The 144,179-nt window shown below is 43.2% G+C and overlaps 1 long non-coding RNA gene across 3 annotated transcripts; it reads right to left on the reverse strand.

Annotated features, from left to right (window-relative positions):
• Positions 1–415: 415 nt before the first annotated feature.
• LOC149128737 (uncharacterized) lies at positions 416–111,038 on the reverse strand. 3 transcript variants are annotated; one of them, XR_016223424.1, is made up of 8 exons: positions 110,767–111,038; positions 95,694–95,877; positions 93,091–93,195; positions 24,103–24,357; positions 18,969–23,283; positions 8,030–8,205; positions 7,215–7,294; positions 416–1,028 (listed from the first exon to the last, which is right to left on the reverse strand). It is a non-coding gene; the product is annotated as an uncharacterized LOC149128737 (long non-coding RNA). The 3 variants fall into 3 exon arrangements; XR_016223433.1 differs by lacking the exons at positions 18,969–23,283; positions 24,103–24,357; positions 93,091–93,195; positions 95,694–95,877; positions 110,767–111,038 and adding exons at positions 16,347–16,473; positions 17,067–18,960; XR_016223426.1 differs by lacking the exons at positions 18,969–23,283; positions 24,103–24,357; positions 93,091–93,195; positions 95,694–95,877; positions 110,767–111,038 and adding an exon at positions 17,067–17,595.
• Positions 111,039–144,179: the final 33,141 nt, after the last annotated feature.

A 144,179-nucleotide genomic window follows, 5' to 3' on the forward strand; every position in this document is an offset into this window, starting at 1 on the left:
TGTGTCTCAGCCTTTCCTTTTCAGATCACTTTTCAACCTAATAAACATCCTTCAAACTGTCCTATAGTGAATAATCGCTAGTGACAACTGTCTCAGTCTTTGTTTTGTTTCCTCAAAGTATTGTATTTAGCCCTTACTATTCAAAGGTACTTTGGGTTGGTAGGGAATTCTACTTTGGATGTTATTTTTCACAAACTCAAAGGTAGCATTCCAGAATAATTTAGCTTTCATTTTTATCGTTGAAGTCAGCTGCCAGTCTGTTACTCCTGAGGGGCTGTTTTCAAATTTTCTTTATATTGTCTTTCGGTTTTTCTACTTTGTGTCATGGTATAGGATCTACACAATGTTAGACCCTCTGAGTGAGGATGCTAACACGTCGAGAGGCATACCCCAAAGACTCAGACTCCAGACCAGCTGATGCAAAAGCAAGAGGATTTATTCGGCGTCTGCGCAGACAGGCCTCCTGAACTCGGGAGTCCAGAGAGCGCCCCCAGCACAGAGCCACACGGTTTATATACCCGCAGCGACCAATCAAAAGCACTATAGAGTCCATGCACACAGCAGTCCAATCCGTGAGCTGATCATGTGAAAGGCATGCGTCTTCTATCCAGTCAGCTACGGGATCACATGGGAGGCATGCACCTCATCGCCATTTTGTTGTTTACTTCTTTGGTAGTTCCTTTCCCTGCCAGCGCCATCTTGTTCACTCTGAGGGGGGGATGACGTCTCGCTCCCTTTGTTCCCCTTGTGGGAGAGCGGCGTCCCGCTTCCCACACCGTTACTTGAGTATTAGGAGGCATACAAACTGGGTTAGGTCTTAGCACAGCCAAGCACAAGTGTCGCAGCTAGCTAAGCATAGGGTCCCTTATTTTATAGCTGCACCTAATTTTAGCTTTGGGGGAAAAAGTTTAGGGCTGTAATTTTAAACTTTAATTTTTATTTGGGGCAAAGGTGACTTCTTGTTTTTAATGGTATTGGCTTAGGTCACTCCATCTTGGTTTGATTTTTAAGGTTCTTCAGTATAGGATCTACAAAACAACCAGCAAATCAATTAGAAAATGGCAGCAGCAAGTTCTCACCTTTGACTAATTATATTGAATGTAAATAGATTCAATTCACCAATTAAAATATATAGAGTGGTTGCATGAATAGAAAGATTCATCTCTATGCACCTTTACTAGTAAAGACATACATAGATTGAAAGTAAAGTGATAGAAAAAGAGTCCAGGCAAGTAGAAATCCAAAGTAAATGGGAATCTGTATTTATATAAAACAAAATACACTTTAAGTCAAAAACAACAGAAAGAGATGGAGAAGTTCATTAATAATAAAGGGGAAAAACAAAAAAAAAGGGGAAATCTATCAGAGGACTTAATTATAAATAGTATGCACTCCATATCAGAACACTTAAATATATAAATCAATTAGTAAATTATCTGAAGGGAGACACATCATATCATACAATAATACTAAGAGATCTCTTATTTGACAGGCAGAGTTAGACAGTGAGAGAGAAAGACAGAGAGAAAGGTCTTCCTTTCATTGGTTGACCCCCCAAATGGCTGCTACGGCCAGCACTGCGCCGATCCGAAGCCAGGAGCCAGGTGCTTCCTCCTGGTCTCCCATGTGAGTGCAGGGCCCAAGCACTTGGGCCATCCTCCACTGCACTCCCGGGCCATAGCAGAGAGCTGGACTGGAAGAAGAGCAACCGGGACAGAACCGGTGCCCATATGAGATGCCGGCGCCGCAGGCAGAGGATTAACCAAGTGAGCCACGGCGCCGGCCCCCTAAGAGATCTCAATATCCCAATGTGTTAACAATGGACAGATCATCCAGACAGATAATCAATAAGGAAACACTGGTCTTTAGGTTTATCGGATTTGATAGATGCCTCCAAGGTAGAAGCCATTTCCTTCTTCTATCTCTGAATTCCCACTTTCACTTAGATTTGGTCCTGATAAAAATTTCTCACTTTTTACCTCTTATAAGAATGTCTTCTGTTTTTATTATTCATTTTTTAGTTCTCAACATTAGAAAGACCAGTACAGATTCCATGTATTATCAAGGAAAGAAATCGCACTTGAATGGGGATTTATCTATTCCTTAATGCTAAGTTTCTGCTTTCATTGGAATTCTGGGTTAACAATCATTTCTCCATTATTTTCAGACATTAGTGTATTTACTATTTATTGTTTATTCCATGGTCTCTATTGTTGATGTTTGTGATGTTGAAGTTTTGAGGTTCATTACTCCATTTTATGACAAGTCATTTCTATGCCTAGTTATTTCTTTTTTTTTTTTTGCCTAGTTATTTGACTGTCTTCAAAATTATATGAAAGCTGTTTACATATATCCTGTAAATTTTGATATGTCCTATTTTTATTATAATCCAGTTGATATATTTTTCAAAATTCATTGGTATTTTCTTTCACCTCTGAGATTTTCAGGAGTACAGTGTTTAATTTAAAATATTTTGTGGATCACCACATAAGCTGCACAGCCTGATTTCTGGCTTACTCCTAATGTGGTAAGAATATATTATCTCAATTGTTAAAATTTATCAAAACCTGTTTCATGGGCAAGCACACAGTTGTAGGCCATGTAGATTTGAGAAACCCAGACTCTAGAGCTGCTGGTGTATTGTTTTATATATGCTTCACTTGGAAGTCTTGCTATTACGATCTTCTCCACTCTTAACTTTTCTCTCCTTGTTCAATCACTTGTTGAGAAACACTGACGTCAATTTCTTTTAATGGCTCCTAACCACCTCCTTCTCTTGGCATTTGTGTCCTATGATTCTCCTGGACTACGAACTGGAGCTGCTGACTAGTTGCTCTAGAACAGAACAGGGCCAAAGTCAAGATCAGGTTACAAAAAGACACTTGCCCTCCCTTGGTCTTTTGCTTGCTTATGAGGATGTGAGCCAGCTGCCACGTGGTGAGCTCCATTTTTGTGGCAAGGAACCAACAAAGCTTTTTGGTCAACAACCAGAGAGAAAGTGAGACCCTAAATCAAACAGAATACCACCATCCTGGAAGATCTTTCCCAAGCTGACCCTTGAGATAAGATTACCCTCTGAGAGATCTCAAGTCACAAGACTTGAAAAGCTAGTCAAAGATTCATGATCAAATGACACTGAGGCTATGTTAACTGTTTTAAGCAGCTACATCTTGGGGCCATTTGTAACCCAGCAGCAGATAATACAAGAGAAATTTGACTATGGAGTTATCTGTTTGTTACGTCAATTTTTTAATTTAATTATTGTGAAACCTATGTAACATAAAATTCCCATATCAACTTATTTTTAGTTTACAATTCATTAGTACATTAGTGTCAGTTACATTTACATTGTAGAACCAAACCCTAAAATTCTTATCTCAGGATCGGTGCCGTGGCTCCCTTGGTTAATCCTCCGCCTGCAGCACCGGCATTCCATATGGGCGCCGGGTTCTAGTCCCGGTTGCTCCTCTTCCAGTCCAGCTCTCTGCTGTGGCCCAGGAAGGCAATGGAGGATGGCCCAAGTGCTTGGGCCCTGCACCCACATGGGAGACCAGGAGGAAGCACCTGGCTCCTGGCTTCGGATGGGTGCAGCGCCAGACGTAGCGGCCTTTTGGGGAGTGAACCAACAAAAGGAAGACCTTTCTCTCTGTTTCTCTCACTGTCTATAATTCTGTTAAATAAAAAAAAAAATTCTTATCTTGCAAAACAGAAATCTGTACTCATTAAAAAAATAATTCTCTAGAATTCCTTTCAGTTAGCTCCTTATAAGCTTTATTCTTTTTGTAAACAAAATTCTTTAAAACATTTTTTAAACTATTTTATTTGCAAGGCAGAAAGATAGAGAGCTTCCATGTGATAGTTCACTTCTCAAAAGCCCACAACAGCCAGGGCTGGGCCAGGCTAAAGCCTGGAGGCTGGAACTAGATTTGGACTCCTACGAGGGTGGCAGGGACCTGAGTACTTGAACCTTTACCTGCTGCCTCCCAGGGAGTGCGTTGGTGGCAGGCTGGGCCTCAAAACAGGCACTGTGATAGGAGATACAGGCATCCCGAGCAGTGATGTAACAACTACGCCACCCCTGGGAACTTCTGTTCTGCGATTGCTTCCTCTTTCTATGAACCTGACTGCACTAAGTACTTCATATACATGGAGCCAGATAGTGTATATTTATCTTTTTATAGCTGGCTTATTTCACTTAGTATAATTCCCTCATGTTGTGCCACGTGTTAGTTTTCTTCCTTTTATGACTGATTAATAGTCCATTTCATGTATATACTACATTTTACTAAGTTATGTATTTGTATACACCACAATAATCTGTTGATGGACTCTTGAGTTGCACCGCATTTTAGCTATTGTGAATAATACTGTTACAAATGCGGGTATCTTTCAAAGACTGTTTTCAATTTGTTCAGGTATGTACCTAGGAATCAAACTGCTGTATCAAATGTTAATTCAATGCTTATTTTTTTTTTTTTGAGGAAGTGCTATACTTTTCTCCACAGCAACTATACCATATTTCATTACTAACAGTATCCAAGGTGTCCAAATTGTCTGCATTCTCATCCACACTTTTTATTTTCTGAGGTTTTTGTTTTAGGGTTGTTCTTTATTTACAAGAAAGGGAGGGAGAGAAGGAGAGGGAGAGAGGGGGAGGGAGAGGGAGGGAGGGGGAGGGAGAGGGAGGGAGAAAGAGAGGGAGGGAAGGAGAGAGAGGGAGGGAAGGGGAGGGGGGAGAGGGAGAGACAGACAGATGACAGGGCTGCGGCTCACTTGGCTAATCCTCCACCTGCGGCGACGGTACCCTGGGTTCTAGTCCCAGTTTGGGTGGCTGGATTCTGTCCCGGTTGCTCCTTTTCCAGTCCAGCTCTCTGCTGTGGCCCGGGAGGGCAGCAGAGGATGGCCCAAGTGCTTGGGCCCTGCGCCTGCATGGGAGACCAGGAGGAAGCACCTGGCTCCTGGCTTCGGATCAGCACAGCGCCGGTTGTGGTGGCCATTTGGGGGGTGAACCAATGGAAGGAAGACCTTTCTCTAACTCTCTAACTTTGTCCAAAAAAAAAAAAGAGAGAGAGAGAGAGAAAGACTCGAGAGAGAGAGAGAGAATGAATCTTCCACCTGCTGGCTTACTCCATAAATGGCCATATCAGCCAGGGCTGGCCAGGCCAAAGCCAGGAGTTAAGAAATTCTTCCTGGTCTCCCAAGTGGGTGCAGGGGCTCAAGCACTTGAGCCATCCTCTGTTGCCATGCCAGGTGCGTCAGCAGGTAGCTGGATCAGAAGCGGAGCCCCTGTTGGATGTGGCATTGCAGGAGGCATCTTAACCCATTATGCCATAATACTGGCCCCTGCTTGTTTTACAGCATCCATCCTCATGGATATGAGGTGAACTCTTTTTTTTTTAATTATATTTAATAAGTACATGTACATTTAAATTGTTATAAATGACTGATGGACCCATTTATAAATGTATAATCCTTCTTTTTCACAAATTTTACACAAAAAATATACTTTGGCTGACAGTACTTATGCTACATTGGACTTTCCTTTGCTTTTTTGTATGTGTATATACATACATATTTTAGAGATTGATCTATTTGAAAAGCAGAGGTACTGAGAAAGGCTGCAGTGGTAGAGGTTGGGCCAGACCAATGCAAGGAGCCTAGAATTCCATTCAGGTCTCCCACATGGGTGGCAGGGCACAACACTTGGGCCATCTTTCACTGTTCACTAGAAGGGAGCTGGGTCAGAAGTGGAGCAGCGGAATGTAACTAGTGCTCATATGGGATGCCAGCATTATAAGTGGTGGCTTAACCAGCCGCACCAAAATGTTAGCCCTGCTTGTACATATTTTTATCTCAATTATTTCACACTTTGTGTTCTTGTGATTAATATATAACAGATAATGAAGCTGATTTTTAAAAATCTGATCTGAATTTTTACAGTGGAAAATTGTTATCTATTTACATTTAATGCAATTGCTGTTATATGATTTTAGTCTATTTGCTGTTTTCTACTTTTCAATTTTTAATTTCTGATATTTTAAAATTTATTATCACAATTTTTGCTTCATTCTTTTCCAAGTTTGCTTTGTCTTTTTATATTATACTCTTCTTTCATTATGTTTCCTTTAATTTTATCATTAGAAACATTCTTGGGGCCAACACTGTGGCATAGCAGATAAAGCTGCCGCTTGCAGTGCCGGCATCCCATATGGGCGCCAGCTCAAGTCCCAGCTGCTCCTCTTCTGATCCAGCTCTCTGCTATGGCCTGGGATAGCAGTAGAAGATGGCCCAAGTCCTCGGGCCCCTGCACCCACGTGGAGACCGGGAGGAAGCTCCTGGCTCCTGGCTTTGGATTGGCGCAGCTCTGGCCATTGCGGCCATCTGGGGAGTGAACCAGTGGATGGAAGACCTCTCTCTCTCACCTCTCCTTCTGTGTAACCCTGACTTTCAAATAAATAAGTAGACAAATCTTTTTTTTTTTTTTTTTAAAAAAAGAAGTGTGCTTACTTTGTTTCTTGTAGTTTGTTATCTCAGTTTTTGGGAATATCAATTCACCCTAGTTTTGGTATCAACTCATTTTTTGGGGTAGTTTTTTCTCATCACATATGTTCTAAGTTTGAGTTTCTCACCAGTTCCTCTCTCTTTTTCCTGGAATATCTTTAGGTACCGAGTCCGTATTATCTTCCTTCAGGTGCAATGTACATTTTCTTTATCCAGGTCCGCATTCTAGGTTTATTATGCCTCAAGCAATGTACACATGCATTTATCGGCTCAAATTTCCCATACACTAAAGAGCAATTTAAGTCAGATACTAGTCCTGTGGATCACATAAGTTTGGGTTTTTTTTTTTTAATCCACCACCAAACATTTACACTACTCAAAGCTCAAGAAGAGAGAAGATTCCCAGTCACTTCTGTAGCCCGGAATATTGGGCTTTTCCAGCCTCTTTCTGCGAGAAGGTAAACACATGGAACTTGAGCTTCACACAAGGTGTTAGTAAATGCTCTCTACCCCACTTGGCCTCCCACAGTACCTGCTGTTCTAAGCTGGAACCCTAGGGCACAAGATTAGTTCTGCTATGGCTTTGAGCTGGCCCAACATTACCTTCAGCGCTCAGCATTTGTGTGATATGCTTTGCTTTTATTTTGCAAATTAGGACTTTTCCATTCTTCCTATCAAGCACAGCCATGTTAACTTTTGAAATCTTTTCTTACCTTTATGCATAGTTGTATGATGAAGAGAATAGAGAAATCCATATTCAGTTCACAATGATACTGGAATTCCATGTTCTACACTAACAAAACAAAGAATTCAGGTATCTTCAACGTGACTTACATATTTATAGCTCTATTATTTCACATTCGTCCAGTGCTGGGCTCAAGCAGAACTCCGCAAACACTTCTCGGTGACAGTATGAACATGTGACTGAGTTATTTTTCTAACTTATATAAATATACGTTTATGTAATATATATATATAAATAATTGCTCTGTGTTGGTTATCATTGTCATTTAGGCAATTCAGAATTCTTTCATCTTTTTCTTCTTTGAAGCTTATAGTAGGACTGTCATTCTCCTCCCTTTTAAAATTCCTTTTTCCCTAAAGGTTTATTTATTGATTTGAAAGGCGGAGTTACAGAGAAGGAAAGAGAAACATCTTCCATCTACTAGTTCACTCCCCAAATGGCCCTAAGAGCTAAGGCTGGCCCAGGCCAAAACCAGGAACCAGAAACTTCATCTATGTCCCCCATGTAGAGTGTAGGAGCCCAAACACTGGACCATGTTCTCTGCTTTTCCAGGCACATTAGCATAGAGCTGGACTTGAAGTGGAGCAGCCAGGACTTGAACTGGTGCTCACAAGGGATGCCAGTGTTGCAGGCACTGGCTTAACCTACTGTACCGATCCCTTCCCTCGTAAATTTAAGCAAGATGAAGTGACTCACTTTGGCCAGTGAAATATGAGTAGAGGATAACACTTTCCGGTTGGAAACTTTAGGAGCTAATGTGTGCATTACCACATTCTTGCTTACCTCTCCCGGAGACGAGCATTGTTCCAGATGTAAGGGCTGGCAGAGTGAGCATGTGTGATTTGTTGAGTCAAATTGTATTATCAGAGCTAATGCCTGTGGTGATGGTGCCAAGCTGGGGACTGATTTTATTTGAGGTTTGGTCTTAAATTCTCAATACACTCCATTCATCTCTCTAGCTGAGGGAGAGAGAATGACATTTGACTTAGTCACAAATGGAAATCATTTTGTTTCGTTCAAAGCCCACTGGAAAACAGAAGACAAAGGCATTTCTTTCAGTAGATAACTTGCTACTACATTTCTCATCAACACAAAATAATGTGCTAGCCTGTGAGAAATGGTGCTAGGTACGAGATGATGCAGGAGCTTCTTTGTTTACTTGCCTCAGAGTTCAAGAAAATCAGGAAAGACACATCTTCTGGCTGCAGAATGGTGTGCTTGGGAAGGACTTGGCATTCCTCGAGTATATTCCGCTGCCTGTATATAACCTATTCTGGAAAAGGTGTTTCCTTCTCACGGGGTAGGAAGCCAGCCGTGCTTGATCTATGAAGATGATTACATTTATCAATAGAAAGACATACTCTTTGTCAGCTAAGTACTGTGTGTGTTTTTTAAATAGGTAGAGTAGGCATGTTCCTACTGCCCATGAATCCAGATGCCAGCAAGTCGAAGAGGGTACGATTACCAATTAGAGGAGGAAGACCAAGAGAAGCTGATGGTTTCCCGGTGAAACCATATGGACACCTACAGATAGGGACACTTATGGATGTGGATTTCCTAACTTACGAACAAGGCATTTAGTCCATTTTTCAGACAACAGCCATCTGATGGACTGACCAAAAGCCAAGGAGAAGAAAACATCTTGGAAATAGGCATTTCTAAGAGTAACATCATTTTTCCAGGATTCAATTATCACTCAGCTTCCTTCAGAGATGCCCCAAGGACGATCCTTGGTACCTATGTACAGACACATGAACTGTTTTCCTGCCTGGAAAGCCGTACCCTCTCAACAACCCCCTACCCCGGGACCCAGACTGAATATTAGTTCCTCTGCAAGGGCTGCACCCCAGTAGCACACTATGCTGTCACTCTCTCCTTCCTTGGCTGCGCAAGGAAAGAAACCTTATTGGAAGAATAAAACCAGAGAACAAATTATTTAGAAAAGAAGATTATGCTTACAACACTTGAGCCTGAGATAAAAGTAAAAAGAACGAGCTGATTTAATAGCAGCCTCCTGATTCCCAGGGAAGGAAGTATGGAGTGATTCCAAAGCAGGGGAGAAACACAACGCAGCTCGTTCATTTCCATGCTTGGCTGTGGCACCGTTTCAGGATGGGACTCACAAAGCTCTAACTGCTGGGAGCCGTGTGCTTATTACTTAACAGAAAACAAGGCAACACACTCATCTCGAAGCGAGTTTCACAAGGCTACGTTGTGGTCTTCTAGTAAGGAAGCTGACTGTACCTTGTATTCCTTGTGGTAACTACAGACATCAGAGATGCAGAGAAATCACCTGGTCAGTTCTCCCACCTCGGCACACATGGTGTCACCCGAGCCGTCCTTGTGTAGCTCCTGTTCTTTGCCAAGAGGGGACAGAACGCCCAGCAGAGCTGAGAAGCCTGCTTCGGAAATATAAACCCGACACTCGTGCCAGACAGCATTGGGGGAAGAGTGCAAGCTGACAGATGCTGGATGGGCAGCTGGGTGCTCCAAGCCTGGAACTGAGGCTCCAGGCTGAATTACTGAGAGGTCAGGTAGATATTCATGTAGAAAGCAGGGACCTGCCTTCTGAGTCAAGACAGAGTAGGAGGGTAAGGGATACATTTGCTTTATTAAGTGTCTGCATGAGTGGAGGAACTGATCTTGCTAAAGCAGGTGAAAGGACAGGTCAGTGATGCTTGGGATCAAGTAGAACCGATTATAAAAACCATAGGGCACAGAGTCTTGTGGCTTACCTTGGATTCTGATTTTGCATTGACACTTGAGTGGTTAGAAGCATGAACCACCGCCATCTTCCCTCTGCGGCTCAGGCGCTCACAGATCTAGGCCCCTGGAGTGTAAGGAGGAGTCCTGGTGACCGTGAGGGTGGCACCAGGAGGAAATGGCACAGAAGAGGCATCCTATATCTCTCTCTGAAATGAGCTGCCTCAGCCCCTGCCATGCTCTAAATTCCTTCAACAAGTATTTCCTGGGTCTCCACTGAGCCCACAGCATTGCACAAAGTGCTTCAGAACTGAGGCGGAAAGGACAACCTTGTCTCATACAATCTCCTGGTTTACAGGGGAAGGCAGCTCTCCAATAGTTCATCATCATTCTCTGGGATAGCCAAGCTACTCGAATTTTGGATAGGAGCTTATGGGAATATGATGGAATGAGTCTTTAATTCTGTGTGGGTTTAATTAGGGAGATACTGGGGTGTGGGAATGGCTTCATGGAAGGCTTCCCATCACAAAACCCAACCCTCTTGGTGTGACATTCCTGGCCTTCCAAGACGTGGCCTTACTAGTCCAGTCTCACTAACCACTTTGGGTACAAGCAGCTCTAAGAACCCCAAGCAGACTCAATTGAAAAAGGTCTTCTCCAAGGCCTGTTGTCATCAATTTGTCAAAAGTTAAAGAGAAGAGAATTCTAAAGACTGTAAGAGAAAAATCTGAAGTTATATATAAAGGAAAACCAACTAGAGTAACATCACACTTTTCAGTGGAAACCCTACAGGCCAGAAGAAGAGTTGGATGATATACTGAAGTTTGAAAAGTAAAAAAAAAAAAAAAAAAAAAAAACTTCCAACTAAGAATATTATAACCCATGAAGCTATCCTTTAAAAGGGAAGGAGAAATAAAGCATTTTCCAGATAGGCAAAAACAGAATTCACCACCATGAGATCAGCCTTACAAGAAATTCTGAAGGGCATCCTGTATTATACATAAATATCATGAAAACACAAGACACCACCAGATTCACTAACAGCAGATAGAATCAGTATTCAATCATGAAAATGACAGATCTCAGTTCTTATCTATCAATACTATCCTTGAATGTAAAGGGATTAGGTTGGCTGAATGGATTAAAAAAAAAAAAAAAACTAACCCCACTGCATGCTGCCTACAGGAAACTACTTCACAAAGATACACAGAGACGGAAAGTCAAGAGTTGGACAGATAAACTAGGCTAATAGAAACCAAAATGAGCAGGCATAGCTATCCTCATATCACATAAAATAGAGGTTAAATCAAAAACTGCAAAAAGAAAAAGGAATCATTTTGATAAAAGGTTCAGCTCAGCAAGACATAAAAATCATAATAAATATATATGTACCCAACATAAGACCACCCAAATATATACAAAAAATACTATTCAACAGAGATAGACTCCAATACAGTGAGTGACTTCTCATCAATGGACAGATCATCCAAACACAAAAAACAAAAATCAATAAAGACACATTGGAGTTGAAGCATACTATTGAGCAAATGGACCTAACAGACATTGCAGGACATTTCACTCAACAGCTACAAAATACACATTCTTCTCATTAGCACATCGAACATCTTTTAGGATAAACCATATATTAAGCCTCAAATCAAGACTCAGCAAATTTAAAAAAAAAAAAATGAAATCATACCATGTATCTTCTTAGACCATAAAGGAATAAAACTAGAAATCAACAATAAGAATAGAACATTCAAATACTTGAACAATAAACAACATGCTACTGAATGACCACTGGTCATTAAATTAAAGAAAACCTTTTATTTCTTTTTCAAATAAGTGAAAATGAATACATATCAAAACCTTCGGGATACAGGAAAAGCAGTGTTAAAAGAGATGTTTATAGGGGCCGGCACTGTGGCGTAGCAGGTAAAGCTACTGCCTGCAGTGCTGGCATCCCATATGGGCACTGGTTCAAGACTTGGCTGCTCCACTTCCAATCCAGCTCTCTGCTGTGGTCTGGGAAAGCAGTTGAAGATGGCCCAAGTCCTTGGATCCCTGCACCAGCGTGGGACCTGGAGGAGGCTCCTGGCTCCTGGCTCCTGGCTTCAGATCAGCACAGCTCCAGTTGTTGTGGCCAACTGGGGAGTAAAGCATCAAATTGAAGACTCCCCCCACCCGGCCTCTCCTCTCTTTGTGTAACTCTGACTTTCAAATAAATAAATAAATCTTTTTAAAGAAAGAGATGGTTATAGCATTAAGTACTTATATTTAAAAAAGTAATGTCTCAAAGATCTAATGATGCATCTTTTGTTTGTTTATTTATTTATTTTTTGACAGGCAGCATGGGCAGTGAGAAAGAGAGAGAGAAAGGTCTTCCTTTTCCGTTGGTTCACCCCTCAATGGCCACTGCGGCTGGTGCTCTGCGGCCAGCGCACCACGCTGACCCGGAGCCAGGAGCCAGGTGCTTCTCCTTGTCTCCCATGCAGGTGCAGGGCCCAAGGACTTGGGCACCACTGATTCACTCCCCAGATGGCCACAAAGGCCAGTGGTGCACTGATCCAAAGCCAGGAGCCAGAAGCTTCTTCCCATCTCCCACATGGGTGCAGGGGCCCAAGGACTTGGTCCATACTCTACTGCTTTCCCAGGCCATAGCAGAGAGCTGGATCGAAAATGGAGCAGCCGAGACTTAAACTGGAGTCCATATGGGATGCTGACACTGCAGGCAGCGGCTCCACCCCCTACTCCATAGCAACAGACCTAGCAAAACAACAAACTAAACCTCAAACCAGCAAGAGGCGAGAAAGAAGGATCAGAGCAGAAACAAATGAAACTGAAGCTAAAAGAATACAAAAGATCAACAAAACAAAAAGTTGGTTTTTTGAGAAGAAAAACAAAATAGATAAACCTCTAGCCAGACTACTAAAGAATAACAGAAAAAACTCAAATAAAGTAAGAGATGCGAAAGGAGACATCACAACTGACGCCACTGAAATACAAAGGATCATAAAGAACTTCCACGAATAATTATATGCTAACGACCTGGAAAACCTGGATGAAATGGGTCAATTCTTGGATTCAATCAAGAAGATGTATACAACCTAAACAGACCCATTATAAGCAATGTGATTGAAGCAGTAATAAACAGTTTGCCGTAAGGGCAAAGTCTGGGACCTGGTGGCTTTGCCACTGAAATCTACAAAACATTCAAAAAGGAAGTAACTCCAACACTCTTCAAACTATTCCAAAATACTGCTCAGGCGGGAACTCTGCCAAACGCTTTTTAAGAAGTCAGCATTAATTTGATACAAAAATCAAATAAAGGCAACACAGTGGCTGGCACTGTAGTGTAGTGGGTTAAAGCCCTGGCCTGAAGTGCTGGTATCCCATGTGGGCGCTGGTTCTGGTCCTGGCTGTTCCTCTTCCGATCCAGCTCTCTGCTGTGGCTTGGGAAGGCAGTGGAGGATGGCCCAAGTCCTTGGGCCCCTGCACCCACGAAGGAGACCAGGAATTGGTGCAGCTCCAGCCATTGTGGCTATCTGGGGAATAAACCAGTGGATGGAAGAAGACCTCTCTCTGTCTCTACCTCTCTCTGTAACTCAGTCTTTCAAATAAATAAAATACATCTTTAAAAAAAAAAAAAAGACAACACAAAAAGGTAACTACAGACCTATATCCTTAATGAACACTAGATGCAAAGATTTTCAATCGAATACCTGCAAATCAAATCCAATACCACCCCAGAAAGATCATAACATCACAATTAAGTGGGATTCAACATTTGCAAATCAATAAACATTATAATTCACAGCAATAGAATGAAGAACAAAAACCATATGGTCATCTCAATAGACACAGAGAAAACATTTGATAAAATTCAACAAACCTTCATGATAAAAACTTTCTACTAATTAGGTATAGAAGGAACATTGCTCAAATGGGGAAAAGCTGAAAATATTTCCCTCAGATCTGAAAAAAAACAAAGACGTCACTTTCACCAGTTTTAATAGAGTAATGGAAGTTTTAGCAAGAGTATTTAGAGAGGAGACAGAAACAGCATCAAAGTTGAAAAAGAGGAAGTCACATTATCACATTATCCATGTTTGCAGAGGACATGATGCTGTACACGGAAAAATCTAAACATCCCATGGAAAAGTTATTAGAATTGATAAAGCAATTTAGTAAAATTGCAGGTCACAAAACAGACATACAAAGAATAGCAGCTTTTTGTATGCTAATGATGCTAATGATGAACTCACAGAAAGGAAAATCAAGAAAGAAAATCCATTCACAATAGCCACAAAAAATGCCAAATATTTAGAAATAAATTTAAGAAAATGAAAGAACTCTACAATGAAAATTGTCAAACATTGGTGGAAGAAATCATCATGGAAACAAAAAAATATATAAATATATTCCTTGCTCATGGATCAGAAGAATCAGTATCATTAAAATGTCTATACTACCTAAAGCAATTTACAGATTCTATGCAATCCTTATCACTACACAATGGCATTCTTTACAGAATTAGAAAAAGCAATCCTAAAATTCATATGGACTCACAGAAGACTCAGAATAGCCAAAGGGATCCTGAACAAGAAAAATCAAGCTGGGGACATCACAATACCTGACTTCAAAGTATACTACAAAGTTATAGTAATTGAAACGGCATGGTACCGGCATTAAAAACAAATACATAGATCAATGGAACAAAATAGAAAGCCCCAAATTAATCTACATATATATAGCCAACTGATTTTTGAAGAAAGTGCTCAGACCATACAATGGAGTAAGGAAAATCTCTTCAACAAATGGAGCTGGCTAGACTGGATGTATACATTTAGAAGAATCAAATTAGATCCATACCTCTCACCATATATAAAAATCAACTCAAGATTAATCAAATACTTAAAGTTAAGACCTGAAACTATGAAGACGCTGGAAGAAAACGTAGGGGAAACATTCTAAGATATTGGTGTAGGGGATGACTTCTTGGACATAAGCCCCAAAACACAGGAAACAGAAGCAAAAATAAACAAGTGTGACTGTATCAAATTCAGAAGCTTTTTCACAGCAAAAGAAATGACCAATTGAGTGAAGAGATATCCAACAGAATGGGAAAAAATATTTGCAAATCACCTAACAAAGGATTAATATCCCAAATTTATCAGCAACTTAAAAAACATAACAAAAACAATCAGCCCAGTTGAGAAATGGGCAGAAGACTTCAATAGACAGCACTCTGAAGAATTACAAATGGCCAATATGAAAAAATGCACAACATCACTAGCCATCAGGAAGTGCCAATCAAAACCACAATGAGGTATCATTTCATCCTGCCAGAATGGCTACAATCCAAAACACAGAGAGTAGCAAACATTAGTGAAGATGTGGACAAAGAGGAACCTATATACACTATTGGTGGGGATGGAATTTCGTGCAGCCACTGCGGAAAACAGTATGGAGATTTCCTTATAAACCAGGAGTTGATTTGCCATGTGATCCAGCAATCCCATGAGTGGGTATAAACCCCAAAGACTTGAATACAATGTATCAAAGAGATACCTGCACTACCTTGTTCACAGTAGCACTATTCACAGTAGCCAAAATTTGTAATCAGCCAAGGTGCCCATCATCATCAGATGAATGGATGAAGAAAATGTGGCGGCCGGCGCCGTGGCTCACTAGGCTAATCCTCTGCCTTGCGGCGCTGGCACACCGGGTTCTGGTCCTGGTTGCCCCTCTTCCAGGCCAGCTCTCTGCTATGGCCCGGGAGTTCAGTGGAGGATGGCCCAAGTGTTTGGGCCCTGCATCCCATGGGAGACCAGTCCTCCTCGCTCTCTTCTCCACTATACCCAGTCTGCTGTGTAAGACTGCCAGATTTACTGAACAGAAATACAAGATACCTAGCTCACACTGTATCTCACAGAAAGAAAGGCTGTAGAGAACATACTTAAGACTTTTTTTTTTTAATTCAAGTTTATCCAATTGTCTTATTTTTGGAGGCAATGTATCTTAGTTCAAGAGGTTGTAATACAACAGTAGAGACTGGCTGGCTTATAAACAAAGACATTATTGTCCACAGTTCTGGAGGCTGCAAAGCCAAGATCAGGGTGCTAGCCTGTGGGTTCTGTTGAGTGTCCTCCTCCAGACCACAGATGGCCGACTTCTTGTTCCAACCTCATACTGTAGAAACGGTTCACAAGAGCCAACCCTCTGATGGCTTTCTGTAAGGGCTCTGCCCTCATCATCTAGTCTCAGGGACTAGACCTCCTAATCCCATTCCCTAATAATTCCTTTCCCTAATAATTCCATTAAATCGCATGAAGATTTGAATATGCGATTTTTAGAGGGAGACACACATCAGCCCCCGCAGATTGGAACTTCTCACCTTAGCTTCAGTTCTGTAGACACCAGGCCTGTGTAATCATGCAGCTGGCACGCAGTCACACCTTCTCCTTCTCCACTGCTACCAGGAGGTAGAACTAGTTATGTACCTGGGGTTCAGGGCCTTTACCCTACAAAGCCACGGGAGTAAAATGTCTGCTCTCTACATTTTGCTAAGGTAAAGGCTTTGAACTTCATTGTTAAAGCTTTAGAGAGCTGCCAAGTATTTAATAGTGAAATAAGAGAATCAGATGTGCATTTAAAAAATAATGCTGTAGCTTAGAGGATGGCAAAACTGGGAGGAGGGAGACCTCAGGGCAACTACTGTACTAATTCAAACAAGAGCAGCTAGCACTCCAAACCAGGGGAGAACAAGTGAGAAAGCCAAAGAGAAAACGCAACAAGTGTTCAAGAAGTAGGAAACACGGGGCTTGGGAGCGGACTAGCTGTGGTGAAGGCAGCGAGGGGTTGAAGGTGAGTGCGAGTTCCTCCTGGCCGAGGCACAGTGACGGGGAGCAGAACCTTCACCAAGAAACAGAGATTGAGAACAGATTTCGGGGAGGATATTCCTGTTCGTTCCCTCCGAGTGGTTCTCAGTTTCGCAAGGGGAGGGGAATGTTCTTCCGGGAATTACACTTCGTTGGCCTCCAACCAAATTCCAGCAAGAAGCAACCCCCGAGATGTATATGGCTGACTGAAGTCATTTGCAAACTGTTGCTCTTACCCTGGCTGTGAGCTCAGCGGATGAAGAAGCCCTTGCATCTCCCACATGTTGGCTAGGGCGGGCCCTTCTCACACAACAGGCCTGCCCTTTGATCCGGGGCCACGGACAGCTGTTGGCAATGTCAGCTCAGCAGCCCTTGAACGTGGTGTCCGCATTTTGCTCGGCCCTCGATCACCAAGGGGAATGACATGGGCTGATCTGTGCTTGAGTTGAAATCACTCACTCTGAACCACAACCTGATAGAACCGCCTGCGACTGACACTCTGACCAATTCAGGAGCCCGCCCCTTCGCTTTCTCTAACTCGAGGGTTACAATCGTCACATGGAATTCTTACTGCACTAAATCATCCACTTGGATAATTCAGTCAAGATCAGTTTATCAACTGCAATCATCTCTTGTCATTTCCTGAGGAGCTGGAAATAATACGGACTCTTCTGTGGCTGTTGTTACTTTTTTTTTTTTTTTGCTCACAACAAATCTCATTATTGCATCCATCGAGCTGGTTGAGAGTTTAACATTAACTTTAGTGCCAGCTCTTTGCCATGTTAATAGTCAAGTCAATAAAAGCACCTGCTATCCCTGCTAAGCTAATGAGGCAGGGGAAAGGATGGGAAGGATGGCAGGTGAGGCCACTTCTTCATCCCCTGAGCCTTGCGTTGCCTAGGCAACTTTTCCTGCAACTGTAAATGGCAGGGTTTCGCTTTCCAATGCTGTTTCCCTGTGTCCTGTGCTAGCAGCCTGCCGCTCCCAAAGGACTGGCTCCTCTGCTTTGTTTTCACAAAGAGTGTGTAGGATGAACTCAAGCTAACTGTCTCCCAGCGATTCCAGGGTTTCTCCACCCAGTTCTACTGCTCTTGATGCAATGTCTTTTGACAAAGCTGTACAGAATTGGAAGCACACTTTTGCATGTGAAATCTAAGCAGAGAGCAGCAAAGACCTCGGACAAGGAAGGAGGGCACAGGTTGAGAGACATTTAAAAAGAACTGGGGGAGGAGAGGCAGTTTTGAAACGCACCGCCTAACTGAATAACGCTAAGGAACCCAGAAAGGAGAGAAGAGTTTGCAAAATTTCAGCACCATGAATTCAAACAAGTGTTACCAAGCCCAAGTTTACTTTGTCGAATAACTAACTAAACTCCAGTCAAAGGACAGGGAAATAACAGGTAATCAACTGTAAAGATGTTGGTTTTTAAAACTGGAATCCAGGACTTGGTCGGGGAGAAGGAGTACTTTCCCTTGTTTACAGCAATCTGGCAGAAAGGAACGCCAGTCAGCTTTTTTGTTTGTTTGTTTTTGTTTTTTGACAGGCAGAGTGGACAGTGAGAGAGACAGACAGAGAGAAAGGTCTTCCTTTGCCGTTGGTTCACCCTCCAATGGCCGCTGCGGACGGTGCACTGCGATGATCCAAAGCCAGGAGCCAGGTGCTTCTCCTGGTCTCCCATGCGGGTGCAGGGCCCAAGCACCTGGGCCATCCTCCACTGCACTCCCTGGCCACAGCAGAGAGCTGGCCTGGAATAGGGGCAACCGGGACAGAATCCGGCGCCCCGACCGGGACTAGAACCCAGGGTGCCGGCACTGCAGGCAGAGAATTAGCCTAGTGAGCCACGGTGCCGGCCTCAGCTTTTGTTTTTCAACCAGCCCACCTTTTCTAAGGTGATTTCACCACTCAAATGCCTTCTCTCCTAATGTGTGCCCCTGTGCAGGCACACAAATTGCAACAAGATCCAAAGTTGCCCTCTAGTTCCCACTGCTGAAGAATCTGGTCTCTGCATTAAATGGATTTGGGGAAAGACAAGTTTTCTCAGAGCCTCGCTGTGCTCCTCTGACAAGTGTGGGTGATGAAGGAGAAAAAGCCACAACGCGCATTCTGGCTACTGCCTTGTTATCATTTTCGGAGACTACCTGCTAGCACCATGTCCTTGCTGTGGCTTCCTTGTTCCAACAGAAGTTGAGCACACACCAACCTTCCTGCTTTCTTGGTCCCTTTTTGGGAGGGATTTCCTAAATCCTTGGCCCCTTTGCTTTTTGCTGCTGGCCAGACACAGAGCCTTCTGGGTCTGCGTTGTCAGAGGTTTGGTGATTTGCCAGGCTGCCACAGGATTCCCCAGGAGAACCTTGTCAGAGGCGCTAATGAGCCTCCCTTTAACATGACTGCGCAATCCCCTGGCAATTGGGATAGAGAGAAACACCTTGCACAACAATTAGCTTTTCACAGCCACTAGCAATTTGCAGTCATTAGCACAGCAGAAGTACTACAAAGAGCACTCGGGGAGCAAACATCTCTGTGAGTCACAACAGGACTCCTGAGCAGTCAGCACAGTGAAAGCGCTGGGTGGTAACCGGGAGGAAGGGTGGCACATCCCCACCATGCAGATGCAGACGTGGAGCCACAGTGGAAGAGAGTAACCTGAATCCCACAGCGATGAGGCCGAGGACTGAGACTCACTCCTGAGCAATCAATGCCTCTCCAAGAAGGAAAATGGGCGAGCCCCCAGCAGGTGGCCTGGGCATCTCCCAGTGCTTGATGATGAGAGAGTAGGATATGACATGTAATAAAGGGCAGGAAGGCTCCTAGGTCAGGAAAGAGGGAGAGAAAAACCAATCAGTTCCTGGCAAAGTGTACAACAGACAGACAAGTGGGGAAGTTACTAACTAGGTTAAATGCCTGTGCACACTTGATGTTCCACGTGAAGAGGTGGCCTTGAGGCCGATGGACCAAACATGCTACACAGAGGAGCTCTGGCATGTTCAGAAGCCATGATTAGCTACGGAGGAGGAGGGAAGGTTTTGCTGATCATAGAGTGGCAAGGCATACTCACTCCTCCCACATGGAACTGGGGTCTCTCAAATCTTCGCCCAAGTACCAAACTTCATTTTCTGCATAACAACCGCTGTTCTGGGTGAACCGAGCAGAAGGTACCCCGTGGGCAAGGGTTGCTTGCAGAAAACATGGGGTAGACATTGAAGACTTTGGGTGGTAACAACAGAAGGTCACCTCCCCAAACACACTCCACCGGGGAAAACCGAGCTTGGAAGCTGTCATGGATATCATGTCACCAAAAATATATACGTAATAATTTGGCTCATCTTCATTAGCTAAGTGGTAGCACTGGACTTTGTCTGAGGCTTATAAAGACCTCCATTTAGGCCATTACCTCTGCGTTCACTGTAGCCTTCTGAGGGTAGGGGCTATGCGGTTGTCCACCTCTACAGCCCAGTGTATAAGAATACTCCTAGTAGATAAGGGATGTGCTGAACGCATAAAACCCACAGCCCAGATTCTCCAGGGAGACGCCACTGTAAGCATTCCACTGATGATCTATGCTTATTTGGGCTTAGACACATTGGCCAGAGAGACTTAGATCTAATTGTGCTTGATGGGAACTTCAGGGATTTCTCCAGAACTATTTCTCAGCGGTGGCCACTGCACCAAGCATTTTTCATAGCCCTTCTCAAACACTCTTTTGTCCCAGGGAAGATAGGATCAGAGGGAAATGAGGAATTCCCCCGTGGTGAAAGAAGCAAGAATTTCATAGAACGTAAAATCAAATCATAATCCTCATATTTCAGGCTCTTCAGAAATTTTTGACACTTAACACCAGTTTCAACTGGCATTTATTAAAGTCTTATCAAGTGCCAGGCTTGTACTCAGTGCTAGAAACAGAAAAATCAGGGAGACAGAAACCACAGATGTGAAAGTAGATAAATTACAACACAAGTTGGATAGCGTTCCTATTACATAACATTCCTTGGATTGCAAGTAACGGAAAAGAAATGGTGGCTGAAACAACAGTCATGTCCGATCATCTCACACATCATGAGAGTCTAGAAGCAGGTGATCCCAGACCGGCCCAGCCGTTCAGTGACATCATCACAACTCCACGCTCCATCTTTCCACTCTTCCTTCCTTTGCCCTCTGGTTTGTTGCCTGAGAGTCACTAAATGGTTGCTCAGCTCCAAGCACCCCGTCCTCCTACAATTACCTTCAATTTCCGCAGGGAGTGACTTGCTATTTCTCTTAATAACAGGAAACAAACAAATGAAAAATCTTCTGAGAAGAACCCACCAGCAGACTGCTCCTTTGGTCTCATTGGCCAGAACCAGGTCTCTTACCCACTCCCCAAACGTTCACAGGGAAAAGGGAGTGGGATTGCCACGCTTGGTGTAACAGCTCAGAAGGCTTCCTTCTCTCGGGCTGGTGGAAGGGCTCCACCTCCTTGAACATGTTGCCATGCTTTAAAAAGTGGGGATCTTACAACCTAAAGAAGGAGATGAGAAGACATTAGCAGTGTTTGCCCCAACTTTAACCGTGGACTTGTAGAGCCTATGTACTTGATTTTCTTTAATTCAATGCTACATCTTTAAGCTCCATATCCCTTCGCTCGTACAAATCCAGCAGTTCAAGGCTGCCGGAAGACTCTGGCCTTTCCCTGCCACGGCCCTGGTCTTGACTGGCTCAGTGCAGGAGTGAAATAAGCTGTCAGACTCAGCTCTGGCCCTGTCCCTGAGCTCTAATCATCTTAAACTTTCACAGTTGCAAGCAATGTCAAAACCCAGCTTGCTGCTGTGCGTGGGAGGTTGGAACACTGGAGGGGAAGGGTGAAAGTCAGGTCAGCATGCGAGACTGCAAGGGGTTTTCTGTCCTCCACCGGGATGCTCAGAGGAGCACTCTGAACTCTGATCGCCTCCCCTAAATGGGAAGGGAAGGGACCCAGGCGGAAAGCCCAGCCACACGGGTGGATGAACAGCACTGAGAGGAACTGCAATTGGATTTCTTTCCTTGAAGAGCACTGGCTTCTATTTTCTTGTAAACTTTTATTTAATGAATATAAATTTCCAAAGTACAGCTTATGGATTACAATGGCTTCCCCCCCCCCATAACTTCCCTCCCACCTTCAACCCTTCCCTCTCCTGCTCCCTCTCATCTTCCATTCACATCAAGATTCATTTTCAATTCTATTTATATACAGAAGATCAATTTAGTATATATTAAGTAAAGCTTTCAACAGTTTGCACCCACACAGACACACGAAGTGTAAAATACTGTTTGAGTACTAGTTACAGCATTAAATCACAATGTACAGCACATTTAGGACAGAGATCCTACATGAGGAGTAAGTGCACAGTAACTCCTGTTGTTGACTTAACAAATTGACACTCTTGTTTATGGTGACAGTAATCACCCTGGGCTCTTGTCATGACTGGGCAAGGCTATGGAAGCCTTTTGAGTTCACGAACTCTGATCTTATTTAGACAAGGTCATAGTCAAAGTAGAAGCTCTCTCCTCCCTTTAGAGAAGGGTACCTCATTCTTTGATGACCTGTTCTTTCCACTGGGATCTCACTCACAGAGATCTTTCATATAGGGCTTTTTTTTTTTTTTTGCCACAGTGTCATGGCTTTCCATGCCTAAAATACTCTCATGGGCTTTTCAGCCAGATCTGAATGCCTTAAGGGCTGATTCTGAGGCCAGAATGCTGTTTAGGACATCTGCCATTCTATGAGTCTGCTGTGTATCCTGCTTCCCATGTTGGATCATTCTCTCCTTTCTTATTCTATCAGTATTAGCAGATACTAGTCGTGTTTATGTGATCCCTTTGACTCTTAGTCCTATCATTATGATCAATTGTGAACAGAAATTGATCACTTGGACTAGTGAGATGGCATTGGTACATGCCACCTTGATGGGGTTGAATTGGAATCCCCTGGCACGTTTCTAACTCCACCATTTGGGGCAAGTCCGATTGAGCATGTCAAAATTGTACCTATCCTCCCTCTCTTATTCCTACTCTTATATTTAACAGAGATATCTTTTCAGTTAACTTTAAACACCTAAGGATAATTGTGTGTGAATTATAGAGTTCAATCAATAGTATTAAATAAAACAAAAAAATACTAAAAGGGATAAAGTATTAAGTTGTTCATCAACAGTTGAGACAAGGGCTGATCAAGTCTTTGTTTCTCATAGTGTCCGTTTCACTTCACCAGGTTTCCTATTTGATGCTTGGTTAGTTTTCACCGATCAGGGAGAACATATGATATTTGTCCCTTTGGGACTGGCTTAGTTCACTCAGCATGATGTTTTCCAGATTCCTCCATCTTGTTGCAGATGACCGGGTTTCATTGTTTTTGACTGCTGTATAGTATTCTATAGAGTACATGTCCCATAATTTCTTTATCCAGTCTACTGTTGATGGGCATTTATTTTCAAGGCGTACCTAAGGGAGAGATAGGGTGGTGTCAGCCTGGGAAGAAAGCTGATGAGGTGACTGGAGAACTGTGGGGCGGACATGACTTTGGTCCACATGTCCATAGACACTGGTACACTGGTCTTAACATGGCTGCCATCAGTGTGCTACTGCTATACAAGAGCATTTCAAAAAGTGTGTGGGGATTGCCATGGTGGTGAGGTGGGTAGGGCCTGAAGTGCCGGCATCCCATATGGGCATAAGTTCAAGTCCCAGCCTCTCCACTTACGATCCAGCTCTCTGCTATGGCCTGGGAAGGCAGGAGAGGATGGCCCAAATCCTTGGGCCCCTGCACCCACGTGGGAGACCTGGAAGAAGTTCCTGGCTCCTGTCTTTGAATCGGCCCAGCTCTGGTCATTGCAGCCATATGGAGAGTGAACCATCATATGGAAGACCTCTCTCTCTCTGCCTCTCCTTCTCTCTCTGTATAACTCTGTCAAATAAATAAATAAAATCTTTTAAAAAAAGTCTGTGGGAAATGTAATTAAAAGATAAGTTCATTAGAGTGCAAAAATCTTGACATTCATGCATATGAGAAGTCATCAACAAATTTGTGAAAATGCATAATGAAAACACTATGCATAAGTTTTAAAAAAATCCGCACCCAAATTACCTTTTATTTCATTTTCCATGAGCTTCTTGAAGTACCTTTGTATATGAGTGTAATATGGTATTATACGACATAATAGTCTAACACAATATAATGATAACAGTAACTACAATTTATTGAGAATTCACTGTGTGTGAGATGAACAGGATGCAAAGTATTTTCCTCACAGGATTACTCACGATCATACATGGATGTCCCATTATAATTTGGACGCGAAGCACCTTGTACAAAGCCACTGTGTTAGACGGTGGACCCGAGCCTCAGGACTGCAGGCTGGCCTGCCTTCACTCTGCACCATTCTGCCGTCTTGCTTGCTTTTACTTCTTTTCTACCATGGTATTAACGAATATGGTGGTGACAAGGCCAGGTGATTGACAACAGACAAGACTCTGAGTTCAGAACAAACATCCCATCAGGTACCAGTGTTCGACTAGCTGGAGAAATGAAAGAGTGTCGCTCCCCCTCTTCGCGGAGGAACGACACAGGACCCTGCGCTGTTCTTTCGTCTGCTCGGCCCTCCCCGGGTTTGCTGCTGGTTCTTCCCGGGTTGGCTACTGTCCCTTCCACCTCCGTGGAAGGGCAGTTCCCCCTGGCCACATTCCCCACTTCCGCAGGGGAGCGGCACACCGCCGGCCGGCTCTCTCGGGGGCTGCACAGGTGTTCCCCTTAGATGTTCCCCTTAGATGTTCCTGGTGCATGCCGTCTCTCTCCTCCTTTATAGTCCTCCTCCGCCAATCCCAACTCAGCTGCCCACACGCTGAGTACGCTGCTCTCCTCCAAACAGGAGCAGGTCCTACAGTTTATTGGTTGAACTGGAGGCAGCTGCGTAGAAGCTGTTTCTCCTCTCCCAGCGCCATATTGTGGGAGAGCAGATGCATAGAATAAGTCCTAATTCCAGTAACTCAGTCTAGTCCGGGTTGCTCCCCACAAAAGAGTAACACCAAAAATGATTTTAAATGTCCAGAGAAGAAAACAGTTACAGTTTTCTTGCTTTGCAGAGTTCAGAGTGTAAAGAACAGAAGAGGAAAATTTATGTCAATAGAAATCATACAATAGATGGATTTCCTTCATCATTAGAATTCATCAAGCCTATGTGTGTTATCACAATTTTGAAATTCTCTTTTTTTTTTAAAGCAGCCATTATTTAGCCTCGATAGTTAATGTCTTTACTCATTAACTCAAACACTTTATTCATTCATTCACTTGTTATCATTCATTTGATGTTTATTTAGTCTCTTCTGTGTACTGGATACCACAAAGGAGAATGGAGCATTATGAACAAGGAAATGCTGTCTCCTGCCTCAAGTGGAATGAACTGCACATGCTCACAGGGGATCTGTCTCTGCTGACCCACGGTCAGCTTTCTCTCCTCTCTGACTGGGCCTCTCCTATGGCGCCTGGGCAGGATGCTGCCATGTGTGATGGACTGGCTCATTCCTGATTCAGGACGGGAGTGGAGGTCCAGCGCTGGGAGACGGTGGAGAGCAGAGGCCACAGAAGTGTCTCCTCTCTGCAAATTCTCACACAGGAGCCCTCTGGGAGGTTGTGAGACATCCCTGTCCTATGGGATTTTGAAGACGTTAGAGCTTCCAGAATCTCATGAGCCCAGCCTGTTTCCTTTAGGATTTCCCTCCCTGCCACAGAAGGACACAAGTGCTGGGGCAATCATCATTCTCCAGTCCCGCTAACGGAGAGCTCCCCCAGGCTGCAGAAGCCTGGTGGCCTCTCCAGGGGCCGGCCTTGTGGCTTGCCCCACGGACTTAAAGAAATGCGCCAGCGCCCCAGCACACTGCTCTGCCTCCTGAACTACTGACCAGCACATTCTGGAAACAGCTCCAGAACTGGCCACACCTCTGAATGACCTCTCTTCTAATTCCTACAGAAGACACAGTACTCCCCAAAACTGGCTTCTCACCACCCCCTGCTCCTCGCCAGTGTCCAAAAACCTGACTATCCCAGGTGTTACTGACCAATAACAATGGTCTCCGACACAAGCAGCTCCCCAAGCGATGGCAGGTGTCTTCAGCTGGGGCAGGCGGCATCCAGCAGGGCCAGTGCTCCAGCAAGACAGGCACCGGGGTGATGGAAAGGGTGGTGGGAGGGGACCCAGGAAACCCCCCCCGCAGCCACCCTCACCAGAATGCGAGTATTTATTCCTGCCTACGTTTCTAGGTCCAGATTTCATATCTGCCTGATATGAGGGCTTTCAAACAGTTCATGGAAAACAGAATTCAAAGATAATTGATTTGGGGGCAAGCACTTTGAAATATACGCATAGTTTTCTCATAATCTGCTCTTTGTTGTCAATGTTCCAAAGACCCTCTGATAAAGAGTACAGACTTACTGCCGGCGCCGCGGCTCACTAGGCTAATCCTTCACCTTGCGGCACCAGCACACCAGGTTCTAGTCCTGGTCAGGGCGCCGGATTCTGTCCCGGTTGCCCCTCTTCCAGGCCAGCTCTCTGCTGTGGCCAGGGAGGGCAGTGGAGGATGGCCCAAGTGCTTGGGCCCTGCACCCCATGGGAGACCAGGAGAAGTACCTGGCTCCTGCCATCGGATCAGCGCGGTGTGCCGGCTGCAGCGTGCTGGCCATGGCGGCCATTGGAGGGTGAACCAACGGCAAAGGAAGACCTTTCTCTCTGTCTCTGTCTCTCACTGTCCACTCTGCCTGTCCAAAAAAAAAAAAAAAAAAAAAAGAGTACAGACTAGGTGAGGCCCCAGGCCTCCCAGAGCTGCGATAACAGATGACTTTCTTTTTTTTTTTTTTTTGCTTTTTTTTCTTTTTTGGACAGGCAGAGTGGACACTGAGAGAGAGAGACAGAGAGAAAGGTCTTTCTTTTCCGTTGGTTCACCCCACAATGGCTGCTGCAGCTGGCGCACCGCGCTGATCCGAAGCCAGGAGCCAGGTGCTTCTCCTGGTCTCCCATGCGGGTGCAGGGCCCAGGGACCTGGGCCATCCTCCACTGCACTCCCTGGCTACAGCAGAGAGCTGGACTGAAAGAGGAGCAACCGGGACAGAATCCAGTGCCCCAACCAGGACTAGAACCCAGGGTGCTGGCGCCACAGGCAGAGGATTAGCCTAGTGAGCCACGGCGCCGGCTAACAGATGACTTTCTGAGCCCTGTGTATGTTATCTGCTTTCCCAGGTGCATTCTGAACCAGGCTTCAGAGACTTGGCACACCCTGATGCTTGCTCTGTGGCTCCTCGCGTTCAGTTTCCATAGGACGCGTGTGTCAGGCAGAAAAGTCCCAGGTGCCCTGGGCTTCTGGAAGGCAGGGGGTAGATAGCATTCCCGGCCCAGGCCAGGGTGGAGAAGCAGATCCAGTTCTGCAAAAGGGCACCGGCCTGTCCCCTTGGCAGAGAGGCCAGATTGGGGCGGGCAGTCCTGTCCGTGTGCACAGAATCCTGGGCAGAATGCCCCACGGGCCCACAATCCCAGGTACTTATGAATGGAGATGGAGAACAAGCAGTCCCACCACGCCCATGCGGAGCCCGAAGCCTTGTTTGATCTTAGAATTCTGGAAGCCGTGGGGCATGGAAGTGCTAACGCCAGGAGGCTGTGCAGTGTGCTGGAAAGAGACCTGGCCATGGAATCAGAATTTCTGGTTTGAGTCTCGGCGCTGCCCTGCCTGGCTACGTGACTCGGAGCAGGTCTCCCAGCCCTGCTGAGTGTGGGTTTTCTTGCCTGTCCAGTGAGGAGCATTAGGTCTTCCCTGATGACCTCATAGGGCCAGCCTTTCTGGTTACTTTTCCTGCACACAATGTGCAACCTCCCCGCACCCTTGTCGGGAATGGTTTAGTCAGAATTGGACAATTGGCAGGAGAAAGATAAAATGAATATTAATTTTTGTGGCAAATAAAACATTAATCATTGCTGTGAGCTGCTGAGCTCTTCCTAGGTACCCGGCACTCTGCCCAGGGCTTTAGAAACAGTATTTCATTGCCGGAGGTCAAGTGGCCAGCAAATCTTATGGGACTCAGGCCAGATCTGATGCCAGAGCCACCGTCTTACCCCCATGTATGCCTCATTCCTCATGACCAGACTACCAGGTTTTTTTCCAGTGTGGGCTTGCAGAGAGTGACAGGAAAGATGGACTGGCTTGTCTGTGTGTATATTAATAGCCCATCAGTCAATCAAGTGCTTTAAAACAGCCAAACCCAGGCCGGCGCCGCAACTCACTAGGCTAATCCTCCGCCTTGCGGCGCCGGCACACCAGGTTCTAGTCCCGGTCGGGGCACCAGATTCTGTCCTGGTTGCCCCTCTTCCAGGCCAGCTCTCTGCTGTGGCCACGGAGTGCAGTGGAGGATGGCCCAAGTGCTTGGGCCCTGCACCCCATGGGAGACCAGGAGAAGCACCTGGCTCCTGCCATCGGATCAGCGCGGTGCGCCGGCCTCAGCGCGCTGGCGGCGGCGGCCATTGGAGGGTGAAACAACGGCAAAAAGGAAGACCTTTCTTTCTGTCTCTCTCTCTCTCATTGTCCACTCTGCCTGTCAAACAAAACAAAACAAAACAAAACAAACAGCCAAACCCAGTGACTTTGGAAAATCATACATTAAAAGACATTTATGGTCACCAGTGCTGTGGCGTAGCAGGTGAAACAGCTGCCTGTAGTGCCGACATCCCATATAGGTGCCAGTTTGAGTCCTGGCTGTTCCACTTCTGATCCAGCTCTCTGCTGTGGCCTGGGAAAGCAATGGAAGATGGCCCAAGTCCTTGGGGCCCTGCACCCACATTGGAGACCTGGAGGAAGCTCCTGGTTCCTGGCTTCGGATTAGTGTAGCTCTGGCCATTGCAGCCATCTGGGGAGTGAACTGGCAGATGAAAGACCTCTTTCTCTCTCTCTCTGCCTCTCTGTAACTTTGCCTTTCAAATAATAAATAAATAAATCTTTTTTTAAAAAAGACATTTATGAAACAAAGTTAAACAAGTAAATATATAGGAAAAAAGTGGTCCTATTTCCACTAATATTTCATGACACTGTTTACTATGCACTTTCACAACTTTTTCATTTCTTAGGCTGGCACCAAATAACTATGAGTGCCAATCATCCAGCCAGCCAAAACAAAATAAAACAAAATAAATTTCCTCAGCTCCTGCTCTGGGCCAAACACTTGTGAAATGCTCACATTCAAGAAAAATGAGGTGTTTCTGTCCTCAAGGATCAGCCAAATAGGGACAAGCAATGAGAGAAGAGGATGAAAGGCCCATGATGGGGGTATGGACAAGGTACTAAGGACAGGGGCTGGCACTGTGGCATACTGGGCTGAGCCTCTGCCTGCGGCGCCAGCATCCTATATGGGTGCCAGATTGTGTCCCAGCTGTTCCACTTCCAATCCAGATCTCTGCTATGGCTTGGGAAAGCAGCAGAAGATGGCCCAATGGCTTGGGCCCCTGTACCCATATGGGAAACCTGAAAAAAGCTCCTGGCTCCTGGCTTTGGATTGGCCCAGCTCCAACTGTTATGGCCATCTGGGGAGTGAACCAGCGGATAAAGACCTTTCTTTCTGTCTCTCTGTCTGTAACTCTACTTCTCAAAAAATAAATAAAATCTTAAAAAAATAAAAGTTACTAAGAATAGACAGAAAATAAGAAGCTAACCAGTGTGAGGTTCTGAATGCCCCATTCACGGAGTCTAAGCACAGGGAGGTCAGAGGCAGACCAGGTCATATCATGCAGGGCCATGAGGTCAAGCACAGGAGTTTGGACTTCATCATAATTTTGAGAATGTGGGGCTGGTACTGTGGTGTAGTAGGTCAATCACCGCCTATGATGCTGGCATCCTGTATGGGCACCAGTTTGGTTCCCAGCTGCTCCACTTTGATCCAGCTCTCTGCTAATGACCTAAGAAAAGCAGTGGCCCAGGTATTTGGGTCCTTGCCATCTGTGTGGGAAACCCGAATGAAGCTCCTGGCTTCAGTGTGGCCTAGAGCTGGCTGTTGGAGCCATCTGGAGAGTGAACCAGATTGAAGTCGTCTCTCTCTGTGTCCTTGTCTCTCCTCTTTTTCTATGCAACATAAACAAATATTTAAAAACATAATAATAATACTGAGAATGAACTGCAAAGGTTCAAGCCAGGGGTGGAGAATGTGTCTTGATCGGAGTTATAAAAATGTTTCTGGCCATAGCATGAAGAATGGATTTGTGAAGGGAAAGGGTGGGGGAGGCTAACAAAATATAGAACTACTTAGAGAGTATTTGGAGTGATTCATCCAAAAATATGCCAGCCTAGGCTACTTGTCGGGGAACGGGACAGCCTGGCCAGCTGTGACCCTCCCGACATGTACGAGCACAAGAAGTTTAGTGCTGGGCTTTTTCCACCCTGCCCGTTGCTAATTGCAAGATCCTGTTTTGACTTTAAGCATCCTGTTATTGCATGTTTCCCACACTTAGATGGTAACATGTTTTCCGTGAATGATATATATAAATAGGTGGACGGTGGGCGGGAGTGGATGAATGAACGCTGGTAAAAGACGGAGAGTGAATGAACGCTGGTAAAAGACGGAGAGTGAATGAATGCTGGTAAAAGACGGAGGAATGAATGAAGGCTGGTAAAAGACGGAGGAATGAATGAACGCCGGTAACAGGCGGAGTTGTGAATGAACGCCGGTAACAGGCGGAGTTGTGAATGAACGCCGGAAACAGGCGGGAGTTATGAATGAACGCCGGTAACAGGCGGGAGCTATGAATGAACGCCAGTAGTAAGCGGGAGTGGTGAATGAAGGAGTTGTGAATGAATGAGTTGTGAATGAATGCCGGTAACAGGGCGGGCGTTCGCGACATGTAACGCGAGTCTGCTGAAAAATAAAGTGAAAGCTGAAAAGCCGATAAACGCGTCTGGTGTCTCCGAGGTCTCGCCGGCGTTAACCTATCCGGAAGGTGTACGCCTGCAACTGGTGCCGTGACTCGGATCGCTGCGACGCGGAAAGAAGGAAGAAAAAAATCCAATCTGGACTCCAGAAAGACGGACAAGAACAATAGAGTGGCAAGATGATCGTGATCCTACTCCTACTAATAATGACGCCACTGTCACCGACGATGGCCAAGCTGGATGAGTATTGGGGTCTCTTGAGAGCCCTACCTCTCCCTCTCCAGTTGTGTATTTGCCTGAGAAGGACTTCTCTATGGCTGTTCAACACAGGAGAGACTTTGGAGTCACCGTGGTCGTCGTTGCAGTAATTGCGGCGTTATCAGCTTGTTAGGCCGCTATTGGCATGGCCGTGAGCCAAACCTCCACACTGTCCACACTTGATAGCATCACAAGATCTACCGCCCAGGCACTTGATGATATATTGCTGAACGGATTTATTGCAAGATTAGGCCTGGTTGGCATACCCTGTGTTATTCGATCTACTGCAGTTTGTGTTCCCGTCTTTTGGGTAGCATGTTAATAACAGGATCAATTATTGTTCGGATCTTGCAAGGGCTGTTAATACGCAAATGGTGGTTAAACAAGCCAGCTAACCAGTCCCCATGCAAAATGGACAGATTCAGGTGTGGCTGAATCTGCTGGAATGGTAGTCAAAGACGGGTAAGTTCTGAGAGGTCTTCAAGGCAACCTAAGACAGGGCATGAACGCTCCCTCCACACCTCATGTTCATGTGCCAATGACGGGTAAGCCCGATAGATGCTCTTGGTCACCTAAGACAGGCACAGTACCACTCCATTTTGCAAAGAAATAAGGGGGAGATGTCGGGGAACGGGACAGCCTGGCCAGCTGTGACCCTCCCGACATGTACGAGCACAAGAAGTTTAGTGCTGGGCTTTTTCCACCCTGCCCGTTGCTAATTGCAAGATCCTGTTTTGACTTTAAGCATCCTGTTATTGCATGTTTCCCACACTTAGTTGGTAACATGTTTTCCGTGAATGATATATATAAATAGGTGGACGGTGGGCGGGAGTGGATGAATGAACGCTGGTAAAAGACGGAGAGTGAATGAACGCTGGTAAAAGACGGAGAGTGAATGAATGCTGGTAAAAGACGGAGGAATGAATGAAGGCTGGTAAAAGACGGAGGAATGAATGAACGCCGGTAACAGGCGGAGTTGTGAATGAACGCCGGTAACAGGCGGAGTTGTGAATGAACGCCGGAAACAGGCGGGAGTTATGAATGAACGCCGGTAACAGGCGGGAGCTATGAATGAATGCGAGTAGTAAGCAGGAGTGGTGAATGAAGGAGTTGTGAATGAATGAGTTGTGAATGAATGCCGGTAACAGGGCGGGCGTTCGCGACATGTAACGCGAGTCTGCTGAAAAATAAAGTGAAAGCTGAAAAGCCGATAAACGCGTCTGGTGTCTCCGAGGTCTCGCCGGCGTTAACCTATCCGGAAGGTGTACGCCTGCAGCTACTGACAGTGACATGGAGAGACGCAGATCCTGTGAATGCTGAACAGAGGTGACATGACTTAGAGACGGAATGAAGATGGGCAAGGGGATGCCAGGTGCCAGGTGCCAGGTGCCAGAGGTACTGAGCCTACGCTGGTTCCCTTGTCCCTGAGAATAAGGACTAATCTGTTTTATTCCATGTTTTTTTGTTTTGTTTTGTTTTTTGTTTTTTGTTTTGTTTTTTGTTTTTTTGTTTTTTTTTTTTTTTCCAACAGGCAGAGTGGACAGTGAGAGAGACAGAGTGAAAGGTCTTCCTTTGCCGTTGGTTCACCCCCCAATGGCCGCCGTGGCCGGTGCGCTGCAGCCGGCACACCGTGCTGATCTGAAGGCAGGAGCCAGGTGCTTCTCCTGGTCTCCCATGCGGGTGCAGGGCCCAAGCACTTGGGCCATCCTCTACTGCACTCCCTGGCCACAGCAGAGAGCTGGCCTGGAAGAGGGGCAACAGGGACAGAATCCGGCACCCCGACCGGGACTAGAACCTGGTGTGCTGGTGCCGCTAGGCGGAGGATTAGCCTGTTGAGCCGCGGTGCCGGCACTATTCCATGCTCTTGCCCAGTTCAGATGGGTTCTTGTCCTTCAATTTTAAATCCATCTATCTACACTTTTTGACAATGTATCTCTTATTTTGGCCTGTGTTTTCTTCCATCTACCAGTATATGAACTAGGGCAGGGTTAACTCTTGTATCAAGCCCAGAATGTTCAGGGATTGACACAACAGACATTTCTTTTGTTTTTGTAAAAGTTCTCCCCAGTCAGTGAGTGGCTTTCCTGCACATGCTGGTTCAAGGCTCTCTGCACTGGCTTTCCTGTTCCGCAGGGCCTCAGCGTGCCCAGCATCCAGCTGGTAGGAGCAGCCAAAGAGAGTGGAGAAGAGACAGCTTCTCCTCCAGCCGTCTGCCTCTCTTTCTCAAAGCCTCTGTGATTTTTTGGGCTAAAGGATTTCTTCAGCTACAGGTTTCACAGCAGGCAAACACACACCAGAGGTGTAGGCCAGTTTGTATCTCCAGAAATAGACGTAGCCAGGGACAGGCGTTTCCCTCGGTCTCCCTATCTCCCTTAGGGAAATCTGGAAGCATATTCTTCACGTCTTCTCAGAGTTTCCCCAGCAGGACTGAGCTCCAATGTCCCCCTGCACTAGTAATCTGGGTTCTCTTGCAATTTCTATTGACTTTCTCCTTTCTGTGTCTGAATTTCTTGACTTTTCGCTTGTACTTCCTTTTTTTTAAAAAAAAAAAAATATTTGACAGGTAGAGTTACAGACAGTGAGAGAGAGAGACAGAGAGAAAGGTCTTACTTCTGTTGGTTCACACCCCCAAATGGCTGCTATGGCCAGTGCTGCACTGATCCGAATCCTGGTGCTTCCTTCTGGTCTCCCATGTGGGTACAGGCACCCAAGCACTTGGGCCATCCTCCACTGCCCTCCTGGGCCACAGCAGAGAACTAGACTGGAAGATGGGCAACCGGGACTAGAACCTGGCGCCCATATGGGATGCTGGCACCGCAGGTGAAGGATTAACCAAGTGAGCCACAGTGCCGGCCCCACTTATACTTCCTTTGATAAATACCCAGATAAACTAGCTGAACCTAAACCCTTGTCTCAAGCGCTGATTTAGGGAAACCATAATATGGAAGTATTTTTTTTCATCTGACACTAATAGGGAGACTTGTAAGTCCCTTCTTACTTGAAAATTCAAGGCTAAGTCATTTGGCCTTTGCAGTATTCAACCCTGAGCCAGTCCCATTTCACCAGAAGCAGAGAGAATGGAAATGAGTTTTACCACAGTGTGATTTTAGCTCTTCTTCTAATTACTTAAGTGTAAAAAATAGCCTTACTGCCATGAACCATTTTTACAAAGAAATCGAGTGCAGTAGGGGACTGTGAAATGGTTTTTGGGACACTTTAGTAACTTCATAATAGGAATGAACATGTTTTATGCAAATGAATCATGTTCCTATTAGCTTTTATTTTTTATATATAATAGCAGACACTGAAAAAAATTCATAAGGAATTTAAGAGACACTGGAGTATTCAAGAGAACCTTGAGAAAGAAGAATTGAAAAATTCTCAATTTCCAATTTTAAAACTTAACTGTAGGGGCCAGTGCTGTGGCGTAATGGGTAAAGCTGCCACCTGCAATGTCGGCATCCCATATGGGCACCAGTTTGAGTCCCGGCTGCTCCACTTCTGATCCAGCTCCCTGCTAATGCACCTGGGAAAGCAGTAGAAGATGGCCCAAGTGCTTGGACCCCTGCATCTGCATGGGAGACCTGGAAGAAGCTCTTTGCTCCTGGCTTCTGTTTGGCGCACCTCCGGTCATTGCGGCCATCCAGGGAGTGAACCAGTGGTTGGAAGACCTCTCTCTCTCTCTCTCTCTCTCTAATTCTGCCTTTCAAATAAATAAATCTATTTTTTTTTTTTAAAAAAAAACCTTAACTGCAAAGCTATAGTGATTAAGACTGTGTGCTCCTGGAGTAGGATAGATACACAGACCAAGCAAATAGATTTGGAGTCAAAAGTTTACCCTTACATTATGATCAACTGATTTTTGACCAGAACAACTATTTAATGAAAGAAAGAATAGACTTCACAACACATGGAGCTCAAACAGCTGGATATCCATGAGCAAAAGAGTGAGGCTGCTCCCCTACCTCACATTGTATTAAAAATTTGACTCCAAATGGATGAATAAGCTAAAAGAGTAAAAAGTAGAAAACAGAGAGGTCATAGGGATAAATCTTCATGGCCTTGGATTAGAAAAAAAATTATTTATTTGAAAGGCAGAGAGTTACAGAGCAAGAAAGACAGAAATAGAAAGAGAGAGAGAGAGGATCTTCTATCTGCTGATTCATTCACAAAATGGCCACAATGACTCTGGGGCCAAGCCAGGCCTAAGCCAGGAGCCAGGAACGTTTTCTGAGTCTCCCACAAGGGTGCAGGGGCCTGAGACTTGGGCCAAGCCCCGCTGCTTTCCTAGGTGCATTAGCAGGGAGCTGGATCAGAAGTGGAGCAGCAGGGACTTGAACCGGTGCTCATAAGGAATGGAAGTGCCGCAGGCTGCAGCATGACCATTGTACCATATCAGCGGCCCTTAAGCAATGGCTTCTTAGGTACAGCTCTAAAAACCTGAGCAACATCAGCAGCAAAAACAGATAAACTAGACTTCAAGTTTTTGTGCACAAGCACTATTAGGAAACTTAAAAGATAATCCATAGAATAGCAGAAAATGTTTGCAAATCTTATATTGTGTAAGGGACAAGAACTTCTTAATGACTCAATAATAAAAGACAAATGACATAAGTATAAAGTGGGCTAAGGAGTTGAACATTCTTCCTAAGAAGATACACAAGGGATCTATAAGCATGCGAAGAGATACTTGACATCATTAGTCGTGAGGCCAATGCACAAAACTACAATATACAACTGCATGCTCACTAGGATGGCTAAGCCTGAAAAGACATTTTGAAAATGTGTTGATGAAATTAGAACACACATATACTGCTGACAGCAGCACTATAAATTGATACATAAATTTTGGAAGACAGTCTGGAAATTTCTTTGAAAATTTGTTAAGTCTAGAGTTATCATGATACATCAATTCTTGGGTATATATGCAAGAAAATTGAAGACATGTATCTCCACAATAATTTGTACATGAATGTTCATAGCAGTATCATTCATGATGGCCAAAAAAGTGCTAACAACTGAAGTGTCCATCAAGTGATGAGTGAATGAATAAAACACAGTGAATAAATAGAATAAAAGACAATGGAATACTATTCAGTCATAAATAGGAATGAAATACGATACATAGATGGACTTCGAAAATACTATGCTAAATGCAAGAAGCCAGTCACATTGTGTGATTTCATTTATGTGAAATTACAAACTAGACATAGATACAGAGATGGAAAGTAATTTCAAGGTTGTCTTGGGCTGGGATACTAAGGGAACATGGGGAGTGACTCCAATGGGCATAGGTTTGCATGCTTGCTTGGATTTGATGTAATGAAAATGACCTAAAATTGGTTATGATGATGGTTGTACAACCCTGTGAAGATATTAAAAATCACTGACATCTGCATTTTAAATAAGCAAACTATATGGTATTTGAACTATATTTCAACAAAGCTGTTACATATAAATACAGTTGATTTTGCAAATTTATTTTATACCCTGAAACTCCGGTAAACTCATTTATTAATTCTAATAGTTTTTAATAGATTCCTTTGGATTTTCTGTATTCATGATCTCCTCATCTGCAAACATATTGCTTTACCTCATCCTTTACAATCTGATATCTTTTAGTTCCTGTTTTTATTTATCTGCCTTGAATAGAGCTTCAATATAGTGCTGACTAGAAACAGTGAGAAGACAGTCATCGTTGCCTTAATCCTGAATTTAGGGGAAAGGCATTCAGATTGTCCCCTTTAAAGACAATGTACCTTTCTCTCTGCCTCTCTCTCTCTCACTATCTAACTCTGCCTGTAAAAAAAATAATAATAAAGACAATGTGACATCTTGGTTTTGCACAGAAATCCTTTAGCAGATTGAGGATGTTCCTTTGTATTCTAAGTTAGTTGAGTACACTTTATCTTGAAGAGGTGTTTTGTCAAATGTTTTTCTAGCAACTATTGAGATGATAATGTGTTTATGATTTGTTTTACTTATATGTATTTGGTAAGAATTTGTTTTTGGATCCTGAACCGATGCTGCATTCTTGGGATAAATCCCAAGTTGTAGGATATAATCCTTTTTTATATGTTGGTCATGATCTATAATCTTTTTTTTTAAGATTTATTTACTTATTTGAAAGTTAGAGAGAGAGAGAGAGTGAGAGAGAGAAAAATCTTCCATCTGCTGGTTCACTTCCCAAATGGCCACACGGTTGGGGCTGGGCCAGGCCAGAGCCAGGAGCCAGGAGCTTCCTCCAGTCTCCCAGCTGGGTGCAGGGGCCCAAGCACATGGCCACCCTCTGCTGCTTTCCCAGGCATATTAACATGGGGCTGGGTCAGAAGTAGAGCAGCCACGATTATATTCTATTCTCTATTTCATTAATTTCTACTGAATTCTTTTATTTCCTTCTTTCTGTTTTACAGTTAGTAAATTCTTCTTCCAATATTATACAGTGTAAGGCTTGGCTATTGATTTGAAATTTATTTTCATTTTTACTAGAGTTTATAAATTTTTCTCTACACATTGCTTTAACTGCATCCCATAAGTTCTGTTATCTTAATTTCCATAATTTATTTTTTAATCTTCCTCATGGACTTTTCATTCATCTATTGCATATTTAGGATCATGTCAGTTAATATCAACATATCTGTGAGTTTCCCAAATTTATTTTTATTATTGATTTCTAATTTTATTCCACTGTGGGTGGAGAACAACCTTTGTATGATTCACAACCTTTTAAATTCATTGAGGCTTATCTGATTGCCTAGCCAGTAGTCTATTCTGGAAAATGTCCCAGGTGCACTTGTGAAGAACGTGTGTTCTGCAGGTGTCAGGTGGAGTGTTCTATAGATGTCTGCGAGGTCTAACTGGTATATCATGTTCTTCAACTCTCCGATTTGTCATCCTCTGCCTAGTTGTTCTATCCATTATTGAAGTTGGGGTATTAAAATCTTAGCTATTATTGCTAAGGGGTCTATTTCTTTATTTCTGTCAATGTTTTTAAATTTTTTTAAAATTTATTTCAAAGGCAAAGTCACAGGGAGAGAGGGACGCAGAGAGAGAGAGAGAGAGAGAGAGAGACAGAGAGAGACAGAGAGGCAGAGAATCTTCTACCTGTTTATTCACTCCACAAATGGCTGCACTGGCCAGGGCTGGGCCAGACGCCAGGAGCCTGGAGCTTCTTTTTAGTCTCCCACGTGTGTGCAGGAGCCCAAACACTTGGACCATCTTCTGCTGCTTTCACAGGTTCTTTAGCAGGGAACTGGATCAGAAGTGGAGCAGCAGGGACTCAAATCGGTGCCCACATGGGATGTCAGCGTCACCAGTTGAGACAGAACCTGCTACGCCACAGCGCCGGCCCTCATTTCTGTGTTTTTTTTTTTTTTTTTTTTTTTGACAGGCAGAGTGGACAGTGAGAGAGAGAGACAGAGAGAAAGGTCTTCCTTTTTTGCCGTTGGTTCACCCTCCAATGGCCGCCGCGGCCGGCGCGCTGCGGCCGGCGCACCGCGCTGATCCGATGGCAGGAGCCAGGAGCCAGGTGCTTTTCCTGGTCTCCCATGGGGTGCAGGGCCCAAGCACTTGGGCCATCCTCCACTGCACTCCCTAGCCACAGCAGAGGGCTGGCCTGGAAGAGGGGCAACCGGGACAGAATCCGGCGCCCCGACCGGGACTAGAACCCGGAGTGCCGGCGCCGCTAGGCGGAGGATTAGCCTAGTGAGCCGCGGCGCCGGCCCATTTCTGTGTTTTTGCCTCACATAGTTTAGCACCTGTATTTAGGTGCACGTATGTTTACAACTGTTAGCGTTTCCTATGAACTGACCCTGTTACTATAACTAAATTCCTCCCTTATCGTTAATGGCATTTTTTTTGTTTTAAAGTCTAATTTGTCTCATATTAATAACTTACTCCAGCTTTCTATGGTCGCTTTTGCTATTTGCAAAGGATATCATTCTCCATTCTTTCAGTTTCAACTTGTATATTTAAATCTAAAATGTGTCTGCTACAGGTGGCATATAGTTGAGTACTGTCTTTCTATGCAGTCTGATGTTGTCTGCCATTTGATAGATGTTTAGTGCATTCACATATATTGGCATTACTGATGCAGTTAGATTAACATCTGCCATTTTTTTTTCTGCATGTGTAGTAGTTTACTGGGATGCCCTAACAAAGTGCCAATAACTGAACAATTAAAACTATTGAAATCTGTTTCTCGCAGTTCTGAAGGCCAGAGAGCCATGATCAAGGTGTTAGTAGGTACTTCTAAAAGCTGTGAGGAAAGGCTCTGACCCAGGGCTGTGCTGGGTTCACAGATAACCATCTCCCTGTGTGTCTTTACACTGCCTTCCTTCTATCCCTGTCTGTGTCAAAAATTGCCCCTTCTTAGAAGGACGCTGGTCATGATGGATTAGGGACACTCTAACGACCTCATTTTACCATGATTACCACTGAAAGGACCTATTTCCAACTAGTCATAGTCTGAGGTAATGAGAGTTAGAATGCTGTTATGAATTTGGGGGAGGCATAATTCAACTCATACTAATTGTCTCATATCTTTTTCCCATGCTTGTCTATTTTCCATTGTATTAATAAATATTTTCTAGTGAAACATTTCACTTTATATTTTTGTACTATTTTCTTAGCAATTTCTTTTGAGCTTACCACATGCATTTATACATGTTAAGTTTTCAGACTCTATTATTGCTTTATACTAACTTAATTCCAATAAAATTCAGAAAATTATTCATATATAGACCTCCTATTATTTTCCTGTTATTATTGTGTGTATACAAATATATAGATCATTTTTATGCATATTGCAACCCAAAAATACATGACTGAAATTATTACTCTATATAATTGTATTTTTTAAAAAGCCATTCTACAGGGCATTCCTAATCAAAACAGCCTGGTACCACTACAAAAATAGATAGATAGGCCAATGGAAGAGAATAGAAACACCAGAAATCTATCCATGCATCTACAACCACCTTATCTTTGACAGTGGAGTTAAAATAAATCCTTGGAGTAAGGACACTGTCTTCAGCAAATGGTGCTGGGGAAAACTGAATCTCCACATGCAGAAGTATGAAGCAAGACCTCTACCTTACATCTTACACACGCACCTACACACCTCAAAATGGATCAAAGAACTAAATCTATTTCCTGATACCATCAAATTATTAGAGAACATTGGGAGACCCTGAAAGATATTGGCACTGGCAAAGAGTTCTTGGATAATACCCCAGAGACACAGACAATCAAAGCCAAAATTGACAAATGGGATTACAACCAATTGGGAAGCTTCTACACTGCAAAAGAAACACTTGGCAAAATGAAGAGGGAACCAACTGAATGGGAGAAATTATTTGCAAACTATGCAACTGATAAATGATTAATAACCAGAATCTTTAATGAGATCAAGAAACTCAACAACAACAAAAGAAACAACCCAGTTAAGATATGGGCAAAGGACTTACATGGACTTTTTTTTTTTTTTTTTTTTTTGACAGGCAGAGTGGACAGTGAGAGTGAGAGAGACAGAGAGAAGGTTCTTCCTTTTCTGGTGGTTCACCCACCAAGTGGCTGCTACGGCCAGCACGCTGCGCCAATTCGAAGCCAGAAGCCAGATGCCTCCTCCTGGTCTCCCATGCAGGTGCAGGGTCCAAGGACCTGGGCCATCCTCCACTGCACTCCCGGGCCACAGCAGAGAGCTGGACTGGAAGAGGAGCAGCCAGGACAGAATCTAGCACCCCAGCGGGACTAGAACCCGATGTGCTGGCGCTGCAGGCGGAGGATTAGACAAGTGAGCTGCAGTGCTGGCCTTAAATGGACATTTTGCAAAAGAGGAAACTCAAATGGTGAACAGACACATGAAAAAATGCTCAGGATCATGAGCCATCAGGGAAATGCAAATCAAAACCACAATGAGGTTTCACCTCACCCCAGTTAGAATGGCTTTCATACAGAAATCAACAAATAATAAATGCTGGTGAGATGTGGGGAAAAAGGTACCCTAATTGACTGTTGGTGGGAATGTAAACTGGTAAAGCCACTAAGGAAGACAGTATGGTGATATCTCAGGAATCTGAGTATAGACCTACCATATGACCCAGCCATCCCACTCCTGGGAATTTACCCAAGGGAAATGAAATCAGCACATGAAAACATTATCTGCACCCCCATGTTTATTGTGGCTGAATCACAATAGCTAAGACATGGAATCAACCTAAATGCCTGTCAACTGAAGACTGGATAAAGCAGTTATGGGATATGTACACTATGGAATACTACATAGCAGTAAAAAAATAAAAACCAAATCTGGTCATTTCTAAGAAAATAGATGAAACTAGAAAACATCATTCTTAGTGAAATAAGCCAGTCCCAAAGGGCAAATTTAATACATTCTCCCTGACCCATGATAACTAATAGAGCACAAAAAAGGCAATCTATAGAAGTGAAATTGACACTTTGAGAAGCAATGACTTTGAACAGCCCTTGTCTCCACTGTTGAAGAAGTTTCTCTTTTCATAGTATTTGTTGAACTCCTTACTTAACAGTTAATCATATGTGTATAAAGTTAACTGAGAATAGATCTAGTAAAAAATCGAGTGGGAATAGGAGAGGGAGGAGGAAGAGGAGTGGGAGAGTGGTGGGAGGGTGGGTACAGTGTGAAGTCACCACGTTCCTAAAGTCATAATTATGAAATGTATGAAGTTTGTATTCCTTAAGTAAAAGGCGTCTGGTGAAAAATATGTTATAATGCTTGCTGTAATGTCTGTTGAGACTGATAATACAGTTAGAGGCAGTTTCTATTATCAGGTTTATTCACATTGTCACAGATGGCAAGATATGCTTTTTATGAGTTAATGATATTCCATTGTAGATATGTATATATAACATCATTATATGTATGTATATATTTTACATTTTATATATGCATCCCATTCTATATATAGCATGTTTTAAAAATCCAATTACCTGTCAAGGAACACTTGGCTGCTTTCCATATCCTGGCTACTATTAACAATGCTGCAATAGATATAAGAATGCAAACAGGCCGGTGCTGCAGCTCACTAGGCTAATCCTCCGCCTTGCGGCGCTGGCACCCCGGGTTCTAGTCCCGGTCGGGGCGCTGGATTCTGTCCTGGTTGTCCCTCTTCCAGGCCAGCTCTCTGCTATGGCCCGGGAGTGCAGTGGAGGATGGCCCAGATCCTTGGGCCCTATACCCACATGGAAGACCAGGAGAAGCACCTGGCTCCTGGCTTCGGATCAGTGTGGTGCGCCAGCCGCAGCGGCCATTGGGGGGTGAACCAATGGAAAAAGGAAGACCTTTCTCTCTCCCACTGTCCACTCTGCCTGTCAAAAAAAAAAAAAAAAAAAAAAAAAAGAATGCAAACAGCTCTTTGACATATGATTTAATTTACTGTGGTTATTTAGTCAGTATAGTCTGTAGCAGGATTGCTGTATATATGGTAGTTCTACTTTTAAATTTTTGAGACGCCTTCAAACAATTTTTATAACAATTTGCACTCCCACAATGTCTAAAAATTCCCTTTTCGCCACATCTACCCCAGCACTTGCTATCTTTCCTCTTTTTGATGGTAGCCATCATAAAATGTGAAGTGATAACTTATTGCTGCTTAAATTTTCATTTCTTGGATGTTTAGAGATTTGAGCAATTTTTCATATACCTGTTGGTCGGCTACATATCTTATTTGGAAAAGTTATATCTTCAGGTCTTTTACCCATTTTTATTTTTATTTTATTTATTTACTTTATTTGAGAGGTAGAGTTACAGACAGTGAGAGGGAGAGACAGAGAGAAAGGTCTTCTTTCCGTTGGTTCACTCCCCAGCTGGCTGCAATGGCTGGAGCTGTGCTGGTCTGAAGCCAGGAGCCAGTTGTTTCTTCCCAGTCTCCCATGGGGGTGCAGGAGCCCAAGCACTTGGACCATCTTCTACTGCTTTCCCAGGCCAAAGAAGAGAGCTGGACGGAAAGAGGAGCAGCCAGGACTAGAACTGGCACTCATGTGGGATACTGGCACCGCAGACAGAAGATTAATCTACTGTGCCACAGCACTGGCCCCTGTTTACCCATTTTTAAATGAGGTATTTATTTATTTTTGCTATTGAGTTGTGTAAGTTCCCTATATATTTTGGATATTAACCCATTATCAGATTAAGGTTTGCAAATACTTTCTCCATTCTATTGGCTGCCTTTCTTTATTGTTGGTAATTTTCTTTGCTGGGTAGAAACGTTTCAGTTTGGTACTCTCACCTATCTATTTTTGCTTATTTCGCCTGTGCTTTCTTTTATTTATTTATTTATTTATTTTTAACAGGAAGAGTTAGACAGTGAGAGAGAGAGACAGAGAGAAAGGTCCTCCTTTTTTCATTGGTTTACCCCCTAAGTGGCCGTTACGGCCAGTGCATTGCAGCTGGTGCGCTGCACCAATGCAAAGCCAGGAGCCAGGTGCTTCTCCTGGTCTCCCATGCGGGTGCAGGGCCCAAGGACTTGTGCCATCCTCCACTGAACTCCAGGGCCACAGCAGAGAGCTGGACTGGAAGAGGAGCAACCAGGACAGAATCCGGTGCCCCAACCAGGACTAGAACCTGGGGTGCCAGTGCTGCAGGCAGAGGATTAGCCTAGTGAGCCGCGGTACTGGCCTTACCTGTGCTTTTAGTATGCTGTCCAAAAAAATCTCTTTCAAGGCCAATGTCAATGAAATTTTCTCTATATTTTCTTCTATGATTTTTACAGTTTCATAGCTTACATTTGAGTCTTTAATTCATTTTGAATTAATTTTGTATATGGCGTAAGACAAAAGTACAATTTCATTATTTTTGGCGTGTGGATATCCCATTTTCCCAACATCTTTATTGAAAAGATTTTCTTTCCGTGTTGTATATCCCTGGTACTCTTTTCAATGATTAGTTGATCATACATATTTTCTTGAATAAATATTTCTTCATCTGCAGTATGCCCCTAGGCAACTTATAAGACTTTAAATAGTTTTTGGCTTTAAAAAAATAATTTTCATCAATTAACTAGTTTTGTAGGGCATTAGTTCTATAGAACTCTCCACTCTTCTATTTTGGAATTCCTATCTCTATAGTTATCTGCAGAAGAAATTCAACTGATTAGGCAAAGGAAACAAACATAAATACAAAGAGAATAAATCTGAAGTTTAACTAATGTGTGGCTAGTATTTGTGTATTAGTATTTATAGGCAGATTCATCAACAGTGCTTTAACTAAAAACTTGCTAAAATTGTAAAACAGACAGGTTTGTTAAGTTAAAAAGTAATATTTTTAAAGGCAGTGATCTTCCCAGATTTGAAAGAGAGAAATTCCTTTAAACTCAGTGTCCAGTAATAGTTGAACCAAATTTTCATGCATGAAATTGCAACTTACCAAATATATCTCTTTAGATTTTAATTGATTTTGAGTCATTTTTTTCCCCCAAAAAACACCTTAGGCCAACGATGTCCTAGTCAACTGTCACTCATTTGGGAATGCCTCTGAAACAAAAGTTCAGGCAGCTGCCAGACAGGTCCTTAAGGTGACGGTGGGCCAGGGGCCAATGTGCCAGAGACAAGCAGTCCACTGGAGATTGCTCATCATTACGTTAGGTTTAATGGGGAGAGCATCCATCAGAGTAGATGGACACCCCTCTGGTTAGAGATTTTTAAGGAGGAGAATCTGATAGGTGACAGAGTTAAGGGGCAGTTAGGGAAAAGGAGATACGTCTGGAAATAGTAGTTAACCTGGTAGGCCTGCTGAAGGGCCAGTGGTCTTGATCATTATTTCGCATAGGTTGGGGGAGATTTCTCTCAGGGTAATGTGAACACTGCTGGGTAGAGGGCTTGATGGCCCTCTTGGTACAGGGCAGGAGAGATGCGAAGGTGGCTGGGTTAGGAGGGAGGTTTAGGACGAGAGAGGCAGTTTTAGCTTTGGTTGCTAATTCAAAACTAACAAGGAAATATCTAGGAAATGCTCACTAATGGGATCAGGGGACTGAGGAGACCTGGAGACATCAGCTTGACATTCAGTTAGAAGGCGGGGACAAAACCCATCAAAAGACTTGATTATCATGTCTGGCTTGCTCAGGATAAACCAAAAGAGCCATCCAAAGGGTGGGGTACCTAATTTGTTTTGCAGCAAACAGGGAGCTCTGAAGGATGGAATCACCACTCCCTTGCTATTCTTAAGGTAAAATTGGAACAGGAGGGGGAGGGGCAAAGACCAGTTAGAGGACAAGGCCAGAGGGTGATGGCACGGAGATGGTCCCATTCCCAAACTTGCCTTTTCTTCTCCAGGAGAAGGTGATTAGACAAGGGGAGTAGACTTTGGACAAGGCCTGGTTCTGAGATAAGGTTGGAATTCCCTGGCAGAAGGGGAAGGTACAGTGAGCCGAGACAGTAAGCAGAGTGGCGAACATAGAAGAAAGAGGTTTTGGCTTTTTTTTTTTTTTTTAAATTTTTTGACAGGCAGAGTGGACAGTGAGAGACAGAGACAGAGAGAAAGGTCTTCCTTTGCCGTTGGTTCACCCTCCAATGGCCGCCACGGTCGGTGCGCTGCAGCCGGCACACTGCGGCCGGTGCACCGCGCTGATCCGATGGCAGGAGCCAGGTGCTTCTCCTGGTCTCCCATGCGGGTGCAGGGCCCAAGCACTTGGGCCATCCTCCACTGCCTTCCCTGGCCACAGCAGAGAGCTGGCCTGGAAGAGGGGCAACCGGGACAGAATCCGGCGCCCTGACCGGGACTAGAACCCGGTGTGCCGGTGCCGCAAGGTAGAGGATTAGCCTAGTGAGCCGTGGCGCTGGCTGAGGTTTTGGCTTTTTAACGAGAGCTTTGGAAGTTAAGAGAACTTGAGCCAGAGAAAGTTTAGAGCTGATATAGGAGAAAGCTTAGACATAGGAATTTTTTCCACTTTCCCACTCACACAATTGATAAAGATCTTGAATAGTCAAACGTGGACTGGTTGTCCAGGTAGGAGACAACCGAGAGGAGGGTTGGTGGAATGTGGGATGGAGAAGTTCCCATGGTGACCCGTGGAGTCGGACTAGCAGATATTGGGTGTCCCCAAGCTCACAGCTGTCTGACTAGGAGAGTATAGGAACAGAAATTGGGGGTCGTCACCCACACACTCACTGGAGTCTGAGGCCTAGAGGAGATGTAAAGCCACGGAAGGCATAGAGCTCGTGGGAAGGCAAAAGGTCCATAGGAAGGCAAAAAGCCCATGGAAGGCGTGTAGCCTGTGGGAGGTTGTGGTGCCTGGTACAGGACTTCAAGACAAAGCAGAGTGGAACCACAACCGGTGATAAAGTTTGCCAGGAGAGAATTCCCCATCTGCATCTTACCTCAGGATTTGAGAAGCCAATGTGTGGATAGAGATCACAGAGCATTCGGTGGCATGGAAGGAGTCCCGGGGTGTGTTCTGTGACTGGCAGAAATCCAGGACCCCAAAGGAGCTCAGATCCCCGAAGGGAGAGCAAGTTCGATGGTAGAGCCTGGATCAGAGTCATGGCATGTATGTAAGGCCGCCACAAAACACATCAAACACCGGAGTAAGGGAAAGGGTTTACTGACGGGGGAGACCCGGCAGGTGGGAGGGAAGGGGTGAGGAAGGAAGAAGAGAGTGCACGCGTACAGGGAGCAGGTCCTATTATATGTTTGTTGGGGGTGGGGGGGCAGGCAGGGAAGCTGGAGTAGTGAATCCCATTAGAGTGGAGGTGGAGCTGACACCGTGGTTGGGCCACGGGGCTTAGGACGGAAGCCTACTGTGCAAGGTGGTGATGAGGGCCAGAGCCTAAGATGACGTCCAGGGCATAGATGGTGCCACAGATAAGATGGCACCATTTCACTAACATAATCCCCCATGGGGATTGAGAAAAGGCTGGGTACTTCTAAGCCAGGCAACATAAAACGAAGCTATGGAGGCAGCCAAAGTTATGGCACTGAGCAGAAATCTGCATAGGAACTGCAATCATCTCCTCTAAAGAGCTTCACTCACACTCACCTGTTGGGTAGCCAAAGCTACCGGAGAAGGAAAAGGCACTTGCTTGCTGGTGATCAGAAGGGTTACTTGCTGCCAGGGGCTTATTGCCTTGATAGGAGAGTAGGCAAGGGATGTCAAGAAGGCAATTTAGGGGCCGGTGCTTTGTCAGGTTAGGCTGAGCTGCCCGGTTCGTGTCCTGGCTGCTCCACTTCCAATCCAGCTCTCTGCTATGGCCTGGGAAAGCAGAAGTGCTTGGGCCCCTGCACCCGCATGGGAGACCTGGAGGAAGCACCTGGCTTCTTGTGACCAACTGGGGAGTGAACCAGCAGATGGAAGACCTTTCTCTGTCCCTCCCTCTCTCTGTCTATCAAATAATAGATAGATAGATTATAAGACGGCAGATTAGGCGACAAGCACCAACAACTACTGACGAGAGTCCCTATTCCAGAATGCTCCAGCTTGTAGCCTCCAGCGGGGCGAACTTCAGCCGCTGCCCAGTAACACTGACTCAGCAGGACCCAGAAGGCTGCTACCTCTGCTGCAAATGTCAGCCGGCACTGCTGGGAGTCCCTGAATGGAAACCCTGCGAGGAGCTGAATTTAGATTCAAAAATAGGGAACATTCTGTGGGGTCCCCTGGAGAGCATTGGCCTTAACATTAATGGGAAGAATATATTCCTACTGACAATTCATAACCTTCAAGCAGAAAGCACATCGTGTAATGGATAGACCACTAGTAGCCTTATAGCCTGTCTGAGATGGGTTTGCATCCACACTCTGCCACTAAGTGCCTTGCCCGTTGGTGATTTGTTTCAGTTTCCTTGTCAGCAACTTTCGATTTTAAAAAATCACAGGGTGTTTTAGAGAGAGCTGAATGAGATGAGATAACATATGAAACAGAATCTGGCACATTGCAGTTGCTCAAAGTGTAACAGCTAAGAGTGTTCATTTCTATCTGGGCCCCACGTGGAATAGAAAGTGATGAAACTCTGGGGTCTCCAGCCAAATGCTTAGTCCTGGAGCTGTAGCCTGCTTCTCAGATTCCTATGGAGGGATCGAGAGGGATGCGGTCTGCGAAAATAGTTCAGTCACGTGCCAGAGGCAGTCTCTGTGCCTGTGAGAGCCAGCACACTCATCCATGGAAATGGGCTTGTAATTGATCCCAACCATTTCATGAGTTATTGCCTGGCGTTCCCATTCTGAGCTTGCCATGATGACTCCAGGATACGTTGTCATTAAACTAGTGAAAGAACTGTAGTCGCAAAAGATTTTGCTTCTGGAGAAGGTTTTCAATCTAAGTTTCCTTTACCTCATGTTTAAAAGATGGGAGCCAAATTTCTCTTTTCAGAAGCTACTGCTTGATTAATTCCCCCATCTGCCAATTCTATGCATAATAGCTACATGTTTTGGGTATCAGTTTGAGATTCAGAACCTGAGCCTTCCCAACAAGCTTCTTGAATGGATGTTCCAGGTGGCTGAGAAGAAAATGAACTTTAAGGTGGCGGTTTATGGCTGTGAAAGGTCATGATGCACTCCCTTCAGCAGGCTGCAGAATGTCAATCTGCACCTGAACTTGACACCGCCCATTTTCCTGATTATGGATACAAATCAAATGACAGGGGCAAGTAGCTCATTCTCATGCATATCCAGGACTCAATTGAGGCAAAGCTCAAAGCTGATGGGTAATTTTGTGAGTGGCCTTTCAGAGGTGTATTTATTTAGGTCCTATCCTGTCTTTCTAACTCCAGCATCAAAGGAATTTGAACAATTTGGCTGATTGGCAAATGGGAAAGCTAGTTCTCACTTTATGTATAATCATTTACACACTTAGAACCCTAAAACATATCGCTCTTTCACAACTCACATTTTACATGTAATTCATTTACTAAAGTAACTGGCACATTTTAAGGAAGTATCCCAAGAATTACAAATGTAATTAATACACAAAGTTCCCAAGATACTATTTTTGCTGTAGCATCAAATCATTGACAGGGAACACTTTTTAATATCAGAAAACATTATTTGCATGTAGAATTCTGCACTGGTAAGAAGACCATTAAAAGATTTTTCACATATACCATATTGTTAATACACTCAAGCTCAGTGAAGTAAATTCAAAGGTTTGTCAAAACAAATAATTATTGAGTCTATTTTGCGCCATGCTCTGAAACTAACATTGCATTTTGAAAGGCCTCATTCAATCAGGATGCACAGACCTTATATATACATTAAATAATTACAGTTGTTATATGTATTTTAAAGGAAATAACATGCAGGGATGTGGGGAGCAACTGGGAGCAACTCGGACTAGACTAAGTTACTGGAATTAAGACTTATTCTATGCATCTGCTCTCCCACAATATGGCGCTGGGAGAGGAGGAAACAGCTTCTACACAGCTGCCTCCAGTTCAACCAATAAACTGTAGGACCTGCTCCTGATTGGAGGAGAGCAGCGTACTCAGCGTGTGGGTAGCAGAGTTGGGATTGGTGGAAGAGGACTATAAAGGAGGAGAGAGACAACATGCACTAGGAACATCTAAGGGGAACACCTGTGCAGCCCCCGAGAGAGCCGGCCGGCCGGCGGTGTGCCGCTCCCCCGCGGAAGTGGGGAAAGTGGCAGGGGGAACCGCCCTTCCACGGAGGTGGAAGGGTCAGTAGCCAACCCGGGAAGAACCAGCAGCAAACCCGGGGAGGGCCGAGCAGACAAAAGAACAGCGCAGGGTCCTGTGTCGTTCCTCCACGAAGACGGGGAGCAACATAATGGTGCCGTGACTCGGATAGGAAACCTAGGTAGGGTTTAGTGTCGTTCCTCCATGAAGAAGGGGAGCGACACAGGGACAGTGAGGTTTAGGAGGGAATCTACTGTAGACAGAGAATGAAGGTAGGATATTGTAGGGTTTAAATGAAGTCACATTTGCCGGCGCCATGGCTCACTAGGCTAAGCGGCGCCAGCACACTGGGTTCTAGTCCTGGTCGGGGCACCGGATTCTGTCCTGGTTGCTCCTCTTCCAGGCCAGCTCTCTGCTGTGGCCAGTGCAGTGGAGGATGGCCCAAGTGCTTGGGCCCTGCACCCGCATGGGAGACCAGGAGAAGCACCTGGTTCCTGGCTTCGGATCAGCACGATGCGCCGGCCATAGAGCGCCGGCCGCAGTAGCCATTGGAGGGTGAACCAACGGCAAAGGAAGACCTTTCTCTCTGTCTCTCTCTCTCACTGTCCACTCTGCCTGTCAAAAAAAAAAAAAAAATGAAGTCACATTCAAGCAGAGACCTGAAGGGCTAGAAACCAGCCATGTAAAGAGTATCTGGAGATAAACATGACAATAGGTCTGCTCTGATTTCATCATCATTTAAAAAAATCATCTATTATTTTTCACTTTATGTTTCTGTGTGGGAGCAAACTGTTGAAATCCATACTTAATGTATACTAAGCTGATCTTCTGTATATTAAGATAATCGAAAATGAATCTTGATGTGAATGGAAGGGGAGAGGGAGTGGGAAAGGGGAGGGTTGTGGGTGGGAGGGACGGTATGGGGGGGAAGCCATTGTAATCCATAAGTCGTACTTTGGAAAATTATATGCATTAAATAAAAGTTTAAAAAAAAAAAAAAGAGTATCTGGAGAGAATTTTAGGCAGAGGAAAAGCAAGCTTAGCATCACAGCAAAGGAAACACTTGGCATGCTGTAGGAACCAAACATGGTGTAACTACAGAAGCACAAGCAAAGAGAATGTCAGGAAGATTTCAAGTGTACCCAGAGTCTTCAAAAAGTTCATGGAAAATGTATATTATGAAAGAACATGCATGGATTTAAAAAATTTTTTGCACCAAAACAAATTTAGCTTTTAATTCCATTTCCACAAACTTTCTGAAATACCTTCACAGTTTCTGCTTATATCCCATCTAAGATGTGAGAAAACTGGGTCTCAGAGAGTAATTGTTGAGACACAGAGAGGCAATATATGACAAGCCTGGGCATGGAATTCAGGTCTTCTGATGGAAATCTCAAACCTGTTCTATTTTAAGAAGAGAGAGTGAGGGAAAAGATGGAAAAGAATGCAAAAGTCATTTTTTTCTGACACTTATACTTGTAGTAATGCTACACATAGATTGTATTTTTTTCTGCCAGTTACCTTTATCTGTAAGAATATTTGCAAAAAAAAAAAAAAAGCTCTAGTATAATAAAACTGAGGGGCAAAATGGAAGCAAATTAAAATAGAGAAGACTTTTGTGTGTGTGTGTGTCAGGCAGAGTGGACAGTGAGAAAGAGAGACAGAGAGAAAGGTCTTCCTTTTCTGTTGGTTCACCCCCCAAGTGGCTGCTGCGGCCGGCGCACCGTGCTAATCCGAAGGCAGGAACCAGGTGCTTCTCCTGGTCCCCCATGGGGTGCAGGGCCCAAGCACTTGGGCCATCCTCCACTGCACTCCCGGGCCATAGCAGAGAGCTGGCCTGGAAGGGGGGCAACCAGGACAGAATCCGGTGCCCCGAAGAAAAGACCATTCTTAAAAAAATAAAAACCACTAAAGGGAGGCAAAGGCAGAACATCTATTTTAATAAGAGTAGTGGTTCAAGAATTTGTTCGACTTCATCGCTAAAAATTGTTGGGAATTTCTTTAGTCACTAAATTTATTATTTATTTTGTAAAATACAAGTTTATTGACAATATATCTAGGAGTCTGGCTTCTATTCCTTAGTAATTTGTCTTGATTTTGAAATGAAATTAATTTAATTATAAGAAGTTTCAGATGCTTCTGGAATTGGATATTGAACAAACCAGAAAAGAATACTGCTATGTTCAAAGCAGAAGTGGATTAATGATATCCCTTTGATAAGCTGCAACGTGATAAATAACGAGAATTGCACCTGTGGCCATGTGGACAGCATGATGGGATTCACAAACTCACCAACACTGGAGAGATCTGGCATCAGTGGCAATTATACAGGTTATGGAGTTAGCAGGCTCAACCTAACCTACCCGAGTCATAACATACAAACCAAAGGGCCTCTCTGCCAGCACTTAAAGAGACCCTTGACCACTGCAGGCAACAGGCCTGAAAATCAGGTCCAGGACCCAATCAGGAGAGACCAGCTACAGAGCAGGCTTCATTTGAAGTTCCACTAACTCTCATATTTGGGGCATTGATAGGAAGAAAGATACTAGGACCCTTGCATATAGGATGAGAACATCTAGTGGAGGAATTTGAGAACCTTAAGTCCTCAGAATTCTTGAACCCTTTCGGCCTGTAGAAGTGGCCTGCATTCTTTACCCAAAAATAGTACAGAGAGAGGCATTCCTTGAATCAGATGTTTTGTAAAGTAACAGCAGTCCTTCCTCAAGACCCGTCTCCCTCTCCCCTCCAGACGTGAATTTTGTTGGGCTGGTTAACACGTAATCATAAACACTTTGCCGCAAGGCAAGCTTTCAAGAACTATTTCCAAATTCTGTACTCCAGCGCTTCCAGCGCACAACACATTTTTGGAACTCCAGTTATAGAAACGTTGTGTAGTGCTAATGTGGCTGTGAATGTTGATAATATGACTTGTTGTGATGTATGGCTGTTTAAAGGTCTAGAAGTCCAGAAACTGGATCACATTTTCATGGTTCTTATTGTGGCTTCCACCCAAATAGGTCCTTGCAATGGCAATGAAATCTGGTAATTTAGTTCATGTCAGGACATTAAGGAAGAGCAGGTAGCTTCTTTATTTCTCACTCTCCTCTAAGCTCTAGTGTAATATTAGCAAGGTCTCCTGGGATGGCTTCTCTGCTTTACTTGTAAAGGCTGTATATATTGTTGGTAGGTAAAGATATCGATCCACATGCCAAATATAATTTTTCAAAGTTCTTTGGCACGACAGATGCTATGCAAACAAGAAAAGATGCTGAGAATAAATGGCAATATACAAGTACAGCTTCCTTTGTAGCATTTCAAATCTGGGAAAAACTGAGTTAAGAGGGAGAAAAAATTCAATGGAATGGATTTGTGGTTCAACCTCTTTACTGGGTCACCCTTTCTATACCGAGCTACACTGAGCAATCCATCGACATAACACTGGGCAGCTTCAGAGAGCAGTGCAAACATATTTAGGTCACCTGTGGGGTTGCACGTGCTTTTCTACTTACCATCACAGGATGGGACTTGTCTCAGCTTGCTTTGTCAGTACAGAAAGCACTCGATAAATATTTGGTGACATAAATCCAGGTCAGGAAATGTCCCCAATGCTGGGATCTAAAGATAAACAAGATACATTCCATCCTGGAGAATAGTTTGGCCAAAAATAAATAAATAAATAAAAGTCAGAGAAGCTGGCAGAAGGGGATGACAAAGGCAAGGTGCTATGGGAACCCAGTAAAGCAGGGGTGGAGACTGTCTGGCCTGTGAGCCATATGAAGCCCACAAAAATCATTTGGAACACAACTGCAGGCAGGACTCAAAATTCAGTAACTCCACAAAGGCTAATTTTTAAGTTGGTAACTTTGTATGGCCCGTGAACCAGGTTATAAATACCCAAATGGCCCTGGGTGGTAAAAAAGCTCCCCACCCCTGCAGGGTAAGATCATTAGGAGGCATCAGAGAGGGTTCACAGGAGAGCTGACATCCTTCATGACCCCCTAGGCAGAGAAGCTTCGGGAGAGGGAGGGAGGCTGGAAAATTCTAGCAGGCACCGATGAGGTCTCAGTGAGCGAACACACTGAGCGTATTCATGGAACTCTATATAGTTTGGATTGAATGAAGCATGAAGATGCTAAAGGGGGCAATAAATTAGGTCTGGCAAAGTAGGTTGAGGTCAGTTGTGAAAGGGACCATAAATAACACAAAGGATTTGGGATTTCCTTTTCCCAGCTGAAAATTCAATTTTTACAGTTCCATGTTGCCCATGGGACTGGATTTTCCAAAAGCTTTTCCTGGGCCCGTTAATTCTCTAGGATGGTAATGGGTGTTGTATACCTAGGCATCTTTCAGTAAAGGGTGGAAGGATGGTTGTCAGGAGCAGAAAACATAGCAGCGCTGGAGACAAGTAACAATGCTGGAGAATTTCCTGAAATGTGTACAATCCATCCACTTGTTAGAATAAACTAAACCAAGGGCAACTGCATAGCTACAACTCGTGGTCTGCTTCTTCCTGGAATGGATTTGCCATTCTGCTCCTGAGCAGGAAGATACTGGCCTACGCTGAGAATTGTAACAAGAAGTTGTTTGATGCAACATGTATGTGCGCTTCATCTGAATAGCTGGTTCGTTTTCACCATAAACACTAGGAAGCTTATCGTTAAATTTCTTGAGGACTACCAAAGGAGGATACTTAGGGCATGCATCTCGGGTAATAACCGAACCCAGGATATGGTCTAACTTACTACTTTTGTATTTCTTTTTTTTTTTTTTTTTTTTGACAGGCAGAATGGACAGCGAGAAAGAAAGAGAGAAAGGTCTTCCTTTGCCGTTGGTTCACCCTCCAATGGCCGCTGCAGCTGGCGCATCGAGCTGATCAGAAGCCAGAAGCCAGGTGCTTCTCCTGGTCTCCCATGCAGGTGCGGGGCCCAAGCACTTGGGCCATCCTCCACTGCACTCCCTGGCCACAGCAGAGAGCTGGCCTGGAAGAGGGGCAACCAGGACAGAATCCAGTGCCCCGACCGGGACTAGAACCCGGTGTGCTGGCGCCACAGGTGAAGGATTAGCCTAGTGAGCCGCGGCGCCGGCCTTGTATTCCTTTTTCTATAATGCTTTCACCTATTTGATCCAATTTTTAGCATTTTACAACCTCCCTCTGATCCATTTTGGGGAAAAAGACTGGGATTAGGAGGGTTAATGAACATATATCACTTACTACAATGTCTAGCATACCAACTAAGGATTCTTGTTGTTGTTGAAGTTTTTATCTCCCCCACCCACTCCACTGCAGTCTCTCGTGTGTTGACAGAAGTGGAAAGGTAGCATATCAGAAATGTTTTTCAAATTCTGTTTTCATGGTCTCAAGTTCCTTTCCGCACATAGTTAAGCAGATAAATATTTGTTGAGCAATTACAAAGGCCTTGGGCCTTGTGCTGTGAAAGACACAGATCAACAAACCAAAGAGATGGTACACGGAGCTTTTAATCTGAGTAAGGAGCTATGATATCATGATGGGCCGCAGGAGCTTCATCTGGGAAATGGGAATAACAATACAACTGACCTCACATTATCACTGCAGGACTCTGACTTAATGCATGTCAAGTCCAAGAATAGTGCCTGACACATAGTAAGTACTCAGTTAACACCAATTATCTCCTTAGCTATTACTGCTATGAGTTATCTTTGTATGTGGGCACCACCAGAATATACAGGCATCAGGGACTCTAATATTCAGACAAGTGAGAGATCACTTCCAGCTCCAGCCAGGCTCCTCAGAGGAGGTAAGATACGGGGTGCACCTTCAAAGATGGAGATATTCAAGTAGGCAGAGAGGAACATGGAGACTGATCCTCGTGGGAGTTTAATGAAGGCAGACGGAGAGGAGAGCCTACCCGGACACGAGCGCACGAAAGCAGAGGGTTCGTGAAGGGAGCGAGTGAACTGAGGTCAGGCAAAAGTTGCTGATCCTCTCTTCCCTCACTGCTCACCCCGTGGGAAGCAGCGTCTGGCTGCAGGACAGGCCTTCCCCACCGTCCTCTCAACGAGAAGCCAAGGATGTTCTCTGCATGAGCTCCGAGCACTCTTCTGCACCCTTTCTCTACCTCCTAATCAATAGAAAAATCACCTCAGCTGGCAGTAATTACAGGGAGCCACCCCATCCATCCTCCTGCTAAATTCCTACATGCGAGCTCAAAGAACCGGGATTCTATTTTGGATCATTGAGTGCTGAGCAAAGTGCAGGAAATGGGAGATGAGAAGGTGGCAGCAGATCCCCATCTGTGCAGGCACCAACAGCTCTTTAATATGGAAAGACAGAATTCCACTGGGTTCCCGCAGCCATGGCTGGACTGGCTCCACATGCAGGCTACAGAAAGCAGCAGCCAAAACGACTGAACCTTTTTCTAAGCAAAGATTCCCCAACTGCTTTTTTAGGTTAAGGAAGAGAGCATGAATTTTTTTTTTTTTTTTTCTAAAAAATGGTCCCATAGTCTGGTATTTTCGAGGCCTCTTATAATTTGGAAGGAAAAAACTCCCACCAGCTCAAAGATATTCACTCAGATAATTAATCACAACCCTTGTAGCAAGAGGAGGAAAAACCAATTTGAAGTGGAAGTGGGCAAGTGTGCATCAATAATGCCCATGGAAGATTTGATTGATGTGTGTGGGTCAATAAACTTATGCCCATTGGTGAAGCCTTAAAAGCTAGAGGATGAAGATAATAAGCAAAGAGTAAAATTCCAATTCTAATTTATTTATTTAATCCCCCGACTTATTCATATTCATATTCATTTGAGCTTCCAAAAGTCAAGTTGCAAAGTCAAAACATCCAAAGAACCCCTGCCGACATGACTGAGCATCACATTTCTTAAAGCAAATGCTAAACTCTAAGAAGTTTTCCTTACATTTTCCTGCCTGCCACTTGACACCATTCTGAACGGGAAAAGAGCATCAATCAATCCAGCGACCCATTTGGGTCAAACCTACACTCTCTATTTCTGCTACTGTCATAAACACCAAGAAACATGTTTCACAAGGGGTATTTTGTAAATCAAAATTATTACTGATTTATAAGATACAGGTCTGTGTACAAATCCTAAATATACAAAGGTGTTTCAAACTAGTTATGGAAAATACAACTAAAAGTTCCCTTTGGTGCAAAAATTTTTGAAGCCCATACATACTGTTTTCACCTTACCCATTTTCCATGAACTTTTTGAAGCTCCCTCAAATATATGGATTTCAAAATTTTGAGGTGAGGGGGTGGGCATTTGATACAGCAGTGAAGATGCCCTTTGGATACCTATATTGCATATTGGAATGTCCAGCTTTGAGTTCTAGCTCTGCTTCTGAGTCCAGCTTCTCTAGCCTCCAGCTACCATGCACCCTGGGAGGCAGCAGGTGATGGTTCAGCTAGTTGGATCGCTCCCATACATGTCGGGGACCAGGACTGATTCATGTGTTTCTGGCTTTTGCCTGGCCCCGCCCAGCCTTTTGCTTGCATTTGGAAAGTGAAGCAGCAGATGGAAGACTTCTGTCTCTGAGACTCTACCTTTCAAATAAATATTTAAAATTTTGCCCCAATATAGAATTTTTTTTAAATATTTACTTATTTTATTTGAAAGGCAGAGTTGCAGAGAGGGAGAGAGGGAGAGAAGGAGAGAGAGAGAGGTCTTTCATCTGCTGGTTCACTCCCCAGATGGTCACAATGGCCGGGGCTACACCAATCCGAATCCAGGAGCCAGGAGCTTCTCCAGGTCTCTCACGTGGGTACAGGGGCCCAGGGACTTAGACCATCCTCTACTGCCTTCCCAGGCCACAGCAGAGAGCTGGATCAGAAGTGGAGCAGCTGGGACTCAAACTGGTTCCACCAATACAGACTTTTAATTTTACTTCTCAAAAGCTTTCAAATAATCCTCGTATAGCTGGATGAATTTTCACAATGTGAACATGTATGTGTATCCAGAACCCAGGTCAAGAATGAGAACATTACTTGGGTCCCAGTTACACCCTATCACTGACTCTGAAACTTCAAGGTAAGTTCTATCACGATTTCTAACAGATGACTTTCGCCTGGCTTTGACCTTATATGAATGCTATTATTTACCTCTTCGTGTCTGGCTTCTTTCCATTAGTATCATGTTTGTCATCCATTTTGTTGCATATAGTTGTCATTTATTCATTCTCATTGTTGTATAGGATTTACTTATTTGAAATGTCATGATTTATTCTAAATTCTAGAGAATTCTACATTCTAGAGAAATAGGTTCTTTCCAGTTGGAGCCTAATACAAATAAAGCTACTGTGAATATTCTTGTTCATATCTTATAAATGTTTGGAATCACACCTTTGAGTAGAAACGCTATCTACATTTTGGGGGGTTTGTGATGTACCATAATAGGCCCCAGAATAAAACCACAGAAAGACCCAGTCACTGCTCGGAAGGACCCTGGAGCCAGTGAAATACTATTCGGTGTTCACAGGGATTATGCGCAAGAGCCCCAGGGCTCAGTGGGGGAACAGTGAAGGAAGGTAGAGTCAGGGCAGGCTTCCCGGTGGAGGTGATGCTCAGAGTGACTTTTGAAGGATGAGGAGGGATTGGTCAGAGGACCAAGTGGAGGAGGCAGAGGGAGCAGCATGTGACCAAGTCTGGCAACCTTATGTTAGAACAATGGAGGAAGGCAGGATCTGTGTGGACGATGAGGTCCATCAGGAAGGACTTCTTTTGCTAAGCAATCCGTATTTTATCCCCAATCTGATGAGAGACACAAAATTACTGGGCCTTGGGATGACGAGAGCAGCTCATCAGGGGGCTATGTGGAGTCAGGGAAGGAGGAGGAGATACTGGAGGCTGGAAACTGGGGCACATGGTCTATGTGGAAGGCAGAATGGGATATGGTATCTTAGGAAATGCAAACTAGGCGATTCTTTGAAGAAAGCCTGGCTTTGGCCCAATATCCCAGCCAAGAATCTGGCAGCTTCTAATGGAATACAGAGAATGCAGCAGGAAGGGGGGCCACAGAGGTATGTGTGTGGGGGGGTGCGTGCCAAGTTTTGATGTGCAGAAACCACACACAGTAAATCATGTAGAAAGCTTCTGGGGCCAGCAAGCCACCTGCTGACATGCAGACTGGCGCAGGCAAGGAAGCCCCTGCTTGAAAGCGGAAAGGTAAAGCATATGTGTGAGGAATTCAAGCCAAAAAGCAAATGCACTACAACACGGGTCTGCAAAGTGGTGCCAAGAGCTCAAAGCAGCTCTCCACCTCCTTTGGAGACCCAGATGGAAGGCAGCGTGGAGACAAGCGAGGTCTAATCCCACCCAGCTCCCTGCTGCAGTCAGAGAGGATTCTGGGAAACTTTTGTTTTCACTGGCTAGAATCGGATGTTGAGTAGCAATGTTTTATGTGAATTTACCCAATGTGACGGCTTACTTGGTGTTAGGACTCAGTATGGATATCTGATAGCACAGAGATGAATACAATAAAACAGAAAGATGTGAATTACTTTATTAGCTTAATTTTATATTTTAAAAATAAAATTGGTACTATAGGAGGAGTCTTCAAAAAGTTCATGGAAAATGTATATTATAAAAAATGCTATGTGCAATTTCAAGATTTTTTTTGTACCAGTAAAAATTTATTTTTATTTCAATTTCAACAAACTTTTTGAAGTACATTGTATTAGAAAGTATGAAAATTCATTAAAGTAGAAAACATTTGCCCCAATTTCCACTGCTCAAAATTTAAAAAAAACAGTAGTCCTTCCTCCCTCCCATCCTCCCTCCCTTCTTTTAATGTACACATTTATACATAGTTTTCATCATAAGGCAAGTTCATCCTTTGTCATAATTGGCATTATTTCATACTGTTTAAAATCTTTATGAACATAAATTTATAACTGTTTTTACTAAAATATTAAAATTTCATCCCAAATTTAGAGAAAATATACAAAAAGCAAAGAAAATAAAAATCACGCATACATTCCTACCACTCAGAGATAATCATTAAAATTTCTCAGTACATATCTTTCTTGACATTTTCTAATATATTTTTATCTATAATTTAACAAAACTATTTTTTGGATGCTTACAATTTTATTATTACTTATGCATTATAAATATCTTTCCTAACTGTATACCATTGTACAGAACATTTTATTGAAATAATTTCTTTTCACTCCCCAAATGACCACAGTGGCTGGAGCTAAGCCAATCCAAAGCCAGAAACCAGGAGATTCTTCTGGGTCTCCCACGTGGGTGCAGGGGACCAAGCACTTGAGCCATCCTCCACTGCTTTCCCAGTTGCACTAGCAGGGATCTGGACCAGAAGTAGAGCAGCTGAGACTCAAACTGGCATCCATATGGGATGCCACTGCTGCAGGCCCGGGTTTTAACCTGCTGTGCCAAAGTGCAGGTACCCACAGATACAATTCTAAGACCACAATGATAATTCCCTCCCTCTCTCCCCATCTCCTTTTTTCTTTTAATTTTGTGATAACATACTTTTGGTTTACTTTATAATTAGAGGATTAATGTTTGATTAAATATAGTGTTCAACAAGTATAAAGACCACTGTTGCACAGGACCATAAACAAGGGCTACAAATGATAAGCAAATCATAAGTTGTAAATTTCACTCATATACATTCAGGTGGTTTTTTTTTTTTTTTTTGGACTTTATGTATTAGCAACCACAAATCAAAGAAAAAATGATATTTGTCTTTTTGGGTCTAGCAAGTTTATACTATTTAATGCTACCAACAGCAAAGTAGTGTCATTTTGGAACAACTTCACCAATGATGGGTATTATTAGTCATTAGAAAAGAAAACTGTGGGGCCAGTGCTATGGCACAGTGGGTTAAGCTGCTGTCTGCTGCATTGCACCCTTTATGGGTACTGGTTCATGTCTCAGTTGCTCCACTTGTGATCCAGCATCCTGCTGAAGCATCTGGGAAAGCAGTGGAAAATGGCCCAAGTGCATGGGCCTCTGAACCTGTGTAGGAGACCTGGAAGAAGCTTCTGGCTCCTGGCTTCGGATTGGCACAGCTGGGACCATTATGGCCATTTGGGGAATGAGCCCAAATGGAATGGAAGATCTCTTCCTCTCCGTCTCTCTCTCTGTAACTCTACCTTCCAAATAAATAAATCTTTAAAAAAAAAAGGAAAAAGAAAAATAAAACTATGTGTTTATCTGGTAGCAGTAAACAAAATGCTATTATTTTATTACTAATAAGGTTACATATTTCCTTATGTGGATATGATTCATTTTTATTTCTTCTTTTATTAATTATTAATTATGTTCAAAGCATAATTTTTATACTGGTCTATTTCCATCATATGGATATGACATTGCTATAACAGCATCCTCTAATGAAAATGGAAAAGCAAAGTATTCATATAAGAAGTTCAAGACAAAAAGCAAATGCATTACTACATGTGTCTGGAACGATGCTGTCAAACCCCACTGCTCTGCATCCTTTCTGGGGGTTTCCAGGCTTTCACCTATATGTATATAATGCTGGAGTGTACATCTTTGAGTATAAAGGGCTTTTTGTGTGTGTTAAGGTCATTTGGGATAAATTCTTAGAAATGGTGTTTTTAACTCAAAAAGCATGGCTATCATAAATTATGTAGAGTATGACTTTAATGTAGAAACAGTTCTATTATGTTAATTAAATAAACCATCATTAATCTGAGAATAGACGTCCATAGAGGCAATGTAGGCTGAATTTGTGGTATTGGCAAATTAAGGTATCTTTTTGTATTTGATATGAGAATATTGGGTAAGATGGAAAGCCTTACCTTGCCAAATGCTTTGCAAAGATGGGGTCATTCACTCATGTCATCACACAAACACACAGGATTTTATGGGTATAGAATAACATCCTCTAACCCTAGTCATTCATGATTATGGAGATAGAGATGTGTGGTCAGACACACTTGTATTAACTCCTTGTTGTAATTATTATTATTTTTGGTGGGGGGAGGGTACCAACCTCTGTCAGAATTTAGCAAAGATCCTCTAGAGATTATTGTAAAAATAAACAAACCAACACCACAACTTTGGAAATTATCCTTAGTTATAACTTCAAACTCTGCAATTCTTTTCAAAGTGGAGGGTAGGGTGGGGATAAGGGCTAAGTTTCATGTCACTAAAGCTTTGAGATTACTGTGTGTGAGTATATGTGCATAAACATATGTGTACTTAGTGCAAAGGAATAAAAGCAATTCTAAACCTACTTAATGACCTAAGAAGCATTTTTAAAAAAAATATTTAGATAAACAAATTTTTAAAAATGGAAGGAGTGGGTGTTTAGCCCAGCAGTTAAGACAGCAGTTAAGATGACTCTGTCTCAGGGCTGGCACTGTGGCACTGTAGGTTAGTCCTCCACATGCAGCACTGGCATTGCATTTGAGCGCTGGTTCTAGTCCCGGCTGCTCCTCTTCCGATCCAGCTCTGCTATGGCCTGGGAAAGCAGTAGAAGATGGACCAAGTGCTTGGGCCCCTGCACTCACCTGGGAGAAGCAGAAGAAGCTCCTGGCTCCTGGCATTGGATCGGCCCAGCTCTAGCTGTTGTGGCCATTTAGGGGAGTGAACCAGCGGATGGAAGACTTTTCTTTCTGTCTTTCCCTGTCTCTCTCTGTAACTCCACCACTCAAATAAATAAATCTTAAAAAAAAAAAAATGCTTAGGGAGGAGCCTTACTAACAATGAGTCTAGGCTGGTGCCGTGGCTCACTAGGCTAATCCTCTGCCTTGCAGCGCCGGCACAATGGGTTCTAGTCCCGGTCGGGGCGCCGGATTCTGTCCCGGTTGCCCCTCTTCCAGGCCAGCTCTCTGCTGTGGCCAGGGAGTGCAGTGGAGGATGGCCCAAGACCTTGGGCCCTGCACCCCATGGGAGACCAGGAGAAGCACCTGGCTCCTGCCATCAGATCAGTGCGGTGTGCCGGCCGCGGCGGCCATTGGAGGGTGAACCAACGGCAAAGGAAGACCTTTCTCTCTGTCTCTCTCTCTCACTGTCCACTCTGCCTGTTAAGAAAAAAAAAAAAAAACAATGAGTCTATAGTGTTAAACTGGGATTTAATAGGCAGGATTTTTTTATGTGATTGCTCTACAAGGTAGAATATCTCAAGCACACTCATCACAGGATAAACAATATTTGGTTTCAGCAGAATCACTGAAACAAATAGATTGATATAATTAAAGATAAATGTAATTACCTTAATGAGTGGAATGGATCTCCATGCAATACTTGCACATCATCAGGAAATAAGAATTACACGTGAATTGGCACCAGTCCAGAAGTTAGGCTAATCAGTTACTATCACATATCAGAGTTTTTAACTCAACAGCTGATGTTTGAGTGTATAGCATAAACTAAACCCTGAACATTAATTTTTCTTTTTGATAGAAGTGTCTTCATCTAAGAAAATAATTGACAACGTTAATTAGCAGTAGAAAAAGAGCTCTGGGGACATGGGTCATCACGAACTAAACAACTCTGTAGTAAAGATAAGAATTTAGTAGCAGGGCGAGAAGAGAGCAGCCAATGCTAACAAAGAGGTAGAGCCCAAGTATAGAAATAGCAGAAAGCTTTAGGAACCTGAGTAACACTGAATTTTACGTTATTTATGTTGCTATGATATAATATAACTTACTATTCTTAAAACTGTATATAAAATTATATGCAAATAAGTACTTCACGTTTCTTGAGAAAAGATCAGTAGGTACTGATATTTATAAATTCCCCAATTAAAAAGCCAATTCATTACTCATTTATTCTATAACATATATCATAATCACCCAGTCAAGTCACAAGTACACACAACTTCCTATATTTTTTTACCTAACTTTGAAAATATGAACAGCTAGCCAAAGATTCCATGACATTTGAAGAAATCCTCTAGTATAAAAGACAAAGACTGGGGCCGGTACTGTGTTGCAGCAGGTTAAAGCCCTGGCCTGCAACGACAGCATCTTGTATGGCTGCCAGTTTGAGTCCAGGCTGCTTCACTTCCAATCCAGCTTCCTGCTAAAGCACCTAGGGAAGCAGCAGAGGATGGCCTAAGTCCTTGGGCCCCTGCACCCATGTGGAAGACCTGGAAGAAGACCCTGGCTCCTGGCTTCTGATCAGCTCAACTGTGGCCGTTATGGTCATTTGGGGAGTGAACCAGCAGATGGAAGACCTTTCTCCGTCTTTATCACTCTCTGTAACACTTTCAAATAATTAAATAAATCTTAAAAAAATAGTAATCCTACTTAAAATTAAAAAAAAGATAAAGACAACAAGGCAAAAAAAAGAAAACTCAAAAGAAATAGAGATACATTAAAAACAGAAAATCTTAATAAAACTATTTAATGATTTTAGAAAGATAACATAGCTATCCTTAAACAAGGTCAAAATAGGCAGATTGTTATTAGAAACAGAAAGTGTTCTGAGAAGGCTAAATATTGTAGTTAAAGTGGTATGACAGGATTTGGAAAAGTTTGTGGAAATTGTTATTAAAATGTTTACTGTGATACAAATAATTTTTCAAATCCACACATGGATAGTTTTTTCATAATATTCACTTTTCATGAACTGTTTTTAAAAAAGATTTTATTTATTTATTTGTGAGAGGTAGAGTTACAGACAGAGAAAGGGAGAGAGAGAGAAAGGTCTTCCATCTGCTGGTTCACTCTCCAAATGGTTGCACAGAAAGAGCTAGACTAATCCGGAGTCAGCAGCCAGGAGCCAGGAGCTTCCTCTAGGTCTCCCATGTGGGTAGCACTTGGGTCACCTTCCACCACTTTCCCAGGCCATAGCAGAGAGCTGGATCAGAACTGACGCAGCCAGGACACAAACCAGCACCCATATCAGTCGCTGACGCCTCAGGAAGAGGCTTAGCCTACTACTCCACAGCACCGGCCCTAAGAAATCCACAGACTTTTTGAAAATCCCTTGTATATGTTTGTATATATATGTGTGTGCTTGTGTATATGGGATATTTAGGAAATAAAGTTAAAGAAACATTTCAAAATCTTTTTAAAATAATACAAAACAGATGAAACTAAAGGCTAATGCTAGAGGCCCAACATTCTACAACTGGATCAAGAAAATAAATATCAAAAGATGACAGGGCTGGGGGTGGGGTTTGGGCAGGTGAGGCAGGCAGGCCCTGAGGAAGATCAGGAATCGGTCAGATCCAGACATTACTGCATCTGAGCAGGAGGGACGGGGTGGGGGTGGGGGGTGGACAGTGCTGGCGGAAGTAGCTAAGAGGCAGGGACAGCGAGAGCCCAGAGGGGGGCAGGAAGCTGCTGCTGCCACCCAGACTGGAGGGACAACGTGCATCTGTGCTGACCGAGGTCCTCCCGTGAAGCTGGGACAGCAGGGGCCAGGTCGGAGGGAGCCTTGGAGAAGATGGGACCTCTGCCGGACGCTGCCCTAGGCAGGCGTGGGGCATCGGCTGGAGGTGGAGCTGTGGGAGCCGCTGGTGCGCAGCTCCTCACTGGTGCTGCTTGCACACTTCCGGGTGCTCCTCACCTCAGCCACCTCCTTGGACTTCTGAGCTCCACCCACAGGGGACCCCTTTTCTCAAGGCCTAGCTGCCTCCTTGCCCAAGACTCCTACCACCTGCTGCTGTTTGGTCCTTGGGACAGGGTGGCTTGGGGGGACTGGTCCCTGCAACCTCCCTTCCCTGGAAGGGCCTCAGCCTGAAGGGCCCGACGGTGTGCACGACAGAGGCAGCAGGGACCGTGTTGGAAGAGGCGGAAATGGCTGAATCCACAAATAAAGAGTGAGGAGGACCCAAAAAAAAAAAAAAAAAAAAAAAAAAAAAAAAAAAAAAGATGACAGGAATATTTTCTGGCCTGAAGAACTAGGGCTCCAGATTGAAAAGCTTCCTGCGCATTTGGTACAATAAAAAGACCACCACCAAAGTATATTTTAGTGCACCAAGAAGAAATTACAAGTTTCAAGAGAGGAGACAAAAGGTCCCATATACAGCCAACTCATTACCCAATTATTGGGCAATGCATCTCACAGTCAACCAGTCATAAGTGTACAGAATATCCTAGCACCGTTTTTTTTAACTTAACTTTTAGAACATGGACACCCAAAGACTGTGACACATATAATCAAAAAATATGAATGGCAGAGAGCACCAACTCCGGAGCTATGGATTGCTAGTACAAACATTTGCTTGCATTTAAGTTCTTTTCTTAAGAACCCTTCTAAAAGATGGGGCTTCGCCTACAGAAAGCAAGGAGCCAAACCAAGAAAGAAGAAAGATAACCAGGAAACAAAGCAGAATGATGACCAGAAAACAAAACAAGCAACAACAACAAAAACAAAACCAGGAAGATGGAAGAAATTCCTGGGACAGCAATGAAAATCAGTCTTAAGGTGACAAATGTTCAAAAGTTTAGATAACAAGCAGTCCAGACCCAAGTAAGGGATGAAAACATTCCAGGGATCCACAAATAGAACTCAGCCGATGGGATTAGCAGGCAGAGTTGCTCTTGTAGAAAGCTATCTATTGGGCCAGCGCAGGCGGCTCACTAGGCTAATCCTCCGCCTGCAGCGCTGGCACACCGGGTTCTAGTCCCCGTCAGGGCGCCGGATTCTGTCCCAGTTGCCCCTCTTCCAGTCCAGCTCTCTGCTGTGGCCAGGGAGTGCAGTGGAGGATGGCCCAAGTGCTTGGGTCCTGCACCCATGGGAGACCAGGATAAGTACCTGGCTCCTGCTGGATCAGCGTGGCAGCCATTGGAGGGTAAACCAACGGCAAAAGGAAGACCTTTCTCCCTGTCTCTCTCACTGTCCACTCTGCCTGTCAAAAAAAAGAGGGGGGGGGGGCAGCTATGTATTAAGACTGTATTGTTTGTGCATGGGACTAGGAATGCCAGTGTCAGACTGCTCTGCTCAGGTTCTGGCCTGGGCCTTCCCACTTAGGGCCTTGTGTGAGCCAATTAACCTCTGTTTGCCTCCTGCTTCCCGCCTACACCATACGGATCGTAAATACCTACCTCATACAGTTATCATTTCAATTAAACACATTACTGTTTAATGTGCAACTGTGCTTCGGCCGTTACTGCCTATTTGAGGTCAGGGAAGACTTAACAAAAAGTACAGTGAAAGCTAAATAATATTTTAATGAGCAAATTATCAGCGCTAGGAAAAATAATAATTGCACCAAAAAGAATCATGATTGTATGGCCCTTGGCTTAGCAGTAAACATTTCCATTGTCACAATAAGGCAAATACTGACAACTGTAACAGACTGGAAAGTTAAAGGAAGGAGAAAAGGATGTAGTAGAGACATCTTTATCTACCACGGTAGAACTGCATAGAGGAAGAATTCTGCTTAAAAAATGGGATTAAATGGGAATGAATGGTTATATATGTTGGAAATAGTCCTGAATGAACAGGACTTGGTTAATTATGAAAATGTAGTTATCAAATAAGGAAGGAAGGAAGGGAGGGAGGGAAACAAACGGCAGGAGAGCCATGTGCTGCTACAGTAATTCCACAGAGCAGCTTCCAAGAGAGGCCTGAAGGTTGGAGCTGGCTGAACTGCTCACTGTGGAGTGGGCATGGCTCAGTGAAATTCCCAGGAAGGGATCAACTGTTCTCCTTAGGCATTCTACTCCACAGACCCCAACTTCTGGAAGGTTCTCTTCCCACCTGGTAAAGAGGAACAGCCTAATTATGAGGTAGGGGAAACTTTTTTTTATTTTTAATCTTTACCAACTAGGTCTGAGGATATGAGTTAAGATCCACTTGATACTACAACCACCCTTAAAATATTATATATTTACAGGGCTGGTGTTGTGGCGTAGCAGGCAAAGCCACCACCTGCCTTGCTGGCATCCCATATGGGCGCTGGTTCAAGTCCCGGCTGCTCCACTTCTGATCCAGCTCTCTGCTATGGCCTGGCATAGCAGTAGGAGATGGCCCGGCCGACGCCGCGGCTCACTAGGCTAATCCTCTGCCTTGCGGCGCCGGCACACCGAGTTCCAGTCCCGGTCGGGGTGCCGGATTCTATCCCAGTTGCCCCTCTTCCAGGCCAGCTCTCTGCTGTGGCCAGGGAAGGCAGTGGAGGATTGCCCAAGTGCATGGGCCCTGCACCCCATGGGAGACCAGGAGAAGTACCTGGCTCCTGCCATAGGATCAGCGCGGTGCACCGGCCGCAGCGTGTAGGCCGCAGCAGCCATTGGAGGGTGAACCAACGGCAAAAGGAAGACCTTTCCCTCTGTCTCTCTCTCTCACTGTCCACTCTGCCTGTCAAAAAAAAAAGAAAAAAAAGATGGCCCAAGTCTTTGGGCCCCTGCACCCACATGGGAGACCCAGAAGAAGCTCCTGGTTCTTGGCTTCGGATCTGCATAGCTCCAGCCATTGCAGCCAATTGGGGAATGAACCAGCGGATGGAAGATCTCTCTCTTTCTGCCTCTCCTTCTCTTTCTGTGTAACTCTGACTTCCAAATAAATAAATAAATCTTTAAAAAATTATGTATTTATTTGAATGGCAGAGTTACAGAGAGAAAAGGAGAGACAGAGATCTTCGATCTGCTGGTTCACTTCTCAAATGGCTGTAATGGTGAGGGCTGGGTCAGCCCAAAGCCAGGAGCCAGGAGCTTCATTTGGGTCTCCCACATGGGTGCAGTGCCCAAGGAGTTGTTTCATCTTCTAATGCTTTCCTAGGCTCATTAGCAGGGAGCTGGATTGGAAGTGGAGCAGCTGGGTCTTGAACCAGTGCCCATATGGGATGCTGGCATTGCTGGCTGTGGCTTAACCACCTATGCCACAACGCTGGCCTCTACAACCACCCTTTTAAAAGAACTGAGTAAGTTTTGATTTGGAATGATATTTTCTAAAATAGAAAGTACAATATGAAAACTGACATGTATAGGCAGGTGATTTACATGTAAATGATAAGTAAAAAAGGGATAAATATTCTTGTTGTGCTTTGAGATTAAATGGATAAGAAAGGATTCTGGCAAGGAACAACTGAAAGGATGACGAGAAGCCCACTTGGGAATAAGGTTTATGCCAGAACTCCAAGCTGTGAACATCTGGGTGTCTGTGGTACTTTCTCACCCCACGCTGGGTATGTCTGCGCCCCAGGGAGGACCCTGGAGGTACTTAGCACTCGCACTATCTTGAAGGGCTGAGAAAGAGCAGCCGAGTGGCCAGCCTGGAGGAGATCATGTGCCTGGGGAGCATGTGTGTGTGTGGATTCCAGTGAAGGAGCTGCAACTTCAACAGCTGAGCTGCAGACAGCTGCTCCAGCTGCCCCAGGGGAGACCTTGCATCTCCTATTTTGTTCTGTAACCTGGTAACTCTCCTTGTGGCCTGCCAGCACGGGCCCAGCTCCTTTGTGGCAGGCCTTGAGGTGATCCTGTTTCCAGCTGGGTCAAGAAGTCACGTGATACAGTTCCAGGACCTCACTGCTTGTGTCACAGAAACACCAAGACACCACCCATCAAACCCCGCACAAACTATGAGCAGGTGGATATTGTACAGCCGTGACAGGAAGTGAGGATTCTGTAAGGAGCAAGATCAATGCAGGTAAATCGCTTTTCTAACATCTGGAATTCCGAGTCAATGGTCTTGGATTTTTTTTTTTTTTTTTTGACAGGCAGAGTGGACAGTGAGAGAGAGACAGAGAGAAAGGTCTTCCTTTGACGTTGGTTCATCCCCCAATAGCCACTGTGGCCGGCGCACCGCGCTGATCCAAAGCCAGGAGCCAGGTGCTTCTCTTGGTCTCCCATGGGGTGCAGGGCCCAAGCACCTGGGCCATCCTCCACTGCACTCCCGGGCCACAGCAGAGAGCTGGCCTGGAAGAGGGGGCAACCGGGACAGAATCTGGCGCCCCAACCGGGACTAGAACTCGGTGTGCCTGCGCCGCAGGCAGAGGATTAGCCTAGTGAGCCGCGGTGCCGGCCATTGGTCTTGGATTTCTAATTCCTGTGGATTTTGGTGCCTTGAACAATGATCAAGAATAACACTGATTTGGGGGGATTAATTCCTTTAGTCTTTTCTCTATAAAACTACTTATCCAGCCAGTTTTCTAGAGTGTTTCAATTGACTTCCTCACATTTCCCCCTCAGGTTAGAGCTATAGAAAAAATAAGGGAGACAGAACAAATATTCATGATGTGCCTATTCCAGGCTGGGATGCACACTATGACCAGATCATGCTATAATTTCTCATAATTCTAAGCAAAGAATTCCTATGATACTCATTTTAAGCCTGAAGAAATTTAAACTAGTTTATGATATGTCTGAAATCACACAGCTAATGAGTAGCAGAGCTGAGATTAAACTGAGGTTCTTCTGAATGTTAAATCTATGGTCTTTCTGATGTTTGCACTCCCGCAAACATTGCAGCAGTATTTACAACAGCCAAAGCTTGGAATCAACCTAAGTATCTGTCAACATATGGATGGATAAAGAAAATGTGGCATGTATATGCAATGGGATACCATGCAGCCTTTTAAAAATAAGAGGAATTGTGCCATTTTTGACAACACAAATACATCTGGAGGTCATTTTTTTCAATAAAGTAAGCCAGGCACAGACAGATAAATACATGATCTCACTTATACGTAGGACTTGAAGAAGTCAAAATCACAGAAGAAGAGGATAAAATAGGCATTCCCAGCAGCTAGGGGGTAAGAAAGCATTTTAAGAGAGCCTGACCAAAGCGTACAAAATTATAGTTAGACAAGAAGAGCAAGTTCAAGGGATGCATTGTACAACATGGTGACTACAGTTCATGGCAATGTATTGTAGACTCAAAATTTGCTATGAGAGTAGACATCAAGTGTTCTCACCACAAAAAATAAGAATGGGAAGTAATGTATCTGTTAATAAGCTTGACTTGCATATTCTACAAGTTATGCATATTTCAAAATATCATATTGTACACCATGAATATGTATTTTTGTTTATGGATTAAAAATGAATTAATGCATAATTTAAAAGATGAAAATAAATGAAGAAGGAAAAAAATCTATGTTCTTTGCTTTGTGCCACACTCCTTTTTGTAAACTTCCAATGCGGAGCTTTGTTTTCTCTTACATGGTAAGACAGTGCTGTCACTAACAAACCTAACATATTCCAATTTCTCATGTCAGTCATGTAGGAGAGTCCATAAACTCACACTCCAAGAGGGAATGTGCGTATCTCTAGTTTATCAATTATGATGCCTGCTGCAACACATTGCTCTCTTTTGCCAAGTATTTAAAAGTCTTCTCTAGTCACTGCTTCTCACCTTGCCCAACTAAAGTTGGCAAGCACAGTTATCCTCATTTAATAACCCAAGTTACCCAGGGAAAAGCCTGGATTAGAAGCTATGATACCCAAAGCTCATGTATAAGCGCTCTAATTCTCCTGTCTAGACTCAATGAATAATTCAGAGGTCTAGTTGGTGGCAATCCAGTTAGCAGTCTGGCAGATTTTATTGCCTCTAAGCTGTGGCTTCTAGGACACCATCCTTGCCTGTTTTCCTCCCTTTTCTCTGACTTCTCTGAAGGGAGAACTCTCTTATTCTTCTGTTTTTTAAGCACTGGCCTAGCACAGGGTGGTGGTTCCAGTCCTCTCTCTGATTACCATATTAATTTACTAAGTCAAAAACATTTGCATTCCTATTACAGGTACATGTCAACTACCTGTGGCCTTCATCTGTTTCTGGCACCTCGCCTGTTCTGCTCTGTCTTCCCCTAGGGCTTCACATTCTTACAACTCTACTGGTCAGCTCCTACTAGGGTTCTAAATCTTCATTGAACAATAGGTTCTGACCCTTGTTTCACCTTCTGCCTTAGATGGACAGCGTCTTCCAGCTGTTACTAATCTCCTTGTCACTTTCTCAGCTTTTCCATTGCCCTTTTCAACAACTCTCTGTAGCGAATCTCTTCTGTCTAAAGGCCTAGAGGCCTGGATCCTGAAGCACACGAATGCATTCTCAGTTACAAGCCATAGACATCAACCTTGGTATTTGGGCAGGAAAAGGATTTATCACAAAAGACACTGAAGAGCTCAAAGAATCTCTCAGAAGGCCAAAGAAGGCTGAGCTGATAGGCACGGAACCGTGCTCAAATCCAAAGGCAGGGGTGTACATGGAGGAACAGTGGCTAAGCTGCCTCTTGGGACGCCTGCATCCTATACACCTGCTCGATTTCAGGCTCCTCTGGTTTCTGATCCAGTTTCCTGCTAATGCATCCTGTGAGGCAGCAAATGATGGCACAAAAGTTTAGGTTTCTGCCACCCACATAGGGGACCCAGATGGAGTTCCAGACTCTTGCCTTTGGTCTGGCCCAGACCCACCTGTTGTGGTCACTCAGGGGATGAACCAGTGGATGGAAGATACCTCTCTACTGTTTATCTACTTTTCAAATAGATGAAAATAAATCATATAGGAGGAAATCTCAAATGAGAACTCTTTGGGTGAAGCCACAATCATTGTCATGTTCAATGTCTCTAGTTGTACCACAGACACTACTCATACTAGATTCTGGAAGCTGTCATTCAAATCATTGTCTTTGTCACCATCTGTCCACAGAACCAGTTCTGAGCATTTCCCATCTCTTCATGACTTCAGCTTCCAATTTAGAGAGTAGGGTGGTGGGTCTGTCCAGCCAAGTGTAGATACTATGCCTAGCTCTGGCTGCAAGCACAGCTGGGAGTGCCGGTGTATCTGACATTTTCAGTTCCCGTCCTGGGAGAGAGGTTCCTCACAGGTAGCAACATTCAGGACAGAGCCTTGATGCTAGGTGGCTGTTTTGGTGTGCACAGACCCAGGGCTGAAGATTAAATACTACTGGGGAGATTCTGGGAGCCACATATTATAAAAAAGCTATGATGCATTTAAAAATATTTTTGCACCAAACAAAGCTGTTGTTTTAATTCCATTTTTCTACAAACTTTTTGAAATGCCCTCCACAACTGTCCTATCTAAGGGGCCAGAGACCACCACCCATTAACAAACACTGTTGGGGGTGGGGCTTAATTACCCCACTCTCCCAGCCTTCTTCCTTCTTGTGTAAGCTGTATGGGTTGTGGTAGCCCCAGAAAACTGTCAGGCAAATACGCTCACCATTGAAATCAGGCAGGTATAAGTAGAAAAGGGGAAAAAAAGTGAGAAAGGATACAGCGGGACAGCCACTGCACCTGCCATGGGCGATACGATGAGGAATGAAGGTCCATGGCACACAGAACTGAGGAGAGCAAGAAGGAAGCACTCCTGTGTCCCTAGGTGCTGTCTTGAGAGCCTGAGCACACAATTACCATACAGTGGAACAGGAGCAAAGTCACAGATGGCACAGCGAGCAACCGCAGCTACATGTCTGGCTCCAAGACTCAGGAGGATGGAGACATCGCCCTACTCATTTTTCAATGCATTGCCTAGTGTGGTGTCTCCTCAGTACATGTTTTCTAGTCCCACTCTGAACTGTCAGGCCTAGTCCTGGCGAGTGACATTTATTGCCTCTGTTAATATAACCCAACATGGTAGCTACAGCCCATTTTACAGAAGAGAAAGTAGAAGCACTCCTAATTGTCTTTACTGCCTGTCCCTAATCTTTCCTCATATCTCAGCTTTAGCATCATCTCTCCAAAAGGCTTAGCTATCCCCAAACCAAGGTTACCTGTAACACAGAATCCATCCTGTGTTTTCTAAATGGTGACTCATTCTCTGCACCTGTTTTGTTTAGACAAGTGTGCACAGCACCCGCGGTCAAGCTGGCACATTCTAGATGCTCAAGTCTAAACGTAGTTTATACCAATCATGTTTTGAGTGACTTGAGCAACTGAATAAGGCTCAGAGATGTTGAGTAACTTGACCATTCCATTCACAGGGCTAAGAGGCAGTTAAACTAAGGTAAGTACTGCAGTCCATCTGACCCCTAAATATCTTTTACACTTTGTTGAAGATTAAGCAGCTGACCCATCTGTGGCAACCAAACAACTTAAGTTGACTGAAATACTGTTATTTCAAAGTTAAAAGTAATGGGCAGGAAGTATCTAGGAGAATTACCACACAGAATGCTAGACCTAAAGTCAGAGGAAGGTTCATACAGAACAAAGTTCCTCATGCAAAGCTTTTGACTTGGCTGAACAGTCTTTAAAATTCTCCTGAAATTTAATACTCTAAGAGTCTAAGGTTTTTAACTTAATCACAAATCAAAGCTAATTGACCTTATCAGCTTATAAAATAACTTTCAAATATTGGAGATAGAGTGATTTTTAAGGCACCTGATAGGGCAGGGTTTTTCAGGCTTCTCTAGATGTTCCTGAAAAATCATCTCTAACTCTCAGTAATCAGACATACACAGAACCACATTCAGAATGAAATAGAAGGGGAGGAATTCTCTTTTCTGCCTTGTTTGTCCAGACAATATTCTCAATCCTTCATTTTTGCAATGTTAGTGGGAGCCATCCATCGTCAAGGCACACATCCTGGTTTCAGAATGCTAAAATGTAGCCCAAAAAAGCCTTAAATTTAAAAATATGCTAATATCTTCAAAATAGTATTCATGAAAAGCTTACATATTTTGTCCATGTGGTATTTCTAGATATAACTGGAACACAGTGGGAACAAGAGGAGGCATCACATAAGCTACATAAAAGGAGATAAAATGGGATTTTTTTAAAAAAATTTTCATTTAGTTAGTATTATTTATTTGAAAGACAGAATGACTGAGGAGTTAGGGAGGGAGGCAGGAAGGAAGGGAGGGAGGTAGGGGGAGAGAGAAAGAGAGAGAGAGGTTTTCTGTCTTGTGATTCACTCCCAAAATGCCAACAGCTGAGGCTGGACCAGGTAGAAGCCAAGAGCTGATACTTAACTGGGCCTCCTCCATGGGTGGCAAGCATGCGAGCGCTAGAGCCATTACCTGCCGCCTTCTTGGGGGCCCATTAGCAGGAAGCTGGATGGGAAGCAGAGCTAGGACTTGAAACCAGGCTCTCTGATATGGGATGCAGGAGTCCCACAGGGTAGCTTAATTGCTGTGCCACAATGCTTGCTCTCAAAATGCATTTTCAAAATGGATTTAAAGTATTTAGATTTCTGAAACTATTAAATTGAAAAATCACTAGACCCAATTATATATAGTAAAGTGGGTGCTTTGATAATCAGTGTGAGCTTTGCAGATAAGAAATGAAGCACAGTTTCATTTCTGCTTTAGCCTTTTTCCCTGGTGAATAACACGTCTGTGCTCCATCAGCTTCTGGATGGAATCCATACATGCACCGAGTCCCGTTAATGGTTAATATGTCCTCCCTTTGACCTGATCAATGATTCGGAACTCAGATGCAAACAATGGGTTGTCTTTCACCTGCTTTTCACCACTTCAGTAATTTCCAGCACAGTCCCACCAGAGTACCCTAAAGTGACGGCCAAGGGCAAAAGGTCACAAAGGACCAACATTTCATGAATCATTCAAGAGTTTTAGGTTGTAACCCAAGATATCACAGACACTGAACACGTCTACCCAGTGAAGAGAAGATGTGAAGGACAACAGAAATATCAAGAATAAATAAAAAAGCATGTCATGTGAATTAGGGACAGCAAGTACATACACTGATACCCCCTCAGACTGATCTGTAGGCCCAAAACAACTCCAGAGCCAGATGTAGCCTCAGAATCCAGGCCAAGACATTTCTTCAAAAAGCCACTCCAGATGACTGGCATAGAACTGAGAAAGAAGTCTTTGTCTTCACCAAGGGCTGGATATTTCCAGTCATGAATTTCACCCAAATATACCATATCCTGGCTACATCGACCGGCTGACCCATTCTTAAAAGTACCTTGCAAGTTCAAGTTCAAGCATTTGTGCCTTTGTTTGCTCAGTTACCTTGACAGAGAATTTACTCCTCTACCTGTGGAAATCTTACTTATTTTTTAATATCTTCGTACAACAATCCCCACTTCCATGAGGTATGTCTCATTCTTTACTGTTAATCACAATGAATTGTTTGTAGTTGTTCATTCATTCTGTGTGTTTCAGTATGAGGGGCCTAGGAGATCCAAAAGAAAGATTCTGACCAAATAATAACAATAATAGTAATAATTCCATTATTACATAATTACATGTAAGATATATTTCAATGAAAAGACAAAACTGAAGAAGGAAATCCTCATGAGATTTAAGAACTGGGATTTCTTTCCTATTTTCAAAAACAAAGCTGTGGTTTCTAGTATAAGGTAACTCAATAGATAAGACATTCAGTGCAGGCGAGCATCCCCACTGGTGAGTATAACAAGGGTAGGAATCAAACACAACAGCACTCTGTCCTAAGCTGTAAAAACTTCTGTCAAGGCAGGCCATCTTGCACCAGAAAAATTCTTTTAAGGGTTAGCAACTGTTCTAGTTCAGTTGTTCCCACACTGGCTGATAGCCAGACTCAGAAGGAGAACTGGGGAAGAATATAGATTTCCTGGCCTCATGCTTGGCTGATGAGTCAGCATCGTTAGGTTGTGGAACTCAGAGAGCAACATTTTGTAAGGAGTTCCCGGAGCTCAGCTGAGGGACAGCAGGCTGCCTCTCTTGACTACCTAGCTCTGTAATGACCCAAACTGGGGACATTAGCGACTGTTCCTCCCAGGTGTATGTCAGTAAATACAGGGGTACCTCCAAATGTGGAAAGATGGAATTCAGAGGTCAGCTTGTTTTGGTGCAAAAACCTTTGGAACTTTGATATAGCTTTCTTATAGCCCACATTTCCATGAACTTTCTGATGAGTCCCAAGTGTTATGGGCTGGGTTGGGGCCTATATAATTGTCCAGACTCTTGCCTTTTAGTTAGAGAAGAATTCTAAATACAGGCCCAAACATGGTATGCAGTATTATAAGGCTTATTTACAAAGGGAGGAAAATACACAGCCCCATTAAGGCCTTACTAAGGGAGAATGGGGCCAAAGAAAGGAGTATCATATCCTGCTCTGCTCATCCTGAGTCCAGGACAAGGAGGAGAGGGAGCACTTCCGGTCCTCCTAGCTTTTTTTATGAGCTTAGTAAAACGGAAGTATTTGTGTGGTACCACCCCATGTCTGGGAGGGAGGAGCTACTTCCTGGGGAGGGGTCTCCTGATTGACAGGTAGATGAACATGGTAACACAGAGCAAAGAGGATGTGGCTTCCAGCTCATGAACTCCAATTATCTATGTAAGATTTCCCACATCACAAGCACACACACACTCAGGCACTTGCTGCTGGCTTCCCCTGAGGCTGTCGGCTGGAGGGCAGAGGCAGGCTATGGGTTACTTATCTTGCTGCCAGGGCCCTTACTTAGGGGAGATGTGCTGCTAAAATGTCAAATCTTTAACAAATTTCTGAAGAACAAAATATTGTCTTATCTTAAAATAACTGTCTTGTGTTTGTCTTCAGTGCCAAAAAAAAAAAAAAATGGGTGCAATACTTGTTAAAATTCCATTGAGCTGCAAGCCAGGGTGTGTGTGGGCAGAGGTCTGCGGCCAATGTCAGGGGAGGGTGGCAGGCGAGTGCCCTTGGAGCCATCTGCCCCGGGGGGACATAGGTGTCTACGAAGTGAGGGCTGACGGGAGAACTTCACCCAATATCAGGGAGTCCCTGATGCTGAGGTCCAGAAAAGCTGAGCACTAGCTCTGGAGGAAAGGCAAGGTCAACGGTGACCTGCAAAGCTGTGCTTCAGCAAGAACAAAGCTGGAAACTCCTTAGGAAGCTCGTGCACGCTTCTCTGAAAACCAGAGTGGGCTGAAGGGATGCTTTGCCTTTGTGGAAAAGTAGTCGAGACAATGACGGAGTCTACAGACTGGGGACATGGTGCAGTTGGTGTGGAAATCAATGAAATTGGGATATGGAAATTTTGCTTGGAGCAGAATCTGTCTTACTCAAAAGAACCAATCACTGACATTCCAGGAGCCAAAGTATTTAAACAGTTCTTTGCATGAAAATCTCATTGTCCTGTTGCAGTATCTTTGATATTCCCAGAGCAAATGCTGGCAAATTTGGGACACAGGAGCATTAGCAGCTATGAATCCACGTGATGGATAACACTATCAGATACGATGCTGTCCCTATGAAACAGATCCCAGCATGCATTACTTACATAATGAAAAATTTTAAAAATGCAACGAATATAACTTAAACATAACAGACATAGAAAAGCTGACAAGTGTTATGCATTTGGAACCATTAACGAAATGTAACCTTTTTAAAAAATATTTATTTATTTATTTGAAAGTCAGAGTTAGACAGAGAAAGGAGAGGCAGAGAGAGAGAGAGAGAGAGAGAGAGGTCTTCCATCCGATGGTTCACTCCCCAGATGGCTGCAATGGCCAGAGCTGCATCAATCCGAAGCCAGGAGCAAGGAGCCTCCTTCCGGTCTCCCACACGGGTGCAGGGGCCCAAGGACTTGGGCCATCCTCTACTACTTTTCCAGGCCATAGCAGAGAGCTGGATTGGAAGTGGAGTGGCCGGGTCTTGAACTGGCGTCCATATGGGATGCGGGCACTCCAGGCCAGGGCGTTAACCTGCTGCACCACAGTGCCGGCCCCGAAATGTAACATTTCAGCAGAATTCAACGTGGTCCAAAAAAATTCCATAAAAGATTAGCTCTTACCCTCAACCTTCCTCTAATACTCAAATAACCACATCCCTTTTGACACGCTTTCTCCATTTATACTTTTATATATCAAGAAACAACTAGGAAATTTTAATGTAATAAATTAACCTGTGTAGAACGAAGTCTTTTTCTAAAACTAACAGTATTTTTAAATGTTAAAAAAAATTCACCTACTGATTTATGTGATCATGAATAAAAGTTGGTTTTTCACAATTTAAAGGATGGTAAAAAAGTCCATTTAAAAAATTATTTGGCTTTTTTGTTTTGTTTTTACATGTCATTACCACAATAGTTTTATTTTCAAGGCCTCTTTTAAATAAAGAGCTTAAGTTCCTCAAGGAGGAAAAAGCTCAAGTATGCTCAGAGAAATGAAAATGTATAATAATAATGTTTCTTTAAAATTAGAAACAGACGTAATTTATACTTTGTTTTGTTCTAACAATTTATACCATATAATAAAAGGAGTTTTGAATCTAGTGCACTCCATTCATTGTAGGTTTTCTGGCAATCCTCTAAACACAACATTATGGGTGATCAATAGATATTAGTTGCCCATTAATAATGGTTTATGCACACATGCCCCAGTTAGAACCAAGGAGATCAGGAATACAAATGAATGAGCTGACTCAAACTCTGATAAATAAATAATATAAGAAACACAGTTGACTCTCAAACATCACATTAAGCTCAAACAGCCTTGTAGAAAGTGGGGCTGGCAGATAACGAAGACATTGGTGTGCATTTCAGAGGACTACTGGAAGCTTCCTTGCAAAACCTTCATTTTCATGAATTTCATTCCTGACCCTGCATTTCTTCTTGTATTTGAAGAGTAAGCTTAGCAACAAAAACAAAGTACAAACTCACCAGTTTCCTAGAACAGACCAAAGAAAAGTAGGCTTTCACTTTCCTTGGAATGTGTCATTTTGACCTTATTATACAAAACACAGGGAAATAAATTTTAAAACCATGGCTCTGCTAGTCATGAGAAAGCTTATGCTATACTACTACTATTATTTTGCTTCTCACCTAACAACAGACAGTTCTCACAATGCATGTGGTTTTGGAGTAGAGGAGAATTTGCAGTTCCCATATTCAGCTGTGGCAACCAAGAAGATCTGGCTCATTTCCCCTATTGCACAGAAGAGAGGTGGCAGAGGTGACAACAGAATGGCAAGGACTGATTGTGGCAGGTTATACATTCCCCAGATGGCTGCACTGGCATTTCCAGTCCCAGGAGCTCTGGCAGAACCAGGCGCTTGCTCATCAAGAGTTTCTCCTTTCCTAGAAAGTGGGTGATATTGGCAACTGCTTTGATTAAGTTAATGCGGAGGAGGGGATGTTGGCTAGCTTCCAGGATGAGGTCATAAAAGTTTATACAGTTCCCACTTGGGTCTCAGGACATTAGCCTTTGGAGCCCAGCCACCACAGTAAGGCAGACGAGCAGCCACATGGAAGGGAAGTTCCAGTCATAGCCCCATGGTGGTCACAAGTCCACAGATTAATCATCAGCCTCCAGACCTGAGAACGAGTGCCCCTTGTTCAGTCTACCAGTGACCCCATGTAATGCCAAACAGAGCAGAGAAAAATGTCTCCACCATGACCCAATCAAACAGCAAATCTACAAGCAAAATAAATGTTGTTTGAAGCTGCTATTCTGGGTGATTTGTTACATACCAACTGGAATACTGTCACGTGCAGTGATTCTGTTCTGTCAACACCTAAGTCATTTTTAAGCAGGAAAACAACTTAACAATCCTTTAACAGTGATGCCATCCACAATCATCCCTATGACAGCTGACTCTCTTGTAATAACTTTGTGTCCAGTACTCATTTGATCACTGTTTGACAAGCATCATGAAAGAGATATCCTTGTTCAACAGATGCAATGAATGTTGTTTTTAAAATATGTAAAAGTCATATTTACGAATGAAAATCCAAACTTTACAGATTCTTAGGTAAAGTTGCCCAACTGCCTCTCAATCCTCCACCTTTCTGAGGTGACCATATCAGATATATTGTGTATCTTTTCAGATTTTTTCTCTATATCTGTACATGTATACCTACACATATGCAAACACACACACACCTAAGTATGCACCTTAGACATTTTTCCTTATGGACTATACTTACCTTTTCAATACATTGTTAAAACAAGCCTATTGATGATGATAATTAGAGAATTATGATCAAGATATGATATATGCCACCTTTAAGTTCTTATCTTGTGACAAACACTATGATCATCACTTATGAACATTAGCTGATGTAACACACTGTTTACGAAAACTCATATACCTCTTTATGGAAAAATAACTGAGAAAAGGAGTTCAATTACCGCGAATCTTGTTCAAGTTGGCAAGATGAGTTACTATCCCCTGACGTAAATAACAAGATACCCTTCCCAGAAAAGGACAGATTAATGCACTAGGTCAGTGCTGAGAAGAAAGAGTTCTGCTTCCAGAAAAGCAAGGTGAACATCCCAGGCCTCCTCAAACCATACCCACCACAAACCAATCCGAAATGCATACTCTAGGTTAGAGCTGTATCTTCAGATCTAGACCCATATATCCACTTACTTGTCTCAAAGATGCTTCAGACTCATCATGCTCAAGTGTTATGACCCCCAACACACAGACACACACAGACACAGACACAGACACACACACACACACACATACACACACGGCTGTTCTCATACTTTTTCTCTGGCACCAATATTCAGTTAGTTTTGTAAGCCCCAGACAAACCTGGTAAAATATTGGACACTAACCCTTATTAACTCATCTCAATTTAAAGCCATAAATATCTCTAGAATCTCCCTATTTTTACTGCCAATACTCTAGCTCAATTTATAAGCATCTTTAACTGTAATAGACTACTGATTGCATCCCAGCATTCCATCAAGGTCAACTCCAATCTATTTTCTATGCTCTAGAGATGGTGATCGTTGCAAAATGCAATTTCATCTTTCACTCCCAAGCTTGACATTCGTTAATGGATCACTTCTGCTTTTAGGATAAAGATCCATATTCTTATCATAGCCTATAGCCACCACACATGGTTCATGAAATCCTTTCAAAATCATCCCAAAATTCAAAATCAACTTCCTCTTACTTTTCAGCCACAAGCTTTATTTTTCTCTTCAGATATATGAAGTTCTCTCCGCCACAGATCCCTTGCACTAGCTGTAACTTCAACCTGCAATGCTCTCCCCTCCATCCAATAATCTCCTTTTGTAGCGGGAGCTCTAAGCTTAAACATCTATTTCCCAGAAAATATTCGTAATGACTCCACATTTTAGTTTGTATTCCTTTAATTAGATTCTGTCATAATGCCACATTCCTCTTCTTCGTATACCTACTCCAGCTTGAGTTATAGTTTCAGTAGAATAATTTTTTCAGCTAGATATCTCTCCAACATGACTACACGCTCTTAGACAGCAAGAACCAAGGGTGTGCTGAGCTAATTGTTGATAATTGTTCTCACATCTTTTTACCCTGCACAACACTAATAACTTGAAATTGGTTATGTTGGGAGTAAGTATCTACACCACAGAAATTGGCAAATACTAAAAATTCGAGTGTGTTTTTTCTGGCAAGCCAGTTGTTAAACACTTACCAGCAAGAACCATGTTTGTCTTTGCTTATTAACATACCTACAGAACCCAGGAAATGTCGAGGACACAGAAAGCTCTCAAGAAGTAATTGTTGAGTGAATAACAGACTGCAGAAGAAAAACCATATGATTATCTCGATAGATGCCGAGAAAGCATTTGATAAAATACAACACCCTTTCATGATGAAATCTCTAAGCAAACTGGGTATGGAAGGAACATTCCTCAATACAATCAAAGCAATTTATGAAAAACCCACGGCCAGCATCCTATTGAAAGGGGAAAAGTTGGAAGCATTTCCACTGAGATCTGGTACCAGACAGGGATGACCACTCTCACCACTGCTATTCATTATAGTTCTGGAAGTTCTAGCCAGAGCTATTAGGCAAGAAAAAGAAATTAAAGGGATGCAAATTGGGAAGGAAGAACTCAAACTATCCCTCTTTGCAGATGATATGATTCTTTATTTAGCGGATCCAAAGAACTCTACTAAGAGACTATTGGAACTCATAGAAGAGTTTGGCAAAGTAGCAGGGTATAATAATCAATGCACAAAAATCAACAGCCTTTGTATACACAGGCAATGCCACGACTGAGGAAGAACTTCTAAGATCAATCCCATTCACAATAGCTACAAAAACAATCAAATACCTTGGAATAAACTTAACCAAGGACATTAAAGATCTCTATGATGAAAATAATAAAACCTTAAAGAAAGAAATAGAAGAGGATACCAAAAAATGGAAAAATCTGCCATGCTCATGGATTGGAAGAATCAACATCATCAAAATGTCCATTCTCCCAAAAGCAATTTATAGATTCAATGCAATACCAATCAAGATACCGAAGGCCTTCTTCTCAGATCTGGAAAAAATGATGCTGAAATGCATATGGAGACACAAGAGACCTCGAATAGCTAAAGCAATCTTGTACAACAAAAACAAAGCTGGAGGCATCACAATACCAGATTTCAGGACATACTACAGGGCAGTTGTAATCAAAACAGCATGGTACTGGTACAGAAACAGATGGATAGGCCAATGGAATAGAATAGAAACACCAGAAATCAATCCAAACATCTACAGCCAACTTATATTTGATCAAGGATCCAAAACCAATCCCTGGAGTAAGGACAGTCTATTCAATAAATGGTGCTGGGAAAACTGGTTTTCCAATTTTCCAATTGGATTTCCAATTTTCCAATTCCATGCAGAATCATGAAGCAAGACCCCTACCTTTCATCTTACACAAAAATTCACTCAACATGGATTAAAGACTTAAATCTACGACCCGATACCATCAAATTATTAGAGAGCATTGGAAAAACCCTGCAAGATATAGGTACCAGCAAAGACTTCTTGGAAAATACCCCAGAAGCATAGGCAGTAAAAGCCAAAATTAACATTTGGGATTGCATCAAATTGAGAAGTTTCTGTACTGCAAAAGAAACAGTCAGGAAAGTGAAGAGGCAACCAACAGAATGGGAAAATATATTTGCAAACTATGCAACAGATAAAGGGTTGATAACCAGAATCTACAAAGAAATCAAGAAACTCCACAACATCAAAACAAACAACCCACTTAAGAGATGGGCCAAGGACCTCAACAGACATTTTTCAAAAGAGGAAATCCAAATGGCCAACAGACACATGAAAAATGTTCAAGATCACTAGCAATCAGGGAAATGCAAATCAAAACCACAATGAGGTTTCACCTCACCCCAGTTAGAGTGAATAAATAAGTGTTTTAACCACCAGCTCAGATAGCTTTTTAGTTGATGTCTCTCTGGAATGAATGGGGTCCAGTAATTTTATGAATAAGCATGCTTCCAAAACGCAGCTGCTATGTATTCTTTGTTTTCAGGCATTTCTGTAGGTGGATAATTGGTTTGTTCTCTCTCTGATTAATCAGAGACAATTATATCATGGAACTGTGGAATTCAATGAGAACGGTTCCCCCAATGGCCAGCTGGTCATGCTATCGTACATATAAACCCCAGTACCAAAAAGTGTCAGTCGTCCTCCTTCTCTACCCTTTTTTATATATTTGCATATTTTATATATTTATATTTTTCTGGGATAATCAAGTTAAAAAAATAAAAAAAAAGAACATGCACAGAGCACACACGGACTGTGGGCATGTGTGTATGCTTGTGCACATTAGTACACACAGCAGAGGTCAAGTTTTTGGAGGAACCTGCATATATATTACATAGTATCTTTAAACAGAGATGGTGGGAGCCATGGCGGAGATGGGGAAGCAAGTCTAGGGTAGATGAAGTACACAAAGGACAGCAATCCAGGTTTTGTAGTCTGTCAGAGGAAGAAAATCGGAACTGCAAGTTACCTCCAAAATCAACCAGTTATCCAGATAACTAGAAGCCATTTATGTACTTTAGGCCAGAAAGGTGCAGGGCAGTGAGGTCACAGTGGGTGGGATAAAGCCTGTCTTGAAGAGAAGATCTAGCCAGGATGACTGCTCCCCAGGTTTCAGGTCACTGACAAGTGTGACTGCATGGAATGACAGATGCCTCTGGAGCACTTGCCAAAATTTCATTTCTCCTTAAAACACACATGATTTCCCAAGCAGATCGATTATTTCACTTAACCTTCTTGGGGGATCCAGAAAATTCTGTTGGGTTCATCTGGATATGAAAGGGATAAAGAATAGCGATACCAGTATCCATTTATTCACCAATCATTCTCTTCTAAGAAGTGGTGCCACCCAAGGCTGGGATAACACACTGGTGTTTCATTGGATTCTCCACCGCATTTCCCCTTCCTTGATTCCTCCATTCCCTCTCTCTCTCTCTCTCTCACACACACACATACACACACACACACTTCCATGAAAGAATAGAAATCTCTGTTCTGTTATTATGAAAAAATCCATTAGGGTATGATAAATAATGGCATGGCTTTTTCAAAAATCATACATCACCAATGGAAAGTAAGTATTGTATGATTCCTCATTTCTGGGACATACTAAGATTTCCATCACTGAAAATGCAGTCATGATTCTGACAGCATTTCTAAAATCGAAGATACTGGGCTGATGCTGTGGTGCAGTGGGTAAATCATCTGCCTATGGTGCCAGCATCCCATATGGTCGCCAGTTCGAGTCCCGTGTGCTTCTCTTCCAATACAGCTCTCTGCTATGTCCTAGGAAGGCAGTAGGAGATGGTCCAAGTCCTTGGGCCCCTGCACCTGTGTGGGAGACCTAGAAGAAACTCCTGGATCCTGGCTTTGGATTGGTGCAGCTTTGGCCATTGTGGCCATCTGTGGAGTGAAGCAGTGGATGGAAGACCCTCCCCCGCCTCTCTGTAACTTTGCCTTTCAAATAAATAAATAAAATCTTAAAAAAAAGCAAAATCGAAGACACTAAATAAATGCAAAGAAGTCAAGAGAACGTCTTGCATTTTGCATTTCTCTGGCAGAAATCAAAGAGAATAAAATTAAAGGAATGTCTAAGAAAATTCATAACATTCTAAAGCTTTTTCAGGTCAGTAAAATAAATTAACTTATCAAGAAATATTAAGAATAAAGAAATGAAAGTATGCCTCACACAAAGGTCCAAGGATGAGCCCAATTTCACACAAATCCATTAGTATAATTTACTAAATTGTAAGCCAAGAGAACAAAACAGCTTCTTATTCTCCTCCTACCTTCTTTATCTTCTTGAAGAATTCAGTCCAAAAGCCATTAGCTAAGCTCAAGAAGGAGCTGGGATAAGTTGGAACTTGAATAGTGTGAGAGTGGAATACTGGTTTTTCACAACAGTTTGATCACATAAGCAACTATCTTAAGAATAATAGGGGCTGGTGCCATGGCTCACTTGGTTAATCCTCCACCTGTGGCGCCAGCATCCCATATGGGTGCCAGGTTCTAGTCTTGGCTGCTCCTCTTCCAGTCCAGCTCTCTGCTGTGGCCCAGGAGGGCAGTGGAGGATGGCCCAAGTGCTTGGGCCCTGCACCCTCATGGGAGACTGGGAGGAGGCACCTGGCTCCAGGCTTTGGATCGGCGTAGTTCTGGCCATGGCAGCCATTTGGGGGATGAACCAATGGAAGGAAGACCTTTCTCTCTGTCTCTCTGTCTATAACTCTACCTGTCAAATAAAAAAAAAAAGAATAATAGAAGTCAAGTTTCTTTCTCTCACATAAGGAAATTACATAAATGGAAAGGGAGAAAACTAGAATAAACCTATGGAGTTAGAGTTGAAAAAAATATCAATACAAACTCATGGTTTTCCACATCTATAGATGGCTGGCTGGCTGGACAGATAGATAGGTATAGACAGAGAAACCATATAGAAAAATCACAGATATAAATGTGTATGTGTCTATATTTAAATACATATTCTCCAGCGGAGTCTTCTGGAAGGGACATAGAAGCAATGAATCCCAGAGAGCAGTGAGCATAGCTTCAAGATCAAATCATGGTTTGTAAATATCATTCTCCATGACCAGGAACAAGAACTTCTTGATAAAAAGGCAGATTCTAGGGTTGAGGGAGACAGAGCACAAGATGAAAGGGCAACATCTTCTTGTACTAGACAGTAAAGAAATGTCCAAAGGATGGCAAGGATAGAACACAAGGGTAGGGAAGCCAGTTTGAAGGGGCCTCCCCTGGCCAAATCTGGGATAATCTGATCATCAAGATACATAAGTTTAGTAACAGATCATCACATGGAAAATTAAATGTGAAAATACAAGTCTGTGCTTATGTAAATATATACATCAATATTTCAGAAGATCTGGCCTCTAGTTTTCAAAACTGCCAAGGTCAAGTCAAGAAAGATTGAAAACTGTTCCAAACTGAAGGAAACTAAAGAAACATGGAAGCTAAGTGTAACATATAGCTATGCTTTGAAATTACAGCTTTATTCAGGTATAATTTGTATCACATGAAATTTGCATATTTAAAATATGCAATTCTATATCATTATTATATTCATAGAAGTACAGCAGCAGCTAAGTTTAGAATATTTCCATCACCACATAAAGAAACCCCACAGCCAACAGTGGTCACTCCTCGTTCCCTCACTCAATTACCCACCCCCCGGCCTCCTATGCACCAATGTTTTAGTAACACCAGTCCATCAGGATCTATAGATTTGTGTAATCTGAGATTTTCATGAAATCTAAAATACATAATTTTTGTTTTTCAAGATTTATTTATTTGAAAGGTAGAGAGATAGGGAGCGAGGTCTTCCACTGGTTCACTCCCCAAATGCCTGCAACAGCTAGGGCTGGGCCAGGCTGAAATCACGAGGCAGGCCCTCCATCCATGAGGATGGCATGGATTCCAGTACGGGGCCAGCATCTGCTGCCTTCCAGGCGCGACCAGGGAGCAGAGCAGCCCGGACTTTCCCTCAGCACTCTGATGTGGGGCGTGGGAGCTCCAAGTGGCCTCAATGCCTGCCCTGCTGACTGGCTTCTTTTAATTAACATGACACTTTCAAGATGCATCTTTGCGTTAACATGTATGAACACTTTGTTTCTATTTATAGCTGAAAAATATTCCACTGTATACATGTATTGTGCATTGCTTATCTAGTCGCCAGTTGACGTTTGGGTTGTACATAGTTTCGATTACTATGAATAATTTTGCTTTGAACATTCATGTCTATATTTTTTCTGTGGTTAGCATGTGAGTCTGAACTGGACATTACAAGGACATAGCTGGGCAAATAGGCAGGACTTGCAGAATCTAAAGATTAGATGATAGTAATGTATCTACTGGTGGTTATTTTTTCGTTCTGAGGGTTGACTTGGGCAATGTAAGAGAAAATTTTGTACTTGTAGACAATATACACTAAGATATTCAGCACAAAAGGGGCATCTAGTCAGTAATATACTTTCAAATTCTTCAGACAAATAGTGTTTTTTGGTATTGTACTTACAATTTTTCTCTACATTTGAAATTGTTGAGAGAGCATGAGCAAGATCACATTCATATAAATACATGCTGCAATACTTTTAATAAAATTCAGAATTAACTGTATATATTTTAGGCTGTGAAAATATCTAAATAAATGAATAGTTTCTAAATGTATATATATTTTATATTTGGTTTGAAATATATTTCAAATTAAAGCGAGAAACAAAACAAAGACGCCTATTACCACCACTATTATTCAACATTATTCTGGAATTATCTAACACAGTAAGATAAGAATCAAATATTAACTAAAAACTATCCAAATGAGTTTTAATGTTTAGAAGGCTCACCAGTGATGTATACAAGAATACACAACTGACAAAATAGACAACGGTCCTAAATGTTGAGAGTAATCTGATGGAAGACACAATCCAGGACACATTCTAGTTATGATGAATTATGAAACTACAAAGCAAATAACAAACTGGGAAAATGATTTGAGGTATTATTTGCACTTACCTGTCACCGTGAAAAGAAGTAAAAATGCCCTAATAGAACAATGAGTGACATGAAAAGCTAATTCTCCTAGAGCAGAAATTAAAATGGCAACAGATCAATGAAAAAATATCCAATCTCACTAATTATTAAGATACAAAAGGAAATAATGTAATTCCATTTGTTTTTGTCTTCAGTAAGTCAAAGACTTTTACAAATGATTTGTGGGTGCAGAAATTGGTCTTCTTCAGTCTCTTTTGGTGGTAATGCATTTTTCAGTATAGCTCTCTTATGGGGCAACACAACAAAATACACTATTCAGCTTAGTAACTTTAAATATCCCATCTTTCAACCTAGTAATTTCACTTCTAGGAAAGTACCCTTTTGAAAGTGTATATACTATTTTGGTTCATGAACATTTATTAAAACACTGCTTATAATGATAAAAAATTAGAAACAACCTAAAAGTCCAACCTGGAACTGATTGAGATCACAGAAAACTTCAACATAATTAAATGTGTAGCTAATAAAAATGACACTGTATGAAATATGTTCACAAAAGATCATTCAGTGTCATTACAAAATGTAATCAATACTACATATGTATCTCCATACATAGAAAGTTGGCTTATACATCAGCAAATTAATAATGGTCGTTTTGATTATTCATATTTCCCAAATTTCCTTGTATTGATTTCATAATCAGAAAATAATATACCATAGCTCCCCTTTTAAAAAGCATTTCCACAATGGCTAGATTAGTCACAGATGATGCTGAGAAAAAAACAAAAAATGAAGAGGGCTTTTTCTTACCAAGCAAATTCATTCTGAGTCTAAAGTCTGATGTGGTGGCTGAATAGGAAAACTGAAGATTCTCAGGTGGACGTGTGGATTCAGAAGCCCCATAGGTAATAAGCCCCATTTTACTTTTTGTTGTTAGGATAACACTTAGAACACTGTGCTCAGCTACTAGGGGTACCCTTAAGGAACACTGATTCCTGGGAGAGTCCAGAGAGTTCTGTGATTAGCAGCTAAGGGAGATGCAATTTAATTCACTGAAGAGTTAAGGTGAATGTAAAAGTGCTCTTCCAATTTCCAAATAGCCGTCATGAGAAAGAGCGATGAGAGTCGTTCTCAGGCATCCCAAAAATAGAATGAACACTAATGCACAGAAATTGTCCAGATAGCATCTAGGGACAAGAAAAACCATTCCAACAATTAGGCTCTCTCCACAGAGGAGGAGGAGGTAAGCTGCACCAGAGGTCTGCCAGCAGGAGCTTTCAACAACTCACCAGGGCTGTTTGCAACATAGATTCCAGCCCTGGGAAAGGACTCTCTCACGTAGAATTCAAGGCTTTGGGACTCAAACTGCAGCCCGTGACTGGCAACACTGACATCCCCCAGGAGTAAATAACAATACAGATGGATGCCCCTTAGACCTGACGAATCAGAGCCTGCATGTCCATAACATCTCCACGTGAATCCAGTACACACTGAAAAGTGAGACCACAGATGTGAACAATGCCCTTTCCCTCTGTAGTCTCTCCACCTGCCAGGTCCTTGGAGTCTCCTTTGGCTACTCCTCAACTACCTCAGGGCGATTCTGGATAGAATGGGTATAATGAGTTTCATAATTAATATCACCTCATGAATGATTCCATTTCTTATTGGTGAAAAGCTGGATAAGGAGGGAAATTCACTGGAACCTATCAACAGGTGAATATGCATGAATGCAGCCAAGTACAATTTCCTTGGCCTCCATGAACCAGATCACACCCAAGGCTCTCATCTCCCTACATGATCTCATTCTTTCGTCCTGTCCTCCAAGCAATGATTTTTGGCTGCCCATCTATGTTTTAGGACTATCTGCAAAAGCAAAATGGCCTTCTGCCTCCCAAGCAACAGAGGTGCTCTCATTCCTCCTACAGGGGGATACTTTATTCCTGTATAGACATAAACGTCCAGCTTTCCACAGCTGATATCGCCAAGCAACAGACAAATAGGGGGTGGGAACATCATGAAGCCTCATGTGGAAGAAGACCAGAGCACTTACATGATGGATGGGAAGACCAGGCTCCATGTCGCTCGCAGCTTCCTCCTCTGTCAGTGCCTAAATCACAATACTTGATGCTGTAAACCAATGAAATGCTTCCAGCGCCCCACCAGCACTGGCCTCCTGTGCCTCTGGAGAGTCTCTAAGCTTTCTCTCTGCCTGGATGAACTCCGCTTCCCCTTGTTACTCAGCACAGGTTCCCCCACTCCTCCCAACAGCCTTCCCTCAACACCTGGCTGCCTAACCTGCATGACCCTAGACCAGTGCTGTCCAAGAGAAACCTATCAAGAGCTCCGGAAAGTTCTTATTGCCAGATGTTTTCAAACTAAAGACAGTGAAAATAATTTTAAGTATGTCTTTCCTTTAACCTGACACACTTTGACAAGTATCAATACCATAATAAAGTTATTAATTAGATATTTTCCATATTTTAAATGCATGTCACCTCTTTAAAATCTGGTGTGTATTTTACACACACAGCACATCTTAACTCAGATGAGCCCTGTGCTGAGTGCTCCATAGCCATACGGGGCTGGTGGTGACTATAATGGACGGTACAGACTCATACTGAAAGAGTCAGTTCTCGCATCTGCCCTCCCGATTAGAAGGTGAGCATCCCAAGAGAAAGTCAAGGCTGTACTGACAGGCTCACCAGTATCCCCTCAGCGCCTGGCATGTACTGAATGCCCACTAATGCTTGCTGAACTGACCCGACCTGATGGCATTCTGCGAGACGGTGGAATTACAGCGGCTTGTAAATGAGGAGCAGCTTATGTGCACTTCTGATCGATGTGATGAGTCAAAGAACAGCTACTATGTTTGTGTTGAACCGTGTTCTCTTCCATTTAAATGTATGCTTCATTTATTCCTCACAACTACTCTATAGAATATGCCATTGTTCCCTGCATTGTGTGGATAAAGAAACTATCCCCAAATCATTCAGCTAGTAAGTGGAGAAACCAAGACTTCTTGAAATGAATACAAAGCAAATGACATTAGTTAACACATGCTTACAAACATCCAAGTACACAAAAAGTTGAAAATAAATGATATTCATGATCTTAAAAGGCTCCTCCCATATGTCAACCTTCTCCTGTGTCTTGTTTATCAATGCTTCCAATACCTTTTCCAGAACGTTCTCACCGGCTGAGTTCTCCTCTCAGAAGGGTGTTCCTCTTCATAAGTTCTGGAAGCAGCTATTGCTGGGATAATTTTTAGCATTTTTCACACTCGCCCGCCATGTTGTTTATATCCTGCCTGCCTTGTCACAAAGACAGAGCTTTTCGTAATCCCCTCCAGAAAGTCCTCTTCCCAGTGCCTACCCTTCTCCCAGAGCATTGCATACACTGCTTCTCTCCACGCTGCCCTCAGAGGAGCGCACCGTCTCGCTCCCTTGGCCTATGGGGTAGATAAGCAGTAATTGTTGATATGTGCCTTTGTTTAAGGGCAGTGGGCTGAACTGTGCCTAAGAGAAATGATGCAAATTTTAATACATTTTTTTGGTGTACAAAAATCCCATTATCTCTAAACCACAGGAACCAGAACCACATCTGGCAAGGGAAATAACGCTAGAAATCTAAGGAAAGAAGAGATTAGAGGAAGCCTTGGCAACAGGCGTCTGAGTTCAGATTTGATGTGCTAGGAATAAAGGTCCCTGGAGGGTTTCGGAACATGGGAGTGATGTGATGAAAACAGTGATTAAGGAAGATGAAATACAAGCAGGACAAATTGAAGGAAAGGACTGGAATCCGAGAGGAGGCTCTAATCTAGGCCCCAGGGAGGCAGAGAAGCAAGGCTATTAGAAAAGAGGGCCCCTATGCTCCACAAATTAATTCCATCATACGTCCACCCCTAATTCACTTTACTACTGAGTTACTACTCAGTTTTTCTTTTTTTTGTGTGTTCTTACTACATTTGGGAAGGCAAAAATAAGTATGCAAGGAGCTAAACATTTTCATTAAAATGATAATAAAATCTCATCTCTGTGAATGTAATGCCTTCACTGAGTTTCCTGCTGCGTAAATGAGCTTTATTGTGAGCGTGTGGAGCTGTTTCGTTGGGCAGAAATGGATTGTGGGGAAAACCTATACTAGGCCCTTATTCACAGAATAAACAAAGAAAGCAAAATACTTTTCAAAAAGCAGTGTTACGCAGACAAAGTCCCAGTGATGAAACAAACATCTGCCCTCCAACAGGCAGACACAGTCTGAGCGGGACCCCTGCTCATCACTGTAGAGGACTCCGAGGGCCTCCCAGACAGATGGCGCCCACGGGGACAGGCGGAACAGGCTGACAGCTTGCCTAGCTCCTGCTCAGGAACCCTTCATTCCAAGTCACCGTGTTTTACAATTCTGGCTGCCATCTGAAGTTGTCCTGAGATTTAGAAGCAGCTTTCATTCACGTTTAGACCTGGGAAAAGGTTTCGGAGACCATTTGCACCTGTTGTTGAGGAGTATTTTAAGTTAGATGGCCCCTTTCTCAAGGAAGTCTAATGGAAACACAGTGAGCCCATATTACCATGTGGCTCCTTGAGTAGGGATGGGGAAGAAAGGCCTTGACTCCACCTCCTCATTCTTTCTCCTTTCCAGTCCCCATGTGACATGTGGCAAACTCCAAGGCTCGCCCCAGGACCCATGGGCTGCAGAGAGAAGAGTGTGCAAAACACTGAATCATGTAGTATTTTCTATATGTGACTTCTTGGGACCAAAGAAAAATTGAAGCCCAAAAAGCTTCAAACAGGCTAAATAATTCCAGCCATACGGCATGCAAAACAACCCAGAAAGCGCCCCCTCTAGGAACACATACAGTGCCAGTTACTACAAATACCCATATGAATGCATAGAAATGAACTCATAAAGACAATCTCATCAGTTTGCAAATGGGCATGACTTACGATCCATCAAATCCATGTCTGGTTATGCCTCCCACAACAGGACTTTTCAGATTTTCAGTGGAGATGCACTGTCCTGTCATGGAATCACTTTAGCAAAATTGCAACCTGCATTTGGGGAGGTGGCAGGGGTGGGAGGATGGGAAACAGGGGAGGTGAAACAGAACAAATTAAACTTGAATAGAAAATGAGTGGGCATTTAGCCTAGTGGTTAAAATTCCCACATTCCACATCAGGGTATCTGGGTTCCATTCCTGGCTCCAGATCCTGACTCCATTTCCTGCTAAAGCAGACCAGGGAGGCAACAACTGACAGCATGAATGGCCTGCTCCCTGCACCCACGTGGGATACCTGGGTTGTGTTCCCAGCTCTCACTTCAGGCCTGGTCCAGCTCCACTCATTGTGGGCATGTGGGAGATGAATAAGCAGAAGGAGCTCACTCCCTCTCCCTCTCTCCCTCTCTCTCTTTCCCCCACTCCACATTTCTTCCATCTCAAATAAATGAGCAATATTTTAAATAATAAAATAAGAGTAAGCATTACTTTAAAACATTTTTGTTCCATATGTATTTGAGATCTTCAAAAAGTTCAGGGAAATAGACACTATAAAATTCTATATATACACAGATTTCAAAACTTTTGCACAAAAACAAACATATCTTTTAGTTCCATTTTTCTTTTTTTTTTTCTTTCTTTCTTTCTTTTTTTTTTTTTTTTTTTTTTTTTTTTTTGACAAGCAGAGTTAGACAGTGAGAGAGAGAGAGAGAGAGAGAAAGGTCTTTCTTCCGTTGGTTCACCCCCAAAATGGCCACTACGGCCGGCATGCTGTGCAGATCCGAAGCCAGGAGCCAGGTGCAGGGCCCAAGCACTTGGGCCATCCTCCACTGCCTTCCTGGGCCACAGCAGAGAGCTAGACTGGAAGAGGAGCAACCAGGACAGAATCCGGCACCCCAACTGGGACTAGAACCCGGGGTACCGGTGCCACAGGCAGAGGATTAGCCTAGTGAGCTGCAGCACCGGCCTTAGTTCCATTTTTCCACAACCTTTGTGAAGTGCCCTCACATGTGCACAAACCTATACACATAAATGTAGCACATACATGTGCTGGATTTCCACATAAAGTATACACACATTTGAAAGAGTTAAAGAGAGAGAGTGAGAGAGACAGAGAGAAAGAGAGAGAGTGCTTCCATCCACTGGTTCACGCCTCAAATGGACACAATGGTACAGGATTCGGCTGGGCTGAAACCTGGAGTCAGTAGCTTCATCCGGGTCTCCCACATGGGTGCAGAGTCAAAAGTATTTGGGCCATCTTCTACTACTTTCCCAGGTGCACTAGCAGGGAGCTGGATTGGAAGTGGAGCAGCTGGGACTTGAACTGATGTCCATATGAGATACTTGTGCTGCAGGTGGTGGCTTAATCCACTGTGTCACAGCACTGGCTCCTAAAGTATATCTTTAACTGTAGCTATAGACAGAAATCTTGGAATAAGTGCTATCTTAGAGAAGCTTTTGTATACTATGACACAGAAACATTCAGAACACTCCTTTAAGCACTGCCCATGATGGGGCAAAAGTACAAGCAGTCTAAGAGTTCATCACCTGGAGGCTAGATAAATATATTCATTGTAAAATGTTTTGTGAACATTTTACAATGAAGCCGTTCAAATACAATGAAACAGAGCTACATGGAATCTAATGTTAAATTCAAAACGGTAAGTTGCAGAATGTTCTATCAGTGTGTTTCCATTTATTTAAAGTTTTAAATATGCACAGGGGAAGAACCTACTGCTGGAGAACACATGTGCATGCAGAAAAGGAATGAGAGTAGGCAAATGTGGATGGTGCTTATCTCGGAGTAGGGGAAAGGAAATGGGGCAAGGAGAAGTGCCTAAAGAACTTCAAGCAAGTCTGAGGCAAGCTAGTCAAAATGTTAGGACTGGGGCCGGCGTCGTGGCGTAGCAAGTAAAGCTGCTCCCTGCAGTGCTGGCATCCTATAAGGGCACCGGTTCTAGTCCTGGCTGCTCCTCTTCCAATCCAGCTCTCTGCTGTGGCCTGGGAAAGCAGTGGAAGATGGCTCAAGTCCTTGGCCCCTGCACCCTCACAAGAGACTCGGAAGAAACTCTTGGTTCTTGGCTTTGGATCTGCAGATCTGCACAGCTCCGACTGTTGTGGCCATCTAGGGAATGAACTAGAGAATGGAAGATCCTCTCCCCGACACCACCCCTCTGCTTCTCTGTAACCCTGCCTTTCAAATAAATAAGTAAATTTTTTAAAAAAATAAAAAAAGAAAGAAAGAAAGAAAGAAAGAAAGAAAGAAAGAAAGAAAGAAAGAAAGAAGAAAACGTTAGGGTCACCTCTAAGTGGAGGGAGGCAGATAGAACAATGTGATTATATTTTATTTTTTGGATTCAAAAAATATTTTTAATTAAGTCACTGGAGGCCACACTGTGATTGGGGGCATGTTCTGGACTAAAGCCCAGGACAGGAGCCCATCTGACTCCCAGTTCAGTTTTTTTTTCCCCCACATGGCCCCCAGTTTATGCTCTGTTTGTAGATTGAAGGATTTGTATCATTTGGGTCCTGATCTTTGCAATTTATTTTTACCTGAGTGATTTTGTTCTCCACAGTTCAGCAAGGCCACATCTGCTCTGGCCAGAAATAGCACAGGGCATATTCACTCCACGGAGGCTAAGCTGTTGCTTCACAGTGTGCCACTTGGCTTTGCTTTCCAACTCGACTCGGGCATTGCCACAAAATGCTCAGCCACTAAGGTCAGTGGGGAGATGATCTACACATGCAAAAAAATTAGCAAATACAAATGTAAAGAGAGAGGGCAAAAGCTAGAAAGGGAAGAGGAGAGGGAGAGCCAGTGTGGAGTGAGGAAACAGATAAACTCATAGGAAGTGAACAAATTAAAGCTAGAATACTGCTGAGACTCAGAGAGCAAGCATGGGGTACATTTTCCATGATGGGAGCAACTTGAAATAGTGGCATTTTTATGGCCTTTAATCACAAATACACAATCTAGCAGGAGGGGATTTGTTAACTTGTTTTCTTCTAGTCTGTGTTAAAACAAAAACAAGCCAAATGATACCTTGGCAACGCTGGAGAATCTTAACGCAGAGAGATTTATAGTGCTTTGGAAAAGTTCAAGGCAGTGGCTTTATCACTGACTCCCCCACACGCTCCAGGTTACATGAGAGGCCCTGACTTCTGTTTCTTCGTTCAGACTAAACGCTTAATCATAACCTCTGGGTCAGCCTTTGTTTTTCAGTTGGCTGAGCGGAGGTTTTCTACAACGGCAGGAAGTGATGCTGGCTGAAAAGGAGGACGAGGCCCGGAGCAAATCACTCCCTGGAGTTCAGAGGCCGACGGTACCTTTGGTCACTTCCCACTCTGGCATGCCCATCAGCTGTGGTGAACCATGAATACACTCTTTTTTTGCATGGCTTGGGAGAACTTAGGTCTGAGACAGACTTCCTTCAGTTGGGTCAAGAGCAAAGGCAACAGCGACCAATGTCTATGTTTATTTCGTTTAGTCTTCGTGACTTCATCAGGAGGATGCTGCTTGTCCCTAGCCCCATCTTACAGATGAAAACACTGAGACACTGCAAGGTCACGTAACGAGTGGTGGAACCAGGATTTAGAGTTAACCTGGATCCCAACAGCCAGGGCTCTGGAGTGCCACACCATGCCCAGGCATGATACTGAAAGGAAGTGGAGCTGGCGGCTGGAACGACCTGGTACTGAGTTATGCCAGGAGCCTGCTTCAGCGACAGAGGCAATGGTGAGTGTCCTTCCAGAGAGGTGAGGGGACTGTGCCTCAGGTACTGCCCACTCAGGACGCCTGTGGCAGGGCTGCTCTGTAGCCTACCCCACCTACATCATGTTTCTGCTTGTTTCTGCTCTGCTCCCAACGCTCAGGGACGACATTGGAAATGGACTTGGAAATGACCCTGGAGAAATCTGAAGACTTAAGCTTGGGCCCAGTAGTGCCCATCACTGACTAAATGGATTCACCTTTCTGGTCCTCATTTTCCTTGCATGTGACATGAGAAAAATAATGCTTGCCACATAGGATGGTGAAAGTCAAACCAGACCAAGGAACAGGGAACTCTGATCACAAACACCAGGGGCACAAGAAGCCTCTCCCCTACTCTTTGCAAGCCAAAGAATGCATTACGGCCGGCGCCATGGCTCACTAGGCCAATCCTCCGCCTTGCGGCGCCAGCACACCAGGTTCTAGTCCCGGTCACGGTGCCGGATTCTGTCCCAGTTGCCCCTTTTCCAGGCCAGCTCTCTGCTGTGGCCCGGGAGTGCAGTGGAGGATAGCCCAAGTGCTTGGGCCCTGCACCCCATGGGAGACCAGGATAAGTACCTGGCTCCTGCCATCAGATCAGCGCGGTGCGCAGGCTGCAGCGCACCGGCCGCGGCGGCCATTGGAGGGTGAACCAATGGCAAAAGGAAGACCTTTCTCTCTGTCTCTCTCTCTCACTGTCCACTCTGCCTGTCAAACAAACAAACAAACAAACAAAGATTGCATTACAAAAAATGCCATGAACATCTAGGAAAGTCCTATATGATCCCACAGGGCCTTCCTCTGCAATATTCCCATCCATCTTGGCCACGTCATTTTTCCTTCTTCAGAATGTTCATAAGAGGAGATGTATCAATCACCAAGATCCCTTCCCACGTTGGCATTCTGTGTCTGTGTGTGCCAGGTCTAGAGGCACTGGGCACTTCCAGGCAACCTTCCCCTTTGAGGGTGAACAACCACAGCCCTAATGTCCCACCAATCACACAGGACTCCCAAAGGACATCGAACAGCAGCCCACAAATATTACAGTAGTTCCAAGCGTCTCCAAGTTCATGTGTTAGATAAAAGAGCCCTGGGCTCTCTTTCAGGGCTGAATGGACATCTGGCTCCACAGGAAGACTGCTGGGGGTGGCAGGGGTGGCACGGCTTCCAACACTTGTTCTGGGTAATGCCAGACACAGCAAAAAGGGACCTTTGAGGGAGCTTCTAGACCTGTGACCTGCTGGGACTGCTTCACTGGGAAGTATCATGTGCAAATGACACCGCGAATGACCAGGCCCAGCAGGCTCGGACCCAAAGCCAGAGGACCCGCAGGCTTCCTGCCTCTCTGTTCTAGCCTCTACAAACACAAGACATGTCAGGTGTGAGAGCTAGAAGTGGAAGGCGTGACTGGAGAGGGCTGGCTGGATGTTCTGCCAGCCCTTTCAGAAGAGGGAGGACCCCGCTCCAGGGAAGGCCAGCGCTGACAGCTCAGGTGAAAGGCAGGCCCCTGGGGAGTCACGGGGCTACGGCTGGGCAGGACGGACTCACGGCTGTGGCCCGATGGTTCCCCGGCAGCTCCACCCTCTGGGCTCTAACAGCCAGAAGCAGATGACAGAATTCAAACCACGCGACATTTTGCCCGGTCAGCAGGCTCAAGACGTCAGTGATCGCAGGAGCTGAGCCTGCAGCACGGTTACAGTGAGAAGTGCACGGGCAGACACCCAGATCACTGGGCAGCAGGTGCCGGGGAGCGACACACTGTGACTCCAGCAGGCTCTAGGTGGGGCAGGCTACAGTAGCCTGCCTTCGGGTCTCTGCACTGACCATTCCCTTTGGACTGGCTTGGCCCTTAGTTCTTGCTCAGCTGCCCCTGCCTGCAATCCAGTTTCAGTTGAAACATGACCATCTTAGACTGTCCAGGTACCCAGCCTCCTCTCAATTCTCCAACACGACACTCTCAGTCTTTCTGTGGCATGGCTGCGCACTGTCTGGGATGCTCCTATTCATTACTTTTTCACGTAGATTTGAATGTTAGCTTAATGAGAGTCAACAGCTTCTCCGTCTTCACCAATCTAGCCCTAGCACTTAGAAAAATACCAAGCAGATAATGAGAGATCAATAAAAATTAGTGGAATGAATTAGTTAACTGATTCTACCTAGGATGGGTGTCTAGTGATACATACAGGGTTTCTCATTTTGTGCTCTGCGCCCCAACGTGAGACATCACAGCTCCCTAGTAGACCTGCTAGGTGTTTCTGAGAACCTCACCATTTCCTGATGCCACCCCCTCAAGTCCCCCTGCCCCATTAACATCTGGGAATCGCTCTGTGATCCACAGGAGTTGGCTCCTGGCACCTGTTTATACTACATATCGTCTTCACATAGGAATGCTTTTTGTTACAAGTAAAAACACAGCATCCTATTAAAGTACACTGTGATTTCAACAAGTAGGTTAGTTTTTTTCTGCCGTAAGAACAAATCAGAAGGCACACGCACCAGTGTCGGTGCGGTAGCTTAACCAATGGACCTTGGCTCTTTGTCCCCAGCGCTGCATTCCCAGCTCACAGCTTTCTCCTCCTACTTGTCACATCATTAACACAAGATGGCTGCCATGCGACCAGGCATCATGCCTGCACTCCAGAAAAGAAGGAGAAAAGCAAAATGAGAAAGAGCCATGCCAAGTAAGTCTGTTATTCCCTTTTTATCAGGAAAACAAAAGCTGAGCTGGCGCCACGGCTCACTAGGCTAATCCTCCGCCTTGCGGCGCCGGCACACCGGGTTCTAGTCCCGGTCAGGGCGCCGGGTTCTGTCCCGGTTGCCCCTCTTCCAGGCCAGCTCTCTGCTGTGGCCTGGGAGTGCAGTGGAGGATGGCCCAAGTGCTTGGGCCCTGCACCCCATGGGAGACCAGGATAAGTACCTGGCTCCTGCCATCGGATCAGCGTGGTGTGCCGGCCGCAGCGCGCTGGCCATGGCAGCCATTGGAGGGTGAACCAATGGCAAAAGGAAGGCCTTTCTCTCTGTCTCTCTCTCTCACTGTCCACTCTGCCTGTCAAAAAAAAAAAAAAAAGCTTTTCCTGAATCCTATCCAGCCAATTTTATAAAAAGGATTTTTAGTTATTATTTATTTGAGAGGCAGAGAGAGAGAGAGAATCTTTCATCCGCTGATTCACTCCTCCAATGCCTACAATAGCTGAAACTGGGCCAGGCGGAAGCCAGGAACTAGAGATTCAATCCACACTTCTGGAGTGAATAGGAGTCCCATTGTTAGGGATCCAAGTACTTGGGCCCATTGCATACCTCCCAGGATGAGTATTAGTAGGAAGCTGGATGAGAACTAGAAGCCAGCCACTCCCATATGGGACATGGTGTCCTAAGCGGAGGCTTAACCTGCTGTGTCACCCTCTCTTAAAACCAACTTTTATTTACACACTTCCTACATTACAACTGTGTCACAGGGCAGCTTAGTGACAAAGGGAAATGGAATTACTATGACTGGTTTACACTGTCACGACTAATCCCCAGACTGGAGAATGGAGCTGCTTTCTCTAAGATCAAACCATTGCCATAGTCTCCTGAGCAGATCCAGATTCTAACAGGAAAGCTGAGAGAGTGACAGCTGCCAGCTAAGCCATAGCTACACAGACTAGAGTGGACCCGAACTGGGGTCCATAAAATCTTTTTTCAAGAATTACAGTGGAGTTATACAGACACTGAGAGGTAAAGGCACATCCCTTGAACTGTCCTACTTCTCAGCCTTCTTGAGACTTGGATGTTGGGCCTGGCACTGTGGCATAGTAGGTTGACTCTGCCTGTGGTGCTGGCATCCCATATGGGTGCTGGTTCAAGTCCTGGCTACTCCACTTCTGATCCAGAACCCTGCTAATGGCCTGAGAAAGCAGCGCAAGATGGCTCAAGTGCTTGGGCCCCTGTATCCATGTGGAAGACCCAAAAGAAACTCCTGGCTCCTGGCTTTGGATCAGCCAAGCTCCAGGCATTGTGGTCATTTAAGGAGTGAGACAGCAGACAGAAGACTTCTCTGTTTCTCCCTCTCTCAGTCTGTATCAAATAAATAAATAAATCTTAAAAAAAAGACTTTGATGTTTAAATTCTCCCAGTTCTATCATATGCATAAATGTCTTTCCCAAAATGTTTTTTTTTCTTCTTAAACAAGCTCAAGGTCATTTGTGCTGTTCAAAACACAAGTTCTTTGCTGAAGAAGCATCCAACCACCAACCCTCTGCATGGCCCGAGAAGGCTGTGCAGCATGGTTACTAAAGGCTGGCAGACCGCCACTGCCACTGCCCTCAGCAGTGACACAGCCCTTTGTACCAAATGCTCGAATCCTCCAAGGTGATGCAAACAGTATAGACATGAGGTGGCCCATACAACACAGACATTGTGTCATAGCCTCACAGCATCCTCTTCCTCTTCACCTCCACACAGAGGAGCCGTGTGAGTACCAAAGATGTGCACTGTGACAAAGGGTGGGGGCTGGGCACTAGCACCCCCAGGAGCTAGCAGAGCACTAGAAATGATGAATGTCCTATCACAAATCGATGCGACAAGCCAACAACAGGCCATACTTTCCGATTGTTAGTCCAGGGCAATTTCTCTTCGTTAAGCCACCAGATGACTCATACCAAACACACACATATACTCGCAGTCACCCACAGATCCCGAATGGGGAAAGACCCTCCTCTGAGAAAAGTCTGACCGGCCTGGGCTAGAATTCCATCCCCACTCACAGCCACAGGCTATCCCATGGCAGATGGTAAGATCATCTCTCCGTGTTCTATGGGGATAGCTCAGCAGGCCTCTTTGGCACACCCTGTGAACTTGACCTAAATTCTTTTCCCATGTACATCTCTCTTCAACTCAAGTACATTTTAGACAAAACTTATCAAAAAAAAAAAAAAAAAGAAAAAGAGTTTTGCTTGAAGCTTCAGGTTTCATAGGAACAAACGGTTCCATGATGAGGTACCTTCAGAAAACACCTGCTTAAGGAAAGCCAAATGGCTTCTTCACGGTCGTCATTGTCAAATGGCAAAGCCTTCAGCATTCCAGTATACACAATGAATATCCAAGAAAGGGCTGTGCCACGTAGTATTTCCCAAATTTCCTGACTCACTCAAATCTTTTTCCCTTGGTCTACATTGGAAGGCTGATGACACGAGAAATAAGCTTTCGGGATGCTACTAGTAGAGAGGCACGCCATAGCACATCCTAAAACCTATGACTTCTTTTAGGTATCAAGAGTCATATTCCGGGGTCTGTTGCTATGGCGCAGTGGGTTAAAGCCCTGGTTTGAAGCACTGGCATCCTGTATGGGCACCAGTTCTAGTCCTGGCTGTTCCTCTTCCAATCTGGCTCTCTGCTATGGCCTGGGAAAGAAGTAGAGGATGGCCCAAGTCCTTGGGCCCCTGCACTCATGTGGGAGACCCGGAAGAAGCTCCTAGCTCCTGGCTTCGGACTGGCACAGCTCCGGCTGTTGCGGCCATCCGGAGAGTGAAACAGTGGGTGGAAGACCCTTCTCTCTGTCTCTACATATAGTAAGGCACACATGTGAGATATGTTTGATATTTAAAAAAAGAGTAATATTCTGGGGCTGGCACTGTGGCATAGCAGGTAAAGCCACTGCCTGCAGTGCCAGCATCTTCTATAGCTGCCGGTTTTAGTCCCGGCTGCTCTACTTCTGATCCAGCTCTCTGCTTTGGCTTGGGAAGGCAGCAGAAGATGGCCCAAGTCCTTGGCCCCTGCACCTGCATGTGACACCAGGAGGAAGCTCCTGGCTTCTGGCTTTGAATTGATACAGCTCTGGCCATTGCAGCCATCTGGGGAGTGAACCAGAGGATGGAAGACCTCTCTCTTTCTCTCTCTCTGCCTCTGCCCCCTGTAACTCTGCCTTTCAAATAAATAAATCTTTAAAAAAGAGAGAGATTCTGTGATGAGGTAAGAAGGTTGTGCCCAAACTGATGTGTACCCTAATAATTGTCCCTGTTTAGCTGGGACCACCCCTGAGGCCACAGCTCCTGGGTTCTGCATGACAGCCGCTATGCTAGTGACAGACTGCAGTCTGGTTGAGGGGGAAGTATACCATGGTTGTGGGTTAATCATGCCATTCCCTCTCATCATCAGATTCCTTTTCTTCAAAATAAACATGTTAGGCTACGTGAGAACAGGAAGAACACAGTCATTGCTGGAGACTTTAATACTCTCTTATTGTTCTTCTGTTGCAACCTTTAATCAAAGCAGTGTTGTTTGATGCAAAGTTGACCAAGCCACGGTGACCTCAGTGATTCTTGTATGTGAACTTAGTTGTCTTATTTAGATCCACCTTCTAAAGAGATCCCTTGGTATTATGTAACAAAAACAAAACATCCTGCCTACCAGTATGCAAACACGTCCCTGAGATATCTGACACCCATTCTGTTGCCTCCTATACTTTATATGCTTTAAGCATCTCTAAGCTGACAAAATGATTTCAGAAGAATTAAATGCCTGGGTTGGTGGTGGTTTTGCTAAAGCTGCAGCCCTAGGACATCTGGGAAGGAAAGTATGCCTCCCTGGAAGCATTTCTCCAGGGGTAGGGAGAATCAAGTCCAAGAGGAAAATAACTCATTTATCACTGCAACCGAGTAATAGAAACCACAATACATAAAATAAGTCAAGGAAAATTTCATGTCTAACTCCAGTGGTTCAATAGTATCAGCCATGTAATAATCGAATATTCTTTATCTTTATTCTCATGCTGACTATTTATAGGTCATATTAGTGAAGATAGTAATTCTCCTAAAATTTACTTGGGTCTTATATTCTTCTACATTGAATCATTTGAAGCGGTTGAGAAAATCTGAGCTGCTAATCACTCCCCTGCAGCCAACCTCTGTGACCCCTCATTAGCAACAAGAAGTGAGAACATCAGAAGGCACAGCGGTATAATAGGAAAACTCACAAGGGCTCCGGAAGGCCACGGGTCCAGCTGGTCTTCAGACAACTGAAGCTGTGGACGGAAATCCAGGTGCTCAAGTCCTAAACCCCCCGTATTTCAGAAGGTGGGACCTTCACAGAGGTGATCAAGGTAAACTGAGGCTGTCAGGCTGGGCCCTACTTCATTACAAGAGGAAACTGGGACACAGGCCATGCACAGGGACAATGATATGAAAGACACAGCGGAGGGAGGAGCTCCACGTGCCAGCCACTGGGAGAGGTCTGCCGCAGACCCTTCCCACACTCCTCTCACAGGGAACCTCCCCCGCCGGCACCTTCATCCCGGACTCCCAACCTCCAGAACCGAGGTCGAACCTTTCGTCTTTTTCGTAAGGCACAGTCTAGGATATTTTGTGATGGTGGCCCTAGCTATGCTCCTAGTTAAATCTCTTGAAAACCGAGGGCCTCTGTTTCCTCATCCGGGTAGCATTAGAGCAGTGGATGACATAGGAAGCCGCTAGAATCTCTAAAGGTTAACGATCAAGGATGAAAGGAGCCTCCTGGCAATTCTCCCGAGATGTAAACACGCACCACCTTCTGAGCAAATTCTCTCTTATCAACAGATCGATGGACCACAGGTGGGTAATAACCAGCTTTGGATATTCTGTTTGGCCAGCCTAGTTAATATTTCAGAAATAACTTCAGGAAGAAAAACAAGGAGAAAAGAGACTGAGAGAGATTCTTAAGAAAGGCTATGCACTTGCAAGTTCATATCTTTTTTACGAGAAAGTCATCACCTGGAAAGATTAGCTTATAAGCATTCCTAAGGGAGGTGCTAGGGCGGGGCTCAGGACAAGATCAGGAGCAAATGTGAATTTCATGAACCGCCTCACCACGGCAGAACTTCTGTAAGGTAAACAATGGGTGCATACATATTGCACTCTGTCTAGAACTCATTTCCGGGTTCGCTCGCTCTCTCATGCGAAGATGTTGATCGTGAAAGGAAACAGGTTTCAGGGGCCTCTATTAAACATCTGCGTGTCCCTATCCTGTTCCATCTCACTAATAAAACAGTTAATAACCGTGACTTTTTGCAACATTTATCAACCTCTCATCAGCGTGTATCATCTTGGTATCAATCCCAGACCATTAATGCATCTTCAAAGCCTGGAGTATGGTAGTAATGCCAGAATCATAATGAGCCAGAAGAGCATTCTGGCAAGTGAAACTGCAATTCTCAATGCTATAAACCTGCACTGATGTTCTAGCTCCCCTCTTCTGTAGCTCATCGAACGTATATTCTCCTGCCAAAGGAAACAGGAAGGCAGGCACTCTGCTCTATGATGTGTTTTTATCCTCGCAAACTGGGGTCACCTTCTCTTGCAGCTCAACAGCTGGCTCAGCACCAACTCTGCTGAAATAAAAATCAACATACTTGGCACACGTCAATCCAGCTTCAAATGGACAGCGCTTGTATCAGCCAGGGTCCCAAGGAGATGGAATATTCACAATAGGCTAATTCAAAGGTTTATTTATTGACTTTAAAAAAAAAAAAAGCAATGGTGTACAGAGAATGTTATAAGAGCACAAGAGTTCTCTGGCAATAACCCAGGGGTGTAAAGGGAAGCACTGTTATCACCCGTAGGCACAAGAAGACAAGGAAGAGGAGTTAGCAGCACGTGGAAGGAGAAAGCCATGTTCAGAAGTCTCCAATAAAAAGCGATGAAGATATAGGTGGTTTCCCAAGGAAAGAACAAAGGAATCAATGCCCTGACCTCCCTCGCTTCAACTTCCTGCCAGTGCACCCCAAGCAGAGACAGGAAGCCAGGTACCGTGAGGTCAGCCTCAAAGGACCAGGCTGAATGTATCTGGAGGGACACGTGGATGATGCCTGGCGCTAAAGAACCTCAGCAAACTCATTGGGGTATTTGTAACTTGTGAAAGCAGAAACATAGCTCCTTTTTCCCCATCATTTTATTCCCGGCTACATCACGCAAATGCTAACTGATTCTCTGATCCTCTGATACAAAGTGAGTGGCCAGGAATTCAATTCCATCCACATACTATTCAGAGTTAGCACAGAAGACCCCACAAGTTAAGCACCCAGTTCCACAGGATGACCTCACTTAAGGCACCAGCTGCAAACAGGGGCCTCTGGCTACCTGCACTTCTATACAATCCACTGCAGAAGTTCAGGGTTCCTACAACTATCCCCGCAGGTTAGTAAAGTGCTGGAATGACTTAAAGAACTCTGGAACGCTCTCTCCCCTTAATTACAGTTTTATCATATTAGAAAGGATACAACCCAGGAACAGCTGAAGGGAAGAGCTACATAGAGCAAGGTGTTGCGGCTTCCATGCACTCCCTGGGCATGTCGCCCTCCTGGCACCTCCCTGGGCCTGCCAGCCAGGATGCGGCCTCCACCTCTCTGTTTCAGAGATGTTACAGATGCTCCATTATGTAGCATGATTGACCAATTCAATGGTCACTGGCAACCGGACTCAATCCTCAATTTCCATCGCATTTCTCCTCTCAGGAGATGGTGGGAGTGGGAGCAGTGAAGGAGGCAATACACACAGCTGACAGTTTCAATCCCTATCCTGGGGCCGGCGCCATGGCTCACTTGGTTAATCCTCTGCCTGCAGTGCTGGCATCCCATATGGGTGCCGGTTCTAGTCCCAGCTGCTCCTCTTCCAATCCAGCTCTCTCCTATGGCCTGGGAAAGCAGTAGAAGATGGCCCAAGTCCTTGGGCCCCTGCACCCACTTGGGAGACCTGGAAGAAGCTCCTAGCTCCTGGCTTCGGATCGGCGCAGCTCTGGCTGTTGTGGCCAATTGGGGAGTGAACCAAGGATGGAAGACCTCTCTCTGTCTCTCCTTTTTTTTTTTTCTGTCTGTAACTCTACCTCTCAAATAAGTAAATAAAATCTTTAAAAAAGATGACAAACAAGAGAGCATATACTATTTGATTTTTATTTATATATCTGAGAATCTGGAATGAACACACCTAATTTTTAAAAAAAGTCACTATCCTGAAGCAACTCCCTCTTTGTGGTCACCTCATTAACATATAAAAGACATACCTACTATGGCTCAGAAATTTCCTAGAGCTTTAGGAACTCTGCCAAAAATTGGGACCAAGAACAAATCAGTGTTGATCCTGCCTCCCAGCCCACTGCACCTATGTCTGGCACCTGCCAGCTGCAACATCTCCCTTTACTGATGCACGGTGCAGTCTGCAGCAGGTGACTACAGTTCTTCCCTCCTACTTTCTCCCCTTCCTTCACCATGTCATGAATTTCTGAAGTCTAAAGTCTACACGGTTTCTCCATCCTCCTCCCTCTCTAGCTGGCTAATCAAGAGAAGATGAGCCCTGCTCTCCAGAGTATTAGGGCATTGCAAACTCTGCCATCCCACGCACAGACTCAAACGAGAAACGCTCACCAGGACTTCGAGACGGAACCCAAACTACCAACGGACTGCCTTCTCCACTCTCATCACCCTCTCAACCTTTCCTTCCCCATCAACCAGCAGGTTTTGACCAGCTTCAAAGGGAGAGGAGGCCGGGGCTGGCCATTTTCATGGAGTGGGTGGGGTAGTTTTTCCCAATGCCACACATAAGATTTTATATTCTGGACAGTTCCCCAGAAATAGGAGTCCCACCATATCCCACTGAAACACCAAGTGCTCCCTTATCCCATAAAACACCAACATTTTATGTATCAGAGGGAAAACCGAGATTCTACTGGGAAAAAATGTGAGATCAGGTTTGAGGATAACACAGAATGCAATGAGGTTGTTCTCAACCTGAAAAGAATGAAAATGAAAAGCAAACAGCAGCCCACTCAGGTGTAATCGGCTTTGAAGACATGGCATGAAAATTCTGGATTGAAACAGGGGTGGAGGGGAAAGCTATGAAAGCTGTCTGCCCATAAACAAAACTAGTTATCATCCTGACAGTCTTCCCCCTGGCTAATAGCAGCCTCCCAATATTAACCACAGAAGGGAAAAGCTCCCTGACCATACTCTGGGTTCTCAAGACTCCCACAGTCGTCCAGGGCTGGAACATGTCCTTTTGAGGAACATTTTTAGCCATCCATGCACACTCATGGCCCACTTTTCTATGTTAGTGCAGTGCGCCTTAATTCTGAGCAAAAATAGAAAATGAACTGAATGTCCTAAGGTGAATTTGGCCAGTGCATCCTCTGTGTATATGATACCTCCTTTGATCAGCACACACAATATTGTCACTTCAGGCACTGATCAGAAATTGCATCCAGGAACACAGCGTGAAATACATACTGCTTGTGAAGATTTGCTGGAGACACTTGACATTGGAAAAAATCTGCCTCAGGCCGTTGTTCTAAACCCAGCCCAGGCTCCACTTCTAATCCCAATTCTCTGCTAAAATGCACGCCCTGCATGGCAACAGGGGATGACTCAAGTAGCCAAGTCCCCACTCCCAGGTGGGAGACTCCGACTGAGTTCCAGTCTCCTGGCTTTGGTCCAGTCTGTCCCCCTGCTGTTGCAGGGATTTGCGGAAAAAATCCAGTGGATGGAAGATTTCTCTGATTCTCTCTGCTTTCCAAATGAAATAAGCAAAAACTTTAGCACTGTAAACAAAGGATAGCAAGAGAGAACAAGATGGAAGCCTAAGCCCTATCCAAAGTGTATCAAGTCAAAATTTGTGAGGAGTGAGGTGCTTTTTAAGTCTCACATGCCCTGTTCCACTCATACAACGACAAAAGGCACATTAATTTTCCTTTACACATCTCTGAACCAGACTTGGCTGGACATTAGAATAACATGGGGAACTTTTTCAAAATGTACACATGAGAGGCCTTCCCATACACTTGCCCACACCTCGGCAGCCTGATAAACCTCATGAGGCTATGACCTGCACACTTGGCCAGCGCTCCCTTGAAACTTTGAATCCTTTCCTCCTCCTTCCACTCCAACCATCAGTTGAGAGCCACTGAGCACTATTTCTCCACTATACTCAGTTACTAAAAAGAAATGGATTTGGGTCACATATCTTATTAATTCCCTGATGACGCACCTTAATGGAATTGTTATTTAACAAGATACACCTGACTTAGATGAGAACTGGCTTATGGAAGTTATCTCCTTAAATCCTGGAAAATCATCGTTTCAATTACATGCTATGTTACTGTGTCTAATATGTAAACCCTTCCTGAAATCCCACGTCCGAAAGGAGATGGTCCCTCTAGCAGTACAAGTCTGGGTCGTCCTATCAATGATAATGAGGTTCTGGAAAACCTTGCCCTGCACTTCAGCTGCTAGGAAACAAGCCTTTCCTAGCAATAAACATGTGCACTTCTAAGAATTTAGGCCTGGAGCGCTATAAGACTGTTGCCCAACAGAGTCTGCTGGGATAACAAAAATATTCTACATGCACACGGTCCCTTTCGGTAGCCAGTGGCCGCATGCAGCTAGCGAGCGCTTAAAATGGCCCTAGTGTGACTGAGGACTGAGTTGTACATTTGTATTTCCTTTTAATTCCTTTAAATTTTAAAATGCCACATGTGGTTAGCAGCTGTCTATGGTTTAGGATGGTCATAAGGCTACTTTCTCACTTAAACTTACAGCTAATACTTCCACATGAGTAAATCAATACAAAATTTTTATACTGGTTTCAGTTGAGGCACAACTGTCACATTGAAATTGTAAATCATGTCACTGACCATCAGTGAGAGTACTTGAAAGGACTTGTGTGTGTTTAGCTCTGTCTCTAGAAGCTTCTCTGCCTTCCATAAGGTGAAGGCTCAGCTCCTCCTCTCTCTGGAGCAGTATGATTTACCAGGAGGTGCCTCTGGCCCCGGGCTGGAGCTCAAGGTCAGAACGGCTGCCCTTCCTCTGAACAGTGCTGCCACCATATCTTACCCGAAAGCTGCCAGGTAACCTCTCCTCTCGTCTTTTCCTACCACAAATGGTAGAGGGAGGGCGAGAGGAGGCTTTACAACTTGCTTTAATTCACTGGCACCGCGGCTCACTAGGCTAATCCTCCACCTTGCGGCGCCGGCACACCGGGTTCTAGTCCTGGTCAGGGTGCCGGATTCTGTCCCGGTTGCCCCTCTTCCAGGCCAGCTCTCTGCTGTGGCCTGGGAGGGCAGTGGAGGATGGCCCAAGCAGGCTTGGGCCCTGCACCCCATTGGAGCCCAGGAGAAGCACCTGGCTCCTGCCATCGGATCAGCGTGGTGCGCCAGCCGTAGCGCGCCAGCCGTGGCAGCCATTGGAGGGTGAACCAATGGCAAAGGAAGACCTTTCTCTCTCACTGTCCACTCTGCCTGTCAAAAAAAAAAAACAAATACAAAAAACAACAACAACAACAACAACAACAACTTGCTTTAATTCATGCATGCAGAGCAAGCTCTCTGTTGAACAAAGAGCCGTAGGTATGCAGGTTTGTCCGAGCCATGGCCCTGTTGACATTTAGAGTGTGGGAGGGGTGGGGGCTGAACCATGCACTGTAGGACATTAGCAGTGTCCTTGGCCTCTACCCATTGGATGCCATTTCATCCCACACTCCTGACAACTGGCTGTTTCTGCAGATACAGGCAAATGTCCCGATGGGAGGCAGTCACCCCAGTAAACAACCACTGACCAAGGAAGTAAGGTCACAGAATGTGGGCAAGGAAAGGAGGCCAAATCTTACTTAATTTTGTCTTATTCTTTTTAAATCTCGAATGCCTAGCAGATGCCAGGTATACAATATGCACTCAATTAACTATTGCATGTACAAATGCATTAAAGGCCACTAGTATTTTATAACTTTTAAAATGTTCCCCCTCAGAGGCCAGCACAATGTAAGACCCAATCAACAAACATTTTCTGGATGGAGAATATTCTTACAAATTCTCACAAAAAGCACAAATTCCTACCAATGACTATTTGAGGAAGAAAAGTGAGAGGGAAAATAAATCTTTGCATACCTTAAAGTGCATGAAGAAGCAATCTTCCCAGCCTGGGGGGAGGTGTTAAGCAAATAGTAGTCTAAAAGTCTAAAAGTAGAGCCTCCGCATTTCCAGACGAAGTGCTGTTGATTGTCTGCGAGCAAGGGAACAGGGCCCTTTGCCTCACCGCCTCTCCCCTTCACCACAGGCTGTGTGGGTGCTGGGGTCTGCAGGGCTCCTTCCTCCCTGACGATTGAAGCCAGTCATCTCCAGGACCAGATAAGAGTCCCAGAGACCCCTGCTGTCACTTCCCCGCGGAGAAAAAGAGACAGCTCGCTTCAGTTTCTGGTTCCTGAACCTTTAAGCTGCATTTGCCGGCAGGTAATGCTTTTATCTCATTTGTTACAACCAAACTCCGGAGGATAAATCTGCTATCCAATTAAAGCTGAACCCTTTGCACCTCAAACGTAGGGGATGTCTCGCCCCTGAGCACATATGGAAAAGCATGGTAGGGGGAAAAGAAAGGCATTGCTAACACGTCCGGACTTCAGCTGACGACACATTGAGCGTACTCTGTCCTTCACTGGCTATTTACCTGAACTCTTCAGCATATTTCAGGCTTCTTGGACAAGATTTTTTATTTAAGGGAAATATCACTGTCTAGGTTCCACAGCTCTGGCTGTGCACGGAAGAAACAACCCAAATCATATAGTCGCACTTGCTGATCCAGCAAGGACAAGGGCAGGGCACTTACTGCAAGTAAGCAAAAGGTGGAAGGAAGAAAGAGCATCTCGTGTGTAGAAGCCACCCCTTCCTTTAGAGTAGTGGCCTGCTGCATGCATAGCAGCGTCACCTAAGGAACTTTTAAAGTCCCCAAGGGTCATGCCGTACCCAAGACTCGCTGCAGCAGAATCCCAGGAGTCGTTCCCAAACACTGTCACTATTTTTAAATGTTTCATTTTAGGATAGTTTAGGGTTTACAGACACATTTCAGAGATCGCCCCAGAAAGTGCTCATATACCACACACCCCATTTCCTCTATTAGCAGCATCTTAAAGTAGCATGCTCCATTTCTTAGGATTGATGAGCCAGCACTGGTATGTACCTACAGTCCATACTATTTTCATTTTCCTTCAGATTTGGCCAAATGCCCTTCATTCTCTTCCAGGATCTCAACTGTGGTACCCCATTACATGGAGTCAGCATGCCTCTTAAGACTTCTGTTAACTGGTACCAGTTATTTGATTTGGCTTGTTTACACTGACCTTGACTTCTTGATGAGTGCATGTCAGATATTTTGTAGGATGTTCCCCAGTTAGGGTTTGTCTATTATCTTTCTCATGACTAGGCTGGGACTATGTGCTTCAGAGAAGAGGACTAGAGCAAATATGCCATTCTCATCACAACAGATTCAGAGTACATAATATCAATAACACTCATTATGGGTTTGACTTGGTCAACTGTATGAGGTAGTTGAATGTCACGTTTCTCCAGTATAGTTACTCATCTTCTCCCATTCTGCACTGTCTCTTTGGAAGGAAATGATTTATTCAACATAAACTAAAGGAATGGAGAGTTATGTTCACTTCTTTGAGAACAGAGAATCAACACAAGGTATCTGGAATTCTTTAACACAGAAAGCTTGCCTATGGAGCTTCCCTTATTGAGTATTTAATAACTTACTCATATCAGTATGGAGACAGGTATTTTATGCTTTGGGTTTTCATCCACACTAGTTTATTTATGTTTTTGCTCAAGGGCAAACTCACCTTTGGCCAGTGGGAGCTCTTTCAATGGGCTGTTGCCTATCTACACATCCTATTGTTGTATATGTCTATGTGTGTGTGTGTATATGTGTATGTGTGTGTGTGTTCTGAGCACTTGCTTACTTATTGACACTATAGTATGCTACATGATCACCTTTTTTAAATTTTTTTTATTTAATAAATGTGAATTTACAAAGTACAACTTTTGTATTGTTGTGGCTTCCCCCCACAACCTCCCTCCCTCCCACAGCTCTCCTCTCTCCCATCCAGCCCTTCATCGAGTTTCATTTTCAATTACCTTCATATACAGAAGACATGATCACCTTTTACATTTTTGCATGCTAGTCATAAAATGCATCATTTATCTAAGCCATGGTTCCTTTTGTTGAAAAATGATATTAGAAACCATGGTCTTGTCACTAGGTATATTCATTGCTAGTGGGTGTCATTAATTGGCTGAATGAACTAAAACAACAGACCTATCTATTTGCTGCCTAAAAGAAACATACCTCACCAACAAAAATATATGCAAACTGAGAGTGAAAGGATGGAAAAAGATATTCCATGCTAATGGAAAGCAAAAATGAGAAGGTGTAGCCATCCTAGTATGAGACAAAATAGATTTTAGAACAAAAACTGTTAAAAGAGACCAAAAAAGGGCACAATATAATGATTAAGGTATCAATTCAACAGGAGGATGTGACTGTAATAAATGGATATGCACCCAATGCCAGGGCACCTGGCTATTTAAAAGAAATGTTAATGTATCTAAAGCGAGACTAGACTCTAATACAATAGTAATGGTGTACGTCAACACTCCACTTTCATCAATGGACAGATAAACTAGACCAAAGGGACCTAACATATATAAAGAACATTTCATCCAACAGTTGAATAATATACATTCTTTTCATAAGTGCATGGAACTTTCTCGAGGATACATCATATGCTAGGCCATAAAGCAAGTCTCACCAAATTCAAAACCATCAAAATCATATCATGTACCTTCTCTGACCACAATGGAATGAAACTGGAAATCAACAACTCAAGAATCTCTAGAACATACACAAACAACATGGGAACTGAAAAACTTACTCCCGAATAAACAATGGGTCACAGAAGAAATCAAAAGAGAAATAAAAAAATTCCTGGAAGTGAACAAAGATGACAATACAATGTATCAAAACTTATGGGATACAGCAAAAGCAGTATTAACAAGGAATTTTATAGCAATTGGTGCCTACATCAAGAAATTGTAAAGGCACCAAATAAATGAGCATGCATCTTAAGAATCTCAAAAGAACTAAACCAAAAACTAGTAGGAGGAAAGAAATAACTAAAGTTAGAGAAAAATAAACAAAATTGAAACCAAAGAAATCAGTGAAATGAAGTTTTTTTAAAATAAATAACATTGATACACCATTGGACCAACTAACCAAAGAAAAGGGAGAAAGTTCAAACCAATAAAATCAGAGATGAAAAAGGAGAGGCAACAACAGATACAACAGAAATAAAAATAATCATCAGGAATTACACACAATGTATCAAACTGAGGCACAAAGACATTGAAAACCTAAACATACCAATACCAAAAGATGGAGATTGAATCAGTAATAAAGACACTTTCAACAAAGAAAAGCGCATGACCAGGTGGTGTCACTGCTGAATTCTACCAGACTTTTAAAGAAAAACTAATTCCAATCCTTCTCAAACTATTCAAAAACTATCAAAAGGAAGGTATCCTCCCAAATTCCTACTATTAGGTCAGCAACACCTTAATTCCAAAACCAGAAAAAAAGATATAGCAAATAAAGAGTACTATAGACAAATATCACTAATGAACATAGATGCAAAAATCTTCAACCAAATACTAGCCAATGGAATCCAACAACACATCAGGAAGATCATTCACTTGGACCAAGAGGGATTTATCCCTGGTATGCAGAGAGGGTTAAACATTTGCAAATCAATAAATGTGACATATCACATTAACCAATTGCAGAATAAAAACCATATGATTTTTTTAATACATACAGAGAAAGCATTTAACATTCTTTCAAGATAAAAATCTTCTGTAAATTGGGTATAGAAGGAACAACCCACCACACAAACAAGGCGATATATGACCAACTCACAGTTAGCATCTTATTGAATGGGGAAGAGTTGAAAGCATTTCCACTAGAATCTGGACCAAGGCAACTATGCCTACATTCACCACTGCTATTCAACACAGCCCTGGAACTTTTAGCCAGAGCCATTAGGCAAGAAAAAGAAATCAAAGGGATACAAATTGGAAAGGAGGAAAGCAAATTATCTCTGTCTGTAGATGACATGATGCTATATATAGCAGAACCAAAAGACTCCATTGAAAGACTATTGGAACTCATAAAAGTGTTTGGTAAAGTGGTAGGATATAAAATTAACAGACAAAAATCAATATCCTTGTATACACAGATGATGCCACGTCTGAGAAAGAATTTCTAAGATCAATCCCAAACACAATAGCTACACAAAACTTTAAATACTTTGGAATAAATTTAACCAAGGAAGAGAAATATCTATACAATGAAAATCATAAAATATTAAAGAAAGAAATATAAGAAGACATAAAATATGTAAAAATCTCCCAAGTTTGTGATTGGAAGAATTAATATTATCAAAATGTCCATACTACCAAAAGCAATGTCAGATTTGATGTGATCACAAACAAAATATCAATGACCTTGTTCTCAGATCTAGAAAAAATAATGCTAAAATTCATATGGAAACACGAGAGACCCCAAATAGATAAAGCAAATAAACAACAAATCAAAGCCAGAAGCATCACAATATCAAATTTCAAGATATACTACAGGGTGCTTATAATCAAAACAGCTTGATACTGGCACAAAAATAGATATACAGACCAATGGAACACAACAGAAACCACAGAAATCAATCCATGCATCTACAACCAATCTTTGAAAAGGAGCTAAAATCAATCCCTGAAGAAAGGATAGTCTCTTCAACAAATAGTGCTGGGAAAAATGGATCTCCAGGTACAAAAGTAAGAAACAAGACCTCTACCTTATACCTTATACAAAAATCCACTCAAAATGGATCAAGAATCTAAATCTATGACTTGATACCATCACATTACTTAAGCAGAACATTGGGGAAAATCTGTAAGACACTGGTACAGGCAAAGACTTCCTAGAAAAGACCCCAGAAGCACAGGCAATCAAAGCAAAAGAAGACTAATGGAATTACAACAAGCAAAGAAGCTTCTATGCTACAGGGAAAACACCAAACAAAGTCAGAAAAAAAAAGTCCAAGATGGCAGAATAGGGAGGGAGATTATGGCTCTAATCTAAGGGAAGATAGTTTTAAAAAAGTGTGGAGAATGCAATCTCAGGGAAGAGTTAGGAAGAAAACTGCAGAGGAAACTCCATGCAAACTAGAGGGACACTGTGGATCTATGTGGAGGGTGTGGATGCACACAACTGAGGACACCAGCAGCCAACAGCCTCAGCACCAGCTTTGCAGAGTGAGGTGAGGCCAGACTGCAGCAGCCCAAGCCAGTGGCAATAAAGCTGTGGGAAGAGTCAGGCATGGGTCTGGCTTGGAGCCCTGTGGGGTTAGTGTAAATGCCAACCCAGGGGAAAAAAACAAGGGGGGCAATCTCTCTCCCCAGTCACCTGGCACTGGCATCCTGTAACTAGCAGAGAGAGGACAGATGCCATTCGGACATACGTAACAGCTGCACCAGCTGTGTCCACATGCCTAGAACCAGTCCAGAGGAGACTCTTGAGTCTGGCTGAGATAACTGACAGGAGGCTGGGTACTCATGATGTGGGAGCCTTGTGTGCTGGGACTGTGAGAACACTGTGGCTGCATGCGAGTTTGCAGGGTGTGGCCAGGACTTTGGGCAGTCACTGTGGGCAGCTCCATATGCTCAGGGGTCCCTGACTGCCTGGTAAGGGTCATTGCTGCAGGATCCATGCTCACACTGAGGACTGCATGGATCCTTTGTGTGGTGATTGTGGCAGAGTTGATGAATACTGTACCCACTGGGGCTAGCACCCACGCATTGTTCTCCTTAGAGGAGTTGAGTGTGAGACTACACTACCAGAGATGATCAAATCTCTGCTTTGATTTAAAAAAAAAAAGAGAAGATTTGCCTTGCCCAACATCGTCACTCCCCTAACACAGGAGCACTGAATAGAGCTACTTGGCCACACCCAGTATACACCTCTGGGTATTCACTAAAAGAGCAGGCACTCCACTAATCCACAAAGGCATGCTACAAAGATAAAAGCCATCACAGCAGGAAAAAAAAACCAGCAAGTTTCTCTACAAATTCTTAAAAGTAAATGCAGCACATAAACAAGTCTAGTACCTGCTAACACTAACCGATAGAATAAATAAAGGGGAGAGTGATCCAACATGGGAAGCGAGATACTCAGCAGACTCATAGAATGGCAGATGTCCTAAATAGCACTCTGGCCTCAGAATCAGCCCTAAAGTCATTCGGATCTGGCTGAAAAGCCCATGAGAGTATTTCAGGCATGGAAAGCCAAGACACTCTGGCAAAAAGATCTCTGTGAGTGAGATCCCAGTGGAAAGAACAGGTCTTCAAAGAAGGAGGTACCTTTCTCTGAAGGGAGGAGAGAACCTCCACTTTGACTATGACCTTGTCTAAACAAGATAAGAGTCAGAGAACTCAGAGGACTTCCATAGCCTTGGAAACGCATGACTGGAGCATAGGGAGATTACTGATGCCATAGACAGGAGTGTCAATTGGTAAAGTCAACAACAGGAGTCACTGTGCACTTACTCCTCATGTAGGATCTCTGTCCTTAATGTGCTGTACATTGAGACTTAATGCTATAACGAGTACTCAAACAGTATATTTCACTTTGTGTTTCTATGGGGGTGCAAACTGTTGAAATCTTTACTTAATGCATACTAAACTGATCTTCTGTAAAAAAAAAAAAAAAAAGAAAGAAAGAAAGAAAGAAATTATCAATTCCCAACTTGACTCTCACTGGGATTAAAGATGACAATAAGTCTGATCTGATTTCATCATCATTTAAAAAAATCATCTATTATTTTTCACTTTATGTTTCTGTGTGGCAGCAAACTGTTGAAATCCTTACTTAATGTATACTAAGCTGATCTTCTGTATATTAAGAGAATCGAAAATGAATCTTGATGTGAATGGAAGGGGAGAGGGAGTGGGAAAGGGGAGGGTTGCGGGTGGGAGGGACGGTATGGGGGGGAAGCCATTGTAATCCATAAGTCGTACTTTGGAAATTTATATTCATTAAATAAAAGTTAAAAAAAAGTAAATGCAGCAATTCAAGAAACAAGAATAAGGAAGACAACATGATACCCCCAAATAACACAACAAAACTTCAATAATAAAAATGTGAAGATGAAGAGATTGAAGAGATGCAGAAATAGAATCCAAATGATTGATTGTAGTATTATTTAGAAATAATCAGAAGCAAACTCATGAATTAAAGAAATCCATACATGACATGAATTAAAATATTCCCCACAAAATAGAAATTTTAAACAGAAATCAAAATGAAATATTAGAAATGAAGAATTCAACAGACCAAATAAAATGCAGTGGAAAGCCTTAACAACAGGTTCAATGAGGAAAAAAAAAGAATATCCAAGTTAGAAGACAAATCTCTGGAAATTTTACAGTTAGACCAAAAAAAAAAGAAGAAATTAAATTATAAAACTAAAAAACAATGTTGGAGATTTATGGGATACTATCAAATGACCCAACATATGGGTCTTAGGAGTTCCTTAAGGCATGGAAAGAGAGAATGGATTAGAAGCCCTTTTAGTGAAATAATTACAGAAAATTTCCCTAATTTGGAGAAAGAAAGGGATGTCTAAGTACAGGAAGCACATAGATCTCCTAATAGACATGACCAGAAAATATCTTCACCATGACACAATGTATTCAAACTCTCCATAGTAAAACATAAAGAGAAGATTATAAAATGAGCATGAAAGAAACACCAGATTACTTTCAGAGGATCTCCAATTAGACTCACAGTGGACTTCTCATCAGAAACCCTATAGGCTAGGGAGAAAATGGCAAGATATATTCCAAGTCTTAAGAATAAAAAATGTCAGCCCAGAATACAACACTCTGCAAAGCTCTCATTTATGAATTAAAGTGAAATAAAGACCTTCCATAACAGAAATTGAAAGAATTTTTCGCCACCAGTCCAGCCTTACAAAATATGTTTAAGGATGTGCTACACATAGAAGCAAAGAAACTTGGTCATCACTATGAAAGAAGGTGAAGACAGAAAATCTCCCAGCAAAAGTAGAAAGGTAATCCAAAGCAAACAACAGGAATAGTTTTGGAAAAATGGCAGGGCAGAATCATTATATATTAATAGTCTCCTTGAATGTAAATGAACTCAACTCTACATGTTACCAGATAAAGAATGAATGGATGGATTAAAAAAACAAATCCCATCTATTTGCTGCCTACAAGAAACAACATCTCACCAACAAAGATACATGCAGACTGAAAGTGAAAGGATAGAAAAAGATATTCCATGCTTACAGAAACAAAAAATTAGCTGGTATAGTCATCCTAATATCAGACAAAATAGACTTTAACACAAAAACTGTTAAAAGAGACAAGGGCATTATGCAATGATTAAGGGATCAATTCAACAGGAAGATGTGACTATTATAAATGTATATGCACCTAATTACAGGGCACCTGGCTATTTAAAATAAATGTTAATGGATCTAAAGGGAATCATAGACTCTAATACAGTAATAATGGGGGACTTCAATACCTCATTTTCAGCAATGGACAGATCAACCAGGCAGAAAATCAGCAAGGAAACAACAGAGCTAATCAATACTATATACCAAATGGACCTAACTGATAGCTACAGAAGTTTTCATCCTACAGATGAAGAATACACATTTTTCTCACCAGTACATTGAAATTTCTCTAGGATTGACCAACGTGATATGTCATAAAACAAGTCACAGCAAATTCAAAAAGTCAAAATCATACCATGCATCTTTTTGGACCACAATGGAATGAAGCTGGAAATCAACAACTTGAAGATCTCTAGAACATACGCAAACACATGGAGACTGACCCACATGCTCCTGAATGAACAGTGGGTCACTGAAGAAATCAAAAAATTTCGGGAAACTAATGAAGACAAAAATACAACAAATCAAAAGTTATGGGATACAACAAAAGCAGTGTTTAGAGGAAAGTTTATAGTAATTAGTGCCTATACCAAGAAATTGGAAAGGCACCAAATAAATGAGCTATCAATGCATCCGAAGGACTCAGAAAAACAACAGCAAACCTAATCCAAAATTGGTAGGAGGAAAGAAATAATTAAAATTAAAGAAGAAATAAGCAAATTAAAAACAAAAAATGCAAAAGATCAGTGAAATGAAGAGCCTGTTTTTTGAAAAAATAAAAGTTGACAGACCACTGGCTGAAATAACCAAAAAAAAGAGGGAGAAGACCGAAATCAATATTTTCAGAGATGAAAAGGGAAACATAAAAACAGATGCCACTGAAATAAAAAGAATCATTGCAAATTACTACAAATAGCTATATGCCAACAAATCAGGAAATGCAGAAGAAATGAATAGACTCCTAGACACATACAACCTACCTAAATTGTGCCATGAAGACTCAGAAAAATGAAATAGACCCATAATGAAGATGGAAATAGAATCAGTAATAAAGACCCTCCCAAAAAAGAAAAACCCAAGACCAGATTCTACCAAACATTTCAAAAAGAACTAACTCCAATTCTTTCAAGCTACTCAAAACAACTGAAAGGGAAGGAATCCTCCTAAACACCTTCTATGAAGACTGCATGACCTTAATTCTTAAACCTGAAAAAGATAAAACAGAGAAAGAGAACTATGGACCAATTTCCCTGATGAACAAAGATGCAAAATTCCTCAATAAAATACTAGCCAATCAAATCCAACAACACATCATAAATATCCTTTACCCAGACCAAGTGGGATTTATCCTTTGTATGCAGGGATGGATCAACATTCGCAAGTTAATCTATGTGAAACATCACATAATCAAACTGAAGAACAAAAAACATACGATTATCTCAATAGATGCAGAGAAAACACTTGATAAAACAGAACACCCTTTCATGATGAAAATATAAAGCAAATTGGGTATAGAAGAACATTCTTCAATACAATCAAGGCAATTTATGACAAACCCACAGCCAGCATCTATTGAATGGGGAATAGTTGGATGCATTCCCACTGAAATCCAGAACCAGACAAGGATGCTCACTCTCACAACTTCTATGCAGTAGAGTCCTGGAAGTTTTAGCCAGAGCCATTAGGCAAGAATAAGACATCAAAGCAATATGATTAGGGAAGGAGGAAGTCAAACTATCCCAATTTGCAGATGACGTGATTCTATATATAGGGGATCCAAAAGACTCACTAAGAGACTACTGGAAATCAAAGGAGAGTTTGGTAAAGTGGCAAGATATAAAGTCAATGCACAAAAAAACAATAGCCTTTGTATACACACACAATGCCATGGCTGAGAAAGAACTTCTATGATTAATCCCATCCACAATATTGTTAAAAAAAATCAAATACCTTGGAATAAATTAAATCAAGGATGACAAAGATCTGTATTATGAGAATTGAAAAGCATTAAACAAAGAGAAGACACACAAAAAAATGGAGAAAATCTTCAAAGTTCATGGATTGGAAGAATCAATATCATCAAAATGTTCATACTACCAAAAGCAATTTACAAATTCTATGCAATACCAATCAAAATATCAAGGACATTCTTCTCAAATATAGAAAAAATGATGCTGAAATTCAATGGAAATAGAAGAGATCCCAAATAGCTAAAGCAATCCTATAGAACAAAAACAAAGTCAGAGGCATCACAATACCAGATTTCAAGACACTACAGAAACACTATACTTAAAGCAGCCTGGTACTGGTAAAAAAACAGATGGACAGCCCAATGGAACAGAATAGAAACACCAGAAATCACCCATGCATCTACAACCATCTGATCTTTGACAAAAGAGCTAAAGTCAATCCCTGGAGTAAGGACAGTCTCTTCAACAAATGGTGCTGGGAAAACTGGATCTACACATGCAGAAACATGAAGCAAGACAACAACCTCACATCTTACACAAAAATCCACTCAAATGTATTAAAAACCTAAATCTACAACCTGATATCATCAAATTACTAGAAAATATTGGGAGAAACCCTGCAAGACATTGGCATAGGTCAAGAGTTCTTGGGAAAGACTCTAAATGCACAGGCACAGACAATCAAAGCCAAAATTGACAAATAGAATTACATCAAATTAAGAAGCTTCCACACTGCAAAACAAACACTCAGCAAAGTGAAGAGGCAACTGACAGAATGGGAGAAATTATTTTCAAACTATGCAACTGATCAAGAATTAGTAACCAAACTCTATAAAGAGATCAAGAAATTCAACAACAACAAAACAACCAACCTAGTAAAGAAATGGACAAAGAACTTAAACAGGCATTTCTCAAGAGGAAATCTAAATGGCCAACAGACACATGAAAAAACGCTCAGGGTCACTAGCTTTCAGGAAAATGCAAATCAAAACCATAGTGAGGTTTCACTTCAACCCAGTTAGAGTAGATCTCATACAGAAATCAACTAAAAATAAATGCTGGCAAGGATGTGGGGGAAAAGGTTCCCTAATTCACTGTTGGTGGGAATAAAAACTAGAATGGGCCAGCGCTGCGGCTCAATAGACTAATCTCCACCTGCGGTGCTGGCACACCGGGTTCTAGTCCTGGTCGGGGCGCCGGATTCTGTCCCCGTTGCTCCTCTTCCAGTCCAGCTATCTGCTGTGGCCTGGGAGTGCAGTGGAGGATGGCCCAAGTGCTTGGGCCCTGCACCCGCATGGGAAACCAGGAGAAGCACCTAGCTCCTGGCTTTGGATCAGCATGGTGCGCCAGCCGCAGCGGCTTTTAAGGGGTGAACCAACAGAAAAGGGAGACGTTTCTCTCTGTCTCTCTCTCTCACTGTCCACTCTACCTGTCAAAAAAAAAAAAAAACAACTAGTATGGGCACTGTAGAAGACAGTATGGAGTTATTTCAGAAATCTGAAAATAGATCTACCATATGACCCAGCAATCCTATTCCTGGGAACTTACCCAAATGAAAATAAACACCATATGAGAGAGTTATCTGTAGCCCCATCTTTACTGCAGCTTAACTCACAATAGCTAAGATATGGAACCAACCCAGATAATCATCAACTGATGACTGGCTGAAGAAAATATGGTATATATACACTATGGAATGTTACTCAGCCATCAAAAAAGAATGAAATACTGTCTTTTGCAAAAAAATAGATGCAACTATAAACCATTATATTTAATGAAATAATCCAGTTCCAAAAGATAAATATGTTTTCCCTGATTTGTGGTAACTAAGAGTACAAAAAACATGTAATGTATAATTATTTGTATTGCAAATAATATTTTGCATAAAATTACTCTTGGGCATAAACTGTTCAGAGGAAATGAATTAAAGTTTAAATGAACTTATTTATTAGTTATCCTGTATTATAATACAGGAAATACATAGATGTGACATTGGTATTGGTTCTATTTCATTGAATAAAATTATGAATGACTAATTGATCAAAAAAACTGTATATGGATGAAACGGTCATTTTTCCATTCAACTATTGTTTATAGCCATTGTCTATATTCTCACTAAACTAGTGTCTATTGCTTTTTCTTGTTAAGCTTCTTATTTGGTGAAGTATTAAGCCTTTTTACTTTATTAAATTTAATGTACCCTCCCTACTCCACCTGTTGGGCTTCCCTTCCAGACAATAAACTTTTCTTCTAAAAATAAATAAATAAATAAATAAATTTAATGTAAATTAAAAATATGTTATCTCAAAAACTAAAAAAATGAAAGAGAAGAAGAAGGAAGAAGGGTGGAGAGAGGGATGGAGGAAGGTGATATCACTATATTGTTAGCCTTTTACCTACAAACCATATTGATCTGTTAAAAATTAATTTAAATAAAATTAAAAATTAAATTGAAAAATCTAGGCTATCACAGCTGACAAGAAATACATGCATATGGGGCTCATGCCATGGTGTCGTAGGTAAAGCCATCACCTGCAGTGCCAGCATCCCATATGGGTGCTGGCTGAGTCCCAGCTGCTCCTCTTCTGATCCAGCTCTCTCCTATGTTCTTCTTTTCCAAATACCATTCTGTCCCCACACTCTTGGATTATATCTTTTGCAAATGATCTGAATGATTTAGGCCTGATCTGAAGCCAGGAGCTGGGAGCTTCTTTTGGGTTTCCCAGGGAGCTGCAGGGGCCCAAGCACTTGGCCCATCTTCCACTGCCTTCCCAGGCCATAGCACAGAGCTGGATTGGAAGAGAAGCAGCTGAAACTAGAACCGGTGCCCATATGGGATGCCAGTGCTGCAAGTGGAGGATTAACCTAGTGCGCCACAGCACCGGTCCCCCATTTTAGTAACATTAATAGATGAGTAATGTTATGTCATGGTCATAATTTGCAATTCTCTCATAAGAAATAATATTTGCTGTCTTTTCACATGATAATTTCCATCAGCATACAATCTTTAGTAAGGTGTTCAGATCTTTCATCTATTTTAGAATTTGATTATTTACTTTTCATAGATTTTCAGTAATTCTTTGTCTATTTTGGACATAAATTCCTCATCAGACATGTATTTTGTAGATATTTCCTCCCAGTCTATGGCTTAAGAGACTCTCTTATCTCTTAATTCTTCTTCTTCTTTTTTTTTTTTTTTTGATAGGCAGAGTAGACAGTGAGAGAGAGAGACAGAGAGAAAGGTCTTCCTTTGCCGTTGGTTCACCCTCCAATGGCCGCCGCAGCCGGCAGCCAGCGCACCGCACTGATCCGATGGCAGGAGCCAGGTACTTCTCCTGGTCTCCCATGGGGTGCAGGGCCCAAGCACCTGGGCCATCCTCCACTGCACTCCCTGGCCACAGCAGAGAGCTGGCCTGGAAGAGGGGCAACCGGGACAGAATCTGGCGCCCCGACCGGGACTAGAACCCGGTGTGCTGGTGCCGCAAGGCGGAGGATTAGCCTAGTGAGCCGCGGTGCCGGCCCTCTTAATTCTCTTAATAGTATATTTGACAGAAAATAGGATTTTAATTCTGAGTCCAATCTAATTTTTTTCATAACTCATGATTTTGTTCACATAACTAAAGATTCATTTTCAAATTGAGGTCACATATTTTTCTTATGTTCTTCTAAAACTGTTATAGTTTCATTTATTACATTTAGGTCTATAAAACATTTTTAGTTAATTTTTATGAAAGTTTAAGGTCTGTGCCTAGGTTAATTTTTTTTCAACATATACTTTTCCACTTGTCCCAGCGCTATTTGTTGCAAAGTTATTCTTTCTTGATTAAATCAGCTTTGCACTTTTGTCAAAGATCAAGTGATCATGTTTGTGTAGGTCTATTTCTGGGCTCTCTATTCTGTTCTATTGACCAATATTTCTATTCTTTTATCAATGCAATATCATATTGACTACAGAAACCTTACAGTAAGTCTTGGAATCAAGTACTGTGACTCTTCCAACTTTTTCTCCTTCTGTAGTATTGTGTTGCAAATTTCCTTTTTTTTCTTTTTGCTTCCTTACATGACTCCAATATGTAGCTAAGGGAAGCACCAAGGCTTCTGGGAATAGAAGCATGAACATGGATTTGATTTTTTTAATTAATTAATTTATTTGACAGGCAGGGAGATCAGAGAGAGAACATGCATGCATACACAAGACAGACAGATGGACAGATAGAGTCCCCATCTGCTGGTTTACTCCCCAGTTACCCTCAATGGCCAAGCTGGGACAGAGCCAAAGTCAGCAGTTGAGACTGCAATCCAGAGCCCAGTGCCTGAGCCATGCCTGCTTCCCCTCAACATCTGCATCTGCAGGAGGCCAGCCAGGGGCAGGATCTGCCGCTGGGGACTGAATGCAGGTACTCTGATAAGGGATGGGGGAACGGGCATCTTAGCCACCAGGCTAAAAGTCTGCCTCAGGAAGGTGGGTTTTGAAGTCAAGCATCCTTTTGTTCAAATTCTTAGGTCTGTAGGCAAGCCTTTTGAAATCTTGGAACTTCATTTGCCAATTTGGGAAATGGAAGATTAAATGGCTTACTCACTGTGCCATTTTGATGTGCAACTGACCGTTAAGACGTGCTCTGTTTCCTCTACTTAAAATGGTTTCTTGACTGTCTTCTTAGTGTACTCTGTTTTAACCATTTTGTTTCAAGTATTATGAAGGATTGGCATAGTTATTACCACAAATATGTCCCAAAAGATACATATACATATACATGCACAACAGGTTACAATCCAGAGTTTTGCTTCTCCCAGAAACTGGCTGCCTAAAGAAATCAGCCTATTTGAGATTCTTTTTAGAAGGGAGAGATTCATGTTGAGCCCATGGGGAATGTGCATGGTCTACTTTTCAATAATTTGGGAAAGGGCTAAGAATTTACTGACTATATGGAAGCATTAATCAGAGAGTAAGTAGCAAATAGCACAAGTAATTTTTTTAAAGGGTAAAAACTGTTTAAAAAATAAGGTGAATGGGAAAATAATCAGGAAAGACATTTTTAACGACACAATAGCTCTGGTTATGACTATAGCTTTGTATTTTTTAAGAATGTGGATGACTGTTTAGTGCATATTTACTTAAGTGAGATTAGGAGGTAAAAAGTATAGTTTAAAGATTTCTGTATAAATGTCATCTTGCTTTCTAAAAACCCGCCCTTTCTTTTACAGGATAATTATACACACATAAGTAAGGAACCAAAGAATGGACAATAAAGTTAAAAGATAGAAATGATGAAAAGTGAGGGAAAAAAGAAAGAAACTAACATTTATCAAGTGTCTATATGCTCCAAGTTCCAAGCCGAGAATCATGCACATTTAACTTACTTAATCCTCATGACAAATTTAATACCAATCTCACTTTACAGAGTCTCAGGGAAGCTAAATAACTTGCTACAAGGCACACGGTTAGCATGGTGCAGCCAGGATGTTTCCCAAGCGTGCCTTCAATCCAAGGCCTTTGTTCGCATTCCAGGAATCATTCTGCCACAATGCTCTAACTTTCAAATTCTTAAAGGAACCAAGAGAATGGAAGCATGTTAATTTCCCTAAACTATCCCCAGAGTTCCTAGATGTTTTCTAGGTTGAATACCAAATTCTGCCTGGTTTCCTAGAAGGCTGGCCTAAGATTCCGGCCCTGCTCCTTCAGCATTTACAAAGAGAAAGAAAAATTCCGTGTAGATCACCAGCGGCCATGTTGTCACTGTGACCTCCCCAAGACAGGGGCACTGCTGCTGCACTCCCCCCTCCCCCACGCATCATCAGTGGATCCCAGAGGCCTCCCTGCTTCTGAACGATGTTCAGCCCAGACACTGGTGACTCACCTATACTTCTCCACCTGCCACCAACCATACGCCCAACAAAATGATAATGTCCTGAGGTCAGAACTGGTTGCAGAAAGCACCATAGAAACCGGTTAAAAGTTGGCGTTTCCCAGTTTTCCTTATGACGGGCACTTCTGGGCACCATTCCTGTCACTTCCTTGAGGAGAGATGATGATTAACAGAGTGGAAACCACAGTAGCAGGTGTGAAGCAATGCGGGTGTAATTAAAGAGACTTCAAGAGAAAGCAACTAGTGTTGCAGAAAGCAGGAGGAGCTGGGAGCTCAGTGACTTAAATCTGAAGAGATTTTATTTAAAAATTATTTTTAATTGACACATGAAAATAACATATTTATGGGGTCCAGTGTGATAATTCTATATGTGTAATGATTAAATCAAGGTGATTAGCATTTTTATCTCCTTAAACATTTTTCACTTCTTTGTATCAGAAGTCTTTTTCTTTAAAATTTTTTTTTATAAAATTTGACTTTTATTTGAAAGTCAGAGACAAACACATACACACACACAGAGACAGAGAGACAGATCTTCCATGAGCTGCTTCACTCCCCAAATGCTGGCAACAGCCAGGGATGGGCCAGGCTGAAGTCAGTAGTCCAGAGTCAATCTGGGTTTCCTATGTGGGTGACGGGGACCCAAATACTTGAGTCATCGCCTGCTGCCTCCCAGGGGCACACTAGCAGGAAGCTGGGTCAGAAGCAGCACCAGAACTCAAACCCAGCACTCCATGGTGGGACGAAGGCATCCCCAGCTGCACCTGAACTGCTGTACCAAACACCTGCCCCTCCTCTTTTTTAAATGCAGGATATTTCTCACTTGGTGGACTCTTGGCTCCGGCCTGGATCAGCTCTGGCCCATGTGGCCACTTGGAGAGTGAACCAGTGAATTTAAGATATCCTTGTCTGTTTGTCGGTCTCTCCTTGAAATAAATAAATACATCTTTTAAAGAATTACAGTGAACTATAATAGGCCCACACATTTGAGAGCATGGATTTTGAACTCCTCTCTCTTGGTTCTTTGAGAGCCCTATGGCGCTCCTCTCAGATGCATGCTGGAAATCTGAGGTGAGAACATTTGGAAAATCATCCTTTACGTTCTGAACCTCCATCTTGCAAGTCCAGAAATTCAGCTTCATCCATGTATTCAGAGCTATTCAAGTTCTCACAAACTTCCATGTTAACCGACTCATAAGTCATACAATTTATATTTTTTATTTATAATAGTGAACGTAATTTTCTACTAATCCTAACACATCAGGGTCCCTTCCGTGCCCATCAGCTATTACTAAGTGACGACAATGCTCCAAGTCAGATGTAGAACAAGTAGCGTTTCTTTGTGCTCACTTAGCAGAGGCCAGCAGGCAAAGTCCTGTGACCTGGCCCAAGGTTCCTCTGGTCCCTCCTGGGCTCAGCAGGCCCCTGGCAGGCTGGCTGATCTGAGAAGGCCTCACACATGAGGCTGGTGTTGTGTGGCCATCAGCCAGAGCAGCAGGAGTAAATGACTGTGTTTCCCACCACTGGGCAACTTGGCCTGGGTGTTCCCATGGTGGTTGCGCAGGGTTCAGACAGCCGGAAGATTCCAGGCCTCTTGAGACGTACACTTAGAACTACCACTGGCTCACCATCAGTTCCACCACATTCCTCTAGCCAGCACAAAGCATACGGTCAGCCTAGATTCACAGGCTGAGAAAAAAGCTCTGCCCTTTGAGAGGATGAGTGCAAAGTCCCAGTGCCTGGGGCTTGCATTCGGGGAGGGAAAAAATGATGACTATTTTGCATCAGTCCACTACACCTCCCTTTCTGAGGCTCCTGGAAACTGAATTAATAAGCCAAGGTAGATAGAAAATGAAACATAATTGGATCATGCTTAGGGGTTATTTCAGCAGACTTCAAAAAACTTGATGAACTACCCTTGCTTCAAACCAGAATATACCTGAATACCAAATTCTCTCTCTCTTTCTCTCCCTCTCTCCCTCTCACTAAATGCCCATGTGGAGAACAGTTCTCAGCCTGGCTTCCTTCTGTCCTTCTGCAGGTGCCCAGGGTGAACTCTTCTATGACTCACTGCTTCTTGCTGGTTTCACTTTTAGGGTGACACCCATTTCATTTCAAAATAGAGCTTTACCTTCCGTGATCTCTACAACAATTACTGTGTTTCATTTGGAGTCAATAAAAGCACCACTGCTGTTGAAATGGTTTCAGGAAGAGACACAGGAAGTCATTCCCTCCTTATCTCCCACTCGCACCTGAGAGGCATGAAGACATCGCGCTCCAGGAATCTGGACGGAGAATCCTTTCTGGCTGTTCTCTCATTAGCTATTGCTGTAATGGCCAGGACCTGCTGGTTCATAATCTACTGGAAGAAGCCAAACATCTGTGGGCCCCAGGTACACTGCACACCTAGGAACGTCTCCTGAACAAAGCTGCAACTGAAATCTGGTTATTTTGTGCAAATTTAAGGAGCTGAAACTCTGTTAGAGTAAATTAACATTTTAGTTTTTAATATGACTTTGGAATGAATCTTTCTGCAGAAATTAGTTTTCTAGGTCACTATTCCATCACACGGTGCCCTCCTTACAAGAGCCCAAGGGAAAAATTTCTTTCTGATCTCAGATGGCAAATATGCGCTGCTTTTTCGCACTTGGAGTGGTTTTGGGGGTGGCTCTTGTTGCAGATAATGAGGACCGGGCACATGAGAACACCCCCCTTGCATCACCTGCTGGACAATTAACTGACACGCCAGAGACCCATGCCTAGCAAATCTACAGGTCTTTTTGGTGTGAATTTTATATGTTAACCTTGCACTGGCTTTGCCTTATCCTTCTAAATACATTTTGTTCTACTTCCTCATTCAAATATTTTTAACAGATTTATTTATTTATTTGAAAGACAGAGTTACAGAAAGAGAGAGGCAGAGAGAAGATCTTCCAGTCACTGGTTCACTTCTCAAATGGCTGCAAAGGCCTGAGATGGGCCAATCCAAAATCAGGAGCCAGGGCCTTCTTCTGGGTCTCTCATGTGGGTGCATAGGTCCAAGCACTTGGGTTACCTTCTGTGGCTTTCCCAGGCACATTAGTAGGGAGCTGGATCAGAAATGGAGCAGCCAGTGTAGGACCCCAAAAGCGGTGTCCTCTTGTGACGACCCCAGAAACACAGACTCCGAACCAGACGATGCAATAGAACAGGAGGTAATTTATTTCATTTGTACAAATGGGCCCCCTACTGCTGCAAGCAGCAAGCAAGTGAGAGGAGCCCCGAGCAGCTATCTTCTACAGCTTTTATAAGGCAAAACCACAGAATTAACATATTAAAGACTGGCATAAGTTCATTGGATAATTTTCAGTAGCGGGCCTTTTATGGCAGTCTGAAGTGCTAATGTCGGTGGAAAAGTACCAGGTCAAAGGGATACATTAGGGGAGGGGGTTTCTAGGAGACAGGAGTAGGTTGCTACATGCCTTGTAACTTTCTTAGTTAACCTTGAGCAAGAGGAAGGAAGGGGGGCTTATCTACAAGGCAGGTGTTCTGCGTATCTCCGGTCAGTAGCTGACTGCTTTCTCTGTGAACCGGTTTACTCCCCATTTTCCAAGGCCGTCTCTGGAACAGTTTGTCTCAAGAGCCCCATTTTTTTTTTTATGGTGGCTCTTGGCTCCTTTCACCAGGACTCCAATCAGCACCCATATGGGATGTAGGCATGGCAGGTGGCAGCTTTACCTGCTAAGCCACAGAGCCAGCCCCTCAAATATTTTTATATTTATTTGATTCTAATTAAGATTGGTTTTTTTAAAGATTGTATTTATTTATTTGAGAGGCAGAGTTACAGAGCCAAGAGCCTCTTCTGGTCTCCCACATGGGTGTAGGAGCCCAGGCACTTAGGCCATCCTCCACTTCCTTCCCAAGCCATTAGCAGGGAGCTGTATCCAAAGTGGGAGTAGCCAAACAGTATTTTTCACTTTGTGTTTCTATATGGGTGCAAACTGCTGAAATCTTTACTTAACATATGCTAAACTGATCTTCTGTATATAAAGAGGATTGAAAATGAATCTTGATGTGAGTAGAAGGGGGGAGGGAGAGGGAAAGGGGAGGGTTGCGGGTGGGAGGGAAGTTATGGGGGGGGGGAAGCCATTGTAATCCATAAGCTGTACTTTGGAAATTTATATTTATTAAATAAAAGTTAAAAAAAAAAAACAAAGTGGGTGTAGCCAGGACACCAACCAGTGCTCATATGGGAAACCAGCATCACAGGTGGAGGCTTAGCCTCCTACACTATAGCACCAGCCCCCACTTAAGAATCTTACGTAAGTTGCCTAAATGCTTAATGGAATCTCAAAGGGAGTAAATAAATAAGTACCAATTTCCCTAGAAAGTTTCAATGTAGTTTTCTGAATACTTTATGAAGAAAATCCTCACTTTGGGGGCAGGTGTTTGATGCAGTAGTTAGCACGATGCTTGAGACACTGCATCCCAAATCAGAGTGCCTGAATTTAGGTCCCAGCTCTGTTTCTGACCTAGTTTCTTGCTAATTCTCACTCTGGGAGGCTCAAGATGAGGGCTCAAGTATTTTGTTCCCTGCCACCCACATAGGAGATGTTGGTGAGTTTTCTGGCTGGGCCTATCTGTTGAAGAATTTGGGAAAGTGAACCAGTGTATAGAAGATAGACTGAACATGTCTGTCTCTCTCTCTCTCTGTTTCTCTCCTTCTTTGCCTTTCAAATAAATAAATATAAAAATTTTTGATGATTCAATTTCATTATTTTGGAACTCTATTTCTGAGGCTGAATAAATCATACTTTTCAATGGTTCATTATTATCTTTGGCCCAGGAAGAACCTTCACAGCTTCTTTTTTTCTCTTTGATCCCACTTCTATTTCTCTATTGCCTCAAGGCAGCCATTCCAACCATGTCCTTCTATTATTAAGTGTTCTTGGGAACCATATAGTTTTATATGCATGGGTTTTAACTATATGCACACTATATTGCTATATACCTCAATCTTTCCTTTTTTTTTTATTCAGTACTACTTTTAAGATCTATGTATTTTGCTCTAAGTACATCTAGCCTATTACTACTCTCTGCTGAACAAGTAAATCCAACACATTTTGCTTCTGTATGCCCCAGATTATCTCCTAGACCCCACCAACATGCCTGTGCTGTGATGAGGCGCCTCGTATACAGGGAGAAAACTTTGGATCGTGAAAGGGTACTTACTATTCATTATTACACCAGGATGGCAGCAAAACTCTGTGGCTGTCCCCGGGAAGCTGGGGTCCTTTGTCACCCTGCTCACACAGAAAGGACCCTCAGGAGCTCTGAGAATTCCCTCCTGGTAGAAACACTGGGAACGGCTTTGGTGTGCTGGGTCAGAAAGTAGACACAGACCCAGTCCACTTTTACCATTTGAGTCTTCTGCAGAATTTCTACACCAGTCTACAGTCCCATGATCAGTGCATGAAGGTTCCCATGGTCCCACATTGCCACCAACACTTGACATTATCCAGCTTCCTTGCGTTTATCAGTCTATTCATGGAAAGTGACAGCTCATGAAACTTATGTTTTTCTGTCAAATGATTAGTTTGTGCATCTTTTAATATTCTTGCTAACTTTTTGAATTTTCTCTTCTCTGAAACATAGCCCTTCTTATCTTTGTCCATAGAAGATGAAATTTTTCCAAAATGAATAAATATTTCCTTGTCTTCTGAAATAGTGTATTAATGAGCATAACTACCACTTCTTGAAGAACTAGCATCCCAAGATGATGAGTATAAGTAACAATTGTGAGATTACAAGATGCTATAGAACCTACAGCTAAATGGCATAAACCAATCATATCCAGGAGCCACCTTCGCATTTAGTCATTTGCACCATTACCCTAAGACAATATTGTAAACTGTCATCTGTCCAGAAAATTATGCACTGAGTTAACAGCTAAGGAAGTCACATCCCAAAAGATTTCTTCAGACTCTAGAGAATCTCTTCTTTTTAATTACATCTATTAACATCATCATCTCAGCAGCATCTTCCAAAGAAATCTAAACAATAGATCAGAAGTACTGCCAGTTAACTTTTCCTTTCTCTTTTTCTATATAACTCATTCTACTTACTCAAGGATGTGAGGGGGGATTATCTTTTACCCTTGATCAGTTTGATCGAAATTTTACTAGAAGGTATATACTTAAAATGTAGACATTTTGATCCAACATGGGAAGGAGGCCACACAGCAGACTCATAGAATGACAAATGCCCTAAACAGCACTCTGGCCTCAGAATCAGCTCTTAAGGCATTCGGATCTGGCTAAAAAGCCCATGAGAGTATTTCAGGCATGGAAAGCCAAGACTGTGGCAAAAAAGGACCTACATGAAAGATCTTTGTAAGTGAGATCCCGGTGGAACAAAGGGGCCATCAAAGAAAGGTACCTTTCTCTGAAGGGAGGAGAGAACTTCCACTTTGACTATGGCCTTGTCTAAGTATTATCGGAGTTTGTGGACTCAAGAGGCTTCCATAGGCTTTGCAGCTCTTGACAAGGGCCTCAGGTGATCATCAACGTCATAAATAAGAGTGTCAATTATTAAATCAACAACAGGAGTCACTATGCACTTGCTCCTCATGTAGGACCTCTATCCTTAATGTGTTGTACTATGAGAATTAATGGTAAAACTAGTCTTCAAACAATACTTTATACTTTGTGTATCTGTGTGGGTATAAACTGTAGAAATCTTTACTTAATATATACCAAGTTAATCTTCTGTATATAAAGATAATTGAAAATGAACCTTGATGAAGAATGGAATGGGAGAGGGAGTAGGAGGTGGGATGATTTGGGAGTGGGAGGGTGTGTATTGGGGGAAGAACTGCAGTAATCCAAAAGTTGTACTTATGAAATTTATTAAAGTTTTCTATAAAAGAAGTAGACATTTTTCATTCTCCAGGGAAAATCAGACTTCTGAAGACAAGGATGGGAAATGTTTCATTTCACAGGATACCAATCAGATGGACAATGGTTTCCTGGAGTATCACATTGGAAAAATCTGGAGGCTGAATATGAAGTCAATAAACATTCCAAGATAGATTAGTAATGTCTGCCACTATCCTAGTGTGTTGTAGGGAGTAAGTAGTCTCTATCTGTCGTCTCTATCTGGACAGACCCTCACTGTCTTTAATGTTTGACTACAAAAAATACTTCCTGAAATACACAACCTACACAGTTTCATCTTAGATATGAGACTGGAAGTTCAGTTTAGTAGTCACAAGAGGAAGAAGCTTGCATTATGGTATCACCTCTTACCTCTATCTGTTCCAAAAAGTATAGTTTCTAGGGAAAGCCAATGACTATGAAGCACTGAGCACTTTTTACGACCTTGGCACTGACATAAGCACTTTATTTCTGTTAAGTCATTTAACTGCATCCTCATTTTACAGATAAAACCACTGAGGCCCGAGGAAGAAGGGCTGGAGTGTGGGTAGGGTGGGAAGAATCACTGTGTTCTTAAATTGTGTTTATGAAATGCCTGAAGTTTGTATACCTTAAATAAAAGGTTCAGAGCATAAAAAGACATTTTTAAAGTGTCAGAGACAGTGAGGTAGTCACCATTCTTAAACATGTCATTTGGATGCTGGCAAATGATATGGTAAAAACCTTATCAGGAATTAATGCTGTCAGGGTGCACTACCAATGAAAATGCTTTCCAATATATAGGCAAGTTCATGATACGGACATAGAAATTAAAGTGAAAATATGTAGAGCTGTCAGCATGCAAAGTGTTCTTTATCCATCCATGTGCTTCTGCACCATTCAGAATACAAACTGTCATTCCCGGTGGTGAGATTCCCTGAGATTACTTCATTTTTAACCCCCAAAACCATCCTAGAAGCTTGTTATCCCTATTACATTGGTGAAGAAGTGGAGGCAGGAAAGTAGAGTCACATGTCCCCAAATCATGCAACTTATGAATCCCAACCTTGGGACCCAAGCCCTCAAAACCACAATGGTAAAGACTCAAGATTTACAATTTCACTTAATGGTGACTACAGGTCAGAAACAGGCAAAAAGCATAGGCTTACTTTAATTGCTTGCCTCTTTGAGGACTTGGAATGCTTTATGAGAATGAGTCACTTATGTCACTTCTATAAAGCAGCTGAGACTGTAGACTGTGTGCAGAAATCAGTGTCTCATCCATAGGAAAGTCACTGGAGTCTTCTTCAGCTTCATCATTTTCACTGTTTTTCTTTTTTTTTTTTTAAAGCTATGCACAGCAGGTTAGGGAGCTAAGAAAATCTTAGAAGTTATGTTTATATGTTTGTGTCATCTTTTTAACATGTGTGTATTTGTATGTGTATGTTTTATAAGATGCAAAAAGTGTATCCGGAGGTAGAGTCCAGAGCTGGGATGCTGGCTCCAATGACTGCAGCTCTTTCCAACTCTTTGTGCCCCCACCCTCAGCTGCAAAGCTGCCGACCCCACTCTCACCCCACTCCTTCCCCCAGCCTTATACTGTCACATTCCAAGATGGCTGCCACATTGTGTACATCTTCCATTCAGATTCCAGGTGGGATTAATGGAGAAATGAAGGGAAAATGATTTTTTTTCTCTTGAAGTTTTGCTTTTTATTCAAGAAGCATCACCTTCTTTCTTGTTGGTCAAAACCACAGAGGTTGTGGAATTGAGACACTTAGTTTTTCAGCTTCTATGGTATATACAGTCAAGGGTGTAGGCAACTGTGAACTGTTTGGAGCAGGCCATCTACAGGGTTTGCCAGTCCTCCTCCCAGGAAAGCACATATACTTTTTTTTTAAAAAAATATTTATTTGAGAGGCAGCGTTATATACAAAGAGAGAGAGACAGAGAGGAAGGTCTTCCATCCACTGATTCACTCCCCAAATGACCACAATGGCCAGAGCTAGGCCCATCGGAGCCAGCAGCTTCCTCAGGATTCCTCACATGGGTGCAGGGGCCCAAGGACTTGGGCCATCTTCTGCTGCTTTCCCAGACTATTAGCAGAGAGCTGAGTGAGAAGTGGAGCAGCCAGGATTTGAACCAGTACCCATATGGGATGCTGGCGTGGCAGGTAGAGGCTTAGCCTACTATGCCACCATGCCAACCCCAAGCACACACACTTGTACACATGTCTATATACATGTACTCAACTTGCTAGGCAATTTCAGGAGGATTCTCTCCTAAATGTGGGTGGGAAAGAAAACTTCTTTGGGCCAAACTAAGAACATGACTTGAGTGGGTTACAGGCAAACAGGCAGGAGACAGAAGAAAGAAGAGAAGGTGACAAGATATGAATGGGAGTGGTGATACAGAAAGCAGAGTAGCCACAATAGCTACAGGGGAGATTCTGTAAAAACAGCAGAAGAGAAATTCGTGGTGAGGAGGGAAGAAGGACAGAGTAGTGCTCCTATGGGGAAAGGAGGGGTGATCATGGAGGTGTCTGAAGGCTGTAGGGATGCGCCACCCTCAGGGTCAGAAGTGAGCTACCTAGTAGGGAGGCTGGCATGGTGAGATGGGGCACCATTTACTGAAAAGTTGAACCACATGCTTTTCACATCTGTGCAGTCACAGAACATTCATCAGGAATTCACGGGGATTTTCCAGAGGATTTGAACTTGGAGATTTGAAGTTTGACAGAGAACAGTCAAGCAAGGTAAACTCAGGACTGTAGAATGCAGAAACGTGGTAGTAAGCTAGATTTCACAAGGAATTTCTCCTGGAGTTTGTCTTGGCTGCTTGCAGCTATTTCCCTATACATTTGTAGAAACTGATCATACTGCTTGGGATTAGACAAGTTGCTGATAACAAACACCCAAGCATCAAAATAATCAGCATTCCTGCAGCCATCCTACAGGAGCCAGAGTTAGAAAAATCATGGTCGCCCTGGTATCTTTGGGTCATTGTTAATTCCAGAAGCAAAAGGTTTTTAAGAGAAGCCTAAGTGGTTGACCCATGTCTTTTTTCCTCTAGCAGACTTGAGAGTAATAGAGAAGATCGCTATTCTGGAAAATAAGGTTTTGAAAAACAGTGAAAATTGGCCGGTGTCACAGCTCAATAGGCTAATCCTCCGCCTGCGGTGCCCGCACCCCGGGTTCTAGTCCTAGTCGGGGTGCCGGATTCTCTCAGTTGTCCCTCTTCCAGGCCAGCTCTCTGCTGTGGCCCGGGAGTGCAGTGGAGGATGGCTCAAGTGCTTGGGACCTGAACCCTGTGGGAGACCAGGAGGAAGCACCTGGCTTCTGGCTTCGGATCAGTGCGGTGCGCTGGCCGCAGCGCGCTGGCTGCAGCGGCCATTGGAGGGTGAACCAATGGCAAAGGAAGACCTTTCTCTCTGTCTCTCTATCTCTCACTGTACACTCTGGCTGTCAAAAAATAAAAATAAATTAAAAAAAAGAAAAGAAACAGGAGACTTTTGCCAAATAACCGAGACATTACTACTAGTGGAAATCTGCAAAACTGGTATAATGCTGATGAGGAAGGGGAAAAGTACCCAGAAAACTGTTATACAGTAGGCTGCCAGCGTGAGGTCATTGTTGTTTTATATAGAAGTCACTGAAATACATATAGCGAATACTGATGTGGTAGTCTTCTTCAAGGTATCGTGTATTCATAGCTCTCTGCATCACCCATGTATTTATTTGCAGCAAGGAAAAAGAAACACAAGTTCAAATATCCTAATAGTTCAAGACAGGTCCTCCCCACCTCCCAAACCCCACTTTATCTTCTTGGTGCCCTTGTCTTAGTGCCAAATTGCTCCCTGCCCTTTACAAACGTGTTCCACCTTGAGCTGCCGCCTGTGTTAACTGCCAGACAGGTGCAGTGGTGAGAGTGGGGGATGATGGCTCACTTCACAGGGCCTGCAGTGGGGGGAGAAGGGACTGGAGTGGGGAGAATGAACTCCCGGGGGCATCACCCTTGGTGACTACAGTGTGCTTCCACATACACTGGGCTTTTCCAAGTCTCAATACCTTTAGGGAAAAATTGCCCCAATCTTCGTCCCTGTCATGGAATCACTGATAGTGAGCCCTGGAGCACCACATCTACTCTTTTCAGAGCAAGCACTGAAAGGTTAAGGGTAGGCTCAAGGTCAAAGAGGACAAATCAGCAGCAAAGGAGGACAAGAACACAGGCACCCAATCAACTGTTGCCCACCACTACCACCTCCATCATCCCAGCAGTCACATACAACCCTTCCCAAAGGCTGAGCCTGGTCCTGGGTACTGCCATGCACCAGGTCCCTCTTCCTCACAAGTCCCTGCAAGCCAGGTGCTGGCACCCCGATTTTAACACTGAAGAAACAAAAGCTCCCACAGACCATGTGATTTTCCCAAGGTTAGAAGGAGTACAATTGGGAGGTGAACCTAGCTTTGCCTGGGTTCCACATCTAGGCTTTTTCCCCATATGTCAGCTGAATCAAAACACTCATCTGTTAGGGATGTGCCCATTTAACAGTTTCCTGCAATTCCTATCTAGGTGGCTTTAGCCATGGGTGCCTCGGAAAACCAGTTTCTCTCTCCACCCTTCTCCCCTTCTGTGTGGGGAACGCCGCCTGAGTGAGCCTGTTTGCTCAGCAGCTGGTGATATTTGATTTGATTAACACCCTGGGACCTATCACCAGACTTAAAGATGATGCCTAATTAATTGCTTACATTAAAGAGCTGGCACTTTCTGCATTCAGTTCACACTTCCAGGCTCAATCATGTTTTCGTTACAGCAATAATATTTACATGATTAGCAAATAGTCAATTTATACTCTAGCATGGACCTGAGCTGTGTGGGGGACTTCCCAAAGCAGATGTCCTTGCCAGGTGTAAAGAAATAGGCCATTTTTTTCCCTCAGTGAAAGCCAGGAGCAAGATCTTCAGCTTGTTTTTCAAGGAAAAATCATGCTTAGATATTCCTTGGCCACTAGCTACTCTTTGTGGCAGCCGTTACATTTCCAAAGCCTTGTGGGAAATGAAAAAAAAAAAAAAAGGTGCACTCACTACAAAGTCACATCAGATGTGACTTTGTTTTGGAACTTCCTTTTTTTGTTCCTTTTCTTTCACTTATTTGTTTTCACCTTTATTTACTGGCCCAGAATCTATATGCATAGGTTAGGAAAAGCCGTCCTATACGAGATGTATGACATTTCAGAAAACATTTGTGAAGTCCTCTCAATATATTTTCATGCAAAAGCCAGCAAGATGCCGTCTGGATGATGCCCTAATTAAATGAACTTGCGATGTTAAATGAGCCCACCGGATGTGAATGGGGGTCAAACTGGAAAGAGGCCACTAGGACTGTCCTAGGCACCACTGGAAATCAATAATTTAGATAATGACGCAGTCTTTCAGATCTCCAAAGCTGGCTTTTCTGAAAGTTGGACACACACAGGACTGTGACGGACTGTCCCCTGCATAGTTTTGCACATTTTCCTCAGTGGCCTATTTGGAGTTGAGGATGTTCCTCAACGGTCTCCTTTGTAAAGACCAACACAGGTGCCATCTCGCACTGGATCTAAGACACCACTGGTGGGAAGATGGATCATGGCATTGTACCACCAAGCGACAGAGCGAACACCATTAAACTCTACCCCACACTTTTTCATATTTGCAGCTCACTTCTCTCACTTTTCAACTCAGGACTGGCATATCGGTTGCCATTTTTCATGTGATATTGGTATCTGTGTCATCAGGAACACTGAAAATGCAGTGTAAAAGTTCATTTCGTTATTATCTCTGCAAATTTTCTTGCAAGCAACTAGCACTCAGTCTGAAAGCTTTGATGTTACTATTTTAGGTCTAACCAGCAGATGACAACAGTAGGTTCTCAGACAACAATCAGAACTTAATTCTTCTTCAATCTTTAGTTTGTTGACTGAAATATTGAGGGATTGAACTTGATCAATAACATCACCAGGAACAGCAACAACATTCATACTGAATGAGCAATGATTATTATGTCCCAATGGCACCAGGCCAAGGGATGCCTGGGGTGCTAAAGTGTAAGATACAGATGTTTTAGAATTGAGGAAAGGGGCCGGCATTGTGGCCTAGTGCCTAAAGCCTCCACCTACCTCGCTGGCATCCCACATAGGCACCGGTTCTTATCCCAGCTAGTTCACTTTCGATCCAGCTCCCCACTAGTGGCCTGGGAAAAGCAGTGGAAGATGGCACAAGTGGTTGGACCCCTGCACCTGTGTGGGAGACCCAGAAGAAGCTCCTACCCTGCCCTGGCCTTGCAGCCACTAGGGGAGTGAACCAGTGGATGGAAGATCTCTCTTTGTGTATTTCCCTCTCTCTCTGTATCTCTGACTTACAAATAAATAAATAAATCCTACAAATTAAAAAAATAATTGAGGAAACAGTCACTCCTTTTGCATGTCTTCCTTTTCATCCTAGATTATGCTCTTTATAATGTCCCACACTGTTTTCCCAGCTGGCAGAGCAAACCCTCATTAGCTTTTGCTTACTGTAGCTGAGCTTCCATAAGTGCTCTATTGGTTTATCCTTACTTCTTTTAAAAATTATTCATTTATTCATTTATTCATTTATTTCAAAGGCAGAGTGGGAGAAGGAGAGAGACAGGAAGAGGGAGTGAGTTGGGGGAAAGGGGAGATCTTCTATTCACTGGTTCATTCCCCAATAGCTGAGACTGAGCCAGACTGAAACCAAGAGCCAGGAATTCCACCCAGGTTTCCTGTGTGGGTGGCAGGGACTCAAGTACTTGAACCATCATTTGCTGCTTCCCAGGCACATTAGCAGGGAGCTGGATCAGAAGCAGAGTAGTCAGTATTCGAACAGCCACTCCAGTGAGGGATGGGACAGTGAGGGATGGGACACCCTCATTTCTGTTTCATGCCCAATCTTCTCTACTTTGGGAATAGCCTTAATCTTTTCACTCCAGCTTGTTTTCCACTTTATGGCCATCAAGAATTAGGAGCAAAAATGAAAAGGTCAACCAAGATTTTGCATCTCAAAAGAAGACACCCTCCATCTCTCACTGTTTTCATTAAGAAGAGCTATGTAGCTTTATTGGGAAGAGGCTATTCTTAGTGCCGGCTATAAAATAAAATTATCTGTAGAGACTTTTACAATATAGATTCCAGTGGGCTGTGCCAAGACTCACTGCCTCTGACTCTGAGGATGAAGGGAGGGGCTGGAGGAAGCAGGAACTTGTATTTTTCAGTGTTCCACATATTAACGTGATAGGTCATTTAAGTTGCAAAGCATCAGGGAAAAGGACATCAGGCATTTTCCAATCCATTTAGGGACAACTAGTGCACACATGAACACAAATTAGAAATTAAAGAGGCCCCAGTTGTGAGTGCACCAACAGAAAGCCATCTATGTGGACAGACCGCAATTCTAGTTCAACCATGAGATTCACACCATCCTGGATTCAGCATGACTAAACCAAGGGGGATGAAGGACATTCCAAAGACTGGGCCTGGGGATAGCACAGCCAGGCAATGAAAGATGAGATTTCCTTTTCCCAGCCTTCCAATGGCCTAATGCCTGCCTGTTCTGAGAAGAGAAGGTGATCTCTCCTTCTGGTCATCAGCCCAAAGTCTGCTGGGCCATTTCAGGGGTGAGACAATCTGAAGCCCAACAAAGAGAGTTTCCATGAGTCTTACAGCGGGGCTTACACTAATGAGGACTCAGGAAATATATAAATCCCTGCACCAAAGGGCTCAGCAGAGGGCTTTCGTGCTCCGAGTAGATGTCCGACATTCTCTGCTAATCAACTACATTTTTTAGCAAAGGTTCTTCTGAGTTTTAGATAAGCATTAACATCCTTCATCTCAGGGCGGGATGGGAGAGGGAGTGGGTGAGGGGAGGGCCACGGGAGGGAGGGAGGTCGGGGGGGAAGCCACAACAATACAAAAGATGCATTTTATATTCTACTTAAAACTATTGGTTGAACTCTGTAATTAATACACAATTACTCTTAGGTGTTTAATCAATGCTATAACTAGTACTCAAATAGTATTTTACACTTTGTGTTCCTGTGTGGGAGCGAAATGTGGAAATCTTTACTTAACATACACTAAATTGATCTTCTGTATATAAAGATAATTGAAAATTAATCATGATGTGAAGGGGAAGGGAAGAGGGAGTGGGAGAGGGGAGCGTTGTGGGTGGGAGGGAAGATACGGGGGGGAGGAGGCTATTGTGGTCCATAAGCTGTACTTTGGAAATTTATGCTCATTAAATAAAAAAAAAAAATTAAAAAAAATCCTTCATCTCATCTGGGTGAAAGTAGATGACTGGTAATTCAACCATTAGCTCTACAGCCTTTTAACTGTGCCATCGAATATAGACTGCAATCTCTACACCAAACTCCAAATCTCTTCGTGCAAAGCTCATGGATCCAGGTACTCTTGCTCATAACCCAGGAGGAGTTAAGGCTGATGCCCTCCTGGGACTTTCTTTTCTTTCTGAGCTTATAGCAGAGACCAAACTCCAGAAGTACAAATCATTGCAAATCAGGGCTGATGACTGAAATTAATATTTATACTTTCCCCTTTCTCTGTCCACCATGTATAGAACTACACTAGAGTGTATATAAACATTATCATATTTAATTCTCACCAAAACATCCAAAAATCCCCATGTACAAAACAGGAAACAAAGTCAGGTTAAGAGATCTGTCCAGGGCACACAAAGAGTAAGATGGAATCCAGGAATTAACCCCAGATATGATTTTGAATCAAAGGACTCTCAAACATGGTATGCATTGAAAGACTGAGGAAACATAGATAGGTATTAATGGATGGGAATGGACAGCTGGGCAAATACAGTAACATATATGTAATGGAGACATAGAATCTCAGTGCTCACTATATAGGTATTCATTGAACATATCTTTCAACTGTTCTATATATTTGAAGCAAAATTGGAAAACTCTGAGGAAAAAGAAGAAAAGCAGTGAGGAAATCAAACACACAATCAATTAAACATTCCTTCAAGCATGTATCTCAAGTCTCACTAACTAGGTGTTCATAAACTCAACTTAGTTTGAAAAATTAAGGTTTTTTAAGTTTTTTAAAAAGATTTGCTATTTTTTAAAGATTGCATTAAGGATTTTTTAAAAGATTTATTTATTTATTGGAAAGGCAGTTACAGAGAGGCAGAGGCAGAAAGAGAGAAAGAGAGATTAAATCTTCCATCTGCTGGTTCACTCCCCAGATGGCCCCAATGGCTGGAGCTGTGCTGATCCAAAGCCAGGAGCCAGGAGCTTCTTCCAGGTCTCCCACACAGGTGCAGGGGCCCAAGGACTTGGGCCATCTTCTATTGCTTTCCCAGATTATAGCACAGCTGGATGGGAAGAGGAGCAGCCAGGACTCAAACTGGTGCCCATATGGGATGCCAGTACTGTAGGCGGCATCATTACCTGCTATGCACCACAGCACCAGCCCCATGCATTAAGGTTTTATGGCTGGTTTTATCCCAGCCAGTAGAGGATGCTAAATTCATGGTAGTTGCCATGGATGCATAAGATAGAATGTTTCCTGGGTTCACAGCCCAACAACTGACACTCAACAAGAAACTGCAGTACAGAGCTAACTTTGGTAAAGGACTATCAAGAATACGTGTCGTGCTAAAGGAACATGAGTATGGATAACATAACAACCAAGAGATCTGGAAATGCATCTAAACAGGTGGAATCTGAATTGTGCCTTGGAAAGCAGAGCTTTCAAAGGGATAGGGAAGAAGAGCAGTAAATGAAGTGGGAACAGTGGGGAAAAGGGCCCAGAGGTGGGACAGAGTGAAAGATACACAAGGAAAAGGAGAAGCCTGCTGGGAGAAGGCAGAAGGAGCGTGGCCCTGTCACGGCGTGGAACCGCCTGTCTGAAGGAGGTGCTTGACAAGTATGGGGAGGCTTTCAGATGTTACTTTCTTGAGCCTTGGTTCAGTGAAATGGGAATAATTTCTACTCTCCCAGATATTAAGGATTAAGTGAGTGAAATGGTGACATTTCATCCAGCACTTAATAAGCAAGGCTGAGCAGCTGCATATCACCTGGCTATATAGCAATTGTCAAGATTTCTCTTAGGATATACAAAATTCTCCTAAATCATAAAATGGAGAGGTGAAATAGTTTTTCATGTACATCTGATTTATAACATTAATTTACTAATTCAACAATTTTTTTTTTTGATAGGCAGAGTGGACAGTG

This window comes from Oryctolagus cuniculus, chromosome 1, assembly GCF_051225735.1.
Source record: "Oryctolagus cuniculus isolate XC-2025 breed Fujian yellow rabbit chromosome 1, ASM5122573v1, whole genome shotgun sequence".
In the NCBI taxonomy this organism is placed as follows: Eukaryota; Metazoa; Chordata; class Mammalia; order Lagomorpha; family Leporidae; genus Oryctolagus; species Oryctolagus cuniculus.